The sequence below is a fragment of the Watersipora subatra genome, chromosome 5 (assembly GCF_963576615.1).
Source record: "Watersipora subatra chromosome 5, tzWatSuba1.1, whole genome shotgun sequence".
Classification (NCBI taxonomy): Eukaryota; Metazoa; Bryozoa; class Gymnolaemata; order Cheilostomatida; family Watersiporidae; genus Watersipora; species Watersipora subatra.
The window spans coordinates 31,373,155-31,517,333 of NC_088712.1; the positions used below are offsets into that span (position 1 = coordinate 31,373,155).

Consider the following 144,179-nt stretch of genomic DNA (forward strand, 5'->3'; position numbering starts at 1 on the left):
ATCCTCTTGTGTCTATACCATTAAATCCCTATGTCTAGACTTCATCCCCTTGTGTCTATACCATTAAGTCCCTATGTCTAGACTTCATCCTCTTGTGTCTATACCATTAAATCCCTATGTCTAGACTTTATCCTCTTGTGTCTATACCATTAAATCCCTATGTCTAGACTTCATCCTCTTGTGTCTATACCATTAAATCCCTATGTCTAGACTTCATCCCCTTGTGTCTATACCATTAAATCCCTATGTCTAGACTTCATCCCCTTGTGTCTATACCATTAAATCCCTATGTCTAGACTTCATCCTCTTGTGTCTATACCATTAAATCCCTATGTCTAGACTTCATCCCCTTGTGTCTATACCATTAAATCCCTATGTCTAGACTTCATCCTCTTGTGTCTATACCATTAAATCCCTATGTCTAGACTTCATCCTCTTGTGTCTATACTATTAAATCCCTATGTCTAGACTTCATCCCCTTGTGTCTATACCATTAAATCCCTATGTCTAGACTTCATCCTCTTGTGTCTATACCATTAAATCCCTATGTCTAGACTTCATCCTCTTGTGTCTATACCATTAAGTCCCTATGTCTAGACTTCATCCTCTTGTGTCTATACCATTAAATCCCTATGTCTAGACTTCATCCTCTTGTGTCTATACCATTAAATCCCTATGTCTAGACTTCATCCTCTTGTGTCTATACCATTAAATCCCTATGTCTAGACTTCATCCTCTTGTGTCTATACTATTAAATCCCTATGTCTAGACTTCATCCTCTTGTGTCTATACCATTAAATCCCTATGACTAGACTTCATCCCCTTGTGTCTATACCATTAAATCCCTATGTCTAGACTTCATCCTCTTGTGTCTATACCATTAAATCCCTATGACTAGACTTCATCCCCTTGTGTCTATACCATTAAATCCCTATGTCTAGACTTCATCCTCTTGTGTCTATACCATTAAATCCCTATGTCTAGACTTCATCCTCTTGTGTCTATACCAGTAAATCCCTATGTCTAGACTTCATCCTCTTGTGTCTATACCATTAAATCCCTAGGTCTAGACTTCATCCTCTTGTGTCTATACCATTAAGTCCCTATGTCTAGACTTCATCCTCTTGTGTCTATACCATTAAATCCCTATGTCTAGACTTCATCCTCTTGTGTCTATACCATTAAATCCCTATGTCTAGACTTCATCCTCTTGTGTCTATACCATTAAATCCCTATGTCTAGACTTCATCCCCTTGTGTCTATACCATTAAATCCCTATGACTAGACTTCATCCCCTTGTGTCTATACCATTAAATCCCTATGTCTAGACTTCATCCTCTTGTGTCTATACCATTAAATCCCTATGTCTAGACTTCATCCTCTTGTGTCTATACCATTAAGTCCCTATGTGTAGACTTCATCCTCTTGTGTCTATACCATTAAATCCCTATGTCTAGACTTCATCCCCTTGTGTCTATACCAAAATATTGATTTCCAGTTAGTCACCTAGTAGGCATACGCCAAGCTAGCTTTTTTTAAAACTACCAACATTACCTTTCAAGCCACAAGTATAGAAATGAGGCCAGATTGTATCAGGGATAGAGATAACGTTATTCATTCTGCTAAATTTGATATTTTCTCATAAAATAGGAAGCTGCAATCAGGCCTCAGCTAACATGTGATAAAATCCACCTGCAACTGAAAATTAGCAATTCATCAGTTTGCCCAGTAAGCAAGATAAACAATCTAAATTATGACAAACTTTCTAGAGTAATCCTTAAAAGTGCTGTTAAGTACTAATAAGTATTTATTAAGTTTAATTTTGAATCTATTACATTAGTCCTATTAAATTGCAAAGTGCTACTTTTAGTATACATAACATCGATTTAAACATTCAAATCATTAATTAAATAAAAGTTTATTGCTAAAACTTGTTTGAATGAAAGATTTATATTTTTAGCATTCATCACTTTGAATGAATTTTTAAGCTTCTCTCTTATTTTTAACAGACCTTCATAAGGCTTTAAACAATCCATTGATCACTGAAACTGTCAAAAACTGAAAATACAAGCAGATACTAAGAGACTCAGAGAGTCGATTGAGAGCTGTAAGCATGTTTATACTCTGAGCAGCAAGTATTGTATTAGCAAGAATGGAGACTTTAGAAATACAAACAAAATCAGCGTTGAACAAGAGTGAAATTAGTTGGATGGACCTACATATGTACTTACATATGTACATACATACGTACATGCATACATGTAGTAGTTCTACTTTTCATACAAATTAACAGTCATATCTAGAGCTTTGTGGTAATGCTTTCTGATAGTAATATATTAGAACTTTTTGCTAAAATATAATGGACAACAAAGATAAGAAAATAGTGTGTTATACTTGAAGGAAAACCAGACATATTCTTGGAAATGTTATGGCTGATGTCTATTATCCGAATAGTCCCCCTTCATCATCTGGTCTCATCACTGCAGCTACATCTGGTGTCGGACATGGCCCTTCAGCCATGTTTGATTTCAAAGAGTGATCCTTATTCTTTACAGCTTTAGTAGATGAAGTTAACTCCTCAACCGAAATGAACTCTTTAGCAAGAGTAGACAAATCCTCTGTTGAAAGACTTTGTACTTCTGTGGAATGGGCCAGGTCATTTGAGACTGGAACAAGCCGTGGTCTGAAAGTAGAATCTGGTTTAAGAGTAGGTAATGGAGATCAATTGACCTGTGAACAGTAAGTAATGGAGATGAATTGACCTGTGAACAGCGGGTGATGGAGATCAATTGACCAGATTAATGAACAGGGAACAGTGAATCAATGAACAGCAGTTACGGATCAATCGCCAGAAAAAGCCACTAGCGGAGCAAAATGTTGTTTACGCTCTACAAACACAACAGGTCTGTAAAAATTTGTAGAAAATGAAGAATCAATGGCTACTTGCTGCAACTCAGTATGTCTCCAGTCGTCGAGGTTTCTTTGCCACTCACTTGTCTATTATGTACCTTCATGCACCCAATGAACAAAAAAGATCACAGAAATTCTCCTTAAAATAGGAAGTGCACACACATAGTATTGGTACTTCATACACCCTATTATATATCCTACTGTGAAATACACCCTATCATATACTTGATCATATAGCCTCACATATACCCTATCATATACCCTATCATACACCCTTTCATATACACTCTCACATACCCTCTCCGCATAAGAAATCTAAATTAACTACACGGTAGTTCAAATGATCGTACTGCTACTATCTTGCGACTCACTTGCTCACAAACCGATCAATTGTCTTTATACCAACGAGGAACCAAAAGGCAAGTTGAACAAAATAAACACGTCTTACTTGCTGAAGAGGGACAACTCTGGCGTGTTTAGCACGCTGGGAGGTGTGACTGACAAACTTATCTCCCTAAAATCAGAAATGGTAAATACTAAATCATGAATACTGGCCGAGAACATAATACGAAACAGTCCCATGAGAGTTTTGCTACTTTAAAAAAACATGCCAATTATGTAGTACAAAAATAAATGTAAAATACAACTTTAAAACTTGTAACATCATCAAGCTTTCTCTCAGTGCGATTTGGCAACTAAAACATCGCATGACTAAGGCTAAGCTGCCCTACCTTTCCATGTCCATCTCATTGTAAAGCTTGTCAGGTACCAAGCTTAGTGAGTCATTCCCTTTATCATTCTCAAGCCCGAGATCCATGTACCGGCTAAGTTTCTGCTCGAGTTCCGATTGGTCAACTACCTCATCAGCCACTGATTGGTTATGCGCCGGAATAACATTGTCCGAGGAGCCAATTAAATTAGCATGCAATTGAACAGAGTTGCTAAAATAAGTTTCTGGAAAATGTGTTTTAAGGTCCTCGCTAGTATGCAGGGCAGAATCTTCTTCAAGATTTTTTGAGTCTCTTTCCATCCATATGTCGTTTTGCGCGGCATCAGTCGAGGCAACGCGAAAGAGAGGGTGTGGGACGGCTGCTAACGCATCTACTGTATCTCCAAGTACGACATCAACAACCTGCTCAGACTTGTTGGCTTGCATAGTGCCCTCTTTCAAAGCTTTTTGCTTGTTGGAAGGCTCTGGTGAAGGTGGCGGTGGGGCAGGCGAGTTCTCATGCTGCTTGAGAGGGGGCATGTCAATGACTATTGTTCGCACTTGAGGCTCTCCCTAAAAGGTTAGACATTAACAAGAATAGTAGATGCTCGAGACAGTAAAGACAAAACAGTCCGTCATCGAGATGCTATAGAGTCCTGCCTTGCCACTTCCCAGTTCAGCATTCGCCGCATCTGTAGTTTTTAACACATATATGAAATATTGTACAGTCAGTAACTAAATATACGAAGTATTGTATAGACAGTAATTAAATATATGAAGTAATGTATAGACAGTAATTAAATATATGAAGTAATGTATAGACAGTAATTAAATATATGAAGTAATGTATAGTCAGTAATAAAATATATGAAGTGTTGTATATTCAGTAATTAAATATATGACGTAATGTATAGTCAGTAATAAAATATATGAAATAATGAATAGTCAGTAATTAAATATATGAAATATTGTATGGTTTCTACAATCATATCACAGTCTTGTTTCATTTCTCACCTCTTTAGCTTCATTTGGCGTAGGAACATATTTTCCCATACTCTCTCGAGAATGTTTACTAGCCGCAGAGGAAATTCTATTGAGCTGTGGAGTTGCCTGTTCTCTCAGCAATGCCTCTTCATCCACATTCGGCCAATTACTGATAGTTGATGCAATTTCTAACCGAGAAGTAGTGAAGCGTTCTGGCTGTGCACCTATGACTGTCTCCTATCAAAGTGAGATGGCAATAATAAGTCACTGGTAACGAATAACGTTAATCCGCTTCAATCCCAAACCTTCTAAGAAATGAGCTGATCAGCCAAAACTAGGGATCAACTCAACGTTCTTGAGAGGGTGAGCTAGAAAAGCGTGTAAACAAAATACCTCTACTGTAGCTATAAGCATGTAGAAGAAAACTATCTAACACATAGGCCTGAGAAAATGTTAAAACTCACAAAAAGCTTTTGTTTCTCCTGATGCGCCCAGATATATATAACGTGGGCCCCTATATACAACCCCTACGAATTAAACACAACTTCTACTTCAGTCACATCAGCTATCCTATGAATCAGAGTGCTGGCTATTGTGTTGGTATATTCCGCAAGCTGACCAATCAACAGCCATTACATCTTTTACATACAGCCGATCTACTAAAGACACCTGCCAGCAGGTTTCTTTAGTACCAGGTTTACCAGGGAGGCAAGAAACCTGCCATACTAGCGCACCTGTAAAAAAGGGTGACACAATAACATAAGCAGTTGCTACTGCTGTGAATTCTATCAAATGAACAAAGGGGCGAGCCCAAAATCTGCATGAAAGCAAAGCAGATACATCCCGTTTGTTGCAATGGGATGTCATATTAATCACAAGAGCAGATACTGCTACCACCGATGGCAGATTTAAGATTTTTAGCAGTGAAGGCAGCGCCTTGCAAAAGTAGTCTTCGCAAAACTTTGCTTCTGTAAACAATGACACCCAATAAAAGCAGTGACAGTCCGAAACCAACCAATTAACCTAACAAAAGAACTCGTTGGAACATCACAAATATATATATGAATTTTATAGCATAAAAGATGTGAACTCGAGCATGGTTATATTATGACACCTTACATAGCCTGAGAGTTATGTTATTGCTTGTTATGGGTGGGCATCTACACAATGTCGCTTAAAGATGTGGTTGCGTCAAATTTGAGTTGATCTTAAAAGAAAGCATTTTTCTTCTCTATCAGTTGATATGTTGTTTGTTGTGTTACGTGATCGCATTGCCAAGATATTTGAAGATTAAAACCGAAAAATCTGATCGCCGTAAAAACGCTCAGGCTACAAAAACGTGCCCAGACTTGCCCAAAATGATGTCACGCGTTGTACAACCTGTCTCTATCTCTCGTATTCACATCGGCTATTTGCGATAAAAGTCTAGTCCTACGCGGCTCTATTGGCATATATCTTATTTTGTATTTGCTTATGTTGGCTAGAATAAAATTTTAAATCCAGCTACAGATGTATTATTATGAATGTTTCAAAGGCATCAAATAACGAGAATTGAAAATTTGTTTTAATCAATTTCTCCAAATGTTGTGTAAACATTTGGGTACCGGCTACCAATTCTACCGGTCTACGGTAATTTTGTCAAGCTAACTATGTTGAATAACGTCTTTGTATCAGCACAGTTCCGCAGCTACCCATACTAACGATATACAGCCTCCCATAAGTCCCGCCCACCTTATGTCCGTCGCCTATCCTTTGGGCGGGGCTGTATATCATTGCCCACGCCGACTACAGTACTAGTTTCCTAGTTACTAGTAAGCCGCGTCTTTGGAAAGAATATACATAGGGATAGAGTTTTAAGGATGAGAAGTCTGCTGCAAACTGGATTTGAACTCACATTCTCCAGTTCTGCGGACATCCATATACCATATCCAATTCACTACAATATTCTGCAAATCCTGTCTTGCATTAACTTCAACAATATTATTTTATTATACATGTATAATTTTTACTAGCAAAAATAAATATTTTCATCTCGGCATAAAGCTTTTATTAAAAATATTCATCAAGTCATGGCCACTCACATAGTTTTAGCTGATACAATAAGACAAATTCATCTACTGCAACAAACTCAAACAAAACATCATGGTTTATGCAGCACACATTCAAGTCTCTCTTTCCCCTTTATGGCAGTTTCCACACTGACAAAGCTTCTTCGGCTGGTGGGACGACATAAACATTCTGTAATCAGTAAAACAAATGCAATAAATATATGTCATTCATAGATATGTCATTCTAAAGCGTGTCTATTGACCGCTTCCAAATTGGGAGTTTGATAGATTGCGAGTGTAATTTTAAAAACGAATAAACGTTTAACAAAGGCACCAGTATGCCAAGCCAACGATTCAAAGTTTTGGTTCTGGAAATTAAAGATTTGCATTGGTCAATCAATTTTCTTAACTTTCTACAAGTGAAAAGTGAACATCTAATGTCAAATCATAAATCTAATTTACTAGATAAAAATGCCACAGAAAATTTGAAGCAAATGTAGCTAGGTGAACCGATAAAAAAATATAAAACGATGATTAGTGATAGCAAAAAGTTACAATTTTATTAATTAGTACATGTATTAGTGAGTACTAAAATATTACCTTTAGTATATTCATCAATCTAAGCCATTGTATAGGTAGACGCTAAAGATTAAAAAGAAGCCGTCAAGAACTTACTGTACATACGTATCTCGCGCGCGCAGGAAATTACATTTTAGCCTCAAACAGGGAAATAAAATCTGAATGTAAACTCAACAGGAAACTCTATAGGAGACTCAAAGTAAAAGATAAATTTACCTCCATTCTCCGAGCTTCCTCCGTAGAACTTCAACTACCTGATGCCAAAAAAACTCGGAGTCACCCTCGCAGTAACTTTACAGCAATTATACATTTACATGTATGTTGTTCGCCAATAAAACGTGTCGATCGAGTAATTAATTAAAGTAACGATGTTAATTAATTTAGTAAATGTCGATGTCCATGCAAATTAATAATAGAGTAAAATCCCTAATTTTGAGATCACAGACAACGCGTTTTACGAGTGATAACATTTATTGCGGCCTATATAAAAAGTTCGCGCTGATGATTGGCTAAGGGAGCTTTTTAAAAGAGGGCCTTATTCAAATGCATATATCTCTGGACAGGGTTGGTCTACAAAGACAAAAATGGCATCAAATTGTAGCTGATGTTTTAGCCTTTTATGGGTCTTAATTTCATTAATTCGAATTTTTTGATGCATCTCAAACAGAGAAATATAATCTAAATGTAAACACAGCAGTATATTTATAAGAAACTAAAAGTAAAAGATAATTTTACCTCCATTCTCCTATCTTCCTCTGTAACATAACGCTGCTGACGTCTGTACGTTCTAACTATAAGCTGTCTGTCACAAACAGGCCTGCCAACCCTAGAGTGGGGAAAGGAGTGAGAGTCTATTTTGGGGGCAACGAAAACGCGAGGATTTGATCAGTGGGGTAAATTTTCATACCGTACAAAAACACCACAGCGAAAGATAATATAACTCCATATGGGTACTTGGAGATTGGGGCAAAAAACAGGTTTGCTTGGGTAAAAGGGGCAATTGTGTGACACGGGAGTGAGGCATGAGGCAATTGCATGTTTCTCATGCCCAATGCGTGAGAGTTGGCAGGCCTGGTCCCAAACTTTAAGCCACCCAATGCTCAGAAAACTCAGAGTCATCTTTGCAGTAACTGGAAGCATTTTTACAATTCTGCTGTTCATCAATAAAACGTTCGATCGAGTAATTTATTAAAGTAACAATGTTAATTAATTTAGTAAATATCGATGCGATTTAACAATAGAGTAAAATCCCTAACTTCAAGATCACAGACAGCGCGTTTTACAAGTCATAACATTTATTACGACCTATACAAAAAATTCGTGCTGATGATTGGATAATGAAGCGATCTTATATCTATCGCTCGTGGACTCTTTTTAGATGTATCACTCGTTACGTTAGAATGAAGCCCCCGGTGAAATCTGAGCTTTTTAAAAGATGGCCTCATAAAAACGCATATACCTCTGGACAGGGTTAGTCTACAAAGACAAAAATGACATCAAATTGTAGCTGATGTTTTAGCCTTTTAGTGGTCTTAATTTCAATAAATCGACCTTTTTGACGCAACCACATCTTTAACCCATTCAGGACTAATTAGTTATTGGTTGACTGCTCCCCCAGCCCAATTAATTTTTCACTGGCCTTACAATTAAAATAGAGCTACACAAAATTGAGTATAACTAGAGTTCTTTTCAAAATAATCTTGATTTGTTTTTTGCAGCATAACAAAGACATTCCAGGCTACAATGTGATATAAATTTTTGTGCACCTTTACAAATTCTACTGACCACAATTTCTAATAATTCTGTGAACTTTTTTTTTATCAAAATTGTTTTTCATGTTTCGTAGCAGCTCACAAGCAGTTTTTTGATACTGACATTGTTGGACCTATGTTAGATTGATAGCAAACTTTATCAGCAGCAAATAAAAAAAAAGATTTCTCAATTCCGAGCAATAGAACAGGTGTTACTAGCTTTTAACCAACACTACGTCACTGACAGTTTTATCAATTATATAATCAAACAATTTGTTAATTTATATTGAAATGCATTGCAGAGGTTATTATGAATATATTATGCATAAAAAATACTCAAGTTACCAGCTAACAGACAATCAATTACTAGCAAAAAAATAGGTGTAAAAATACAGTAAAATATATTGTAAAAAATACAGTAAAAATGAATATGCATGAAAACGAAACAATATATACATGTATAATAAGGGTGTGTTCATTAAAAAATTATGACACGGTGAGAGTTATTTGATGCCAACTACACATGCATATTTGCTGCCATTATAAATTAGTTGATGCAGTATTCATCAGATATTGGTGTTGAAGCCCTAGGCTCATCAACAATGGCATCATCACTCACAAGCCCTTGACTGTCTTCACCTACATGTAGCAAATATGATCGGTAGTAAGCAACCTATTTGCTTTCAAACTTCTTGTACAGCCTAGAAAAAATTGTGCTTTAGTAGCTTTTCAGGGTAAATACCTAATAACAAATTGAAAATAAGTAGTCTACTGCAGCTAACAATTGGTAATACAAATTGCAAACATTTTTTGATACTGTAAATATAAACACAAAAAGTCATGAAGATGATTACTGTGGTAAGTGTCCCCTATCGACCAATATTAGAGTTTAGTGGTTGAGGCTAGTTTATAGTAGATGTTGAGGTTGAGAACTATATGCTTGACTAATTGTGGGTTGAACAATTGGTTATAAATGAAATAAGAAATTTTTATTATCTTGTAGTTCTACAAGGAAATCATAAAACTATTGTTTATTATGGGGTAATAGAGTGATGAGTTCATGCTGCAAAAAGATCTAAAATTTATTGGATTGAAAATGTTATAATCATGTGTATCATGAAAAAAATCCATATCTTACACTGTTAGAATAAAGTTTGTTAGAAATTCACAAGAAAAATTTCGGCTTTTTATCGTTTTTTTTTTTCGGTAAAATTCTATAAATAGCCACATAAAACTTACCTTCTTCCATCAGAAAATTCTCATTTTCTTCTTGAACATTACTTTTGTTGCTATTTTCTTCCCCTGAGCTGATTACCGCATCTAATTCACTTAAAAATTTTGCCATCGTTCGGATAAACCTTTTCCAATATGGCGATCATCAAATTTCCAAAACAGTTGATATCTATCACATAATTTGTTAGTTAAAACTTTCTTGTCCAATCACATATTTGGTATCAAAATGATGCCCAGACTCTTAAACTTCGTTTGGTGAATGAATAAAACCGATGTACCTAAACAGCTAAGCAATAGAGCAAATCAAAGTTTAACCCGAGTACTTCGGGAATGGGCCCTGGAGAGCACAACTCTTCCCGAGGTATTCGGGAACAGTCCTGAGTGGGTTAATAGTGACACAAGCTAGATGCGCACTATCCGATGCTCACCAGATCCTGTTGACCAACTGAAGAATGTTCTAGAACAGCCATACTAGCACCGGCAGAACTAGCTCTTTTTCTGAGACCTGGGCCAACTCTGGGTGAGTTGGCTGAAGCGACCCGTCGAGTGGCAGGAGGGCAGGTTGATCGAGACTCGATGACTGATCTAGTAGTAAGACTGACATCACCAAGTTTATTTCGATTATGTGCAAATTCATTGACGACAGCCATTTCCTGAATGACTTGCAAAGCGGCTAAAAAAAGCGGCAAATAGAGTGAGTGATACAAAGGAGATAAATACATAAAATTTCAACCAAACCTGTAACTGAATTGATAAGGAAGCTGTCTATTTATGGCTACGTTATATATAAGCTTATGTGGGACCAAGTCATGCAATCTTGAAAACTAACGTGTTTAATTGTGAAATACTGAGCATTACTCAATTCGAAACTATTACATGCATAGAATAGTGTTACATGCATAGAATAGTGTTACATGCATAGAATAGTGTTACATGCATAGAATAGTGTCACATGCATAGAATAGTGTTACATGCATAGAATAGTATTACATGCATAGAATAGTGTCACATGCATAGAATAGTGTTACATGCATAGAATAGTGTTACATGCATAGAATAGTGTCACATGCATAGAATAGTATTACATGCATAGAATAGTGTCACATGCATAGAATAGTATTACATGCATAGAATAGTGTCACATGCATAGAATAGTGTCACATGCATAGAATAGTGTTACATGCATAGAATAGTGTTACATGCATAGAATAGTATTACATGCATAGAATAGTGTTACATGCATAGAATAGTCTTACATGCATAGAATAGTGTCACATGCATAGAATAGTGTCACATGCATAGAATAGTATTACATGCATAGAATAGTGTTACATGCATAGAACAGTGTCACATGCATAGAATAGTGTCACATGCATAGAATAGTGTTACATGCATAGAATAGTGTTACATGCATAGAATAGTGTCACATGCATAGAATAGTGTTACATGCATAGAATAGTATTACATGCATAGAATAGTATTACATGCATAGAATAGTGTCACATGCATAGAATAGTATTACATGCATAGAATAGTGTCACATGCATAGAATAGTGTCACATGCATAGAATAGTATTACATGCATAGAATAGTGTCACATGCATAGAATAGTGTTACATGCATAGAATAGTGTCACATGCATAGAATAGTGTTACATGCATAGAATAGTGTTACATGCATAGAATAGTGTCACATGCATAGAATAGTGTTACATGCATAGAATAGTGTTACATGCATAGAATAGTATTACATGCATAGAATAGTGTCACATGCATAGAATAGTGTCACATGCATAGAATAGTGTTACATGTATAGAATAGTGTCACATGCATAGAATAGTGTTACATGCATAGAATAGTGTCACATGCATAGAATAGTGTTACATGCATAGAATAGTGTTACATGCATAGAATAGAGTTACATGCATAGAATAGTGTTACATGCATAGAATAGTGTTACATCCATAGAATAGTGTCACATGCATAGAATAGTGTTACATGCATAGAATAGTGTTACATGCATAGAATAGTATTACATGCATAGAATAGTGTCACATGCATAGAATAGTATTACATGCATAGAATAGTGTTACATGCATAGAATAGTGTCACATGCATAGAATAGTGTCACATGCATAGAATAGTGTCACATGCATAGAATAGTGTCACATGCATAGAATAGTGTTACATGCATAGAATAGTGTTACATGCATAGAATAGAGTTACATGCATAGAATAGTGTTACATGCATAGAATAGTGTTACATCCATAGAATAGTGTCACATGCATAGAATAGTGTCACACGCATAGAATAGTGTCACATGCATAGAATAGTGTTACATGCATAGAATAGTGTTACATGCATAGAATAGTGTCACATGCATAGAATAGTGTCACATGCATAGAATAGTGTCACATGCATAGAATAGTGTCACATGCATAGAATAGTGTCACATGCATAGAATAGTGTTACATGCATAGTGTCACATATTAGCTGTGCAGTCAGCTTTCTTTTAGCTGTGCTATAATCGCATAATTGTCTAATAACCCATAGCTATGGGCTTGCTAACTAAGTCAGTTCCTTTATGTGCTTCTTACCTGTTAGCTGTGTTTTCTGTGATACAAGACTTATTGTGATAATACAATACAACAACTACAATACAACAACTGGTGTCAGGAACGAACATTGTGGACTCACAGCCAGCATTTTTCTATTGTCTTGCTATGGATCTTAACATAAAAGCTTTGATCGATGCTATGCAGAAACAGCAACAACAGTTCCAGCAGCAAAACGCTGATCTACAGAAGCAGTTTATCTCCTTGTTTGAAGCTACCAAGAGTGATAGTGCTGCATCAATACCAGTAGCTGTCGCCATACCCAAGTTTGAAGCATACGACAGGGGTAAAGAAAAATGTAACCAGTACCTTCAACGTTTCAATCAGCACTTTAATGTGTATCGGGTGGTAGATGACAGTCAGAAACGAGCATGCTTACTATCTTGGGTAGGAGCTGAGACATACGACTTGTTGTCAAACTTATTTGGCGCAGAGGATATTACAAGCAAGTCATTTACTGAGTTGTCGGAGAAACTTAATGAACACTTTGCAGATACCATACATGTTCAGGCAGCAAGATTTGAATTTTCTCAATGTAAGATGAAGACTGGTCAGTCCTATGTTGATTGGGCTGCAGAACTTCGTGGACTCGCACGGCACTGTGCTTTCACGTGCAAAAGCACAGGCTGTGGCACTAGTTATGTTGATGAACAAATTCGTGACATAATCATTAAAGAGACGCCACATGCTGATGTACGTCGCCAGTGTCTACTTGATGCTGATCCCTCTCTTAATGATGTTCTTAAGAAGGCTACAGCATTCATCAAGACAACGGAGACCGATAAAATTCTCAAGGGGGAGACAACTTCTCCAGCTATCGAAGACACAGTAAACAAAATGTCAGGTCAGTACAAGCAAAGATCACGCCGAGGTCAACAAACCATTGGAAAGCAACAAGCTAATGCACAGAACACAGGTATGTTGAAGTCTTGCCCTAGCTGTTACATTAAACATGACAAAAAAATTGTCCCTGCAGAGCATTTGTCTGCAGGAAATGTGAGGTCAAAGGTCACATTGAGGCTGTCTGTATGGCTAAGACAGCAGCACAAAGTCAGACAGAACAGTCTGCTAGGACAGTTGAAAACTCTGTGTTAAGTGTGCTCACTGATGCAAGTGAACCTTATCATTCAGTACATGCAGTTTCAGATAATCTTTTCCAACGAGTCAATAGAAAGGTTTGGATCAAAACTGTTGTCAATGGTCATGATGCAATGCTTCAATGGGACACAGGGGCTACTTGCTCTATAGTTGATTTGCAAGGCTACCAAAGTCTTGGATCACCCCCCCTCTTACCTGTCAGTACCCATCTTAAAGCATATGGGCAGAGTGAGTTACAGATTAAAGGACAATGTTCAGTTAGTGTGAAGGTAGGAGATGTGGAAAAACAAAATCTCAAACTTCTTGTTGTAAACACAACACAAGGCTCAAACCTTTTTGGTCTAGATTGGAGTGACAAATTCGGTCTCTCTCAGCAGGGGCTAGCTATATTGACACAGGGTAGTTGTGATGTTACCTGTACTGTCACAGGAAGTAACCCTATTGGATTTAGGGACAAAATCGCTGCACTCTCCTCTAAGTACTCTGATGTCTTCAAGACAGGTCTTGGCCGATGTAAAAAGGTAAAAGTACCAGTACGCTTGAAACCAGGAAGCACACCAAGCTTTTCTAAACCTCGTGTAGTGCCATTCTCTAGACGCCAAGCTGTAAAAGAAGAGCTAGATCGATTAGTTAAAGCTGGTGTTTTGGAACATGTGGACTTTAGTGATTATGCTGCTCCAATAGTAGCAGTTTCCAAACCAAATGGAAGAGTGCGTATATGTGGTGATTTCAAGATGTTGAACCAACAAATATCAATTGATCAACACCCATTACCAAGCCTTGAAGAGTTGCTAGAAAAGTTGAGAGGCGGGGTACACTTTTCCAAGATAGACCTGGCAGATGCCTACTTGCAACTAGAGTTAGATGATAATGCAAAGAAGTTGTGTGTCATCAACACTCAATGTGGTTTGTTTCGCTACAACAGGATGTGTTTTGGATTGGCATCAAGCCCTGCACAGTTTCAGCGATGCATGGACTCAATGATTGCTGACTTACCTGGAGTTGCAGCATACTTGGATGATCTGATTGTCACTGGTAGCAGTGAGAGTGAGCACTGGTCTAACCTCGACAAACTCTTAGCTAGACTACAGGAGTATGGGCTCCGCATACAAAGAGAGAAATGCGAGTTCTTTAAGAATGCTGTTGAATACCTAGGTCACATAATAGACAAGAACGGCAAGACTCCCTCGAATTCTGCAATAGAGGCTATTGAACAGCTTCCACGACCACAGAACTTACAACAGCTACAGGCGTTTTTGGGCAAGATCAACTATTATGGCTCATACATTGCTGACCTGTCTAGCAAAGCAGCCCCCCTCTACAAGTTTCTTCGTGAAAATGTCGAGTTTGACTGGACTGACGAGTGTGACAAGGCCTTCCATGTTCTTAAAGATAGTGTCATCAAGGCTACCAAACTTACCCATTTTGACCAGAGTAAACCGCTGGTTCTAGCAACAGACGCATCTAACTATGGAATTGGGGCAGTACTCCTACAAGAGGAAAATGGAGCTGAAAGACCACTAGCACATGCATCAAAGACATTGAGCGTGCACCAAAAGAATTACTCACAGATAGAGAAAGAAGCGCTTTCTATCATCTATGGAGTGACTAAGTTTAGACAGTATCTATATGGGAGACGTTTCACGCTCATTACTGATCATAAACCCCTGGTTGCCATGTTTTCACCAGAAAAGAATATTCCCGATTTAACAGCTCAGCGACTGCAGAGATGGGCCCTCACACTGATGGCTTATCAGTATGACATCAGGTACAAACCTACAGCACAGCATGGCAATGCAGATGGCTTGTCCAGGTTACCTATAGGGGCAGACCCGAAGTTTGACCATGATGAAGAGAAGGAGAGCATTGAGGTCTCACACACTATACAAGAGGAGCTCGATCATGGTCCCCTTGACGATGAGGCTGTTAAACAAGAAACCATGAAAGACACATCACTACAGATAGTGAAAGAGTGGATACTGAATGGCCTTTGGCCCAGTAAGCTTACAGCTAGCTATGAACATTTGCGGCCATATTGGAATATGAGGGAGTCTCTTTTTGTTCATGGGGAGGCTGTGCTTTTGCAACGTGATGGCACTACTAGAGTTGTCATTCCACAGGCTCTGAAGAGTAAAGTGTTAGACTTGCTGCATACATCACACTGGGGTGTAGAAAGAGTAAAACAGCTTGCTCGTCGATACGCATGGTGGCCTAGCATCAATGCAGACATAGAACAGCTAATCAAAGCTTGTGAACCTTGCCGAATCTGTGCTAATGACCCAGCCAAGACTTACCAAAGTTGGCCGTCCACCCAACTACCATGGGAACGAATTCATTTGGATTATGCAGGACCTTTTAAAGGTCAGATGTGGTTGGTTTGTGTCGATGCACATTCCCGATATCCGTACGTTGCTATGCTAGATGTAGGAAAAACTACTTCTAAGGACAATGTTGGCGTGCTACGACAGATCTTTGTACATGAAGGTCTTCCTCGGACTATTGTTACAGACAACGGCCCACAATTCGTGTCAAATGAATTTGACCAGTTCTGCACCATGCATGGCATTAAACATATAACATCTCCCGTATTCCATCCTGCATCGAATGGAGAAGCGGAGAGATTTGTCCAGACTCTTAAGCAATCTGTAGAGAAGAATTGTGCAGGAGGGGAGAAAATCAAGACTGCCCTACAACTGTTTTTAACCACTTACAGATGTTTACCTCATCCCTCTTTGAACTGGAAATCACCTGCTGAAGTTCTACATGGACGACAGCCGAGAAATACTCTGACCTTGCTGAAACCAATTCAGAACAAGAAAACTCTTTCACCAGGTCAAGCATCTTCTACATCATCACGGTATGAAGTAGACTCTTTGGTTTATGCAAGGAACTATAGCTCTGGACCTAAGTGGATACCTGGAACGATAATTAACAAGCTGGGTAACATACTGTATGCTGTGCGAACAGACCGTGGTGTATGGAGACGACATGCCAATCAGCTACAAGCTAGACTTCAAGTTAATGATACATCGACCAATGACAATATCATCACAGCTTCAAATGATCTTAACATCCAACCTGCCCAATCTGTACCTGATGAGAAGCCAGTACAAAGTCCCAGATATCCTACTCGTAATAGAAGACGACCTGATTACTATGACAGTTCTAAGTTCTAACAAGGTCATGACTAACCATAAACTCAGAATAGTGAGGGAGATGTGTTACATATTAGCTGTGCAGTCAGCTTTCTTTTAGCTGTGCTATAATCGCATAATTGTCTAATAACCCATAGCTATGGGCTTGCTAACTAAGTCAGTTCCTTTATGTGCTTCTTACCTGTTAGCTGTGTTTTCTGTGATACAAGACTTATTGTGATAATACAATACAACAACTACAATACAACACATAGAATAGTATTACATGCATAGAAGTGTTACATGCATAGAATAGTGTCACATGCATAGAATAGTGTTACATGCATAGAATAGTGTCACATGCATAGAATAGTGTCACATGCATAGAATAGTGTCACATGCATAGAATAGTGTCACATGCATAGAATAGTGTCACATGCATAGAATAGTGTCACATACATAGAATAGTGTTACATGCATAGAATAGTGTCACATGCATAGAATAGTATTACAAGCATAGAATAGTGTCACATGCATAGAATAGTGTTACATGCATAGAATAGTGTTACATGCATAGAATAGTGTTACATGCATAGAATAGTGTTACATGCATAGAATAGTGTTACATGCATAGAATAGTGTCACATGCATAGAATAGTGTTACATGCATAGAATAGTGTTACATGCATAGAATAGTGTTACATGCATAGAATAGTGTCACATGCATAGAATAGTGTTACATGCATAGAATAGTGTCACATGCATAGAATAGTGTTACATGCATAGAATAGTATTACATGCATAGAATAGTGTTACATGCATAGAATAGTGTTACATGCATAGAATAGTGTCACATGCATAGAATAGTGTTACATGTATAGAATAGTGTTACATGCATAGAATAGTGTTACATGCATAGAATAGTGTTACATGCATAGAATAGTATTACATGCATAGAATAGTGTTACATGCATAGAATAGTGTTACATGCATAGAATAGTGTCACATGCATAGAATAGTGTTACATGCATAGAATAGTGTTACATGCATAGAATAGTGTTACATGCATAGAATAGTGTTACATGCATAGAATAGTGTTACATAATAAACAAAGGTACTACCTCCCGGAGGAGAAGAGTGACTCAATTCGAGTTTAGACTGTACAAACTGCTTGTCCTTGAGAGGTATCTTTTGTGAATAAGGAGAGGCAGCGGGTGCTGTTGGTAGCATTGGACTTGGCACGACATTATTACGAATGGGATCACAAATCCTTCCTTTGATAATGTCAGTGTTTGCATTGTTATTCACATTCCTCTCCATGGACTGTGTGATGAGTACACGTAGGCAGTGTTAATATTAATATTACCACTTGTGTTAATATTAAATAGTACACTGATACACTTTTATTTTATGAGTGTTGAGAAATCACCGGTGAAATCACAGTACCACTAACTACATGTATTGTAATCAGTACAACTAGCTATTATAATCAGTACCACTAGCTATTATAATCAGTACCACTAGCTATTATAATCAGTACAACTAACTATTATAGTCAGTACAACTAGCTATTATAATCAGTACCACTAGCTATTATAGTCAGTACAACTAGCTATTGTAATCAGTACCACTAGCTATTATAATAAGTACCACTAACTATTGTAATCAGTACCACTAGCTATTGTAATCAGTACAACTAGCTATTATAATCAGTACCACTAGCTATTATAATAAGTACCACTAGCTATTGTAATCAGTACAACTAGCTATTATAATCAGTACAACTAACTATTATAGTCAGTACAACTAGCTATTGTAATCAGTACCACTAGCTATTATAATAAGTACCACTAACTATTGTAATCAGTACCACTAGCTATTGTAATCAGTACAACTAGCTATTATAATCAGTACCACTAGCTATTATAATAAGTACCACTAGCTATTGTAATCAGTTCAACTAGCTATTATAATCAGTACAACTGGCTATTATAATCAGTACCTTTAGCTATTGTAATCAGTACAACTGGCTATTGTAATCAGTACAACTAGCTATTATAATAAGTACCACTAACTATTGTAATCAGTACCACTAGCTATTGTAATAAGTACCACTAGCTATTATAATCAGTACAACTAGCTATTATAATCAGTACAACTAGCTATTATAATCAGTACAACTAACTATTATAATCAGTACAACTAGCTATTGTAATCAGTACAACTAGCTATTATAATCAGTACAACTAACTATTATAATCAGTACCACTAGCTATTGTAATCAGTAACACTAGCTATTGTAATCAGTACAACTAGCTATTATAATCAGTACAACTAACTATTATAGTCAGTACAACTAGCTATTATAATCAGTACCACTAGCTATTATAATAAGTACCACTAGCTATTGTAATCAGTACAACTAGCTAGTATAATCAGTACAACTAGCTATTATAATCAGTACCACTAGCTATTGTAATCAGTACAACTAGCTATTATAATAAGTACCACTAACTATTGTAATCAGTACCACTAGCCATTATAATAAGTACCACTAGCTATTATAATCAGTACAATTAGTTAATATAATAAGTACCACTAGCTATTATAATCAGTACTACTAGCTATTATAATCAGTACAATTAGTTAATATAATAAGTACCACTAGCTATTATAATCAGTACTACTAGCTATTATAATCAGTAACGCTAGCTATTATAATCAGTACCACTAGCCATTATAATCAGTACCACTAGCTATTGTAATCAGTACAACTAGCTATTATAATAAGTACCACTAACTATTGTAATCAGTACCACTAGCTACTGTAATCAGTACCACTAGCTATTATAATAAGTACCACTAGCTATTATAATCAGTACTACTAGCTATTATAATCAGTACCACTAGCTATTATAATCAGTACCACTAGCTACTGTAATCAGTACCACTAGCTATTATAATCAGTACCACTAGCTATTATAATCAGTACCACTAGCTACTGTAATCAGTACAACTAGCTATTGTAATCAGTGCCACTAGCTATTATAATCAGTACTACTAGCTATTATAATCAGTACCACTAGCTATTACAATCAGTACCTTTAGCTATTGTAATCAGTACCACTAGTTACAGTAGCATAGAAAACACCTACCGCATGATCATAAAGAACTGACATGTCACCGCCAGGAATGGTTGGTTGCCCTGCACTTTGGGTGGTCTCGTCACTTGCTGGCCTCGACAGTAACAAGGATCTAGTTGGGCCTACAAAATTAATTATAGCCAGATGGTGAGGATGTTATAAAATTGGGACCGTAAGCTCATTGAAACATTGTAAATGGTGCTAGTAAAGGAACGGAGATGTTGGTGTAATGAACCTGAGTTTTGCCACACTGCTTACATTGAGCCCACATAGAGGTCAATAGTGCAGAAGAAAAGCAATGTGACAGTAAAATTTGTAAGAAAAACTGTGTAACACACTGAAATGAAAACCAAGATTGAAAATTGGAGCCGATAGAGTCTGGCAATTGTAACCGAGGAACTGTAACCGAGGAACTGTAACCGAGCAACTGTACCCGAGCAAAAGTACTGGAGCAACTGTACCCAAGCAACTGTACCCGAGCAAAAGTACTGGAGCAACTGTACTCGAGCAACTGTACCCGAGCAACTGTAACTGAGCAACTGTAACCGAGCAACTGTACCCGAGCAAAAGTACTGGAGCAACTGTACCCAAGCAACTGTACCCGAGCAAAAGTACTGGAGCAACTGTACCCGAGCAACTGTAACCGAGCAACTGTACCTGAGCTACTGTACCCGAGCAACTATACTCGAGCAACTGTACCCGAGCAACTGTACCCAAGCAACTGTACACGAGCGACTGTAACCGAGCAACTGCACCCGAGCGACCGTACCCGAGCAACTGTACCCGAGCAACTGTGACCGAGCATGTTGAAAAAGATTAAAAAAGGCCTCATCCCTGTTTCAAGATTTCTGGTTGCTGCAGAAAGGGAAATAAATCAAGCAGTTCATTGGGTGCACATGCGTATGAAATATTCGTGTACCTAAGTGCCACTAGCTGCGGTACTTTCCACTTGTGTCATTTTTACTTCTTCCCATTGATAAGCTTGTCGCTGCGTAGCTACTGCCAAACTTATGTACATATTTTCGGACATGTCCGATGTCCAATGTTGCGGAGAAAAAAAGCTTGCTGAATTTAGGGCCTTTACTCATAGAGAAGTTAGAATTGGTTGCATGGTGCTACAGGAGATCTTTGTTGCAGTCTGGGAAAGGGGGGATGTACCATCCAACCAGTCATAGTGAGAACAAACTGACTCAGAATAATCTGATGCAAGAGATGCTATAGGGTTTGCAAAGTTATAGTCATGAGCAAACTGGTAAAACATGTAATACTTGCATTAGTGTCTAGGCTCTATAATATGCACAATAGATTTACAATGTACTACAAGAGAACAGGAAATCTTAGATGATCATAATAGAAGCGAAAGAGAATACATTGAAAGAAAAGACATCATGGGAGAGGAGATTGAGGGATAAAAGATGGAAAGAGAAGTTTATATAGGGAGAAGTCAATTGCGAGAAAAGTCAATTGAGAGAGAAGAGATTGAGGGAAAAAAATAAAGAGAGAAGTCATGAAGGACGCAGCATAACAACTGAGCAATGAAACCAGATGTATGTATATACAGTCAAACATGGATAACTCGAACTTCACAGGGACCGAGCGAAAGTGTTCGAATTATCAGAGCGTTCGAGTTATCAGAGCACTGTCACAAGTCCATGTATTTACTTATTTATTAGTAGATACATGTACATATACAAACTATAATATAAATCAAAAGCAAAAAGGGCTTGTTTCAAATTAAATGCTTCTAATGTAAAGTTTAAAACGTTTTTATCAAAAAGTGTAGAGATTTTTCTATCACTTGAGATTGGTTTGTTGTTTGAGGTGATGTTATTGCCAGGACGTTTTTTAGATTGACATTGGCAAAACTTGATCGTTGTTGAAATACTCAAAAGAAAAGATATCTTTTTCTTTTGAGCGTTTTACCCACGATCAATTTTGCCGATTTTTCTTGAAGTTTATGCAAAGATTACCTCACTTTACCTTGCTTCCGAAGGGCAATCGCTAAGCAGATGTTTGGTATAAATCAAATTTCACCAAACCTTTAGAAAAGTCATTGACAAAAATATTTTGCCGATGGTGGTAATAACGGCGCTTATGAATTACGAAAAGTTGAGGTTTACCTCAATGGCTTGGAATAAAGTGATTTTCTAAAGCGATAACAACCGTTTCAGTAGACGTTGGGCAAAAAAACCGTTTGAGTTAACAGTGTTGAGTTGGAGTTATCTATAGCAATTTATCACTACGTGGGAACAGACCAAAGAAGCCGTTCGAGTTAACCATGTGTTCGAGCTATCCATGGGTGAGTTATCCATGTTTGACTGTATGTCTCAAGATGGAGTGTTGACATATAACCCTACATGAGACATGTAACCCTACATGAGACATATAACCCTACATGAAACATATACAATGTAACTCTACACGAGACATATAACCCTACATGAGACATATAACCCTACACAAGACATATAACCCTACATGAGACATATAACACTACATGAGACATATAACCCTACACGAGACATATAACCCTACATGAGACATATAACCCTACATGAGACATATAACCCTACATAAGACAAATAACCCTACATGAGACATATAACACTACATGAAACATACAACCCTACATTAGTCATATAACCCTACATGAGACATATAACCCTACTAGAGACATATAACCCTACTCGAGACATATAACCCTACATGAAGCATATAATCCTGCATGAAACATATAACTCTACATGAAACATATAACTCTACATGAAACATATAACCCTACATGAGACATATAACCCTACTTGAGACATATAACCCTACTTGAGACATATAACCCTACATGAGACATATAACACTACATGAGACATATAACCCTACATGAGACATATAGCACTACATGAGACATATAGCACTACATGAGACATATAACCCTACATGAGACATATAACACTACATGAGACATATAACCCTACACGAGACATATAACCCTACATGAGACATATAACCCTACACGAGACATATAACCCTACATGAGACATATAACCCTACTAGAGACATATAACCCTACATGAGACATATAACACTACATGAGACATATAACCCTACACAAGACATATAACCCTACATGAAGCATATAATCCTGCATGAAACATATAACTCTACATGAGACATATAACTCTACATGAGACATATAACCCTACATGAGACATATAACCCTACTTGAGACATATAACACTACATGAGACATATAACCCTACATGAGACATATAACACTACATGAGACATATAACCCTACATGAGACATATAGCACTACATGAGACATATAGCACTACATGAGACATATAACCCTACATGAGACATATAACCCTACATGAGACATATAACCCTACATGAGACATATAACACTACATGAGACATATAACACTACATGAGACATATAACCCTACACGAGACATATAACCCTACATGAGACATATAACCCTACATGAGACATATAACACTACATGAGACATATAGCACTACATGAGACATATAACCCTACATGAGACATATAACACTACATGAGACATATAACCCTACACGAGACATATAACCCTACATGAGACATATAACCCTACACGAGACATATAACCCTACATGAGACATATAACCATACATGAGACATATAACCCTACATAAGACATACAACTCTACATGAAACATATAACACTACATGAAACATACAACCCTACATTAGACATATAACCCTACATGAGACATATAACCCTACTTGAGACATATAACACTACATGAGACATATAACCCTACATGAGACATATAACCCTACATGAGACATATAACCCTACTAGAGACATATAACCCTACATGAGACATATAACACTACATGAGACATATAACCCTACATGAGACATATAGCACTACATGAGACATATAGCACTACATGAGACATATAACCCTACATGAGACATATAACCCTACATGAGACATATAACCATACATGAGACATATAACCCTACATAAGACATACAACTCTACATGAGACATATAACACTACATGAAACATACAACCCTACATTAGACATATAACCCTACATGAGACATATAACCCTACTAGAGACATATAACCCTACTCGAGACATATAACCCTACATGAAGCATATAATCCTGCATGAAACATATAACTCTACATGAGACATATAACTCTACATGAGACATATAACACTACATGAGACATATAACCCTACATGAGACATATAACCCTACATGAGACATATAACCATACATGAGACATATAACCCTACATAAGACATATAGCACTACATGAGACATATAACTCTACACGAGACATATAACCCTACTAGAGACATATAACCCTACATGAGACATATAACACTACATGAAACATACAACCCTACACGAGACATATAACCCTACATGAGACATATAACACTACATGAAACATATAACCCTACATGCGACATATAACACTACATGAGACATATAACCCTACATGAGACATATAACCCTACATGAGACATATAACCATACATGAGACATATAACCCTACATAAGACAAATAACCCTACATGAGACATATAACACTACATGAAACATACAACCCTACATTAGACATATAACCCTACATGAGACATATAACCCTACTAGAGACATATGACCCTACTCGAGACATATAACCCTACATGAAGCATATAATCCTGCATGAAACATATAACTCTACATGAGACATATAACTCTACATGAGACATATAACCCTACATGAGACATATAACCCTACTTGAGACATATAACACTACATGAGACATATAACCCTACATGAGACATATAACACTACATGAGACATATAACCCTACATGAGACATATAGCACTACATGAGACATATAGCACTACATGAGACATATAACCCTACATGAGACATATAGCACTACATGAGACATATAACCCTACATGAGACATATAACCCTACATGAGACATATAACACTACATGAGGCATATAACCCTACATGAAACATATAACCCTACATGAGACATATAACCCTACATGAGACATATAGCACTACATGAGACATATAACCTTACATGAGACATATAACCCTACATGAGACATATAACACTACATGAAACATATAACCCTACATGAGACATATAACACTACATGAAACATATAACCCTACATGAGACATATAGCACTCTGAGACATATAACACTACATGAGACATATAACCCTACATGAGACATATAGCACTACATGAGACATATAGCCCTACATGAAGCATATAATCCTACATGAGACATATAACACTACATGAAACATATAACCCTACATGAGACATATAACACTACATGAAACATATAACCCTACATGAGACATATAGCACTCTGAGACATATAACACTACATGAGACATATAACCCTACATGAGACATATAGCACTACATGAGACATATAGCCCTACATGAAGCATATAATCCTACATGAGACATATAACCCTACATGAGACATATAACACTACATGAGACATATAACACTACATGAGACATATAACCCTACATGAGACATATAACACTACATGAGACATATAACACTACATGAAACATATAACCCTACATGAGACATATAACCCTACATGAGATATATATCACTACATGAGACATATAGCACTACATGAGACATATAACCCTACATGAGACATATAACCCTACATGAGACATATAACCCTACATAAGACATATAACCCTACATCTACTATATAAATGGCAATCGTTGTCTATCTGTCCACTTTATAGAGTACCGTACTTTTCAGACTACTAGCCGCTACTTTTTTCTGATGGTTTATGAGCCATGCGGCTTATATAAGGGTGCGGCTATTCTGTAGTTTTTTCTTTCACCGCTAGGGTGCATTAACGGGAATCTCTGGTTAGCACACGCCTCTAACATAACCTAATATTCATCGTAAGATGGACGATAAATACTGATATGCTAATAATATCGTATCTTTTGGAGTTGATCTTTTCTCGATATATCTTTTCGATATATCGAGTTACCGATAACTCCCGAATATGAGTAGTATAAATAGGTTATAGAGCGGTTTTTTCTTTTTCGATTCGGTCGTACGAAGCAAACTTAATTAATATGAGTAAGTAGTAAAATTAACTTAGTATTAAATATTAGTAGTAAATTAAATAAAATGTACTATTCATTAAATAAATTAATAAGTAGTAAATTACATCTAATTAATATTTACTGCCAAAGTGTACCGGGAAGGTCATGTGAACATTTGTTTCTTGCAACCACTGGAAAAACGCTGTTATCTATATAGTAGATAGCTGAAATTGAACATATGACGGAGTCTATATATTCTGAACAACAGAATGTTGCGGAGGTTGACTCACAACATTCATATGAAGAAGAACCGTCAATAACATTGATTTATGGGCTGCAACCACGTCAACATGAACTAAGCTAAAGTTACAAAGGGGAAGAAGTCTAGAATCTTGATATTCTCCCAAACGACATCATCAGTCTAATTCAACATCTTTTCTACCTTTGCGTCTCAGGCTAGAACTTCCAGGTTTAAGGAAAGATCCAATAAGATTGTTACACGCTGGCAGAGCATCTCTAACTAACCAGAGGTGGGAGATTTGGAGGAAAAAAAGATATTCTTTTGGAGTCCGGATTTCCAACGTGGTGGATGCACTGGGATCAAGAGCAACTCAAGAACGCTACTTGAATTATAGGAACTTTGAACTCAAGGTACGTTGAATTATTATTGCATTTATCAGTAACGTGATTGATTGAGATAGGTTACGCTAGGTTTGATATAGTGTTGTTATAGCATTGCCTTAGTTATAATAGCAGTAAAGGAAGCTATAACAATATCGTAAATTTTGCCAAAATGTGAACAAAACACTGTTATTCAAAAAATTCATTGTATCTATACTCTGTGCATTGATAAAGCGATGTGAAGCTACGAAGCGATCCGCTACAATGTTCCTTATTCTTACAAAACCAATACTTTCACCACCATCAGAGCCAGTGCTGCTATTACTATTTTAATGCTATTTGCTATTTCTGCGTAATCACAAAAATCTGAATCGGCTATAATGTCATCAACATGAGTAATTATTTGTTTTAAATTGTAATTAAACTGTTTGTTTTTAAGTTGGAAATTCTCAACCAAAATATTAAAATTAAATTTTAGGCTAATTTTACAGAGAAATCTTCGGCCAACACTGTCACTACTATGAAAGCCCTAAAGATCGTTGGTTATATTATCAACGAATAATAAAATTCAGTTACTAGCAATTGCTGGGAAAGGCGCAAATATGCGTCTACGGCGATCGACCATAGAAAACGCATGAGTCTACTTCAGTGAAAGGGTTAAAAACGTTGGATTTGCCACTGTTTGTAATAGTAACTATGTACATTTCCTCCGCAGCTGAGTTACTTTTACTTATTTTCCAGCTATGAGTACTACAAAACTACAGCTACTACAGAACTTGCACGGGCACTCCGAGCGTTGCGATAGGCGATGGTAAAAAGAAAGCGAGCAGCGTATATTACAAAAAAGCACACCATCTTATTCACTTTTAAAAATGCTTGAAGCAGTACAATTTGTGCCTCCCAAAAAGCTTACTGTCCAAACACAAGAACAGGTTGATTCCCGTAGAGAAAAAGACCGAATTCGCAAAGCAGCAGCTAGACGAGCAGAAACTACAGAGCAAACACAGCTACACCTACAACGAGACAGAATAGCTACTGCATCTGCTAGAAGTGCAGAAACTGTGGAGCAAACACAGCTACGCCTACAACGAAACAGAATAGCAGCTGCTAGAAGAACAGATACCACTGAACAAACACAGGTACATTGAAGGCAGGCCAGAATAGATGCTGCAACTGCTAGAAGTGCAGAGACTAATGAACTGACCCAACAGAGACTCAAACGGCTCAGAGCAGCCGCTACATCGGCCAGATGTGCAGAAACCTCCGAGCAGATGCAGCGGCGACAAGAACATGACGCACTAGCTACAACAGCTGCTCGGCGAGCTGAATTTTCAGAGCAGATGAAACGGCGACAACAGCAAGATGCACTAACTACAGCAGCTGCTACCAGGCGCCGTGTATGGACATAAAACTTCGCACTTGACTACAGTCCTTTAATACAGTATAGGGCCAAATTTTTCTATGGGACAAATGTCCAAAAATGCTCCAGATGTAATGCCTTACGTTGGAAAGGCGAGAGGCCATATATGTAGTTCATATAGTAGATTATATTGATAATACATTTATCAACACAACCACATTAATCCTCCACAGTTTGTATATACCATGTCAAAACACAAGATATAGACAAAGAACTGGTGAGTCATGATTAGTGTTTCAAGCACGTAGAAGTCTCAATTCAATAACTGCTGGTGATAGCTTAGCAGTGCAATAGCAAAATATTTTCTAGAATTTCTTAAAATATGTAAAATTACAATATGTAAAACTTTAGAATACTGCCAGTTTGAAGAACTTCAGTTTGCCTAGCAATGTCAATTTCATTATCAGTTCTGTGCACAAAATTAGGACAATTCCGATTTGAATGGTTCGAGACTGATGCATTGTAGACTAGCTGTAGAACACATTGCATATTACCATTGGTCTCTCCAAAATTATTGACATGTACAATTGCATATGTGTATGCAGTCAGATCAGCACAAAAATTTCAGTAGATTGGATATTTGGAGTTGTTTTACAGTATGAAAGACAACTCTCAATAAAACTATTGCTTTATGTAAATCTGTTTTCGAACACGGGTAATGCAGCTAGTGAGACATACCCTAGGACACTTATATTTCGCTAGTACTTAGTTTCGTGAGTAGCCCACAGAGGAAAATTTCGAAGCAACTTAATTCCGCAGCTCTAATGAGTGCGAAAATATAGTGATGTGAAAATAAATGCAGTGGAACAAACATAATTATATTCCTCAGGTTCAGTTCACCGATAAAAAAATTCAATTTGCGACTAGTTTGTAATTGTGAACCGCAGGTAGAATGATGTGGGCAAGGTCGATAATGCAATTTGATCGCTTGCTGCCATTTGTTTCTTGGACTATCAACAGGCCAGTTTTCACTGGGGCAGCTGGCCGGCTGAGCCACCCCAACATTTTGGGAATTTTTTACGGTAAGTACAGTCCAACTCGAAAAACTCGCCCTCAGATAAAATGTAACATTTCATCTCAAACACAAGGTCAACTCAAACGGATTTGTTTGGTCAATTCCAATGCAATGATAAATTTCTTCAGATAACTCGATCTCAACATCCTTTATTCGAAAAGTTATTTGCCCAACGGCCATGGACACGGTTTTTATCGCGGTAGAATGTCACTTCATTCCAAGCCATAGAGACAAACATCAACTTCTAGTAGTTCTTAGGCATCATTATTATCATCATCAGAGGCAAAATATTTTTTGTTAATGACTTTTATAAAGGTTTGCAAAAGATTCAGTTTTATCAATCACCCGCTTGGCCGTGTCCCATCGAAAGCGTAAAAGCCTCCGAATGAACTTAAAATAAAATCCGCAAAATTGATCTTTGTTAAAACGCTCAAAAGGAAAAGATGTTTTTTTTTCTGAACGTATTAACTGCGGTCATGTTTTGCCTATTTTAATTTAAAAACGTCTCGTCAGTCACATCACTTAAAACAAAACAAATCTAAAAAAAATTACAAGTTATTGAAGAGGTGTCAGTGGTGAATCCAAACCTTTCCAGAGCCATGCTGCTTGTGTAGTACTGCGAGTGTCAGTGCATGTGTCTTATTTTTTTTCAACACACAGTGCTCACTGCATTGAGTGACGTCCCCAGCAAACGATAACGCTAACTAATGCATGTGCATTGACATCAAATTCCTATCATTATAAATCATTCCTAATGGGAAAATAATCCTAAATAATTGCAAAATAATAACGTAATAAATTTTGACAGTAAAATTATTTTGTTGGTTTATATTTTAACGATGCTATAGTGGTCGTTGAAACGTTAAAATAAATGTCGTTATAAAATTCAATTATACAGTATCAATGAACAAAGCTATTTAGTTTCGCTTTTTCACTCGTTTGTTATGATAGTTTAGTTTCGCACATGAAACTTTCACCAGAGGATGACACCGCGAAAATAGACGAGACGTAGAACCGAGACGAGACATAGAACCCTACATGAGACATATAACCCTACATGAGACATATAACTCTACATGAAGCATATAATCCTACATGAGACATATAACCCTACACGAGACATATAACCCTACATGAGACATATAACCCTACACGAGACATATAACCCTACATGAGACATATAACCCTACATGAGACATATAACCCTACATGAGACATATAACCCTACACGAGACATATAACCCTGCGCAAGACATATAACCCTACATGAGACATATAACCCTACATGAGACATATAACCCTACACGAGACATATAACCCTACATGTAACGCTACGAATATATCAAGCAAAATACTGTAATAAAACCATATCCTTGAAAATCACTCATTAATCTCGCCGCAACAAAAGACGCTCCTCAAACTCTGCATTGCAATATTTTATCTTTTTCTATCTATATATCTCGAAAATTGTCTGTATGAGTGCTTCGGTATGTCCAGCTAGAGCAATTAAAATTTAGGAACTAAATATCCATTTCATGCTAGATTTGAACTCTTGGAAATTAAAAAGTTTCAAACCATGCATTTAACCAATGAGCTATACGGTCCTTAGATTTTTAGCGAACTTATTTTACATTATACCGTGTACCGTATGCAAACGCTGAATGTGCACTTCTGATTATTAACTATTATTACCTTTTGCATTTGTTATTTTTGAAATTTTTTAAAAACTAATTTTAGGCTACCATCAACTATTTTTTTAATTTGTAAATTGCCGTTTCAACTTGAAATGTGTTGTTATATGTACTTCTATTTTTCATAGAGTGAATTGTTAAATCGGTATAGGCTAATACTTTTTACGCGGACATTTGTATCTCAAGTGGGAATAGCCTCAACATTCTTTCTCCACTTGGTCAGACAAAGACAGTCCGATATCTCACTTTCACACTTGAACCGTTATCGCCGTATTCAAAGTTTTAATGGAACAGCTTCAGCTGGAATAGTAACCTTTTATATACACACACTTCTGTGTAAAAATTGTTATTATTGATTCAACATATTCAGGACATTTTTTTCAGTTCGTATTAATTGTATCATTACCAAATCACCTTTTAGTGTAATCGTAGCAAAACAGACTCAATTTAGGTATTACTTGCTAATTATTTCACATTTACATTTAACACTTTTACAGTTATTTTAATTTGTTTCTTAATTTATTTGACCTGCACAAAACATTTTTCTCATGATATGAAGTTTGAAAGTTACAGTTGTTTGACAAAGTTTGAAAACCTTTACATTCGTTTTAGTTGTTCTATTAATTTATCCAAACTGCACCAAACACTTTTTTCATGATGTTTGAAGGTTAGAATGGTTAGAAATGTTGTTATGTTAAACAAAAACAAATTTTCTGTGAAAGACTTATTACCCGGGCAAAGGCAGGCAGACAGCTAGTTTATATATAACTTTATTGACAATGAAGTAATACACACAATGTAATCAGAACAAAAATATTAATACGAAAATGTTTTTAAACATGACTTGTTTAAAATTTAGATTAGATGGCGCAAGAATCATAACATAGAATAAACTGTAAAGACAACATCAAAAAAGGTGCAAACTATATTAGATAAACCAAAGGCAGTAGAGTAGGTCTATTTGCTTCGTACTTCGTGAAATAAGAGTTTAATAACGCAAAAGGGTTGTCTCCTCTTGGTAAATGACACTAGGAACCACAAACAATATACGCAGTCATTGCGTTCCTTTACTCAATCCAATTCAAACTAAATTCTTTTCCATAGAAAACACTCCTTAATTTCTATAATTGCTCATTTTTAAAAGAGTTAATGTTCTATTTTGATTGCATTTTTCTATTTTAAGACTCAATTGTTTGACATAATTGAATGAGCTTACATGATCCCACGACCAAACAAAAGCGAAGCGATTCGTTGGGAGATTTATGATAAATGCACATGTGCACACAACTCCCGAAAAATTATCCGGTAACGGCCATCACCAAACCCTTGTAACGAAATCCTATCAACAAATTTAGCTATTTTTCAGTAAAGCCGTTTAAGTATAATAATGTTACAAAACGCATATAAACCTATTTAAATATGTTACCAAGCCTTTGAAAGGTTACCGCAAATTCCTAAAACTAACCCATTTGATCGGATTATACATAAATAGATAGATTAATTCTGCCAAAAATCGCCACAAAACGCTTGAACAGCTTGGTTTATTAAAAGTTTTGACCAACCTACGAAACGCCAATAAAGCCGTGCGACAGATAGTAGAACTATTTAGCAGTGCGCAATTCAGCACAAGAAAAACGTGCTCATTTCACCAGTCTATGGCATTGTTTAATTGCCAAGAAGGCTTGTGTACTGTTTGAGACTGTTTGAGGCGTAGACCGATTTACAGGTACGAAAATGTGGTACACAGTCTATCAGCTTACGTTTTTGTCCAATTACCGAAGGTTTTTCAAATTATCTAGAACATCAGCCAGATTTCTTTACATCTTATCTACAAGATAGGGCGTTACTACAACGCCCTTTTATAACAAGAATATTTCTTTACTTCACTCCAGTTTGCATAAAACATAAAACGTAAATGCCAACGCTTGCTTTCTGTTACATATCGCTGTCAAAACCATTCTATATTCACAACACAACCAACTTTCAAACTGTATATTACACATCAGTTTGCCGTTTAACTTTTAATATTGCATTTCAGAGATATAATAAACATATTTATTTATTGTTGTTGTTAGTTAAATTACGTACAGTAGTTTAGGTCTACAGCTTGAATTAATATTTATTTTATTATTGTAAAACATAAGTTTGAAATAGTTAAATATTTATTTTATTAATATTTATTTCTGTTACATATCGCTGTCAAAACCATTCTATATCCAACACAACCAACTTTCAAACTGTATATTACAATATATTTAACTTTTAATATTGCATTTCAGAGATATAATAAACATATTTCATTATTGTTGTTGTTATTTAAATTACGTACAGTAGTTTAGGTCTACAGCTTGAATTAATATTTATTTTATTGTTGTAAAACATAAGTTTGAGATAGTAGTAGATTAAGTCTGATTTTTATACAACCTTTTGTTTTGCATAATTGACCTTCTGAATTTCATTTCAAAACTATTTGACAACTACCATGGACATACAACCTCCCAGAACATTACGTCGTCGCCTTTTTAGAGTCGTGCTCCCTCAAATTTATTTTATATCATCTCAAACAAGTCTCATTTACATTATACACTGTCAATTCCTGCTGAGAACTAATTTTTCAACAACCAACAGTACCCTTTCTTTTTTCCATTATTACTTTGGTCATGGGCTGTATGACAGTGGAATTTCTAGTATTATCAGTATTTATGTAATTTAATAGATTACTCACAGTAACCCACAAAACTAACCCGAAAACATATATTACGCACAAAAACATAAAATTTTGTTAGAACACTCTGGATTTCTAAGTTTATAAATGCTTTTGTCGTTATTTGATGGATGAGACAATATTTGAAGTTAAGGCTTTTTGAAGAATTATTTACATATGGATAATACAGTATGAGTGAATTCCAACAGCGTTCATAGAGATGACCTATTGAATATGATGAGAGACCTGTGCAAAGTCAAAAATAACATACCGGAATACTTGTAACACAACGAATGATGACTCTAATAAGTGAATAGTGGTACAGCAACATGTTTGTAGCTTAAATATAGGAGGGCATTCTAAAATGGCACCCAACTCTTTTGCGTAGATTGGCATGTGTTGAACTAAAATGTTCATGAGGGTTTGGATGACTCAAGGTTTGGATGACTCAAGAAGGTTTGGATGACTCATGAAGGTTTGGATGACTCATGAAGGTTTGGATGACTCATGAAGGGTTGGATGACTCATGAAGGTTTGGATGACTCATGAAGGTTTGGATGACTCATGAAGGTTTGGATGACTCATAAAGGTTTGGATGACTCATGGAGGTTCGGATGACTCAATGTAAAAAAGAACAGATGAGATGACTGACAAGGAGAAATGACTTACCGAGACAAAATTCAAAGTTGGGCTGTTTCTTGTACTGAAATGGTCTGACAGACTCGTGAGTGCTCGTAGATACATGAACTCTGACAGGATTTTTCTTTTTCTTGCAGGGCTCGCCTGTAACCAACAATTAGATGTTTAAAGGAAAAAGTATGGCCAGTGGTTCAATGATTGATAACAACAGAAACATCTAAATAGATGTGGAGTGCTAGACGCAAGTCCCATTCAGATGCTGCTAACTTCACACAGATGGATGCTAAAAATAATAAAATACTGAGGATTTGTGTAGCTTGTAATGCTTTGCTGCCATGAACGTCACACAACTTGCATGTTTGATAATTTTGGGTGATCATTAGCTAACAAGTGTGGAGGTCATAAAGAGGTCATGTCCTAGTCGCCAGCTATTTTAACAAAGGTCACAAACCATAGGGGATAACAAATGTTGATGATTGCTGTAAAACCTGGTCCAGTGTAAAATACTGGTTTATGCTGCTTAGACCAATAAGAATTCTTAAAATCAAGTAAGCATGCAATCTGATAGGTCAAATACAGTCTTTTTTACTGTGGTAGACAAAACAAAGAATGAATCTAGCTGCTTTTAAAAGCAGAATCTCAAGACAAATGTTAAGCTGCGTTCACACCTGCTGATTTCAGGCCAATTTTTCTAATGACCAAAGATTGCATCGGGTGAACAAAGCAAACGAGCCAAAAACCGATTTTGTCCAGAGAGAAATTTTACCGGGCAGTGCCTGATCGATGGCTGACTCAAAGCCGAATTTTAATTTGAGTAGCCAATGAAATCACTTTCACAGCAAGTCAATAGTTGTCATTTAAAGCTAAGGCTATACAGTGAAACTCGGATAATTTGCTCTGGGATAGCTCGAACACATGGTTAACCCGAATGAATTCGTTTGGTCCGTTCCCACGCAATGATGAATTGCTTCAGATAACTCCAACTTAACTTTGTTAACTCGAACAGTTTTTTGCCCAACGGCTACCGAGACGGTTGATATCGCTTTAGAATATCACTTCATTCCTAGCCATAGAGATAAACATCAACTTTTAGTAGTTCTTAGGCGTTATTATTATAATCATCGGTAAAAAACTTTGTTAATGACTTTTCTAACGATTTGCAAAATATCAAATTTTACCAAACATCCGCTTAGGGATAGCCTTCCGGAAGCAAGGAGAAACGAGGTAACCTTGAGATAAACTTAACGAAATATCGGCAAAATTGTTTTTTGTTAAAACGCTCAAAAGAAAAATATGTCTTTTTTTACTGAGCGTTTCAACCGCGATCAAGTTTTGCCTATTTTAATCTGAAAATGTCCCTAGCAGTCACATCTCATTAAACAAACAAAACTCAAGTAGTAAGAAAATATTTATACTTTCTGATAAAACTTGCAAAACTTGCAACGAGCCATCAATGCTTTTGATTTATATATAGTTTGTAAATGTGCTGATGAATAAATGGACTTGTGACAGTGTTCCCATAAGTTGAACGCTCTGATAACTCGAACACTTTCTCTCGGTCCCGTGAAGGTCCCGTGAAGGTCGAGTTAGCCGAGTTTCCCTGTATGTGTTCTCACATTCATACATTTTTTGTCATAGCTTCACTCGGAATTAATAATTTCGCTAGTTGATAGGGAGGATGCTATCAACATAATTATCAAATTATTATGTGTTTAGGTATCACAATACGATAGAGTTAGTTATGTGATACCTGGAGCATGCCCCTGAGAGAGATCGTAACGTGATACTTAGAGCGTGCCCCCAAGTATATCGTAACGTGAAACCTGGAGCTTGCCCCTAGATAAATCATGGTGTACCTAGAGCCTGCCCCCAATGGGATCATAACATAATGCCCAGGGTATGCCCCTAAAGAGATCGTAACCTGATACCTAGAGCACGCCCCCAAAGGGACCGTTACCTGATACCTAGAGCATGCCCATAAAGGGATCGTAACCTGATACCTAGAGCACGCCCCTAAAGAGATCGTAACCTGATACCTAGATCACGTCTTTAATGGGATCGTAACCTGATACCCAAAGTATGCCCTAAAGGGATCGTAACCTGATACCTAGAGCATGCCCCTAAAGGGATCATAACCTGATACCTAAAGCACGCCCCTAAAGGGATCGTAACCTGATACCTAGAGCATGCCCCTAAAGGGATCATAACCTGATACCTAGAGCACGCCCCTAAAGAGATCGTAACCTGATACCTAGAGCGCGCCCCTAAAATCCCATTTTTTTATAATTGTATCTTGATAATCAAAAGGTGATAACATTATCGGTTGATAACTTTATAACTGGCCAGTGCCAGATACTTGATAACTGGCCAGTGCCAGATACAAGTTGATAACTGGCCAGTGCCAGATACAAGTTGTAAGAATTGTAATTTCTACGATACCTAGGTCCTGACAATGGAGCTACTATTCAACCAGAGATTGCCTTAGCTACTACAACTGTCCCAGGTTACAGAATAAATAAGACTGCTGACTATTAGTGAGACAGTGACAATAAGATGTAAGACTGGCAGCTGACTGGCAGATGTCGCTAACTGGCAGCGGGTTAACTAAAGAGAGAGCAACATTTAAATACAGACGTAACCATTACAGACATGACCTATCAATAAGGAGATATACATAATAGATGGAAAGGGTCAATAGTAGATTTAAACCATACATATCATGGCAAGTCAATTGCACACAATATATACAGACTATAAACATGAGCAGCTGGGCAGCAAATATAGGTCATGGACAAAAAATACTGTAGATTACAGATCGTAGAAACCGTAAAGCCTCTATTTGAATGCCACCTCTAGCAGAACGCCACTATAGGAAAAGGTTTGAAAATTACAGTGCCACCCTTAATTTGAATGCCACCTCTATTTTCTCGCCGCTTTGACATTCTTTGATCTTATGAACTCATAATAAAAAGTGTTCACAAAATAGTACTAATTACATCGGTTGCATCAATGAAAATTAAATTTTTGTTGTTGCTGTAGTAGTTGCCATCATAGAGTTATCTCCCCCTAGAGCGATAACTTCACGAGCGTTTCCGGTGCCAACAAGGAGCGTTTAGGCCACGCCCCTTTTTTGTGCTAGTCAACCGTAGTGATTGACTAGATCAATAACATCAGCCATGAGAAGGATTAAACGAGGATCATGAATTTCCAGTTAAGATAGTAATTAATGCTCATATTAAAGAAATGATGATTGTAGTTTATTACTATAATATATGCTTATTATTTAAAGCAATTCAATACCTACCAGGGATCGCTAAACATATTATGGAAATGTTTACTTTTTCATATCCATTTCCATCAATGATATGCGGCCCCCCACAGCCCCATACAGCAATGATATACAGCCAATGATATACAGCCCCCTGTATATCATTGTTTCCATAAACATAAATATTTCCATAATTTTAGGGAGATGGATATGGAAATTTTATTTTAGAAATATGGAAATTTTATTTTAGAAATATGGAAATGTTATTGAAATGGAAATAATATGGAAATGTTATTGAAATGGAAGTAATATGGAAATGGAAATAATATGGAAATGAAATAGGGAAATGTTATGGAAATGGAAATAATATGAAAATGAATTATAGAAATGTTATGAAAATAATATGGAAATGAAGTAAGGAAATGTTATGGAAATAATAAGTTAATGAATTATGGAAATGTTATGGAAATGGAAATAATATGGAAATAAATTATGGAAATGTTATGAAAATGGAAATAATATGGAAATGAAGTAGGGAAATGTTATGGCAATGGAATGATATGGAAATTATTTATGGAAATGGAAATAAATTATGGAAATGTTATGAAAATAAATTATGGAAATGTTATGAAAATAGAAATAATATGGAAATGAAGTAGGGAAACGTTATGGAAATGGAATGATATGGAAATGATTTATGGAAATGTTATGGAAATGGAAATAATATGGAAATAAATTATGGAAATGAAAATAATATGGAAATGTTATGGAAATGGAAATAATATGGAAATGAGTTATGGAAATGAGTTATGGAAATGGAAACAATATGGAAATGAATTATGGAAATGTTATGAAAATGGAAATAATATGGAAATGAATTATGGAAAAGTTATGGAAATAATATGGAAATGAATTATGGAAATTTTATGGAAATGGAATTAATATGGATATAAATTATGGAAATTTTATGGAAATGAATTATGAAAATGGAAATTGTGACATACACGTAATCCCTGATACCTACTTGACTTGCAAAGGCACTGAATAGATCGTGTTAAGTAAGTGAGTTAATGCAATCAGTTACTCATAGATAAGATAAATAGTCATACTGGGGTTGTATTGCATTGGTGTGATGGGAAGCTAATCGACTGCCATCAACTATGAGCTGTATTACCCGAGTTGTCCGAGTAATAAAAAAGTCTGGACAGAAAATTTATTTTTATATAACATTTACCATTCTAACTTTTAAATTTCATATCATGAGAAAATATTTTTAAGCAGTTCAAATGAATTAAGAGGAAAAAAAACAACCGTAAAGGTTTTCAAGCTTTTTCAAACAACTACAAACTTTTAAATTTCATATCATGAAAGAAGTGTTTTGTTGAAATAAATTAGGAAAAAAAACTGTAAATGTGTTTAAATGTAAAATAATTAGCAATTAATGGCTAAATATAATCTGTTTAGCTATGATTACAATGAAAAATTATTTAATAAATAAGGTAACAAAAGAGTCTATTTTATTTTTATATAATTATAATTTAGTATAATTAAGTACGTTATAATTTATTTTTATTTAACATATAACAACTTTTGCCACTCTAACTTTCAAACTACATATTATGAGAAGTGTTTTGTGTAATTGAAATAAATGAAGAGAAGAGAAAAAATAAGAACAACTGTAAATGTTTTCAAGCTTTTTCAAACAACTACAAATTTTAAATTTCATATCATGAAAGAAGTTTTTTGTTGACATGAATTAGGAAGAAAAATTGAAACTGCAAATGTGTTTAAATGTAATGTGAAATAATTAGCAAGTGATGGCTAAAGATAATCTGTTTAGCTATGATTACAATAAAAAATTATTTAATAAATAAAGTAATAAAAAGTCCTTTTTATTTTTAAATAATTACAAGTTAGTATAATTAGGTATAATTTATTTTTATCTAACATATAGCAACATTTGCCACTCTAACTTTCAAACTTTTTGCTTGCTTACATCAAGCAAAGATGTCCACTAACTAGTGGACATCTTTGCTTTAAGCTAGTCTATGTATTTGATTGATATGTATTGAAATCTAATATTACATGCAAGGGCTGTTTGTGAACTGTGGTGTCAATGAATCACTCTATCATCATACAATGTCAATACTTTCAGTTGATGACAGTCGATTAGCTACCCATCACACCGATGTAATACAACCCCAGTATGACTATCTATCTTATCTATGAGTAACCAATGATATACAGCCCCCCATGTGTGGGGGCTGTATATCATTGGAGTAACTGATTGCATTAACTCACTTACTTAACACTATCTATTCAGTGCCTTTGCAATGCATGTAGGTATTGAATTGCTTTAAATAATAAGCATATATTAGAGTAATGAACTATAATCATCGTTTCTTTAATATGAGCATTAATTACTATCTTAACTGTGGAAATTCATGATCATTCTAATGGCTGATGTTATCGGTCTGTCAATCACTGCGATTGACCAGCACAAAAAAGGGGCGTGACCTAAACGCTCCTTGTTGGCACCGGAAACGCTCGTGTTGTTGATGGCACAGTTATCACTCTAGGGGGAAGATAACTCTATGGTTGCCATGATTTTAGTGACAGCGTACCTGAGAAGATCGATCATTACAATCGTCAGAACTACATTCTGATTCGAAGTCACGGAGGTCTAAATCCGATCCATTGTCTTCAGATTAATACATAATGTGGTTTAATCTGTCCTAAAGACAAGTATTTTGATGAACAATGAGATTACTCTTCAGAAAACCTGTAAGACGTAGTAGCAGCCATTGTTATAGTGTATCAAAGTTTGTTTTATAACTCCGAAGCTTTACAATTTGTTCTTTACAGCTTGCATTTAAGATTGCTCATAGTAACAAAACTTTAAAAGTGACAGCATCAAAATAACTGGTGGCTGCATTCAAACATCTTTCAAGCATCTTTCACTTGCTTGTTCAACTCGGTCTGATACTTTGACGTATATGAAAAATGGTTTAGCAAAAATGCTGAGACTGACTGCATTGAAGTTGCTTTCCTGAAATAAAAGTGAAAAATATATGCGACATTGACTTCGCGTCACCAATGAAAGGGTTAAGTTTAATTTTCAAAAACTCTAATGAGCTACTTGTAGTCAAAAAATATAGCACCACCCTCTAATTGAATGTCATCTCTAATAAAATACCTCTATAGGGCTGAAAAATAAAACACCATGGCATTCCATTAGAGGTTTCACGGTAATAGATATAGACTATAGATAATAAGTGGTAAGTAAAATTCACAGAAAAATATAAACTATACAAAAAGACACCAGTTATTCAGTAGTGATAAACTATATAAACTGACTCCAGCTATTCAGTATTGATAGACTATACAAACAGACACCAGTTATTTAGTAGTGATAGACTATGCAAACAGACTCAAGTTATTCAGTAGTGTTAGACTATACAAACAGACTCCAGTTAATCAGTAGTGATAGACTATACAAACAGACATCAGTGATTCAGTAGTGATAGACTATACAGACAGACACCAGTTATTCAGTAGTGATGGACTATACAAACAGACACCAGTTATTCAGTAGTGATAGACTATACAAACATACATCAGTTATTCAGTAGTGATAGACTATACAAACAGACACCAGTTATTCAGTAGTGATAGACTATACAAACAGACACCAGTTATTCAGCAGTGATAGACTATACAAACAGACACCAGTTATTCTGTAGTGATAGACTATACAAACAGACATCAGTTATTCAGTAATGATAGACTATAAAAACAGACACCAGTTATTCAGTAGTAGACTATACAAACAGTATAATCAAAACTATATCAAATTTCCGCCCTATTTCAGTACTCCCTATTTTATCTAAAGTTTTTGAAAAGCACTTACAATGTAAGTATTCACATCTACTCTCATTTGCTCAAAAATAATACTTTACATCCTTATCAGTGTGGTTTCAAAAAAAGTCATTCATGCACGGATGCTGTTCATAAACTAATCTCAGATTGTTTGGATTTGAAAACCAGAGGTGAGGAGATTTGCTTAATGTTTTTGGATTTCAGAAAAGCTTTTGACAGTGTCAATCACAAAATATTATATCATAAACTAGGACTTGCTGGTTTTAAAAATAAATCTTTGCAAATACTTCAATCCTATTTTCACAAAAGGCGCCAAAAGGTCGTCATAAATGACAAGGAATCATTGACATTAGATATAAATGTTGGTGTTCCACAGGGGTCACTTATTGCGCCAGTATTATTTTTAATATAAATAAAGGATCTTCTTAGACTTATTCCAAAAGGCTTTGCCTACGCCGATGATACCGTTTTTGTTAGTTATCACAAAGATGTGCAACTTCTTGAGACGAACTGCAATCTCATCATGAAAATTATTAGCAACTGGTGTACAGCAAATCATATGACAATCAATTTACAAAAATCACACTTTCTTCTTTATAATACTGATGAAAACCTTCGAAACAGCTTCACTGTTAAGTTTAACAGCCAATCCATCACTTGTAGACATGAGACAAAATTGTTAGGATTTGTTTTGACAGATCGACTCTCTTGGAATAATCATGTCGACACTATTTGTAGTAAGGTCACGAAGTCATTGACTCTGCTCCAGATTTGCAGGCCATAAGTGAACTCAAAATCTGCTATTGCATTGTATTATCAGTTTATATTTTGCCATATTATTTATGGTATCCACATTTATTATAATCTAGCTCCAAGATATGTCACTAAGGATTTATTTTTGTTGCAAAGAAGAGCATTTCGACTCATTGCAAATTTACATCATATGCCTGCATATATTATTCAAACAAATGATCTTTCCAAATCTCTGCGTCTTCTTACTCTGCCTATGCTAAATATTTATTTTACTTCAATTCAATGTTTCAAGATTTTTCATGGTTTGTGTCCGCGTTTTTAAAAATGACAGTTACAGGTTCTTAACTCATTTCAACTTACGTGATATGAACAAATTGCATACAATCACTAACAATCCTTTTGAAAATGTCATTGCCAGCTGCTTTAACAATCTTCTACCAAATATCCGTTCTCTTAGCAGAGAAAGGCATTTTAAACACTATTTGTCAGACTATTTATTCAATTTTAATGGCTAACTGATGCTTTTTTCTTTTTTTTGTTTTACTATTGTTGTATGGCCTAATTTGAAAAACATTTCTATTTGTGAAATGAAATTATTGCCAATAAAGTACTATATATAAACAGACACCAGTTATCCAGTAGTGATAAACTATACAAACAGACACCAGTTATTCAGCAGTGATAGACTATACAGACACCAGTTATTCTGTAGTGATAGACTATACAAACAGACATCAGTTATTCAGTAGTGATAGACTATACAAACAGACATCAGTTATTCAGCAGTGATAGACTATACAAAAAGACACCAGTTATTCAGTAGTGATAGACTATACAAACATACATCAGTTATTCAGTAGTGATAGACTATACAAACAGACATCAGTTATTCAGTAGTGATAGACTATACAAACAGACACCAGTTATTCAGCAGTGATGGACTATACAAACAGACACCAGTTATTCAGTAGTGATAGACTATACAAACATACACCAGCTATTCAGTAGTGATAGACTATACAAAAAGACACCAGTTATTCAGTAGTGATAGACTATACAAACAAACACCAGGGATTCAGTAGTGATAGACTATACAAACATACACCAGTTATTCAGTAGTGATAGACTATACAAACATACACCAGTTATTCAGTAGTGATAGACTATACAAACATACACCAGTTATTCAGTAGTGATAGACTATACAAACATACACAAGTTATTCAGTAGTGATAGACTATACAAACAGACACCAGTTATTCAGTAGTGATAAACTATACAAACAGACACCAGTTATTCAGTAGTGATAGACTATACAGACGGACATCAGTTGTTCAGCATTCATATACTATACAAACAGACACCAGTTACTCAGTAGTGATAGAGTATACAAACAGACACCAGTTATTCAGAAGTGATAGACTATACAAACAGACATCAGCTATTCAATAGTGATAGAGTATACAAACAGACACCAGTTACTCAGTAGTGACGGACTATACAACAGAAACCAGTTATTCAGTAGTGATAGACTATACAAACATACATCAGCTATTCAGTAGTGATAGACTATACAAAGAGACACCCGTTATTCAGTAGTGATAGACTATACAAACATACATCAGTTATTCAGTAGTGATAGACTATACAAACAGACACCAGCTATTCAGTAGTGATAGACTATACAAACAGACACCAGTTATTCAGAAGTGATAGACTATACAAACAGACACCAGTTACTCAGTAGTGATATACTATACAAACATACATCAGTTATTCAGTAGTGGTATACTATACAAAGAGACACCAGTTATTCAGTAGTGATAGAGTATACAAACAGACATCAGCTATTCAATAGTGATAGACTATACAAACAGACTCCAGTTAATCAGTAGTGATAGACTATACAAACAGACATCAGTGATTCAGTAGTGATAGACTATACAAACAGACATCAGTGATTCAGTAGTGATAGACTATACAAACAGACATCAGTGATTCAGTAGTGATAGAGTTATACAAACAGACACCAGTTATTTAGTAGCGATAGACTATACAAACATACACCAGTTATTCAGTAGTGATAGACTATACAAACAGACATCAGTTATTCAGTAGTGATAGACTATACAAACAGACACCAGCTATTCAGTAGTGATAGAGTATACAAACAGACATCAGTTATTCAGTAGTGATAGACTATACAAACAGACACCAGCTATTCAATAGTGATAGAGTATACAAACAGACACCAGTTATTTAGTAGTGATAGACTATACAAACAGAGACCAGTTATTTAGTAGTGATAGACTATACAAACAGACATCAGTTATTCAGTAGTGATAGACTATACAAACAGACATCAGTTATTCAGTAGTGATAGACTATACAAACAGACACCAGCTATTCAGTAGTGATAGACTATACAAACAGACACCAGTGATTCAATAGCGATAGACTATACAAAAAGACACCAGTTATTCAGTAGTGATAGACTATACAAAAAGACACCCGTTATTCAGTAGTGATAGACTATACAAACATACACCAGTTATTCAGTAGTGATAGACTATACAAACAAACATCAGTTATTCAGTAGTGATAGACTATACAAACAGACATCAGTTATTCAGTAGTGATAGACTATACAAACAGACACCAGCTATTCAGTAGTGATAGACTATACAAACAGACACCAGTGATTCAATAGTGATAGACTATACAAAAAGACACCAGTTATTCAGTAGTGATAGACTATACAAACATACATCAGTTATTCAGTAGTGATAGACTATACAAAAAGACACCCGTAATTCAGTAGTGATAGACTATACAAACATACACCAGTTATTCAGTAGTGATAGACTATACAAACATACACCAGTTATTCAGTAGTGATAGACTATACAAACAAACATCAGTTATTCAGTAGTGATAGACTATACAAATATACACCAGTTATTCAGTAGTGATAGACTATACAAACATACACCAGTTATTCAGTAGTGATAGACTATACAAACAAACATCAGTTATTCAGTAGTGATAGACTATACAAACAGACATCAGTTATTCAGAAGTGATAGACTATACAAACAGACACCAGTTATTTAGTAGTGATAGACTATACAAACATACACCAGTTATTCAGTAGTGATAGAGTATACAAACATACAACAGTTATTCAATAGTGATAGACTATACAAACATACACCAGTTATTCAGTAGTGATAGAGTATACAAACATACACCATTTATTCAATAGTGATAGACTATACAAACATACACCAGTTATTCAGTAGTGATAGAGCATACAAACAGACACCAGTTATTCAGTAGTGATAGACTATACAAACATACACCAGTTATTCAGTAGTGATAGAGTATACAAACAGACACCAGTTATTCAGTAGTGATAGACTATACAAACAGACTCCAGTTAATCAGTAGTGATAAACTATACAAAAAGACACCCGTTATTCAGTATTGATAGACTATACAAACATACACCAGTTATTCAGTAGTGATAGAGTATACAAACAGACATCAGTTATTCAGTAGTGATAGACTATACAAACAGACACCAGTTATTCAGTAGTGATAGACTATACAAAAAGACACCCGTTATTCAGTAGTGATAGACTATACAAACATACACCAGTTAATCAGTAGTGATAAACTATACAAACAGACATCAGTTATTCAGAAGTGATAGAGTATACAAACAGACACCAGTTATTTAGTAGTGATAGACTATACAAACATACACCAGTTATTCAGTAGTGATAGAGTATACAAACATACACCAGTTATTCAATAGTGATAGACTATACAAACATACACCAGTTATTCAGTAGTGATAGAGTATACAAACAGACACCAGCTATTCAGTAGTGATAGAGTATACAAACAGACATCAGTTATTCAGTAGTGATAGACTATACAAACAGACACCAGCTATTCAGTAGTGATAGAGTATACAAACAGACACCAGTTATTTAGTAGTGATAGACTATACAAACAGACACCAGCTATTCAGTAGTGATAGAGTATACAAACAGACATCAGTGATTCAGTAGTGATAGACTATACAAACAGACATCAGTGATTCAGTAGTGATAGACTATACAAACATACATCAGTTATTCAGAAGTGATAGAGTATACAAACAGACATCAGTTATTCAGTAGTGATAAACCATACAAACAAACATCAGTTATTCAGTAGTGATAGACTATACAAAAAGACACCAGTTATTCAGTAGTGATAGACTATACAAACAGACACGAGCTATTCAGTAGTGATAGACTATACAAACAGACATCAGCTATTCAATAGTGATAGACTATACAAACAGACTCCAGTTAATCAGTAGTGATAGACTATACAAACAGACACCAGTTATTCAGTAGTGAAAGACTATACAAACAGACACCAGTTATTCTGTAGTGATAGACTATACAAACAGACATCAGTTACTCAGTAGTGATAGACTATACAAACAGACATCAGTGATTCAGTAGTGATAGACTATACAAACAGACATCAGTTATTCAGCAGTGATAGACTATACAAACAGACATCAGTGATTCAGTAGTGATAGACTATACAAACAGACATCAGTGATTCAGTAGTGTTAGACTATACAAACAGACATCAGTTGTTCAGCAGTGATATACTATATAAACAGACACCAGTTATTCAGTAGTGATAGAGTATACAAAGAGACATCAGCTATTCAATAGTGACAGACTATACAAACAGACTCCAGTTAATCAGTAGTGATAGACTATACAAACAGACATCAGTGATTCAGTAGTGATAGACTATACAAACAGACACCAGTTATTCAGTAGTGATAGAGTATACAAACAGACACCAGCTATTCAGTAGTGATAGACTATACAAAAAGACACCAGTTATTCAGTAGTGATAGACTATACAAACATACACCAGTTATTCAGTAGTGATAGACTAAACAAACTGACATCAGTTACTCAGTAGTGATAAACCATACAAACAGACATCAGTTATTCAGTAGTGATAGAGTATACAAACAGACATCAGCTATTCAATAGTGATAGACTATACAAACAGACATCAGTGATTCAGTAGTGATAGACTATACAAACAGACATCAGTTATTCAGAAGTGATAGACTATACAAACAGACACCAGTTATTCAGTAGAGATAGAGTATACAAACATACACGAGCTATTCAGTAGTGATAGACTATACAAAAAGACACCAGTTATTCAGTAGTGATAGACTATACAAACATACACCAGTTATTCAGTAGTGATAGACTATACAAACAGACATCAGTTGTTCAGCAGTGATATACTATACAAACAGACACCAGTTATTCAGTAGTGATAGAGTATACAAACAGACATCAGCTATTCAATAGTGACAGACTATACAAACAGACTCCAGTTAATCAGTAGTGATAGACTATACAAACAGACATCAGTGATTCAGTAGTGATAGACTATACAAACAGACACCAGTTATTCAGTAGTGATAGAGTATACAAACAGACACCAGCTATTCAGTAGTGATAGACTATACAAAAAGACACCAGTTATTCAGTAGTGATAGACTATACAAACATACACCAGTTATTCAGTAGTGATAGACTAAACAAACTGACATCAGTTACTCAGTAGTGATAAACCATACAAACAGACATCAGTTATTCAGTAGTGATAGAGTATACAAACAGACATCAGCTATTCAATAGTGATAGACTATACAAACAGACTCCAGTTAATCAGCAGTGATAGACTATACAAACAGACACCAGTTAGTCAGTAGTGATAGAGTATACAAACAGACACCAGCTATTCAGTAGTGATAAACTATACAAACTGACATCAGTTATTCAGTAGTGATAGACTATACAAACATACACCAGTTATTCAGTAGTGATAGACTATACAAACTGACATCAGTTATTCAGTAGTGATAAACCATACAAACAGACATCAGTTATTCAGTAGTGATAGAGTATACAAACAGACATCAGCTATTCAATAGTGATAGACTATACAAACAAACTCCAGTTAATCAGCAGTGATAGACTATACAAACAGACACCAGTTATTCAGTAGTGATAGACTATACAAACAGACATCAGTTATTCAGTAGTGATAGACTATACAAACATACATCAGTAATTCAGTAGTGATAGACTATACAAACAGACATCAGTTATTCAATAGTGATAGACTATACAAACAGACATCAGTGATTCAGTAGTGATAGACTATACAAACAGACTCCAGTTAATCAGCAAGTATAGACTATACAAACAGACACCAGTTATTCAGTAGTGATAGACTATACAAACAGACATCAGTTATTCAGTAGTGATAGACTATACAAACAGACATCAGTGATTCAGTAGTGATAGACTATACAAACATACATCAGTTATTCAGTAGTGATAGACTATACAAACATACATCAGTTATTCAGTAGTGATAGACTATACAAACATACACCAGTGATTCAGTAGTGATAGACTATACAAACAGACATCAGTGATTCAGTAGTGATAGACTATACAAACATACATCAGTTATTCAGTAGTGATAGACTATACAAACAGACATCAGTTATTCAATAGTGATAGACTATACAAACAGACATCAGTGATTCAGTAGTGATAGACTATACAAACAGACATCAGTTATTCAGCAGTGATAGACTATACAAACAGACATCAGTGATTCAGTAGTGATAGACTATACAAACAGACATCAGTGATTCAATAGTGATAGACTATACAAACAGACATCAGTTATTCAGTAGTGATAGACTATACAAACATACATCAGTTATTCAGTAGTGATAGACTATACAAACAGACATCAGTGATTCAGTAGTGATAGACTATACAAACAGACATCAGTTATTCAGCAGTGATAGACTATACAAACAGACATCAGTGATTCAGTAGTGATAGACTATACAAACAGACATCAGTGATTCAGTAGTGATAGACTATACGAACATACATCAGTTATTCAGTAGTGATAGACTATACAAACATACATCAGTTATTCAGTAGTGATAGACTATACAAACAGACATCAGTTATTCAATAGTGATAGACTATACAAACAGACATCAGTTATTCAGTAGTGATAGACTATACAAACTGACATCAGTTATTCAGTAGTGATAAACCATACAAACAAACATCAGTTATTCAGTTGTGATAGACTATACAAAAAGACACCAGTTATTCAGTAGTGATAGACTATACAAACATACATCAGTTATTCAGTAGTGATAGACTATACAAACAGACATCAGTTATTCAATAGTGATAGACTATACAAACAGACACCAGCTATTCAGTAGTGATAGACTATACAAACAGACATCAGTTATTCAGTAGTGATAGACTATACAAACAGACATCAGTTATTCAGCAGTGATAGACTATACAAACAGACCTCAGTGATTCAGTAGTGATATACTATACAAACAGACATCAGTGATTCAGTAGTGATAGACTATACAAACATACATCAGTTATTCAGTAGTGATAGACTATACAAACATACACCAGTTATTCAGTAGTGATAGACTATACAAACAAACATCAGTTAATCAGTAGTGATAGACTATACAAACAGACATCAGTTATTCAGTAGTGATAGACTATACAAACAGACACCAGCTATTCAGTAGTGATAGACTATACAAAAAGACACCAGTTATTCAGTAGTGATAGACTATACAAACATACACCAATTATTCAGTAGTGATAGACTATACAAACAAACATCAGTTATTCAGTAGTGATAGCGTATACAAACATACATTAGTTATTCAGTAGTGATAGACTATACAAACAGACACCAGTTATTCAGTAGTAATAGAGTATACAAACAGACATCAGCTATTCAATAGTGACAGACTATACAAACAGACACCAGTTATTTAGTAGCGATAGACTATACAAACATACACCAGTTATTCAGTAGTGATAGAGTATACAAACAGACATCAGCTATTCAATAGTGATAGACTATACAAACAGACACCAGTTATTCAGTAGTGATAGAGTATACAAACAGACATCAGCTATTCAATAGTGACAGACTATACAAACAGACACCAGTTACTCAGTAGTGATATACTATACAAACATACATCAGTTATTCAGTAGTGGTATACTATACAAACAGACACCAGTTATTCAGTAGTGATAGAGTATACAAACAGACATCAGCTATTCAATAGTGATAGACTATACAAACAGACTCCAGTTAATCAGTAGTGATAGACTATACAAACAGACATCAGTGATTCAGTAGTGATAGACTATACAAACAGACATCAGTGATTCAGTAGTGATAGACTATACAAACAGACATCAGTGATTCAGTAGTGATAGAGTTATACAAACAGACACCAGTTATTTAGTAGCGATAGACTATACAAACATACACCAGTTATTCAGTAGTGATAGACTATACAAACAGACATCAGTTATTCAGTAGTGATAGACTATACAAACAGACACCAGCTATTCAGTAGTGATAGAGTATACAAACAGACATCAGTTATTCAGTAGTGATAGACTATACAAACAGACACCAGCTATTCAATAGTGATAGAGTATACAAACAGACACCAGTTATTTAGTAGTGATAGACTATACAAACAGACACCAGTTATTTAGTAGTGATAGACTATACAAACAGACATCAGTTATTCAGTAGTGATAGACTATACAAACAGACATCAGTTATTCAGTAGTGATAGACTATACAAACTGACATCAGTTATTCAGTAGTGATAGACTATACAAACATACACCAGTTATTCAGTAGTGATAGACTATACAAACAGACTCCAGTTAATCAGTAGTGATAGACTATTCAAACAGACATCAGTGATTCAGTAGTGATAGACTATACAAACAGACATCAGTTATTCAATAGTGACAGACTATACAAACAGACTCCAGTTAATCAGTAGTGATAGACTATTCAAACAGACATCAGTGATTCAGTAGTGATAGACTATACAAACAGACATCAGTTATTCAATAGTGATAGACTATACAAACTGACATCAGTTATTCAGTAGTGATAGACTATACAAACATACACCAGTTATTCAGTAGTGATAGACTATACAAACTGACATCAGTTACTCAGTAGTGATAAACCATACAAACAGACATCAGTTATTCAGTAGTGATAGAGTATACAAACAGACATCAGCTATTCAATAGTGATAGACTATACAAACAAACTCCAGTTAATCAGCAGTGATAGACTATACAAACAGACACCAGTTATTCAGTAGTGATAGACTATACAAACAGACATCAGTTATTCAGTAGTGATAGACTATACAAACATACATCAGTTATTCAGTAGTGATAGACTATACAAACAGACATCAGTTATTCAATAGTGATAGACTATACAAACAGACATCAGTGATTCAGTAGTGATAGACTATACAAACAGACTCCAGTTAATCAGCAGTGATAGACTATACAAACAGACACCAGTTATTCAGTAGTGATAGACTATACAAACAGACATCAGTTATTCAGTAGTGATAGACTATACAAACAGACATCAGTGATTCAGTAGTGATAGACTATACAAACATACATCAGTTATTCAGTAGTGATAGACTATACAAACATACATCAGTTATTCAGTAGTGATAGACTATACAAACATACACCAGTGATTCAGTAGTGATAGACTATACAAACAGACATCAGTGATTCAGTAGTGATAGACTATACAAACATACATCAGTTATTCAGTAGTGATAGACTATACAAACAGACATCAGTTATTCAATAGTGATAGACTATACAAACAGACATCAGTGATTCAGTAGTGATAGACTATACAAACAGACATCAGTTATTCAGCAGTGATAGACTATACAAACAGACATCAGTGATTCAGTAGTGATAGACTATACAAACAGACATCAGTGATTCAATAGTGATAGACTATACAAACAGACATCAGTTATTCAGTAGTGATAGACTATACAAACATACATCAGTTATTCAGTAGTGATAGACTATACAAACAGACATCAGTGATTCAGTAGTGATAGACTATACAAACAGACATCAGTTATTCAGCAGTGATAGACTATACAAACAGACATCAGTGATTCAGTAGTGATAGACTATACAAACAGACATCAGTGATTCAGTAGTGATAGACTATACAAACATACATCAGTTATTCAGTAGTGATAGACTATACAAACATACATCAGTTATTCAGTAGTGATAGACTATACAAATAGACATCAGTTATTCAATAGTGATAGACTATACAAACAGACATCAGTGATTCAGTAGTGATAGACTATACAAACAGACATCAGTTATTCAGCAGTGATAGACTATACAAACAGACATCAGTGATTCAGCAGTGATAGACTATACAAACAGACATCGGTGATTCAGTAGTGATAGACTATACAAACATACATCAGTTATTCAGTAGTGATAGACTATACAAACAGACATCAGTTATTCAATAGTGATAGACTATACAAACAGACATCAGTGATTCAGTAGTGATAGACTATACAAACAGACATCAGTTATTCAGCAGTGATAGACTATACAAACAGACATCAGTGATTCAGTAGTGATAGACTATACAAACAGACATCAGTGATTCAGTAGTGATAGACTATACAAACATACATCAGTTATTCAGTAGTGATAGACTATACAAACATACACCAGTGATTCAGTAGTGATAGACTATACAAACAAACATCAGTTATTCAGTAGTGATAGACTATACAAACAGACATCAGTTATTCAATAGTGATAGACTATACAAACAGACATCAGTTATTCAGTAGTGATAGACTATACAAACTGACATCAGTTATTCAGTAGTGATAAACCATACAAACAAACATCAGTTATTCAGTTGTGATAGACTATACAAAAAGACACCAGTTATTCAGTAGTGATAGACTATACAAACATACATCAGTTATTCAGTAGTGATAGACTATACAAACAGACACCAGCTATTCAGTAGTGAGAGACTATACAAACAGACATCAGTTATTCAGTAGTGATAGACTATACAAACAGACATCAGTTATTCAGCAGTGATAGACTATACAAACAGACCTCAGTGATTCAGTAGTGATATACTATACAAACAGACATCAGTGATTCAGTAGTGATAGACTATACAAACATACATCAGTTATTCAGTAGTGATAGACTATACAAACATACACCAGTGATTCAGTAGTGATAGAGTATACAAACAGACATCAGTGATTCAGTAGTGATAGAGTATACAAACAGACATCAGTGATTCAGTAGTGATAGACTATACAAACAGACATCAGTTATTCAATAGTGATAGACTATACAAACAGACACCAGCTATTCAGTAGTGAGAGACTATACAAACAGACATCAGTTATTCAGTAGTGATAGACTATACAAACAGACATCAGTTATTCAGCAGTGATAGACTATACAAACAGACCTCAGTGATTCAGTAGTGATATACTATACAAACAGACATCAGTGATTCAGTAGTGATAGACTATACAAACATACATCAGTTATTCAGTAGTGATAGACTATACAAACATACACCAGTGATTCAGTAGTGATAGAGTATACAAACAGACATCAGTGATTCAGTAGTGATAGAGTATACAAACAGACATCAGTGATTCAGTAGTGATAGACTATACAAACAGACATCAGTTATTCAATAGTGATAGACTATACAAACAGACATCAGTTATTCAGTAGTGATAGACTATACAAACAGACATCAGTGATTCAGTAGTGATAGACTATACAAACAGACATCAGTTATTCAATAGTGATAGACTATACAAACAGACATCAGTGATTCAGTAGTGATAGACTATACAAACAGACATCAGTGATTCAGTAGTGATAGACTATACAAACAAACATCAGTTATTCAATAGTGATAGACTATACAAACAGACATCAGTGATTCAGTAGTGATAGACTATACAAACAGACATCAGTGATTCAGTAGTGATAGACTATACAAACTGACATCAGTTATTCAGTAGTGATAAACCATACAAACAAACATCAGTTATTCAGTAGTGATAGACTATACAAAAAGACACCAGTTATTCAGTAGTGATAGACTATACAAACATACATCAGTTATTCAGTAGTGATAGACTATACAAACATACATCAGTTATTCAATAGTGATAGACTATACAAACAGACATCAGTTATTCAGTAGTGATAGACTATACAAACAGACATCAGTTATTCAATAGTGATAGACTATACAAACAGACATCAGTTATTCAGTAGTGATAGACTATACAAAAAGACACCAGTTATTCAGTAGTGATAGACTATACAAACGTACACCAGTGATTCAGTAGTGATAGACTATACAAACAAACATCAGTTATTCAGTAGTGATAGACTATACAAACAGACATCAGTTATTCAATAGTGATAGACTATACAAACAGACATCAGTTATTCAGTAGTGATAGACTATACAAACTGACATCAGTTATTCAGTAGTGATAGACTATACAAACATACATCAGTTATTCAGTAGTGATAGACTATACAAACAGACATCAGTTATTCAGCAGTGATAGACTATACAAACAGACCTCAGTGATTCAGTAGTGATATACTATACAAACAGACATCAGTGATTCAGTAGTGATAGACTATACAAACATACATCAGTTATTCAGTAGTGATAGACTATACAAACATACACCAGTGATTCAGTAGTGATAGAGTATACAAACAGACATCAGTGATTCAGTAGTGATAGAGTATACAAACAGACATCAGTGATTCAGTAGTGATAGACTATACAAGCAGATATCAGTTATTCAATAGTGATAGACTATACAAACAGACATCAGTTATTCAGTAGTGATAGACTATACAAACAGACATCAGTTATTCAGCAGTGATAGACTATACAAACAGACATCAGTGATTCAGTAGTGATAGACTATACAAACAGACATCAGTGATTCAGTAGTGATAGACTATACAAACAAACATCAGTTATTCAGTAGTGATAGACTATACAAACAGACCTCAGTTATTCAATAGTGATAGATTATACAAACAGACATCAGTTATTCAGTAGTGATAGACTATACAAACTGACATCAGTTATTCAGTAGTGATAAACCATACAAACAAACATCAGTTATTCAGTAGTGATAGACTATACAAAAAGACACCAGTTATTCAGTAGTGATAGACTATACAAACATACATCAGTTATTCAGTAGTGATAGACTATACAAACAGACATCAGTTATTCAATACTGATAGACTATACAAACAGACATCAGTTATTCAGTAGTGATAGACTATACAAACTGACATCAGTTATTCAGTAGTGATAAACCATACAAACATACACCAGTTATTCAGTAGTGATAGACTATACAAACAGACATCAGTGATTCAGTAGTGATAGACTATACAAACAGACATCAGTTATTCAGTAGCGATAGACTATACAAACATACATCAGTTATTCAGTAGTGATAGAGTATACAAACAGACATCAGTGATTCAGTAGTGATAGACTATACAAACAGACATCAGTTATTCAGTAGTGATAGACTATACAAACAGACATCAGTGATTCAGTAGTGATAGACTATACAAACAGACATCAGTTATTCAGTAGTGATAGAGTATACAAACAGACTATAAATGGATTAATGAACTAAGCGCAGATCATGCAAGAACATAAAAAGATAATCTAGACAATTCCACTACTAGCTGGGAGTCAACTAGCTGATCTCTAACCAAAATTGGAAGTCTTACCCAAACTGCAAAACGTCTACAATAAATTTCAAAGGCATAATGTACAAATTTAATAGTTTAACAACAGCTAGACAATGGCTGTAAGCTCCCAACTATACGCTTCTTTAGCATTACTCTACAGCAAAAGATAATCGACAAAGTAAAGTCAATGGATATTACTTGTAAAAAAATAACAGTGAAACTAATTTTCAAATCTAAAGTAAGCGAGTGGAGAGCCAACAGCAATTCATACAGCTAATAACTGAGTTACCTATGCCGGGTAATGGTTTATACTTTGCTGTGCCAATAGATGCCTCTATTACCTCCTCAGGGACAGCCATCATCTCAGTGTCTATGGAATCATCATACCTTGCCTCATCGAGTTTATAGATCTATTAGGTGTAAGTTAAACTTGAAAAGGATGTGAAAAGATTAAATAAAATATGACCAATGAACTTTTCACATAATGACATCCATCTATAGATTGCAAATAATCTATATTCAAAAGTCGCATCTACAAGTATGTGGGTCAGCGCTATCTCAAATTTGGTATAAAATTAACCGTTTGTAATCTAAAAAAAATAATAATACATTGAAGAAAAAAAGATCAAATAGGTTTCGAAGGCGGGGATTCACCAGAACTTATTATCAGCTAAATAAATCACTATATTATAAGATTCATCGCTAGTTCTCACTGAATGCACGCGATGCGTGGCAACATACAGCTGTCATCCTCACATATCCCACTGCCTGTGAGTGTCTTACGCTCACACAAATGACTATATGTGTGCCACACCCTCATTAGCTTACTCTATTTGCTACCATCAGACATGCCTGTGATAACGAGCAAAGCATACACTACTGTGAAATATGGTAGCTGCAAATGGCAACCACTCGCGTATGAGTTGAGGTGTTTGTTTATTTCTAAAATTTGGAATATAAAAATTAGTTTGGTTCCTAATAAATTGAGAGCCAGAGCCGTTTAGTTCACTCACATTGAGATTTATGATTGTTTTTATGTTTATGATGATTATTATTATACAGCCCAAATTATGTTTTCCTTATTTGACTCTCAAGGAAAATATAGACACAGATACAATGATGACAATGTAAACATTAGGTAATTCATGCACCTTAAACAATATAAATGCCTCAATTGGTTGCTACAAAGTGAGAGCTACATGTATAAAGTATTGAGGCACATATGAACGGCATTGCGAGTGGATATTGCCTGGCTCTGGGCAGTACCTTGCTGCTAGTAATTGCAGGTAATCTTTCAGCATGCTGCAGGATTCTTGTATTAAGTCTCTGTTGCTGAAGAACCTTGCCAGTAACCATGGCCAACTCCCAATCAGACTTTTTCATCGTCTTTAGGTACCTGTTAGAAAGAGATAGAATGATTGATAATAGCTAAAAACAGTTTTCATCACCTACATATCCTGAATGGACTCGCTATTAATCACCTAACATATCCTGAATGGACTCGCAATTAATCACCTAACATATCCTGAATGGACTCGCTATTCATCACCTACATATCCTCAATGGACTCGTTATTCATCACCTACATATCCTGAAAGGACTCATTATTCATCACCTAACATATCCTGAATGGACTCGCTATTCATCACCTACATATCCTGAATGGACTCGTTATTCATCACCTACATATCCTGAATGGACTCATTATTCATCACCTAACATATCCTGAATGGACTCGCTATTCATCACCTAACATATCCTGAATGGACTCATTATTAATCACCTAACATATCCTGAATGGACTCGCTATTCATCACCTACATATCCTGAATGGACTCGTTATTCATCACCTACATATCCTGAATGGACTCATTATTCATCACCTAACATATCCTGAATGGACTCGCTATTCATCACCTAACATATCCTGAATGGACTCATTATTAATCACCTAACATATCCTGAATGGACTCGCTATTCATCACCTACATATCCTCAATGGACTCGCTATTCATCATCTAACATATCCTGAATGTACTCGCTATTCATCACCTACATATCCTCAATGGACTCGTTATTCATCACCTACATATCCTGAAAGGACTCATTATTCATCACCTAACATATCCTGAATGGACTCGCTATTCATCACCTACATATCCTGAATGGACTCGTTATTCATCACCTACATATCCTGAATGGACTCATTATTCATCACCTAACATATCCTGAATGGACTCGCTATTCATCACCTAACATATCCTGAATGGACTCATTATTAATCACCTAACATATCCTGAATGGACTCGCTATTCATCACCTACATATCCTGAATGGACTCGTTATTCATCACCTACATATCCTGAATGGACTCATTATTCATCACCTAACATATCCTGAATGGACTCGCTATTCATCACCTAACATATCCTGAATGGACTCATTATTAATCACCTAACATATCCTGAATGGACTCGCTATTCATCACCTACATATCCTGAATGGACTCGTTATTCATCACCTACATATCCTGAATGGACTTGCTATTCATCACCTACATATCCTGAATGGACTCGCTATTCATCACCTAACATATCCTGAATGGACTCGCTATTCATCACCTACATATCCTGAATGTACTCGCTATTCATCACCTACATATCCTGAATGGACTCGTTATTTAAAACTAGAACTAAGCAATTACAGAGCTATTCATTAAACCTACTTACCATTCCTCACAAAAATTGTCGAACAAATGAATTATAAATTAATAGTGATATTTACTGAGAGAGTTAAGCATTATAGTGATATTTACTGAGAGAGTTAAGCATTAATAGTGATATTTACTGAGAGAGTTAAGTATTAACTGATATTTACTGAGAGAGTTAAGTATTAATAGTGATATTTACTGAGAGAGTTAAGTATTAATAGTGATATTTACTGAGAGAGTTAAGTATTAAGTGATATTTACTGCGAGAGTTAAGTATTAAGTGATATTTACTGAGAGAGTTAAGTATTAATAGTGATATTTACTGAGAAAGTTAAGTATTAAGTGATATTTACTGCGAGAGTTAAGTATTAATAGTGATATTTACTGAGAGTGTTAAGTATTAATAGTGGTATTTACTGAGAGAGTTAAGTATTAATATAGATAGTTACTGAGAGAGTTAAGTATTAATAGTGATATTTACTGAGAGTGTTAAGTATTAATAGTGGTATTTACTGAGAGAGTTAAGTATTAATAGTGATATTTACTGAGAGTGTTAAGTATTAATAGTGGTATTTACCGAGAGAGTTAAGTATTAATATAGATAGTTACTGAGAGAGTTAAGTATTAATATAGATATTTACTGAGAGAGTTAAGTATTAATTGATATTTATTGAGAGAGTCAAGTATTAATAGGGATATTTATTGAGAGAGTTGGGCATTAATAAAACTAGTCATTGATAGAGTCAAACAAGAATAATTATACAATAATTGAACTACCCGGAGCTATCAAGTTGGATCTTAACAGATTTATCCATTGATAGATTTATTCGTTGATGTAGTTAGACCATGATAGAGTTAATTCTTGATAGAGTTATTAAGTGTTAGAGTATTGTTGACTAGCAACTAAATCATAAAAAGAATGTGTTTAACATGAACTATCCCCATGGAATGAAAAGAATGACTACCTTATACATCTTACAGGACCCACACAAAATAATGTAAGAGTAAAATAAAACAGAACGAAGAAAATTCAATGAAAATGTTGATAGCAAAGTTATGCACTCCATTGAAGAATAGATGGATTTAACTGTTGAGAGAATGATAAAGAAGGCTAAAATAGAACAGAAGATGGAGGGACCAGGGAGTATAAAATGGAAAGGCTAGAAGGTATAAGATGGAGAGGCCAGAAGGTATAAGATGGAGGGGCCAGAGAGTATAAGATAGAGGGGCCAAAGGGTATACGATAGAGGGGCCAAAGGGTATAAGATAGAGGGGCCAAAGGGTATAAGATAGAGGGGCCTAAGGGTATAAGATAGAGGGGCCAGAGGGTATAAGATAGAGGGGCCAGAGGGTATAAGATAGAGGGGCAAGAGGAGATAAGATAGAGAAGCCAGAAGGCATGAGATGGAGGGACCAGAGGGCATAAGATGGAGGGGCCAGAGAGTATAAAATGGAGGGGCCAGAGATGATATGATGAAAAGACCAGAGGGTATAAGATGAAAGGGCCAGAGGGAGTAAGATGGAAGGGCCACAGGGAATAAGATGAAGGTTGCCAGAGGAGATAAAATGGAGAGGCTAAAGGAAATAAGATGGAGTGGCCAGAGGGTATAAGATGGAGGGGCCAGAGATAATAAGATGGAGGGACCAGAGGAGATAAGATAAAAAGGCCAGAGGAGGTAAAATGGTGGGGATGAGATGGAGGAGCATGAATGAATAAGATCAAAGGGTCAGAGGCAATAAGGCATAAAATTTTTTTATCACGTTGTAAAAAAAGGTAGTCACTTCAAGATCTGCAGTTCCAGGAGTTAATCATTTCAGTATAAACAAGAGAAATATCGTTTTCAATATATTTTTATGTAAAAATAATTTTTACTTTTTACTAGCAAGTTATTCAAGTATGTTCTAATCAAACTCACTTTTTTATTTCCTCTCCAGATGAACTAACTTCATAAAAAGTGTTCACTAAAATAAATGTTTGGCTAGTCATACAAGGGTGACCTATGCACTTATCATGTTTTGAACAAAATAATATAAAAGCTTCATGCTATTTTAAAATCATAAAAAAACAAAGCAGGAGAACTTTGTATCAACTTTTAGCTGTCTGCGGCACAGCATTTAAGCAGCCAAATGAGCCAGCTGACAGAACTCCAAGTAGCTGTACGTCTACCAAATCTTTTCACTCGTCAATCAAACAGAAAACAAATTGCAAAATACTTAAGAAGTATGAGTAAGGTTAATTATAAGTACCTATAAGTTTAATTCTAAGTAGATTCTAAGTAGGTGTAGATTCAATTGTAAGTAGGCGTGTAAGTTCAATTATAAGCAGGCCAGAAGTATGCTGAAAGGACTCATCGACACGGCTATGACTCATCGACACGGCTATGACTCATAGACATGACTATGACTCATAGCCACGGCTATGACTCATAGACGCGGCTATGACTCATTGACACAGCTATGACTCATAGACACAGCTAGGACTCATAGACAGCTATCACTCATAGACACCGCTATGACTCATCGACACCGCTATGACTCATCGACACCGCTATGACTCATCGACACGGCTATGACTCATCGACGCAGCTATGACTCATAGACACGACTATGACTCATAGACACGACTATGTTTCATAGACACGACTATGACTCACAGCCACGGCTATGACTCATAGACACCGCTATGACGCATAGACACCGCAATGACTCATAGACACAGCTATGAGTCATAGACGCAACTAAGACTCATAGACGCAGCTATGACTCATAGACACAGCTGACTCATAGACACAGCTATGACTCATAGACACAGTTATGAGTCATAGACACAGCTATGAGTCATAGACGCAACTATGACTCATAGACACAGCTATGACTCATAGACACAGCTGACTCATAGACACAGCAATGACTAATAGACACAGCTATGACTCATAGACACAGTTATGAGGACCTATGCACTTATCATAGGTGAGTCATAGACGCAACTATGACTCATAGACACAGCTATGACTCATAGACACAGCTGACTCATAGACACAGCTATGACTCATAGACACAGCTATGACTCATAGACACAGCTATGAGTCATAGACACAGCTATGAGTCATAGACACAGCTATGAGTCATAGACGCAACTATGACTCATAGACACAGCTATGACTCATAGACACAGCTATGACTCATAGACACAGCTATGACTCATAGACACAGGTATGACTCATAGACACATCTATGACTCATAGACACAGCTATGACTCATAGACACAGGTATGACTCATAGACGCAACTATGACTCATAGACACAGCTATGACTCATAGACGCAGCTATGACTCATAGACACAGCTATGACTCATAGACACAGCTATGACTCATAGACAGCTATTACTCATAGACACCGCTATGACTCATCGACACCACTATGACTCATCGACACGGCTATGACTCATCGACACAGCTATGACTCATAGACACGACTATGACTCATAGACACGACTATGTTTCATAAACACGACTATGAATCATAGCCACGGCTATGACTCATAGACACCACTATGACTCATAGACACCGCAATGACTCATAGACACAGCTATGAGTCATAGACACAGCTATGACTCATAGACGCAGTTATGACTCATAGACGCAGCTATGACTCATAGACACAGCTATGACTCATAGACACAGTTATGAGTCATAGACACAGCTATGAGTCATAGACGCAACTATGACTCATAGACGCAGCTATGACTCATAGACACAGCTGACTCATAGACACAGCTATGACTCATAGACACAGCTATGACTTATAGACACAGTTATGACTCATAGACACAGTTATGAGTCATAGACACAGCTATGAGTCATAGACACAGCTATGACTCATAGACACAGCTATGACTAATAGACAAATTGAAAATGCACACCAGCATCAGTGGTTAGTTGAAGTACATGTAAGTCGAGCAAACAGAAATTTTTTACAAAAAATTCTGTTTTTGGGTGAAAACTTTGAAAGAAACATTGTAGCAATAACCAATACCGGTCTCAGGCTAGTAGTAATTTTTTGTTTAGTGCGGTCCTAATACTTCGAAGGACATGCGTATAAAAACCGTTTACCATGTTTTGGACCAAAGGCTACGTTTATTGTGAGCAAAACTTTTCAGTGTTGCATTAGTGCTAAATGCAGCATATGGAAGTTTTGCTTTGCTAAAAAATCGTTTAAACGCTAATATGGACTCATTCACCAGTGCAAAAGAATAATTGAGGCCAGAGGATACTGTGGGGGGTATTGGACAACTAGAAGATGTTCGTTCCACCAAAAGCAACAATCAGAACGCAGCTATCTGAGCAAACGATAGAAATAATTTTGTTTTCAAAACATTAATTTTTGTTTCTGCATGTAATATAAGTATGATTCGATTATGTCACTTGTTAATGAATATATATTTGGAGCATTTGATTAATTGTAGCATATTTGTAGCATTATTGTATAACTTATAAATATGCAGATTTATAGCATTTTATTTAATAGAGCGGCTATCTTAACATGGCTTACAATGGATCGATGCTCATAACTCCACTTTTATTACACATAAAAGCTAGTTTTGACTGCAAACTGTAGGAAACATATTAATGAGGGCAATGAGCATTTATGCAACACTGTTACACTGTTACACTGTTAACACTGTTACATATATAAATATCAAATAAAAATATGTCTTCAAGTTTACAACAAAATCAAAACTAAAAATACCAACAGATCGCGAAGAAGGACTCAGGCTATAATATCATCACAGGTCAATTGCAAGCAGTAGATATCAACGGGTGGAGATATTTTTCAGTTTTTCGGTGTATATTTATTAAGAGAAGAGATCATTGACAAGTTGGAGGTAAGTTAGCAGATTTATTGCATCCAAAAGGGTTAATATCACTCTACTGGAAAAAGTGCAAAATATAGGTGACATTCACTTTGCCCGTAATAGGGCTGAATTTATCATTTAAAAATTCTGAAAAGCCATTTTAAAAATATACCGCCAGCCTCTATTTAAAAATTTTATGGTAAGTCTGTTTTGCTACGATTACAATCAGAGATGATTCGGTAATCATACAATTAATACGAACTGAGAAAACAAAATAAAAATCCTCAATATGTTGAATTAATAATAGGGATGAGTAGATAGAAGTGTGTGTATAAGAGTGCATAGAGTACATGAGTGCATAGAGTACATGAGTGCATAGAGTACATGAGTGCATAGAGTACATGAGTGCATAAAGTACATGAGTGCATAGAGTACATGAGTGCATAGAGTACATGAGTGCATAGAGTACATGAGTGCATAGAGTACATGAGTGCATAGAGTACATGAGTGCATAGAGTACATGAGTGCATAGAGTACATGAGTGCATAGAGTACATGAGTGCATAGAGTACATGAGTGCATAGAGTACATGAGTGCATAGAGTACATGAGTGCATAGAGTACATGAGTGCATAGAGTACATGAGTACATAGAGTACATGAGTACATAGAGTACATGAGTGCATAGAGTACATGAGTACATAGAGTACATGAGTGCATAGAGTACATGAGTGCATAGAGTACATGAGTGCATAGAGTACATGAGTGCATAGAGTACATGAGTGCATAGAGTACATGAGTGCATAGAGTACATGAGTACATAGAGTACATGAGTGCATAGAGTACATGAGTGCATAGAGTACATGAGTGCATAGAGTACATGAGTGCATAGAGTACATGAGTGCATAGAGTACATGAGTGCATAGAGTACATGAGTGCATAGAGTACATGAGTGCATAGAGTACATGAGTACATAGAGTACATGAGTACATAGAGTACATGAGTGCATAGAGTACATGAGTGCATAGAGTACATGAGTGCATAGAGTACATGAGTGCATAGAGTACATGAGTGCATAGAGTACATGAGTGCATAGAGTACATGAGTGCATAGAGTACATGAGTACATAGAGTACATGAGTACATAGAGTACATGAGTGCATAGAGTACATGAGTGCATAGAGTACATGAGTGCATAGAGTACATGAGTGCATAGAGTACATGAGTGCATAGAGTACATGAGTGCATAGAGTACATGAGTGCATAGAGTACATGAGTGCATAGAGTACATGAGTGCATAGAGTACATGAGTAGATAGAAGTGTGTGTATAAAAAAGGTTACTGTTCCACCAGAAGCTATCCATCAAAACTCTGAATATGACAATAATGGTACCTCTTGATACTGGTACAGATGTAAAAATGAGAAATCAGAACTGTCTTTGTTTGACAGTCTGATATCAGACTGTCTTTATCTTGAGTATGAATGTAAAGGCCATTCATACTTGCGATAATACAATTGTCCGTGCAAATGGTATTGACCTTCACCGCAATTTAGCAATTGAACCTTACGAAAAGCCGGAAATAGAAGTGTACGAAAATGCAAAAAGGCATCGTGTTTCATAGAGTCAATAGAATCCATAGAGTATCAAATAATAGGTCATTTAGCGTGTGCATATGCTATACGGTATATGATAATGTCTTCGATCAATATGCCTTGCGTAGCTCGGTGGTAGAGCTCGTGGTTAAAAAACTTTCGGATGCAATCTCCGTGAGTTCAAATTCATCACGACGTATAATTTTTAATTCCAGGATTTTAATAGCTATAGCTGGACATACACAACGACAGACACACAGACAAACTTCGAAAGGTGTTATATTTTTATTTACAAATAGAAGAGAGAAACCTTTACTTAAATTATTAAAAGAATAGCCTAAAGCATAAGTGAGAGCAAGGATATTACATCATGTTTGAGGTCAAGGCAAAGTTAACCTAAAGATCAAAAACCAAAAAGTCCAGACAGGTCAAGATGGAAGGTAGAAGGCTATAAGCCAGAAAAATTTATTCGATAAAAGAAGCATAAAAACTATAAATGTTGACATAAGGTGGCAAGGGGAAGCCAGCTAACTGGACAATAAATTTATCTTACAATTATAATAAATGAGCCACTAAAACGAATTCAACATGTTAAACCTCATTCGTTAATTTGTGGTCATACAGACTTCAGAACAGTGATAAACAAGTGATAACTTGACTCATCAATTGTGCCATCAATGATCTCTACACTCACAGAGATAGATTGTCAGTATTAATTGTTAGTAATCACAACATCCATGTATAGGAATATCTGAGGTTAGTTGAATACACCAGAATAAATGTCTTTGTTGTATTCAACAAACCTCCAGTTTCAAGAGAAAATTTCATTATTATTTGTTTCATTAAAAAGCCATGATTTTTGTCAGTGAATGTCTAACAGTTAACTCAATTCTATTGGTTGGTTTGTTTTGCTGGCTTCACCTTCACCTATGCCGGTCTCATAGAATGGAGAGTAAACTTTTTACTGCTTTAAGAGATGAGAATATATAATTTCTTACCTTTTCCCACGCACAGCTAAAGTTCTAAAATATATCAGACAATTCAAATTAAGGACTTGACCTTAGCTAGACAGACAACAGCTGCAGTGAAAATTGCTCACAATGGGCGGCCTTGAGAACTGGCTTAGTAAACGTTACTTATTACATATTACACTGTAAAAAGTTAGAAGTCATCTTCATATATAAGATATAAGCATATTTGCTGCTGGTTGAAATTTTTTTGTTTGTTTTTAAATATTTAACTTGATATTTAGAAAATGATTCCATAAATTGTAGAACAAAGTGATGTCTCTCACGTTAGCAGTTGTCTCTCTTACCCAACTTCACGTTAGCAGTTGTCTCTCTTACCCAACTTCACGTTAGCAGTGGATAAGACCTGATGTTTCTACTTCAATGTTTTGAACTGACTTCAGGGTGAACGCGGGAAAATTGTGATAATGACTCAAATTCAGAGTTGTCAGACAGCTGAACTTGAAATATTTGACTGCACATGCAAGTGGCAAAAAGCTTTTTAGCAAAGTTCAATGAAAGGCTATAAAACGTCCTGAGTTCTGGCTGAAAAGAGTTTCAGTCAGATCACTGCTTGAATAAAGGACAATTCAATAGAAAGCCATGCAAGTGTGTGTGTGTGTGCGTGCGTGCATTTATTTTCATCAACAGAAACAATACAGAAAAATAAACTGCATATTAGTAAATATATCAGGTTAATTACAAATTAGTGAGAAAATGAAAAGAGTATAGCAAAATTCACTCAACCTGAGCACGAGATAATGATGATGGAGCCATAGGTGCGCTGTAGCCCAGCTAATGTTGCGCAAGCCCCAAAAACAGCCAATAGCAGCAGAACATAGGCAGGCCTCAGCCCGCCCTAGTCAGAGAGACAGGAGATAGCATTTTACTTGTTTTTTAAAGTCAAATTTGTTTACAATTATCTTCAATCTGTCAGGTAGGTTATTCCAATAAAAGGTTGTTTGATATTGAATAGTTTTTTGCCCAGCACTAGATGTAAATAAGGGAATATGAAGATTTAGAAGAGAGTGACGAGTACTATAAGAGTGTGTTGGTCCCCTATTCCCAGATGAATAAAATACAGTATGACCCCTTAGCAGCAGCTTTAACGTATACAACTTATCTATAGGTAAAATATTAGTTTGAGTAAACAATTCTTTTGATGGATAGTCAAAGGGTTTATGACATATAATTCGCACTAGCTTTTTCTGAAAGACTTTAATTTTATTTAAAAATATGTCAGGCGAATTGCCCCAAGATTCGAAGCAGTAAAAAAGTTTAGAATTCACCAAGGAGTTATATAATGTAATCATTATTAAGTAAATGAACAGTTAAGCATTGAAACACTTATCAAAGTCTAACCTTTCCATGAGAAGGAGTACATCCTCCTTCCTCTCCATTCCTCGAGCTTTCTCCAATACCTCTATTACAAAAGGTCTTGGCAAGTCCTTAAGTTCATTCATGATCACCTGAAACCTGATGCAGCACCATATATGTATCAGTACGTCATAAACAACTGTACAATAGCAAGCAACCACCAGAAATATTAGCATGATAAAATAAACCAATATGTATTTGTTCCGCAAAAGTTAAGACTGGATCACAATCAAAACAGTACTGCATTGTAACACTGCGAATATCCACAAAATTGAATCGATTAACAACATCACAACGTCACACTGATGTAAACAAAATTGAATCGACTAACAACGTCACACTGATGTAAACAAAATTGAATCGACTAACAACGTCACACTGATGTAAACAAAATTGAATCGACTAACAACGTCACACTGATGTAAACAAAATTGAATCGACTAACAACGTCACACTGATGTAAACTAAATTGAATCGACTAACAACGTCACACTGATGTAAACAAAATTGAATCGACTAACAACGTCACACTGATGTAAACAAAATTGAATCGACTAACAACGTCACACTGATGTAAACAAAATTGAATCGACTAACAACGTCACACTGATGTAAACAAAATTGAATCGACTAACAACGTCACACTGATGTAAACAAAATTGAATCGACTAACAACGTCACACTGATGTAAACAAAATTGAATCGACTAACAACGTCACACTGATGTAAACAAAATTGAATCGACTAACAACGTCACACTGATGTAAACAAAATTGAATCGACTAACAACGTCACACTGATGTAAACTAAACATTAGCTTGAACAATACCATGAATGACAGGATTGTAAGACAACCCGCCAATACATAAGTTATTAAAACTTTGTCAATACTCACTTTATTGTGCGTATTGACAAAGTTGGACAGACGGACTGTCAATTCTCTTCAACCTTTATTAATTGTACAACACAAATTGTTTTTGACATAACCAGCCTTCCCTCAAAATGGCTTCAATAGTCACGCTTCCCGTTTGCACCCGTCGTTATTGACATCAGCTATTGCTGTCAAATTGACAGTGTTATAGGTGTCTATTGAAATATATTTCCTTTTGCATTTGCTCATAACTATTGCAATAAAACTTCTAATATGCCATCAGATACATTGCTGATACATTGATAATTTGTCCCATTGCTTTTCTATAGATGTTGTGTAAACATGAGTATCACATGCTAATGAGTGGGTAAAAAAGAAATCAAATATTTATCACTTATAAACAGAAAACGAGGCTATTGAAATCATTTTGCGGGAGTCAGAGCATGTTATTTTCTTCCGAGCATTTCGATGAGCATTTCTGAAAACATCGATCAAGTTTTGTCGATATTTATCTTGAAATATGCTAGCAGCCAGATCACCTAAACAACAATCAAGACTTCAAAAGGGACCAAAATATCTACACTTTCTGCTAAAATTTAGCAAATTTGATGTGATCACTGATGTTTTTAAATACCGAGATAGGGGTAATACAATGAGTTGTTTACTCTTTCCTCAAGAAAATAGAAAGAGAAGATAACTCATCATTTCTGGATGGTTATAACTCATTCATTTCATTTATTTTGGAGAGTGTGTCATGATTCTCCATGTTAAAATGTATAAAAATTTATTACTTGTCAGCCCATAACTAACCTCATTCTGTCTTTAGGGGTCTGACCTACATTCAGGTACGGCTGGCCTCCGGTGGGTATGGGGCTCTTACTCCGGGCAACGCTCGTCTAGCAAGAAAGAATGTTAGCTGTTTCAAGACATGGTATGATAATAATAATTTTAATAATAGTATGAGCAGATGAATCTGACAATCATATTACTACATAAGGTAATTATTAACATGATGATAGTACGTGATGATAGTACGTGGCGATAGTACATGGCGATAGTACATGGCGATAGTACATGGCAATAGAACATGGCGATAGTACACGGTGATAATACACGGTGATAGTACATGGTGATAGTACATGGTGATAGAACATGTTGATAGTACATGGTGATAGTACATGGTGATAGTACTTGGTGATAGTACATGGTGACAGTACTTGGTGATAGTACATGGTGATAGAACATGGTGATAGAACATGGTGATAGTACATGGTGATAGAACCAAAATATAGTGATGAAACATAGACATAAAGCAAGCGAATGAACATAGACATAAAGCAGGCGAATGAACATAGACATAAAGCAGGCGAATGAACACAGACATAGACATAAAGCAAGCGAATGAACATAGACATAGACATAAAGCAGGCGAATGAACATAAACATAGACATAAAGCAAGCACATGAACATAGACATAAAGCAGGCGGATGAACATAGACATAAAGCAACGAATGAACATAGACATAGACATAAAGCAAGCAAATGAACATAGAAATAGACATAGAGCAAGCGAATGAACACGGCAATAGTGAGCAAGGATCATAAAATGATCCTTGCTCACTATTATATCACTATCCCCTTATTAAACGTGTAGCCAACATACGTTTCCTTCATTTTATAAAATACCGCTGTCTTTCGAAAATATAAGTCAATGATAAGGTCAATGGAATGATATGGTCAAGGATTAAAAAAAAAACTTTATAATAATTTCCAAAGAATTTAGCTGCAGGCAATGAAGAAATGTAATAGAGAGAACGAGGGCATTCTTTGTCACATCTCAACGTTGGATGAGCAGTGCTGAGTGAAGAACCGGGAAGAGCGGCAAGTAACGCACTAGCATAACTAGCATATAATATACTAGCAGATATTATAAAGATAGCAAGGACATGTCTGTCTATGGCAGTATAGTCTTTATGCAAACAAAACTATAAAAAGTAGATTATACGGATTATACAGTACATAGATTATACAGTACACAGATTATATAGCACAGAGATTATGTACCCTTGGACACTTATATTTCGCTAGTATTCAGTTTCGTGAGTAGCTCACAGAGTAAAATTTCGAAGCAACTTAATTTCGCAGCTCTGATGAGTGCGAAAATATAGTGATGTGAAAATAAATGCAGTGGAACAAACATAATTATATTCCTCAGGTTCGGTTCACCGATAAAAAAATTCAATTTCCGACTAGTTTGATATTGTGAACCGCAGGTAGAATGATGTGGGCAAGGTCGATAATGCAATTTGATCGCTTGCTGCCATTTGTTTCTTGGACTATCAACAGGCCAGTTTTCACTGGGGCAGCTGGCCGGCTGAGCCGCCCTAACTTTTTGGGAATTTTTTACGGTAAGTACAGTCCAACTCGAAAAACTCGCCCTCAGATAAAATGTAACATTTCATCTCAAACACAAGGTCAACTCAAACGGAATTGTTTGGTCAGTTCCAACGCAATGATAAATTCCTTCAGATAACTCGACCTCAACATCCTTTATTCGAAAAGTTATTTGCCCAACGGCCATGGACGCGGTTTTTATCGCTGTGGAATGTCACTTCATTCCAAGCCATAGAGACAAACATCAACTTCTAGTAGTTCTTAGGCATCATTATTATCATCATCAGAGGCAAAATATTTTTTGTTAACGACTTTTATAAAGGTTTGCAAAAGATTCAGTTTTATCAATCACCCGCTTGGCCGTGTCCCATCGAAAGCGTAAAAGCCTCCGAATGAACTTAAAATAAAATCCGCAAAAATGATCTTTGTTAAAACGCTCAAAAGGAAAAGATGTTTTTTTTTCTGAGCGTATTAACTGCAGTCATGTTTTGCCTATTTTAATTTAAAAACGTCTCGTCAGACACATCACTTAAAACAAAACAAATCTAAAAAAATTACAAGTTATTGAAGAGGTGTCAGTGGTGAATCCAAACCTTTCCAGAGCCATGCTGCTTGTGTAGTACTGCGAGTGTCAGTGCATGTGTCTTATTTTCTTTCAACACACGGTGCTCACTGCATTGATTGACGTCCCCAGCAAACGATAACGCTAACTAATGCATGTGCATTGACATCAAATTCCTATCATTATAAATCATTCCTAATGGGAAAATAATCCTGAATAATTGCAAAATAATAACGTAATAAATTTTGACAGTCAAATTATTTTGTCGGTTTATATTTTAACGATGCTATAGTGGTCGTAAAAAACGTTAAAATAAATGTCGTTATAAAATTCAATTATACAGTATCAATGAACAAAGCTATTTAGTTTCGCTTTTTCACTCGTTTGTTATGATAGTTTAGTTTCGCACATGAAACTTTCGCGAGAGGATGACACCGCAAAAACGCGAAAGTTAGATGCCGCGAATACATAAGTGTCCTAGGGTAATACACATAATTGTAGATTACAATATTATAATTATAATAATACACAGATTATACAGTACGCGTATTATAGATTACCAAGCCTACATGTGTATATCACTAAGCATAGAGCTAAGCATAGAGCTAAGCATAGAGCTAAGCATGGTTGTGATCTGTAGACTGCGTAACAAAAACTTCCATAATATTATATTGTAGACATGGTTATGATTCATGAGTGTAGTAGAAGCCTCAACAAATGGCTGGTTCAAATGTATTTAAAAATGAATAGATATCTCAATTGTTTAAATTGTTTGCTAAATTGTAAAATTGCTTGTGTTAAATAATTAAGCCAAGTCTTACTAAATAATAGAGGTATATCAATAATAGAGGTGTATCAATAATAGAGGTATATCAATGATAGAGGTATATCAATAATAGAGGTATATCAATAATAGAGGTATATCAATAATAGACATATATCAAGAATAAGGTTTTAATACTTGCTACTTGAGCCAATGAAAAGGAAAAAAGCCATTGACATGAATAAACAAATACCAAACAAATGACAAACAAATGACAAACAACATGAATTATACAAATGCTTTTTGTGGAGAAGATAATTTGTAACTAAAACATGACACACATTTGTAGACTGTCTACCTACCTGACGGGTTGTTTGTGATGGAGCAGTACAAGGGACTCCATAGCCTCTAGGAAGCATGTCATTGGTAATATCCTTCATCGTTACTGAATCTTGCTGTCTGTTATGCCTTAAAAATGCTGACAGCATAAGATATGAATCAATAAGGCGCCGTATTGGAAGCAGTCGAGCTACCACCAGGGTAGCTTGACCACCGGGGTAAGGCAGTCAGGCGGAGCACGCCACGAGCAGACCACCAGTCGGATGTCGGCCAACCGAGCATGCTATGAGCAGACCACCAGCCAGATATCGGCCAACCGAGCATGCTACGAGCAGACCACCAGCCAGATGCCGGCCAACCGAGCAGACCACCAGCCAGATGGCGGCCAAGTGAGCAAAATAAAAGAGGTAAAGTTTAGAGAGAGAGAGACTGGTATATATAAGTGAGGCCCAGCCATGGACAACAGAGCAGATGCACTCATGCATTACACTTGTGTTATAATTGAACATATATTCAAATATATCACTTACGATATCATTGAAACTTACAACAACTTATTATTTCTCACTCAGAGTTGGGGGGCAAGAAATGCCTAGACTTTCAACCGGGCCAAATATCAGACCGGCTAGAATATAGGGCTCTCTTTAAAGAGCTTCATACTAAAATCTTGCAAACATAAAGCCACCCTATAAAAACCTCCAATTAGACAACCCTACAAGACGGACCCTATAAGGGGAACATGTAGGACGACCACATAAGACCAAACTATGAGACCCCCTATTTAATAGGACCCTATAACACGATTCTATTGTTGTATTATGGGATTTGTTAGGCTCAGGCTATATTGGTGTCTGAGCCCAAGGCAGTACAAATGGTCTTGGTAATTATGGTGAGTGCATAAAGCTGGATAAAGCTAGTAAAGCTAGTAGATTAGCTAGTATAAGACAGTATGGAGAGGAGATAAGGAAGCGGAATGAAAGACAGAGATTCTTCATCTTCACATCAGTACATCTAAGTGTACATATTTATACAACAACAACTATAAGACCACCCTATAAGACAGAGGTGGCCAAACTGAAGCCAACCGGCCAAATCCAGCACATGGTTCTTTTTAATCCGGCCCACGATACATTGCTACAAAATTATGGTTTGATGTGAATGATTGCATTTATTCTATTTTTAACCCTTAGCGTAGCAACTTCAGCGCAGCCTTTCAGAACAGCTATTCGGTAGACCTTTAATTTATATATAAATTTGTGTTATAGCAACTAACGATAAGTTTTGGCCATTACGACACGGTCTGCACTACTATTATGACACCGTCTGCACTACTATTACGACGCAGTCTGCAGTACTATTTTGAGGCTATTATTTGTGCTGAGAGCGCATGTGAAAGCTCTGCTAGTTGGCAAAAGTTTCTTTTCTGTTTTGGAAAAAAGCATTTATGACCTAAAAAAAATTCATTTGAATGCTGATATCGACTAGTGCAGAATTCAAAAAGAATATTTCAGGACATAAGACTGGAGAATTTGAGAAATGAAGCTGAAATGTCAAAATGGAAGCAGAAGTCAAGAATCTAATGACGCTAAGTAGATTTGTTTAATTCAAATATTTATGTTTCTTCAAGTACTATGAGCCCTTTCGTTTACGTAACTATTTTTACTATATTTTTGTAACATTTGATGGATTATTATTATATAACTTACAAGTTTGCAGATTTATGGCATATCATTAGATAATCCAAAAGCCATTATTGAAACTGGGCTTGCGGTTGATCGAGGGACTTATCTTCTCTTGCTTTTAAACATCTAATTTTTGCTGCAAATTGCAGCAAGCAAGTCTAAATAATGCAACAAACTTTTATACAATCTTGTTAAATTTATTTACTGTCTAAAATCACGTAAGAAAATAGAACAAAAAAAATTCCAAAAATGTGCAACTCACGTTGTAAGATATTCATACATGAACTGCAAGCAAAATATTTGTAGACATTTTGTAGACGTTTGTAGACAATTTTCTCAGCTTGCCGATGCATATATATTTTGGGATCTACCGCAAATTTGAGGTAAATTGTACCAGCTTTCATGCAGCCAAATTTTACAACAATCAGCTTGGTAGTCTGGGCCCCTTCGAGCCCTCCCCCCAATCACGCCTGTTAGCAAAAGGGTTAATTGTAATGACAGCATTTTAACACCAGTTGGAACATAATCACAGCGGCTTGAAGCTATTTTCAATTACTGTTCTTTTACAGGGTAGAGCAGAACCCACCTGCAGTCAACTCCATCTGTAGAAGAGTTGACAGTGAGGGCCGGATTGATTAACACGGCGAATGGACACCTAAATACCTTTTTATTGAAATCAAGTCTATGGTGGTGTGGCAAGACACTGTTGTAATTTCAAAAGAATACAACATTAGCCATCACCTTCTACCAAGCATTCTAAATAAGCCAGCAACCTTTCATTATAGCAGCTATCGCTGACGAGTTGGTTTCTAGTCTGCATGCTCAGCAAAGCTTCTTTATTCGAGCAACTTCCATCCAAGGATCAAGCGGAAAAGACAAGTTATTTACTGACATTCAAACAAGCAAAAGCAAGCTTGGCTCCAGAGGCTAAGTTTCTTAAAGAGTACATGGTAGAGATGGCACTTTATGTCCTGAGAGCAATAACAAATTGAATAAACTAGCTCATCTCGCAAATCAGTGACTCGTCGTATTGAAGTCATTGATGAACACTTAACTAGAAAGCTTTCGGATATACAATATTGACAGGAAAAACACAGAGAGGAGATTTATTTAATAGCGTGTCAGCTGTCATACAGAGGCACAAATTACCTCAAAGAACACTCGATAATGTTACCACAGATGGATTGACAGATCTGACAAAAGAAAGAAGACAAACCAAGGAAGTAATTTTTTTACATTGCATAAATCATGAGAAAGCGCAGTGTAAACTCGTGTTGCAGCTTGATCAAGTGGGGAAGCCAGTTGTTGAACCAGTTAACGTTACTAGAAACTTTTCTTCAAGTTTCGAGCTTAAAGTAACTAACCCAGATCACATGGAATTACTGTACCATTCTAGTGTCCGTCGGTTAAGTTTGGAAAAAGTATGTCAAAGAGTGTAGGAGCTCAAACAAGACTATTTCATTTTTGAAGCTACTTGAGAATACGTACTAACAAATTTCCTGAACCGAATGACACGAATTGTAATTTGCGGAATCACAAACTGTGTCAAAGCTTCTACTGTGAACATACTGGCACACATAAATGAGTTGCATGTGGAGCTACAAGTGAAAAACCAGTTCGTTACAAGTTTGTGCATGAGATGCAAGCAAACGTCAGAGCCTTCAAAACAAAGGTGGTTTTATTTTCGAAGCAAATATTCGTCAAGCTATTTGCTTATTTCTAAACACACTGGCTGTGTTAAAAGAAGCCCGACCGATGTGAAAAGATATAGGAAATCGCTGGATGGCCTGCATGAGGTATTCTGCCAGCAGTTTTGTGAATTTGAAAAAATGAAACCAGCACTTTGATTGATGTCAAGTTTCTTCCCACAAGACATGAAAACAGTTCCAGAGGAGCTGATGGAGTAACTGCTTGATCTCCAATGTGAAATGATGTCAGGAACTGAAGGAGTAACTGATTGATCTGCAATGTGACACGACGGCAGGAGCTAAAGTTGTAACTAATTGATCTTCAATGTGACATGATGTCAGGAATTGAAGTTGTAACTGATTGATCTCAAATGGGAAATGATGTCAGGAACTGAAGGAGTAACTGATTGATCTCCAATGTGACATGCTGTCAGAAACTGAAGATGTAACTGATTGATCTCAAATGTGACACGATGTCAGGAGCTGAAGTTGCAATTAATTGATCTCCAATGTGACACGATGACATGAACTGAAGTTGTAACTGATTCATCTTCAATGTGACATGATGCCAGGAGCTGAAGTAGTAACTGATTGATCTCAAATGTGACACGATGTCAGGAGCTGAAGTTGTAATTAATTGATCTCCAATGTGACACGATGACATGAACTGAAGTTGTAACTGATTCATCTTCAATGTGACATGATGCCAGGAGCTAAAGTTGTAACTGATTGAGCACAAATGTGACACGATGTCAAGAGCTGATGTTGTAACTGATTGATCTCCAATGTGACATGATGTCAGGAAGTGAAATTGTAACTGATTGAACTCTGATGTGACACGATGTCAGGAAGTGAAGTTGTAACTGATTGGTCTCCAATATGACATGATGTCAGGAACTGATGGAGTAACTGATTGATCTCCAATGTGACATGATGTCAGGAAGTGAAGTTGTAACTGATTGGTCAGTAATGTGGTACGATGACATGAACTGAAACTGTAATTGATTGATCTCCAATGTGACATGATGTCAGGAACTGAAGTTGTAACTGATTGATTTGAAATGTGACATGATGCCAGGAGCTAAAGTTGTAACTGATTGATCTCTAATGTGACATGATGTCAGGAACTGAAAAAGTAACTGATTGATCTCCAATGTGACATGATGTCAGGAAGTGAAGTTGTAACTGATTGATCTCAAATGTGAAATGATGTCAGGAACTGAAGTTGTAACTGATCGATCACCAATGTGACACGATAACAGGAAGTGAAGTTGTAACTGGTTGATCTCAAGTGTGAAATGATGTCAGGTAGGGGACTGAAAGAGTAACTGATTGATCTCCCAATTGACATGATGCCAGGAGCTGAAGTTGTAACTAATTGATCTTCGATGTGACATGATGTCAGGAACTGAAGTTGTAACTGATTGATCACAAATGTGACACGATTTCAGGAGCTGAAGTCGTAACTGATTGATCTCCAATGTGACATGATGTCAGAAACTGAAATTGTAACTGATTGACCTCCAATGTGACACGATGTCAAGAAGTGAAGTTTTAACTGATTGGTGAGGCGCTGATTGATAACTGAGGCGCTGATGATTGATATACAGAGGGGTTGATGACTGATATACAGAGGGGATGATGCCTGGTATACAGAGGAGCCGATGACTGATATACAGAGGAGTTGATGACTGATATGCAGAGGCGCTGATGACTGATATCCAGAGGGGCAGATGACCAATATACAGAAGACCTGATGACTGATATACAGAGGGGCCGATGACTGATATACAGAGGAGTTGATGACTGATATACAGAAGGGTTGATGACTGATAGACAGAGGGACTGATGACTGATATACAGAGGGGATGATGCCTGACATACAGAGGAGCTGATGACTGATATAGAAAGGAGTTGATGACTGATAGACAGAGGAGTTGATGACTGATATACAGATGAGTTGATGACTGATATAAAGAGGAGTTGATGACTGACATACAGAGGGGATGATGACTGATATACAGAGGAGTTGATGACTGATATACAGAAGGGCTGATAACAGATTATATACAGAGGGGCTGATGACTGCTATAGAGAGGAGTTGATGACTGATAGACAGAGGAGTTGATGATTGATAGACAGAGAAATTGATGACTGATAGACAGAGGAGTTGATGACTGATATACGATGGAGTTGATGACTGATATACAGAGGGGCTGATGACTGATATAGAAAGGAGTTGATGACTGATATAGAAAGGAGTTGATGACTGATATACAGAGGAGTTGATGACTGATATACAGAGGAGTTGATGACTGATATACAGAGGAGTTGATGACTGATATACAAAAGGGCTGATGACAGATTATATACAGATGGGCTGATGACTGCTATACAGATGGGCTGATGACTGCTATAGAGAGGAGTTGATGACTGATAGACAGAGGAGTTGATGATTGATAGACAGAGAAGTTGATGACTGATATACAGAGGAGTTGATGACTGATATACAAAAGGGCTGATGACAGATTATATACAGATGGGCTGATGACTGCTATACAGATGGGCTGATGACTGCTATAGAGAGGAGTTGATGACTGATATACAGAGGAGTTGATGACTGATATACGATGGAGTTGATGACTGATATACAGAGGGGCTGATGACTGATATAAAGAGGGGCTGATGACTGATATACAGAGAAGTTGTTGACTGATATACAGAGGAGTTGATGGCTGATATACAGAGGTGCTGATGATGGACATACAGAAGAGCTGATGACTGATATACAGAGAAGCTGATGGCTGATATACAGAGAAGCTGATGACTGATACACAGAGAAGCTGATGGCTGACATACAGAGGAGTTGATGACTGATATACAGATGGGCTGATACGCAGAGGGGCTAATATGCAGAGGGGCTAATATGCAGAGGGGCTAATATGCAGAGGGGCTATGATGCCCTGATGGAATCATAGCCCTCTCATGATTTATAACTGCTGAATCTGAAAACAACAGATGGATTTTCGCTTTGTATACGGCGAAAAATCAGGGTGTAGATGAACTTGAAATAAATACCCTACAGGATGAAAATATTTGTTGGTAATAAAAATTCGCGATTTCGTGAACAGTCTATCCCGCGAATTATTAAATTCAGTGAATAGTTAGTTCTATTTTTAATCACAAGAGAGAATAACTACTGCATCAAATTGAAAACTAGTCACTAGCCTAGTTTTTAATGTAAATACTAAACGTAATTTAGTTCCAAAACATTTTAAAAATCATTGCCTCAGCTTTGAGCTAACACCATTGGCAATGCATCACATTTATTTACAAAATTATTCGAGGTTGTTACAAGATATGCAGAATGGCGTCATCGCAAAAATAGCCGCAAAGCAGAAGTATTAAACGTAGCTGAGTTCCAAAACTTCTTTAACATCATCGCCAGGCTTTGAGCTTTATTGCCATTGTGTCAAACTTTACAAAATTATTCAAGGCTTTTACAAATTGTTTGGCATGGCTTCAGCATAGCAAAAAGCTCTCCTAGTCATTTTACATTAGAATCAACTCCATCAATCTCTAATACCAAAGTCAAGGACGATCATGATTCTGATCTGGACATTATGGTATGTATTTGATTTGCAGTGCGGATACGTTTTTCCATAATCAACTGCATTAGTTAATTGTTTTGTTTAAAAGCTGATCGCTTTCATCAAATACTTCAGCTACTGTTTTTGGACTTCCTCAACACTCGTTAATATTTTTTCTTTTTTTGTGTTTACTGCAAGTTGAGAATGAAACAACCTACTCCGATTACAAAAACTGGAGACAAGTAGTAATATTCATCAAGGCAGGAATATTGGCAGAGAGGCAACCAGTCAACTTAGACCCCTTCATCGACAACAACTCCTTGATTACGCTGTAGCAAACAAGATTAAATTATATATTTTATTTCATGTATAGATCTATTATAATTTATTCCAACTTAAGTGTACAAATAAAATATTTCAAATACAAATAAAATTTTAAAAACAATGAATGGAGTAAATACAAACAGTTTAGTCCATATGGCGGTTGTCTAGCAATACAATTAAACTGGTACTCTTGATATGTGAATACTAGCGTGTAATGGTGCTTTCTGACTAGTTATTTTGGTAATAGCAGCTCTGTCGCTGTCACTGTCTTGGGTAGGTGTCGAAGGCGATTCTCTCGCTACTACATGGCTGGTAAGGAAGTTATCATCAGAACGCTCTTCGTGGCTTACTATTGCAAAGTTTTGCCGGTTGGCCAAAGATTTGTGCTCGTAAAGGCGTTTTTGTCCCTTTTCTAAAAACAGATATATTCTTCTCATAAGTAGCTGCAGTCACTTCAACCTCAATTTCCAGACTTTCCTGAATGATTGGTGATCTTTTAAGAATGACATCTACCACCCTTGCAATTATTGTTCTTCGGTGTATGATGAAAAATCTCCCTCTCACACTAAAACAAATAATGAAGCAGAAGGGATGGAAAAAAATTAGTATTGCGTTTTACCGAAGAACCAAAGTAAAATTCAACTAAATTAGTAAATGTAAAAAACTCATTACTTACCACAAGTTGTTGGCTTATCAAAGGCCTCAAAAGCGATGAATATTTGTGAAAACCTCTGGACGCAGCAAAAATTGTTTACCGTAGAATAGCACGATCGCCTCGCAGTTGTAAGCTAAATATAAACCGGAACAAGTGGTGTGCACATGCGTAGGAATAACTATTACTAGCTGCAATAGAGTTAACTTTTCCTAGAGAGTGGCAGTTTTCAGCCGCGAATAAATTCATCCGCGAATATGCATGAAAAGAAAATTTTCGCGAAATATAACTCCGCGAATAAATTCATCCTGTAGGGTACGCTACATCAATCGAGATATCTTACTTGTCAACAGATGATTTTCTTTCAGCCTTCTTCCCTTTTCGCTTAGATTTATTTGGCACCCATACATAGACTGGTTTAGGTATAAATGTGCAGTCCCAATTTTGACTCAATTCTTCCAGGTCAAAAACCTCTTGTACCTGCGCACACACGACAGTACACAATAAGTTACAGAGTAGTGGTAACAAGTATTTAAGGGTCAGTCCATGTTATAAGTCGCTGTTCTGTTATAAAGTTCTTGTTTTGCTATAATGTGGTCAGTAGTCGAATCAGTTGTGAATAATTAATTCAGTACCTCAAATCAACAGTCAGTAATCAAGTCAGTAAACCTACTCAGCTCGAAAATCAATACGCTAACAAGTAATCAGCCAATTAGCCAGAAATCTGAGGTAATGTAGAGGTTAGTACTTCAAATGGTCATCAGAAATCACTATTTACGTTCCTTCAAATTAAAGCGTCATAGCCATTGGCTACAGCATTAGGTCATTGCACTATTGTAGATGAAACGACTACTGACAAAAATCACCTCCACTTGTTTAACTGTGGGATCTTTATGTGAAGACATATCTTTTATCAGTTTAGGTCCTCCTAACGGCCCAGAAACATTCAGTGCTTTAGATTGCTCTTTAGTCTCCAGACTAAAACAACAGAATGATACGGGCCGTGAGGAATGATACGGGCCGTGAGGAATGATACGAGCCGTGAGGAATGATACGAGCCGTGAGGAATGATACGAGCCGTGAGGAATGATACGAGCCGTGAGGAATGATATGAGCCGTGAGGAATGATACGAGTCGTGAGGAATGATACGAGTCGAGAGGAATGATACGAGTCGAGAGGAATGATACGAGTCGAGAGGAATGATATGAGCCGAAAGGAATGATACGAGCCGAGAGGAATGATACGAGCCGCGAGGAATGATATGAGCCATGAGGAATGATACGAGTCGTGAGGAATGATACGAGTCGAGAGGAATGATACGAGTCGAGAGGAATGATACGAGTCGAGAGGAATGATATGAGCCGAAAGGAATGATACGAGCTGAGAGGAATGATACGAGCCGCGAGGAACGATACGAGCCGCGAGGAACGATACAAGCCGCGAGGAACGATACGAGCTGCGAGGAACGATACGAGCCGCGAGGAGTGATACGAGCCGCGAGGAATGATACGAGCCGGGAAGAATGATACGAGCCACAATGAATGATACGAGTCGAGAGGAATGATGCGAGTCGAGAGGAATGATACGAGTCGAGAAAAATGATACGAGTCGAGAGGAATGATATGAGCCGAGAGGAATGATACGAGCCACGAGAAATGATACGAGCCGCGAGGAACGATTTGAGCCGCGAGGAACGATACGAGCCGCGAGGAGTGATACGAGCCGCGAGGAGTGATACGAGCCGTGAGGAATGATAAGAGCCGTGAGGAATGATACGAGCCGTGAGGAATGATACGAGCGGTGAGGAGTAATACGAGCGGTGAGGAATAATACGAGCCGTGAGGAACGATACGAGCCGCGAAGAACGATACGAGCCGCGAGAAATGATACGAGCCGGGAAGAATGATACGAGCTGTAAGGAATGATACGAGTCGAGAGGAATGATACGAGTCGAGAGGAATGATATGAGTCGAGAGGAATGATACGAGCCGAGAGGAATGATACGAGCCACGAGGAACGATACAAGCCGCGAGGAACGATATGAGCCGCGAGGAATGATACGAGCCGTGAGGAATGATACGAGCCGTGAGGAATGATATGAACCATGAGGAATAATACGAGCCGTGAGGAATGATATGAACCTTGAGTAATAATATGAGCCATGAGGAATGATATGAACCGTGAGAAATGATATGAACCGTGAGGGATGATATGAACCGTGAGGAATGATATGAACCGTGAGGAATGATATGAACCGTGAGAAATGATACGGGCCGCGAGGAATGATACGAACTGTAAGGAATGATATGAACCGTGAGGAATGATATGAACCGTGAGGAATGATACGAACCGTGAGGAATGATACGAGCCGTGAGGAATGATACGAACCGTGAGGAATGATATGAATCGTGAGGAATGATATGAACCGTGAAAAATGATATGAACCGTGAAAAATGATAAGAACCGTGAGGAATGATATGAACCATGAGAAATGATATGAACCGTGAGGAATGATAGGAACTGTGAGGAATGATATGAACCGTGAGAAATGATATGAGCTGGAAGTATGGCTTCAGGTATGCTTGAGGCAGCACCACCCATTTTCATAAAACAGCATATGACTACATACTAGAAATTCCCTTGTCATACAGCCTCCGACCAAAGTGATAATGGAAAAAGAAAGAGTACTGCCGGTTGAGAAATGCAATATTAGCAGTCAAATGACAGAGCAATAGGAGAACTAAAAGTAATAACAGAAACATATTGCATTGTCACTATATACTTCGATCTAGTAAATTTGAATGATCATTCTTATAACTAAATATTATAATAATCTCATAAAATCGAATAATTATTCTTAAAATTAAATATTGTAAAAATCTTATAAGAATCGTTTGGAAAAGATCATCGTCATTTGCTTTAATTTCACTGATTTGGACATCAGTTGGAATACCAAAATACTCATTATAAGTGTCCAAAATGTCAGAGTCCGGTAGAATCGGCAAAAAAGAAATGATTAATTTTCAGTACTTCTACGTTAATTACAGAAACCTTCGGCAATTAGACAATGCCATAGACTGGTGAAATGTGCACGTTTTTCTCGTGAAACGCGGACGACTTAATAGTTCTACTCCCTGTCACACAGCCTCATCGACATTTCGTTTGCCGGTCTTAATTTTGATTAAAAACGCTTGTCAAGTTTTCATTTCGATTTTAGGCCAAATTAATCCGTCTATTTATGTATAATCTGATTTAAATATTTTAATATGTTTATATGTATTTTGTATCATTATTATACTTAAACGGCTTTACTCCAAAATGGTTAAATTTGTTCATGAGAATTCGGTACAAGAGTTTGGTAACGGCCGTTAACGGATAATTTTTCGGGAGTTGTGTGCACATATGCATCTATCATAAATCTCCCAAACAATCACTTCGCTCGTGTTTGGTCGTGGGATAATATATTTTTCAGTTTTTGGTGACTCAATAACACTGAGTGATTCGGCAAGCAGCTGAGAATGCTTATCAAGTCAGCATAGTGTAATTTATTCAAAAGACTTTCTATCAACCTACTTCATCCACAAAATATAGCGGAATGTGTTTTCAGGTAATTGGGCAATGAGAACAAAGGTTAAAATTGCTGTTGATCAGCCCATGTTATTAGTTTTTTAATACAGTTCCAAACATTTTTCTATCAATCTACAGAAATACATGTATTTAGTCACATGAGAATTTGTCGACTTTCAAGTAAATAGAGAAAATATATCCTTGAAATACATACCAGCATTGCAATTTAAGGTTTTCACATTTGCTTCTATTTAACACAAATTTTTCAACATCTACGTCAATAGTAATAATAAGATATTATTTGGAACAATTGCCAGAATCATTAGGAATAAAACTTAAGCTCACTTGAGAACTGTTGGCTCTGTCTTATGCATGTGAACTGGAAGCCCTTTGCGCTGACTGGGATATAAATCATTTGATGATGAACCATAATCATCCAGCATGTTCAGAACTTTTAATGATGCTAAGCCTAAAGGTAAAGCACCAACAGGTATGATTAAACAAATAGTGTTGCTGGTAACTAGACTGTTGGGCGACAGCCGCTTAGACAACACTTACAGGTTCAAAAGGCAACAACTTCAGACAGAAAGGCAACACGGAAGACAAAAAGGTGACATTTCCAGACTGAAAGACGACAGGTTGGTTTGCTTTTTGGTTCAAGGTAAGTACTGAGAAGATAAGAGATTTTGCTTGTTGTATGCAGAGCTCAAGTGTTTTTGAAGCCCGGCTATGCGAGTATTAGTGTTTTATCACTGATTTTTTCATAAATCAAAATGATTGGTGGCAAACCTTCTTAAACGCCAATGGCGGCGTTTCTCTGATAACGATAGCCCAGATATTTAGCAAAATGTTAGGGCTAGCTTTAAAAAAAACATCCAGCTTACTCCTTTACAATAATAAACCTCGTTTCCGTGTCAACTTGCTCAGTACACTTTGATAAGCCACATTTTCGACTGAATTGTCGACAACCTTGTCTTGAATTACTGAAATTTCAAAGTTATGTTGAGAAGAAATAATTTTATTGTTTCGAAATTTACATTTAATTTACATTAGCCTGCAAAAGATGTTTGCTCTATGCGTGAGATAAAAAGACAATTCCCCATTGCTGTGATTTATCATTTACTTATCATTGTAAGGATGATTTCACTACCTTTGTGCTTTTTCCATTATGATAAGAATCCAATGTCATGATAATACAGACCCAATAGACTAAACTGCAATCACACCTTTTCATGATTATTGAGAGTTGATTTGTGTATGAAGGTTTTTCTGACATAAGTGTCTAATATCTCTCCATATTTTACTAACTTCTACAGCTTACCACAAGAAGACTATAGAGAAGCTTATAGAGAAAGACCTATTAAAAATTATAAAGCCTCAACCTATGATGATATGTTACCTGTGATGATGCCATGTTAACCTATGTCACTCGAAGTATTCAACTACATCACCCTTGCCAAAAATACAAGGAGGCATTACCAATACCTCAAAGATCTTTGTGATGAATACTCAGCGGCATATGGAGGTTAATGCTGCCATGCATCATGTGCCGCATCATAAACTATATTCTTCATTTTAACAAGCAGTCTGAATCGTTGATATACTCTTATGAATATTTTAACAAAAGATAGACTTATCATAAAACAATGCAAGAGCATGGACAGCCATCAACTTCAACAACTGCTTTATTAAACAGTAAGTGCATGTGTGTACTTAACAGCTGCAAGTGCATGTGTGTACTTAACAGCTGCAAGTGCATGTGTGTACTTAACAGCTGCAAGTGCATGTGTGTACTTAACAGCTGCAAGTGCATGTGTGTACTTAACAGCTGCAAGTGCATGTGTGTACTTAACAGCTGCAAGTGCATGTGTGTACTTAACAGCTGCAAGTGCATGTGTGTACTTAACAGCTGCAAGTGCATGTGTGTACTTAACAGCTGCAAGTGCATGTGTGTACTTAACAGCTGCAAGTGCATGTGTGTACTTAACAGCTGTAAGTGCATGTGTGTACTTAACAGCTGCAAGTGCATGTGTGTACTTAACAGCTGAAAGTGCATGTGTGTACTTAACACCTGCAAGTGCATGTGTGTACTTAACAGCTGAAAGTGCATGTGTGTACTTAACAGCTGCAAGTGCATGTGTGTACTTAACAGCTGCAAGTGCATGTGTGTACTTAACAGCTGCAAGTGCATGTGTGTACTTAACAGCTGCAAGTGCATGTGTGTACTTAACAGCTGCAAGTGCATGTGTGTACTTAACAGCTGCAAGTGCATGTGTGTACTTAACAGCTGCAAGTGCATGTGTGTACTTAACAGCTGCAAGTGCATGTGTGTACTTAACAGCTGCAAGTGCATGTGTGTACTTAACAGCTGCAAGTGCATGTGTGTACTTAACAGCTGCAAGTGCATGTGTGTACTTAACAGCTGCAAGTGCATGTGTGTACTTAACAGCTGCAAGTGCATGTGTGTACTTAACAGCTGAAAGTGCATGTGTGTACTTAACAGCTGAAAGTGCATGTGTGTACTTGACAGCTGAAAGTGCATGTGTGTACTTAACAGCTGCAAGTGCATGTGTGTACTTAACAGCTGCAAGTGCGTGTGTGTACTTAACAGCTGCAAGTGCGTGTGTGTACTTAACAGCTGCAAGTGCATGTGTGTACTTAACAGCTGCAAGTGCATGTGTGTACTCAACACCTGCAAGTGCATGTGTGTACTTAACAGCTGCAAGTGCATGTGTGTACTTAACAGCTGCAAGTGCATGTGTGTACTTAACAGCTGCAAGTGCATGTGTGTACTTAACAGCTGCAAGTGCATGTGTGTACTTAACAGCTGCAAGTGCATGTGTGTACTTAACAGCTGCAAGTGCATGTGTGTACTTAACAGCTGCAAGTGCATGTGTGTACTTAACAGCTGCAAGTGCATGTGTGTACTTAACAGCTGCAAGTGCATGTGTGTACTTAACAGCTGCAAGTGCATGTGTGTACTTAACAGCTGCAAGTGCATGTGTGTACTTAACAGCTGCAAGTGCATGTGTGTACTTAACAGCTGCAAGTGCATGTGTGTACTTAACAGCTGCAAGTGCATGTGTGTACTTAACAGCTGCAAGTGCATGTGTGTACTTAACAGCTGCAAGTGCATGTGTGTACTTAACAGCTGCAAGTGCATGTGTGTACTTAACAGCTGCAAGTGCATGTGTGTACTTAACAGCTGCAAGTGCATGTGTGTACTTAACAGCTGCAAGTGCATGTGTGTACTTAACAGCTGCAAGTGCATGTGTGTACTTAACAGCTGCAAGTGCATGTGTCTACTTAACAGCTGTAAGTGCATGTGTGTACTTAACAGCTGCAAGTGCATGTGTGTACTTAACAGCTGCAAGTGCATGTGTGTACTTAACAGCTGCAAGTGCATGTGTGTACTTAACAGCTGCAAGTGCATGTGTGTACTTAACAGCTGCAAGTGCATGTGTGTACTTAACAGCTGAAAGTGCATGTGTGTACTTAACAGCTGCAAGTGCATGTGTGTACTTAACAGCTGTAAGTGCATGTGTGTACTTAACAGCTGCAAGTGCATGTGTGTACTTAACAGCTGCAAGTGCATGTGTGTACTTAACAGCTGCAAGTGCATGTGTGTACTTAACAGCTGCAAGTGCATGTGTGTACTTAACAGCTGCAAGTGCATGTGTGTACTTAACAGCTGAAAGTGCATGTGTGTACTTAACAGCTGCAAGTGCATGTGTGTACTTAACAGCTGCAAGTGTTTGTGTGTACTTAACACCTGCAAGTGCATGTGTGTACTTAACAGCTGCAATTGCATGTGTGTACTTAACACCTGCAAGTGCATGTGTGTACTTAACAGCTGCAAGTGCATGTGTGTACTTAACAGCTGCAAGTGCATGTGTGTACTTAACAGCTGCAAGTGCATGTGTGTACTTAACAGCTGCAAGTGCATGCGTGTACTTAACAGCTGCAAGTGCATGCGTGTACTTAACAGCTGCAAGTGCATGTGTGTACTTAACAGCTGCAAGTGCATGTGTGTACTTAACAGCTGCAAGTGCATGTGTGTACTTAACAGCTGCAAGTGCATGTGTGTACTTAACAGCTGCAAGTGCATGTGTGTACTTAACAGCTGCAAGTGCATGTGTGTACTTAACAGCTGCAAGTGCATGTGTGTACTCAACACCTGCAAGTGCATGTGTGTACTTAACAGCTGCAAGTGCATGTGTGTACTTAACACCTGCAAGTGCATGTGTGTACTTAACAGCTGCAAGTGCATGTGTGTACTTAACAGCTGCAAGTGAATGTGTGTACTTAACAGCTGCAAGTGCATGTGTGTACTTAACAGCTGCAAGTGAATGTGTGTACTTAACAGCTGCAAGTGCATGTGTGTACTTAACAGCTGCAAGTGCATGTGTGTACTTAACAGCTGCAAGTGCATGTGTGTACTTAACAGCTGCAAGTGCATGTGTGTACTTAACAGCTGCAAGTGCATGTGTGTACTTAACAGCTGCAAGTGCATGTGTGTACTTAACAGCTGCAAGTGCATGTGTGTACTTAACAGCTGCAAGTGCATGTGTGTACTTAACAGCTGCAAGTGCATGTGTGTACTTAACAGCTGCAAGTGCATGTGTGTACTTAACAGCTGCAAGTGCATGTGTGTACTTAACAGCTGCAAGTGCATGTGTGTACTTAACAGCTGCAAGTGCATGTGTGTACTTAACACCTGCAAGTGCATGTGTGTACTTAACACCTGCAAGTGCATGTGTGTACTTAACAGCTGCAAGTGCATGTGTGTACTTAACAGCTGCAAGTGCATGTGTGTACTTAACAGCTGCAAGTGCATGTGTGTACTTAACACCTGCAAGTGCATGTGTGTACTTAACAGCTGCAAGTGCATGTGTGTACTTAACAGCTGCAAGTGCATGTGTGTACTTAACACCTGCATGTGCATGTGTGTACTTAACAGCTGCAAGTGCATGTGTGTACTTAACAGCTGCAAGTGCATGTGTGTACTTAACAGCTGCAAGTGCATGTGTGTACTTAACAGCTGCAAGTGCATGTGTGTACTTAACAGCTGCAAGTGCATGTGTGCACTTAACAGCTGCAAGTGTTTGTGTGTACTTAACAGCTGCAAGTGTTTGTGTGTACTTAACACCTGCAATTCAAATCTCTGCATGCAAGATTTGAAATCATAAGAAAGTAATGTTCAGTTGCCAAATTATAACTGCGACCCTGATCTAGTCATTCTATGTACTATATAGGATAGAGAAGTTCCATCGCTAGGCACGCTTATCAACATAATATCAATCAAAATCAGGTCATTCTAAAAAAAGTTAATGATGCAAACTATCAATATATAGTTGAAAATTTTATATCATGAACATCAGGTTTACACATTTGTATAAATATATCAAAATGCTAAAGATCATATATATATATTATATACATTTATATATCAAATACATTTATAAAAATGTATAGAGCCAATCTTATGTATGTTTGTATTCATTTTTATGTCGCTGTTAGAACAAAAGTGTAAATTAGTTGAGGAGAGATGTACTAATGATGATTAAAAAACATCAGATATCAGAGCCAGTGATATTGTAATAATTCATCAATCAGGGTTAGTTAGTGACTCAAGCGTGTGTTGCTTTGAAGCGGTTAAAATAGTTGGTAGTTCTATGATGTCATATACCGTACAGGATGAAAATATTCGTTGGTTATAAAAATGCGAACAGACCACTCCACGAATTATAAAATTTCGTGAATAATTAGTTCTAATTTTAATTACAAGAGAGAATAACTACTGCATCAAATTAAAAACTAGACGCTAAGCTGGTTTTTAATATAAATAATAAACGTATTTGAGTTTCAAAACATTTTTAAAATCATTGCCTGGGTTTTGAGCTAACACCATTGCCAATGCATCACATTTCTTTACAAAATTATTCAAGGTTGTCACAAGATATGCAGAATGGCGTCATCGCAAAAATAGCCACTAGGCAGAAGTACTAAATGTAGCCGAGTTCCAAAACTTCTTTAAAATCATCGCCGGGCTTCGAGTTTTATTGCCATTGCATCAAACTTTACAAAATTATTCAAGGTTCTCACAAGTTATTCAGCATGGCTTCGTCATCGCAAAAAATCTCTCCTAGTCTTTTTACATTGAAATCAACTCCATCAATCTCTAATACCGAAGTTGAGGGCGATCATGATTCTAATCTGGAAATTATGGTATGTAATTGATTTGCAGTGCAGATAGGTTTTTCCATAATCAACTGCATTAGTTAATTTTTTTGTTTAAAAACTGATCACGTTCATTAAATACTTCAGCTATTGTTTTTGTACTTCCTTGACACTTGTTAATATTTTTTTCTTTTTTGTGTTTACTGCAGATTGAAAATGAAGCAACCTACTCCGAGTACGAAAACTAGAGACAAGTAGTAATATTCATCAAGGCAGGAATATTGGCAGAGAAGCAACCAGTCAACTTAGACCCCTTCATCGACAACAACTCATTGATATCGCTGCAGCAAACATGATTAAATTATATATTTTATGTCATGTATAGATATATTATAATGTATTACAAACTTAAGTGTACAAATAAAATATTTCAAATACAAATAAAATTTTACAAATGATGAATGGAGTAAATATAAACAGTTTAGTCATTATGGCGGTTATCTAGCAATAAAATTAAACTGGTACTCTTGATAAGTGAATACTAGCGTGTAATGGTGCTCTCTGACTAGTTATTTTGGTAATAGCAGCTCTGTTACTTTCTTGGGTAGATGTTAAAGGCGATTCTCTCGCTACTACATGACTGGTAAGGAAGTTATCATCAGAACTCTCCTCATGGCTTACTATTGTAAAGTTCTGCCGGTCGGCCAAAGATTTGTGCTCGTAAAGGCGTTTTTGTTCCTTTTGTAAAACAGATATATTCTCGTCGTTAGCAGCTGCGGCCACTTCTACTTCAATTTCAAGACCTCCCTGAATGATCGGTGATCTTCTAAGAATGACATCTACCACCCTTGCAATCATTGTTCTTCCGTGTATGATGAAAAATTTCTCTCACACTAAAACAAATAATGAAGCGGTAGGGATGGAAAAATAAATATTGCGTTTTACCGAAGAACCAAAGTAAAATTCAACTAATTTAGTAAATGTGAAAAACTCATTACTTACCACAAATTGTTGGTTCATCAAAGGCCTCCAAATCAATGAATATTCGTGAAAACCTCTGAACGCAGCAAAGAATTTATGGCCTAGATCCACCCGTAGTTGTAAGCTAAATAGAAAACAACGCGCAATGCGCTTAGTCGCGCATGCGTAACGTTAACTCTATTGCTAGGCGTAATAGAGTTAACTTTTCCTAGAGAGTGGCAGTTTTCAGTCGCGAATAAAATCATCAGCGAATTTGCGTGAAAAGACAATTTTCGCGAAATATAACTCCGCTAAAAAATTCATCCTGTACGGTATTAGGTGGAATGGAGTTGCAGACTCTTGCTATCTGATAACCAGTAATCTTCACAATAAGATAGATTAATCTCAGGAGTTTTTCTAACTAATAGCTCATTTAGGTGAATATTTGGTAGAGGCTGTAATACAAAATGATATTCCATATATAAAAAAGTGCGGTAATCAGACTAATGTGGATGTAAGCAAGTGGAAATATGCCAAGAAAATATGGTCTATGCTTTGAATAAAGCTTCCCTTAAGATGGACTATGTGGGCTGAGGAGGTTCACCTCACTGGCTTGAGGTTCACTGCTAAACATGATGAGGTTATTACTCTCATTACTATAGGTAATTGTGCATATGCAGAAGGATTGACATTTTTGTGCAGTACAATAACTTGTGCAGTACAAACATTTAATACATCTCTATTAAAAAACAGGCAAAGTCTGATGTTGTATCAAACATCAGACCCAGTCTATACGCCTTGAACTAATTTGCAAATCTATGACCACTTTTCAGTTTTAATTTGGCGCCTTTTCGTCAGCTGTGTTGCCCTTTTGTCTTAAGTTGCCACCTTTCGAACCAAAGTTGTCAGCCAAGCATCCGTTGTCCTAGATAATGTTACCTAAAGGTACGGCCACACATAACAAATTATTTGTTCAATATGACCGAATTAACGAAATTCACATTTGTGTTATCTCAAGTAGGAATAGTCTCGATATTCTCTCTGTTCAGTCAGACAAAAACGATCCGATATCTCATTTTTACATTTGTACCAGTATCGAGAGATACCAGACCAGTATCGCTATATTCACAGCTTTGATAAATAGCTTTTGCTGTAACAGTAACCTTTGTCTCACACACACGCACCCACACACACAGGTGTTTGACAACATTTGAAAACCCCGACAGTTGTTTTATTTTTTCTCTTCATTAATTTAAATTGCACTCAGCACTTTTCTTGATATGAAGTTTGAAGGTTGGAATGGTAACTGTTGTGATATTGTGACGGACATCGGGCCATGAACCTATTTTTGACATTACATCCTTATATACCCTAGAACATTTATGTATTCGCGTCATCTAACTTTCGCATTTTCGCGGAGTCATCCTCTCGCAAAGATTTCATGAGCGAACCTAAACTATCATAACGAACGAGCGAGAAGGCGAAGTTAAATGGATTTATTCATTGATATCCACAATAAAATTGTCATAACAGAAATACAGGTAATTATCCTGTGTGTTTGGCTCAATGGGAATTTTCTGATAAACTCATTATATAGCTAATACGCTGACTGAGCAGCAGGCCTGTATTTCATCGTTGCAAGTTGGGGCGGACAAGTTAGTTAGGCGAGTAGTTATGAATGTCCGGGGATTTGTGTGCTGAAATGTGCTGTACACTACATGACTTTATTGTACCACTGCGAGTGAAGAAGTGAGTGCCTACTCATACCATAATCTCAAACAACACAAGATAGACAAAAGGGCACAGCCAATGACATAAGAGTAAGACTTACAGCCAGTAATGAACACATAACAAAGGCAAACCACCAATATGTAACAATGCCCGGCTACAAGCGCAAGCTGTATGTCATGACTCTCTTCTCTCACCACAATTTAGAGGGACAGTGTAAGCCCTCCCAACAGGTTTCTTTCACGTAGGGCCTCAACCGGGCCTCAAATGTAAAGTTTTAAAAAAGTGTTATCGAAAAGTATAAATATTTTCTATTACCGGTATTTGAGATTTGTTACTTTTAGGTAGTGTGACTGCCAGGACGTTTTCAGATTGAAATATGCTAAACTTGACCGCAGTTGAAACGCTCAGAAAAAAACTTTTTTTAGCGTTTTAACAAAGATCAATTTCGCCGATTTTAATTTAAGTTCATCCGAAGGTTTCCACGCTTTCGATGGGCCATTGCTAAGCGGATGTTTGATAAAACTTCACTTTTTGCAAACCTTTTTAAAAAGCGTTAACAAGAATATTTTGCCGATGATGATAATAATGTCACCTAAGAACTACTAAAAGTGGATGTTTATCTCCATGGCTTGAAATAAAGTGATATTCTATACTCTACAACGATAAAATAACTCTCCATCAGCTGAATACTTCCTAGACACTGAACAATTAGAAATAGTTGAAGAAACCAAATACCTAGGTGTTATCCCACAATCTAACCTGAAGTTTGACAAACATATAGACTCCAAAGCCAGAAGGGTGAGACAGCAGTTAGGCATGATTAAGCATGTGCTATATGAAGCTCCTGAAAAGGCCAAACTCTTAGCATATACTAGTCTTTGCAGGCCACATATTGAGTATGCCTCCACTGTGTGGGACCCTTCTACTAAGCTACTACAACATGAACTTGAAATGGTGCAAAACAACGCACTACGTTTTATATGTAAACTGAAAGTAAGAGATAGCATCACCAAAGCTTTAGATACTTAAAATATGCAAACACTATTTGAAAGACAAAAGGTCAGTAGACAAAATCTGCTAATGTGACTCCTCTCCTCTTACCAGAATCACAACTCATTAATTACCACCTATGATGAATTAATGCAGGACCGAGTTAGTACGACGGTCACACGAGCTGCTGGAAAAGGCGATCCTCCTACTATATATGCAAAAACGTCTGTTTATCACAACAGCTTTTCACCAAAGACTGTTCGTGAATTTAAAAACTGTACATCACATCAACAATAAACAATTAATTGCTAATATGGCAATAAATTACAATATTATCTAGTGTTAACAACTGCTCAACATATGAGGCGTGCCGCTTGCTGCAACCGGCTCTAGTACGTTCTATGAAGAAGATGTAAGATGTAAAACAATTGTAGAATGTAAAAAGCAAACTAAAAAACAATCTATGTGGGAGATAGGCCACTTCTTTTTCAAATGAAAAAAGAGTTATCTCTCTAGAACCTGACAAAAAACTGAATGAAAACCGAAAATGAACATAGAAATTATTTCAACGGCGTTTAATGATGCACCAAAATAAATTCCATATATAGAAAATATAGCTAGAGAAAATGAAATGATGAGGTGTTCTCAAGCCGAGTTGTTGAACTCGATTTGCTGTTAAAAGAACTCGGCCTGGGTTTTTGATATATTTATTTAATATAACCAGATCTACGGTTATGCTACCGTAATACCAATATATTGCACCTTACTTTTGAAAAGTCGTGTTGCGTGTTCACAACCCGCTCGAGTTGTGCAAATCGAGTTGTGAACGCGCTGTAAGGTGGCATACTATAGTCCAAACTTGCAAAATATTTTATTATGTCATCGCAAAGATTTAAATGCCAAAAAATAAAGTATGTAAACAGTCTGAATCAAATATCTAATTTTTCCAATAACAATCATAACTGGGATCAGGTTATGCTTGTTATTGCAAGCACAACCTGCAAGCATTGTTATTGTTAAACAAAAAAAGACCTAGCGATCGGAGGGTCCCATTCTTGCTTCTCATGAGGCTCTAGGGACTAAACATCATCCAGATCCAGAGGTTAACTAACAAAGACTGTAAACTAGCTTCGCTTGAAAAGAATTTCGCTCCGTTTAATTTTTATGATAACTCCACGTTTTCTTACCAAAATCATCCTCATCATCGTTAGAAGTTCCCAATTTTTTGGAAGTCTTGACTGTTGCAGTGGCATAACGTTTGAATCCGCGCGTTAGCCTTATGTGTGACTCCCAGCAACTTGGATGCGCGCATAAACCGCGGGTACAATATGTTTCATCTTCGTACAATTCACCAGAAGGAACAGTATCTTGCGAAATTATGTACTCCATTAAGTATCACGCAAATTTCTTGCTTTCAGCAAACTTGTGAGCGTAAATTTAAAATATGGTTCCCTTACCATTGCACGAAAGGGATTCGCGAACAGCAGTGAATCGAAAAAGTAACTGAGCTAACATCATCTAGAATGTCACCGCAGCAACAATAACCTTAAAGAAAACAAACATTTGAAATACGTAACGAGATGCTGACAACAACTTTATCTGTTTTTAATAATATGTAATAAATTATTAAAAACTCACAAAAAAGAAATAGTTTTCTGAAAAATATTTTTGTGTGGAATAGTTTTCGGGTCGTTATGCAGTGGCGCAAAGGTCAGATCAAAGATAAGAAAAAGGTGAACTTTATAAACAACTAGCTGCATTACCCGTGTTCGGCAACAGATTTACGTGAAGCAATAGTTTTATTGAGAGTTGTCTTTCATACCGTAAAACAACTCCAAATATGCAATCTACTGAAATTTTTGTGCTGATCTGACTGCATACACATATGCAGTTGTACATGTCAATAATGTTGGAGAGCCCATTGGAGATATGCAATGTGTCTTACAGCTAGTCTACAATGCATTAGTCTCGAACTACTCAAATCGGCATTGTCCTAATTTTGTACACAGAACTGATAATGAAATTGACATTGCTAGGCAAACTGACGCTGTTCAAACTGGCAGTATGGAAAAGTTTCACATATTTTAAGAAATTCTAGAAAATATTTTGCTGTTGCACTGCTTAGCTATCGCCAGCTTTTATTGAATTGAGACTTCTGCATGCTTGAAACACTAATCATGACTCACCAGTTCTTCGTCTATAGCCTGTGTTTTGACATGGTATAATATACATACTGTGCAGCAGTAATGCGGTTGTTGATAAAATTTATTATCAATAAAATCTACTCTATAAACTACATATATAGCCTCTCGCCTTTTCAACGTAAGGCGTTACATTCGGAGCATTTTTGGACATTCGTCCCATAAAAAAAATTCAACCCTATACTGTGTTGCATGACTGTAGTCAAGCGCGAAGTTTTCTGTCCATACGCGGCACCTGGTAGCAGCTGCTGTAGTTAGTGCCTCTCGCTGTTGTCGCCGTTTCATCCGCTCCGAAAATTCAGCTCGGTGAGCAGCTGTTGTAGCTAGTGCATCATGTTCTTGTCGCCGCTGCATCCGCTCGGAGGTTTCTGCACGTCTGGCCGATGTAGCGGCTGCTCTGAGCCGTTTGAGTTACTGCTGGGGTTGGTCTAGTAGTCTCTGCACTTCTAGCGGATGCAGCATCTATTCTGGCTTGCTCTCGGTTTCTGCTCTTCTAGCAGCTGCAGCAGCAGTTCCGTTTCGTTGTAGGCGTAGCTGCGTTTGCTCTGCAGTTTCTGCTCGTCTTGCTGCTGCTTCGCAAATTCGATCTCTTTCTACGGGAATCAATCTGTTTTTGCGTTTGGGCATTAGGCTTTTTGGAAGGCATTGTACTGCTTCAAGCATTTCTAACATTGAATGAGATGGTGTCCTTTTTGTAATATACGCTGCTCGCTTTCTTCTCACCGCTGCCTATCGCCAGGCTCGGAGTGCCCGTGCAAGTTCTGTAGTTTCTGTAGTTCTCGTAGCTGGAAAAAAGTAAAAGTAACTCAGCTGCGGAAGGAAATGAACATGTTTATTATCACAAACAGTGGCAAATCCAACGTTTACAACCCTTTCACTGAAGTAGACTCCTTCATGCGTTTTCTATGGTCAACCGCCATAGACACATTTTTGCGACTTTCCTAGCAATTGCTAGTAACTGAATTTTATTATTCGTTGATAACATCACCAACGATTTTGAAAACTTGTATGAAGTGACAGTGTTGTCTAAAGATTTCTCTATAAAATTAGCCTAAAATTTAATTTTAAATCTTTGTTTGAGAATTTCCAACTTAACTACTTTGGGTGCATGCACCGCTATAGCGGCTTCGAGTATATTGTTCTCAAGTTCATTAGCCAGTTTTAGGCTTTGCGTAGTTGCATTACTCATCCATCTATATTTAGAGCCTGCTTACAGTTACACTGTATTTACAAAGCTAGGCATGACTTTCAGACATGTTTGCAGACATCGGACTGGTCAACAGCTATGGTCAAATGAAAGAATTTCGAGTAATTTGGGTTTAAAGTTCAACATCTCGATCAGTTAGTAACAACGCGTAGTAGTTAGTAGTTGATGCGTATAGGCTTCAATTCAGCGATAGAAATGGCAGACTTCCAGTAGAGTGGTGACGAAGATAAGTTAACAGCTATGGAAGAGACTGTAGATTGCATTGTATACACAGTATGTTTTAATTGTTTGTTATTATATATAGTTTTATACATTTTCATGCTACCCTTATTAGTCAAAAATGTTCGTAGAACACAAACTTTAATAAAACCGCTATTTCATGCTACTTTCAATATTTATTATTTTTAATTTTTGAAATAAAGATAATACGATCAAATACAGAATTTTCTTTGCTTTCCAAAAGTATAGGTGTTCTATGTAAAAATGCGAGCGCTTCTACGGTTAAAATGACTTTTGTTGACCCAGGCCATAATCTGTAGAGCATCATGATTTAATTGTACCTGAACGCGAAATTGGATTATGCAATTGTACCCGAAGTGGTTAAAAACAACCATTTTTGTGTAAGATTTGAAAATGCCATCGAGTTAGAAAACAATTACTTATGTTGATGACATAGCTGATTCAGATTTTTGTGATTACACATATAATTAAAATAGCAATAGCAGTAATAGCAATAACATAGTAAATAGCAATAACATACAACAATACTAACCTTTTCGATGTAGAAATTTAGTAGGTGAAACGCAGTAGCAGTACCCGTGCAAGTTCTGTAGTAGCTGTAGTACTCGTAGCTGGAAAAGAATAAAAGTAGCTCAGAACGAAGTGAACATGTTTACTATCACAAACAGTGGCAAATCCAACGTTTCCAACCCTTCCACTGAAGTAGACTCATTTATGCGTTTTCTATGGTCGAACGCCGTAGACACATTTTGCAATTTTACCAGCAATTGCTAGTAACTGAATTGTCTTATTCGTTGATAACATAATCAACGGTCTTTAAGACTTTTATAGTAGTGACAGTGTTGTCCAAAGATTTCTCTATAAAATTAGCCTAAAATTTAATTTTAAATCTTCGTTCGAGAATTTCTAACTTAAAATCTAAGATTTTTTGTGCGAGTTCATAAAATGCGTCCGAGTTAAAAAACAAATAACTACTTGAAGTAAACGCTCATGGCCAGATGAACAACACTCTTGTACAAGGTGGTGGCCCTGAAGAGGGCCCTTTGGGGGAAAAATCAGCTCGGAACTATAGGCTATAGTCCGAGTCGATCACGAGAGTCAGGTCAGATCGCGAAGACTACTCGCTTTGGAGGAGCATTAGAATTAGCATGTTAGAACTAGCTTACGGTATTTATGGGTAATAAGCGGGCGTATCGGAGAGAGGACTTGTAAAGCGGAGGTAATAGATACTCGTTTTGTTTGTTTGCGCTAACTTTTGTGGTAAGATTTGACTAGATCTTATCGTTTTGCTGTCTTATCCATGCGTGTAACCAATTACAGTCAGTAAAATTGACCTATATTATTTTAACCAATTATCTTAGTTTTTGCCATTTTTGTGTGTATATAAGAACATGCAATCGTGTTGTTAGAGTGTTCTGCTCGTGTTGTGCTTTGTGCTGATATTTGTAAATAAACTTTGACGCTTTCTCAAAGTGTTGTTAATTGATTCATAGCAGACTATCTAGTAGGGAGCACTAGCTTTATTTGTTTTGTCTTCTCCTCATAAGCCGTGGCTTAAGACTGCGTTTCATAGCTGCAGCCACACAAGGCTTCGAGGGACGACAGACAGATTTGGCGAGTCTGTAACGCTGTGCGTAGGCATGTGGTATTAGACAGCGAACCACAGCTGCATCCACGCTAGTGCACCACCTCAGCCAGACAAGTGTTCTGCCAACTAATAGGAACTAGACATTTAATGATAGTTGGATAATTTCATGCCTGAAGCCGAGTAACTCTAACTTCCAAGAGTTTTGTTCAGGAGTTACCGTGTTGGGGTATACCGGCAACCAGGTTACGAGGCCAGCGTTCGGTCTGATCCTACGAGGCCAGTATTTGGTCTGATCCTATGAGGCCAGTATTCGGTCTGATCCTATGAGGCCAGTATTCGGTCTGATCCTACGAGGCCAGTATTCGGTCGGATCCTACGAGGCCAGTATTCGGTCTGATCCTACGAGGCCAGTATTCGGTCTGATCCTACGAGGCCAGTATTCGGTCTGATCCTACGAGGCCAGTATTCGGTCTGATCCTACGAGGCCAGTATTCGGTCTGATCCTACGGGGCCAGTATTCGGTCTGATTCTACGGGCCTGTGTTCGGTCCCAAATTCGTCAGGGCCAGTCTTCGGTCCAGCTTAGTCAGACTTAGGGTAGCTCCCGTATAATCTTGACGGTCGGGTGTGGCATCATTAGCGAGTATTACTTTATTGGTGGCAGCAGTGGGATCTTGCTGAAGAAAGATCAGAGAACCCACATAAAACAGGAGGATGTCGACACCCCAAGCCTCACCAATATCATCGCGAACCAGGGCAGCTATTGGAAATAGCTCGATTACAAGACAGATGGGAGCCATAGCAGCTGATGTGAATCATATGGCGGAAGAAACTGTACACCTAATGAAGGCATCAAAAAGGGCAAATCTACCTACACCTACGTTTGATGGGACCTCTGATGTCGATACATTTATACACCAGTTCACGCGAATTGCACAGTTAATGCAGTGGGAGGAGCCAGAAGCTGCTATTAGATTTCAGATGGCGATATCGGGGCCTGCTAAAAAGGGACTAACAGCAACATCCTTCGAGGGGATGTGTACTCAGTTAACCTCCCGCTACCGTTCGAGTGAAGATAGCGCAGTGAAGCTATTGAAATCATTGAAGTGGAAGGCGAATGACAATGTTCATGAATTTGCTGCTTATGTGCGCAAATTGGTAGAAAAAGCTTTTCCGGAGCTGGATGATACACAGCAAGAGAAAAGAGCCATTAAGGAACTTACCAATGCGTTGCCATCGGGATGTCAGCCGCTTTCATGGGAGCTGCGCCATCGTACTCCTGACAGTTATGAAGAGGTGGTTGAGCTTGTACAGTCGTTTGGGGAGCTAAATTTTGGAGGACCCAATCGCATAAACCAGGTCGAGACAGATGAAGTGAGTTGCCTGCGGAAGGAAGTTGCAGCTCAGGCCGCCTTAATCGAGCAAATGGTAGCTTCGCAGGCGCAAATGCAAAAGCAGCTGAGCGCTGCTTTAACACAGATACAGCCCAGGCGTACACCAATTACATGCTACCGTTGCCAAAAGACTGGGCATATGGCCAGGAGTTGTCCGACCATGCCTAGACCAGCCCCAAAGCTGCAAGCGGAAAATGGCAATGTTCAGCAGGGTCAAGCCTGAGCCCTGCTGAACAGGACCCTATCCGGCAAACCATTGTATTTAACATTGGAGGGCACACATCTGCTCTATTTGTTCCTACCAGGTTTGAGAACAAAACTATGCCCATGCTACTCGACAGTGGTTGTACACAATCCGTCATTCCAACCGCGGTGCTGGAGACCTTGCCAAGAAGTTGTTACACACCGGTATCGCCCACCCGAGGTCGCGGGGTGCTCGCTAATGGGGAGGAGATCCGGTTAGATGGGGTCACAACACTAACCTTTAAGCTGGGTCGTCTACAAGTAAGTGCACCATTCTGGGTGGCGGACATCAACAACCACGCCTTATTGGGGCTCAACTTTTTCCAGGAGCATGACAGCTCAATCGACTTTAAAACTTGCCAGTTCCAATGCGATGGTATCAAAGTCAGCTGTTGCTCAAAAGAGGGAGAACCCTTACAGGTCGGGGTGCAAGCCAGACACGCGAGCAGGATTCCTCCGCAAACAGAATTGGTCATACAGGCCCGACTAAATCGTGTCTGGGTACATGGGGCTGGGTGTATTGAAACCACTCAAGCAGCCCCAGGAGTGGTAGTGGCTAGCTCGTTGCACCGCCCTAATGGGCAGCTCTTACCCATACGGGTGATGAACTATAGCGATCATCCAGTGACCATTCCTGCGGGCAAACGGATTGCGGTTTGTACAGCAGTGCAAGCAATAGAAAGCCTAGACATGGCCACCCCAGCCATACCAGACAAAAACTGGGAGGATATTGTCTGCAGATGGTGTGAAGGTCTGAATCAAGAAGGATCTGTAAAAGCAAGGAATCTGCTCAGCAAACATCACGCAGTATTTAGCAGAGAGAAATTTGATCTGGGTCGAACGGATGTTGTACAACATGACATAAATCTCAACACTGGAGCTAGGCCTATCAAACAAAGACCGTATAGACATGGGCCTGTGCAAGAGGAAGAGATTGAAAAGCAAGTTGAAGAACTAAAAGCACATGGCCTGGTCAAGGAAGGTCATGGTGCATGGAGCTCTCCAGTGGTGCTGGTAAAAAAAAGAGATGGCAGTTGGCGTTTTTGTGTCGACTATCGTAAGCTAAATGAGGTCACACAAAAAGATGCTTACCCCCTCCCGCGCATAGACGACAGTCTGGATGCTCTTGGCGGGAGCCGCTTGTTTAGCACCTTGGACTTGACATCCGGATATTGGCAGGTGGGGCTAGCTAAGGGAGCTCGAGAGAAGGCAGCCTTCGCCACACGTTCTGGTTTGTGGGAATGGCAAGTCCTCCCCTTTGGTCTAACCTCAGCTCCATCGACATTTGAAAGACTAATGGAACGAGTACTGCGAGGGCTACACTGGCGAACTCTGCTTATATATCTAGATGATATAATCGTGTTTTCCAAAGATTTGGACAGCCATCTCAGTAGGTTGGAAGAAGTATTCACCCGACTGAAGGCTGCGGGGCTGAAATTGAAGCCGAGCAAATGTACGCTTTTTGCAAAACAAGTAAACTACCTGGGACATGTTGTCAGTGCAGATGGGGTGGCAACAAACCAAGAGAAGGTTGCAGCTGTTAGAAATTGGCCCGTACCGCAGCACAAGACTGATGTGCGGGCTTTTCTGGGAACTTGCGGGTACTATCGTCGGTTTATTGCCGGGTTCTCCGAACTCCAAAGGCCACTCAGTCAACTTTGTAAACGGGAGGCAAAGTTCCGTTGGGATGAAAATTGTCAAAGAGCCTTTGATATACTCAAAGAGAAGCTGACATCAGCTCCTATTTTAGCTTACCCAGATTACACTTTACCCTTCATTTTGGACACAGATGCCAGTCAGGTGGGAACTGGAGCTGTTCTCTTCCAAAAGCAAAAGGAAGGTGAGAAGGTTGTCGCCTACTACTCCAAAATGTTTTCCCCGGAAGAAATGAACTATTGTGTCACCCGCAAGGAGCTTCTGGCCATAGTCAAGGCAGTAAACCATTTCCGGCCACAACTATATGGCAGGAAGTTTGAGATACGAACGGACCATGCCTCACTTCTCTGGCTTTTACGAACCTCTGTTCCAACTGGTCAACTTGCACGTTGGATGGAAACACTGTCAGAATTCGACTTTTCCTTGGCTCATCGTTCCGGTCGCAAGCACAACAACGCTGATGGGTTGAGTCGCCAAGAGTGTCAGGACTGCAAGCAATGTGCTAGGTTGACAGGGGAGATTAAGTTGAGTGCCTTAGACAACCCAGAGATTCAAGAGTCAAAAATAACCTCCGAACAATTGGCTGACCCACACATTGGACCAGTCCTACAGGCCGTGAAATCAGCAGGTGCTATTGATGAAAAGCATGCATCGGCAGAAACTCTCAAATTGTGGTCAAGAAAAGAATTTTTGGAGATAGGCCCAAACGGGGCTCTCCGGATTCAATTGCCAGATGGGCGCCATAGAAGTTACCAAACTGTGTGCCCTCAGGAACGGCGGTTGCCAATCATGACTGAAAATCATAACCAGGCACACCTGGGAGTCAACAAAACCCTACTAGCTATTCGCCGAAAATGGTATTGGCCTGGTATGACTGGAGACATCTGAAGATTCGTGGCGTCATGTACAGCGTGTCAACAAGCCAAGGTAGCTCGCCATCGCCACTTCCACCCCAAGAATCATCTAACGGCAGGCCGGCCTTGGCAAGTGGTTGCTGTAGATTTGTGCGGACCGCTCCCTGAGACAGAAGCGGGAAATACGCAAATATTAGTGCTGGCAGACCATTTTACCAGATGGTATGATGCCATTCCGATTAAAGATGGCAAAGCTTCCACCGTGGCTAAAATACTGGATGAACGGGTGTTCTCATATTTCGGCATTCCTGAAACATTACACAGCGATCAGGGGGCGCAATTTCAGTCCCAGCTGCTAGCGGAATGCTGCAAGCTCTGGAACTGTAAGAAGACCAAGACGGCACCTTATCACCCACAAGGGAACTCGGTGGTAGAAAGATTAAACCGAACGGTAGGGAATTCCCTGCGTGCCCTATTGCATGATTCAGAGCATCGAGAATGGGATGAGCTTTTGCCACAAATTATGAGAACCCTACGTGCTACGCCCCACCGGATGACAGAAGAAACACCGAATTATTTGATGCTCGGAAGAGAAACGCGACTACCACCTGATCTACTCCATGAAGAACGGGAGGAATCCGTGCTGCAAGAAGATTATGCCCAGCAACTCCAGGAGCGTTTACAAATAGCTGGAGAAAAACTTCGAAAGGAACAGCTAATGCCTCGAGTCTCAGATAGTGAAGAACCATCAAAATATATGGTTGGGGATAAGGTGTGGTTGAAATCCTTCTATAAACCTACTGGGAGGGGCCAAAAACTTCAGCCCAAATACATTGGTCCATACCACATTACGGCAGTGCTTCCATATCAGAGTTACGAGATGAGCCGAAATGGCAAGCTATCCGTTCAACACGAAGGACGTATCCGGCTATGGCAGGGAGGGGAACAATCGCAAATGGAGGAAACTCCAGCTCAATCAGATACAAATGAAGACACCCAAGAAAGCCATGACATAGGCCGCCAGGTCGCAAGTGCCGTTCAGAGACAGCAGGTGTGGAAGTCACCCCGAGGAAAGAGGAAGTCTCGTCGACCCAGATACCTAGATGAGTTCCACTTGGACCTGTGTAAGGCTCAGGAGATGTTTCCGGTTGACAAAGAAGTAGCTATTCTGGGACAGAATTCAGTTCTTGTTGGGGGTAGTGAAGTAAACGCTCATGGCCAGATGAACAACACTCTTGTACAAGGTGGTGGCCCTGAAGAGGGCCCTTTGGGGGAAAAATCAGCTCGGAACTATAGGCTATAGTCCGAGTCGATCACGAGAGTCAGGTCAGATCGCGAAGACTACTCGCTTTGGAGGAGCATTAGAATTAGCATGTTAGAACTAGCTTACGGTATTTATGGGTAATAAGCGGGCGTATCGGAGAGAGGACTTGTAAAGCGGAGGTAATAGACACTCGTTTTGTTTGTTTGCGCTAACTTTTGTGGTAAGATTTGACTAGATCTTATCGTTTTGCTGTCTTATCCATGCGTGTAACCAATTACAGTCAGTAAAATTGACCTATATTATTTTAACCAATTATCTTAGTTTTTGCCATTTTTGTGTGTATATAAGAACATGCAATCGTGTTGTTAGAGTGTTCTGCTCGTGTTGTGCTTTGTGCTGATATTTGTAAATAAACTTTGACGCTTTCTCAAAGTGTTGTTAATTGATTCATAGCAGACTATCTAGTAGGGAGCACTAGCTTTATTTGTTTTGTCTTCTCCTCATAAGCCGTGGCTTAAGACTGCGTTTCATAGCTGCAGCCACACAAGGCTTCGAGGGACGACAGACAGATTTGGCGAGTCTGTAACGCTGTGCGTAGGCATGTGGTATTAGACAGCGAACCACAGCTGCATCCACGCTAGTGCACCACCTCAGCCAGACAAGTGTTCTGCCAACTAATAGGAACTAGACATTTAATGATAGTTGGATAATTTCATGCCTGAAGCCGAGTAACTCTAACTTCCAAGAGTTTTGTTCAGGAGTTACCGTGTTGGGGTATACCGGCAACCAGGTTACGAGGCCAGCGTTCGGTCTGATCCTACGAGGCCAGTATTTGGTCTGATCCTATGAGGCCAGTATTCGGTCTGATCCTATGAGGCCAGTATTCGGTCTGATCCTACGAGGCCAGTATTCGGTCTGATCCTACGAGGCCAGTATTCGGTCTGATCCTACGAGGCCAGTATTCGGTCTGATCCTACGAGGCCAGTATTCGGTCTGATCCTACGAGGCCAGTATTCGGTCTGATCCTACGGGGCCAGTATTCGGTCTGATTCTACGGGCCTGTGTTCGGTCCCAAATTCGTCAGGGCCAGTCTTCGGTCCAGCTTAGTCAGACTTAGGGTAGCTCCCGTATAATCTTGACGGTCGGGTGTGGCATCATTAGCGAGTATTACTTTATACTTATGTTGATGACACATGACAGATAATTAAAATGCACAAAATATAGATACAACAATTTTTTGTATAGCAGTGCTTGTTAAAATGTTGGCAAAATGAAATATATAACCAAAACAAACAGTATAGATGGAGTTTGAAATTGAAAAAATATCGTATAGATATAAAGCAATATCGGCAAAATGGCTGGCAGTAGGCCGATAGCTAAAATTGTACACAGACGCAAGTGAAAGGTTTATGTAGTGGAAGTGTGGCAATTCATATACAATACAACATTGATTAAGAAATACCTACCTTTTTTATGTAGAAATGTAGTAGGTGAGAACTGCGTTTTCCCGTGACTGCAAGAAATCAACGTTCATGTGACTTTCTCATTACACGTTAGCAGTAAATATTAATCGCATGTAAATTGCTATTCATTAATTTATTTTATTTAATGATTAGTACATTTGTATAGTGTAGTATTATTGCGTTTGGCTAAAGGTAGAATTGTAGAGTTGCGGTTTTATTCGTAGTTTATTGCGTTAACTTGCGCCCAGAATGATCACCGATGTCAAGGTCAAAAACTACGTAACATTACATAAGCAAGGAAAGACAACACTTAGAGTATAGCCAGCCTAGTTCCACTACATCTCCCCTTCTGGGATTAGAAACAAGCACCAAATGCAACTTAAAGTGTGTACAGCAAAAGATAGGGTATACAACAAAAATGATTATCAGTAGGATTTATCTCAGTACAAAAAAGTACATCATAGGATATATATGTCATAATTATCCGAGGGATGTTTGGTAGTTTTTTACAAGATATGGCGGTGGCTTGCGATCACGTCGCGGTCTACTGTTGATGTTCGGAGACTGAATGTCTTGCCCCTTTTCCGGTATATCCACTGGTCTACACTGTAGCTTAGCTGGTGTGATCACCTGAGTATCTGAGGGGACTGTCATTGGAACGAGGGCTGATCTATTTCGGCGTACTGTGCTGTCTGCTTCATTAGTTATAGTGTAGGAACGAGGAGCTACTTGTCGTAAGACTACTCCTGTGGCTTTCTGATCACGAATGTATACCTGTTGACCTGGTTTCATCTCTGGAAGGTCTTTAGCACGATGACGTTTATTGTAATGCTCCGCTGCATACTTTCGTCTGTCCTTCTCCCGGCTGCAAATCTCTTGTTGATTGGCAAGAGCAGGCATAAGGTGATCCGGAAGGACCGGTATACGTGTTTTGAGGCGTCGGCTCATCAGAAGCTGTGAGGGAGAGGATCCATTTTCCAGAGGGGTTGATCGATAATTCAACAGAGCTGTGGAGAGGTCCCCTGTCTTAACCATTAGGCGTTTCATGGTGCCCACTGCGCGTTCAGCCTCACCGTTAGCTCGTGGATAGCGGGGTGATGAGGTAATGAGTGTAAAATTGTTGTCTCTTGCATATCGCTCAAAACTTTGTGATGCAAACTGAGGACCATTGTCTGATACGATATAGTCTGGGAACCCATGTGTTGCAAAGACTTTGTCTAGGATGGCTACTGTGTTAGCAGAAGTCTGGTTCTTCGTGGTTTCATGAACCTCAATCCAACGACTATAGTAGTCTACAATCAGAAGGTAGACCTTCCCGTCTAATTCAAACAGATCCATCCCGAGTCTCTCCCATGGGCGATCAGGGAAGGAACTGGGTGCCAGTGTCTCTCTTGGGGTAGGCAGAACTTGTTGGCAGATGTTGCATTGACGAACTACCGCTTCTATGTCACCACTCATACCTGGCCACCATATATCTCTCCTTGCTCTCGCTCTACATCGCGCTATGCCCTGATGGCCCTCGTGTACGAGATTGAGCATCTCTAGCTGAAGACCGCCAGGTATTACAAGTCTCCCATCATAGAGCAACACTTCCTTATCTACAGTCAGATGGCCCTGATGATCAAAATAAGGTGTAAGTGATGGCTGTTCACTTTTGTAGGCTGGCCAGCCACGTTGACAGAATTCTATTACCTTCCGCAGGATTGGGTCATCGTTTTGAGCATCCCGTATGCGATTCACAGATGAGTGCTTTGGTATGAACACCTTATTGAAGTATTCCACTTCATCAATGAACTGCACTTCGCTAACAGTAGTCGGCGCTCCATTAGTCCTTGATAGATAGTCTGCTACATGGTGTTTCGACCCTGGGATATAGGTAACTGTGGGAGAATACTTCATCAGACGAAGACGAAATCGAAGAACACGGGCCGGCATATCCGCAAGATTCCTTGAATTGAGCAGCGTGACTAGAGGCTTGTGGTCTACCTCTACGGTGAACATTAGCCCGTGTAAGTACTGGTTGAATCGTTCACAGCCCCAGGCTACTGCCAGCGCCTCTTTCTCGATGACTGCATATCTTCCTTCAACCTCCGTTAAGGATCTTGAAGCAAAGCTGACTGGTCGTCGTGTACCATCAGCTTGAATCTGAAACAAGGCCGCTCCTACTCCGCTGTTACACGCATCTGTGGCAAGTACTGTCTCCAGTTTTGGGTCATACGGAGCAAGAACTTTGTCAGAAGCCAGTATTCCTTTCAGTCTTGCAAATGCTTCCTGCTGAGCCGTGCCCCAGACCCACTCTCGGTTTTCTCGGAGTAACTGACGAATCGGTGCCAAGAGCTCCGCTAGATTAGGGATGAACTTCATTAGCTGATTCAACATACCGTTTAGGCGTCTGATGTCTGATTGGTTCTGAGGTTCAGGAAACTTTAAAATGGCCTTGGTCTTCTCTGTGTCAGGGTGTATACCCTCCCCATCTATGATATGTCCAAGAAATTGGACCGATGTCTGCCTAAATAGACACTTTTTCCTATTTAGAGTCATGCCTGAGTGAGCGATATGATTAAGAACCTTCCTGAACCGGTCATCGTGGATTTCCCTAGTAGCGGCATGGATCAGAATATCATCCATGTGAATTATTACGCCCTCGATATCACCTAGTAGTTCATTCATATATCGCTGAAAAACCTCTGGTGCGGCTGAAATTCCAAATGGCAGTCTGTTGAATGCATATCTACCAGACGGTGTAAGGAAAGTGGTCAGCAATCGAGAGTGTTTTGTAAGGTTGATCTGATGATACCCAGAATTGGCATCCAGACGAGAAAAAACCTTACTCTGTCCAAGTTTGGCCAGGCTGTCCTCGACACAAGCAGTTGGGTAAATCTCTCGCCTAACTGATTGATTTAGGTGGGACAGATCCACACATATGCGCACGGATCCATCTGGTTTTGGTACCGGCACCATTCCACTACACCATTCCGTGGCCTCCTTCACCGGGGATATAACGCCCATTTTTACCATCTCCTGGAGTTTATCTTTAACCTTCGGTAACAGAGGTTGTGGTACAGAGCGGGCCGTATATATACACATAGGTCGGGTATCTTCTTTGAGACTTATTTCGTAAGAGTAGTCCTTGACAAAACCCAGTCCATTGAAGACTGTAGGGTATTGCTGATATATTGTCTCTATGTCTGTCTCAACCTGGTACACATTGCATGTTAGCAGCCCAAGGTTTTTGCAGACCTCCCGACTCAGTAGGTTGGTGTTCTGGTTAGCTATCACATATATAGTCTCGTTGGTAGATTTTCTGCCATATCTGAGGCACGCTGTAAAAGTTCCTAAGCAATTAATGCTGTGGTTTCCAGGACCACGAAGACGAGACCGGGCTTGGTCTAGATTGACCTTCTGAACCATGGGTTCCGTAATTTTCATAACTGAAGCATCTGCGCCAGAATCGAGCTTGAATTTCACTGGTGTCTTATCAACTTCTATAGTAGCTGACCATCCTGGATGGTTGTGGACACTATCAATCTTGAGGTCCTCGCAGAACAGAGTTTTTTCGGCAGGGCCATCAGACTCTGTTTCAGCCAAATTGATTCGCTTGGAATAGATCGCTGATCTGCAAGCCTTTCCCCAGTGGCCAACTTTGTTGCATTCCTTGCACCTATCTGACCGAGCTGGGCATTGAGACCTTGGATGTGTTGTTCCTCCACAGTAGCCACATGTGCCTGACTTGCCAACACTTGGTTTACTGACATGGGCTGGTTTTTGTCGTCGTGATGACCGGGAGACAGCTTCGACTGGTTTAGTTGGCAAATCAGAGGCGAGTGCTTGTGAGCTAATATCTTTCATCGCCCTGGCAGCCAATTCTTGTGATCTGCAGATTTTTACGGCCTCTTCCAGTGTGAGATTATTCCCGAAGGCTATCAGCTTTTTCCTAGTACAGTCGTCGCGGATGCCTAGAACAATCCTGTCGCGGATGAGGTCTGATTCTACATAACCGAATTGGCACTTCTGAGCCTTTTGACGCAACTCAAGATAAAATGCCTCAAATAACTGTCCTTCAGTCTGTGATGTAGAGTTGAATAAATATCGATCATGGATGACATTACGTTCTCCGACACAGTATAAGTGTAAGATTTTAAGAATATCGTCCACTTTACACGAATCTTCCTCATACTGTGGGCTTGTTTCAATGATTTTAACCGCTTCAACGCCTACGCAATGTTTTAGCATAGCCACTTGGTATTCATTTGGCCGTTTGTTTAGCTCGGTTAGTATATAAAACGTTTTCCAGCTTGACACAAATGACCTGTAACTTTCCTCCTTGTCTTGCAGTAAGTCAATTGCAGCAGGCTGTTGTTTGACAGGTTGATATACAGTTGACATGTTGCCAGTCGACTCAAAGCTCACAAAAACAGTTTGGTCAGTTGCTATATCTTCGGTACTTGAGTTCAATAATTGGCTCTCTGGTTCAACAGAAAACACTGGACATGGGAATCACCAAACCAACTCGCTGCCACCATGTAGTATTATTGCGTTTGGCTAAAGGTAGAATTGTAGAGTTGCGGTTTTATTCGTAGTTTATTGCGTTAACTTGCGCCCAGAATGATCACCGATGTCAAGGTCAAAAACTACGTAACATTACATAAGCAAGGAAAGACAACACTTAGAGTATAGCCAGCCTAGTTCCACTACATATAGCTGTATAGGCTGCCGAACTCAGAACGGTGCTATTCCACACGGCCGCAATTTTGCTGTTCCGAACGCGCCAATGTCGTTGGGCGCCTTAAAGAGGCGCGCTAACCAGATATGACGTGCTCTGTGTAAAACTATGAATAGGTTACGTATAGTAGAGGCGTGTAGTAACCGGAGAATCCCGTTAACGCGCCATAGATACCTAATAGCGGATAATAGTCGGAAAAGTACGGTACTCTATAAAGCGGACAGACAGATACACAGATAGATAGATAGACAGACAACGATTGCCGTTTATATAGTAAATAGACTTGATTTTTGTATTATTAATTGAAACATTTCTAGTCATTGGGATAGTTTTAAGTCTTGTAGTTTGTTTAAATTCATTGCTTTGCTCAGTTTGCTTACAGAATAAAATTATGTGCGCAAATGTTTGTAACGGAAATTTTAGTTCCTGTAAAAGATACCGTAGATTGTGATATCAGTTAATGTAAATACATAAGCTGATAAAACTGTATCATCTATTAAACCATAACTGTCACGAACAACTTTTATTGTATTTACTAGGTAAATCAGACACGCTGATTCCGATTTTGTACTCAAAATAAAGATTAGTCCACTAACCTTCAAAGTCATTTAGGCTTTTTTAAAGCGTTTCAATATCCGTTTCGAAAACAACACAATCGGCATTACAAGCTCCGCCCATAAATATGTGACGAAACCTAGCTTTTTCAGAAACGGAAGTTAGGAAAGTTTAGTCCGATTTAAAATAATAGAGATGGGTGTCTTAAAACCCATTATTGTCTAAATCCAGCCTGTAAAATAATTTCAGTTTTTTATGAAAGGGATATAAACTATTTAAAATTGCTCGCAGCTTGTTACATGACGTTTAAATGGGCTGGACGCCGAGAAAAAGGAGCTCAAAAAGCGCGGTTTTATCACGAGCTAGCGTTGTTATCGCGCTTTTCAAATACGCAATGCTGAATAGCTTATCTATCTTTCAGAAAAAACTGATATTATTTTTAAAGCTGGATTTAGATATTAATAGATTTTAAAACACCCATCTCTATTATTCTAAATCGGTCTAAACATCTTTACGTAACTTCTGTTCCTAAAAAGCTAGGTTACGTCAAGTATTTATGGGCGGAGCTTGTTATGCCGATCGTGTTGTTTTCGAGACCGATATTAAAACGCTATAAAAAATCCTTTATTACTCTGAAAGTTAGTGGCCTAATCTTTATTTTGATTACAAAATCGGAATCAGCATGTCTGATTTACCTAGTAAATACGATAAAAGTTGTTCGTGGCAGTTATGGTTTAAGTTGATAAGAAAAGCTGTGATAAGAGCTTTTCAGAAAGATGAAACTTCTTAGCTTGATTGCACTAATATGAATTCTGCCTTGAGACAAATTGAAATGATTTAAGTGTATGTAACAAGTTAATTGTTAAGAATTTGTTCTGAATTTTTTACAGAATCATATTTTATTATTAGTTTATGCTATGATTTCCTGTCATAGATAAAAGTATGCTTGTTTGTGCCTTTATAACGGGAAGATTCAGGTTAAACTATAATCATTGTTTAACCATTTCCCATAGATGTTGGTGAAATAATTGCTGTCACTGTTTAAACATCCGCTTTGGGTTGCTATTGGATGTCAGGTGAAACAAACAAACAGACAATTAGGGGTATAAAGAAGTATACAATTTGATAGTAACATGTAAAATATTTTAGGGTGCAGACTGTTTAGTTGTAAGGATTTGTCTTTATTAATAATTTTAAAGTATGACCTAGTACATGAAAACACTGAAACTACAAACTTAATATTTGAGTGTCTGATCACAACCTTCTATATTTTAACATGAAAACATTAACTGCCAGAAGAAAATAGTAGTAATAGTAATAAAGACAAGCATTTAATACTAATTACAAAAGAACCAGCATTTCTAAGCTATGAAAAAGTTTGGGCGCCTTTTAATTGGAAGCAGTAGTTTGTGCTGTGAGAAATGGGCTAATCACTACTGAGAATTGAGATGTTGTGTAAAATTGAAGTGTGGTGGTAAAACAAGAACTTCTTAGTAGATAATATCTGGTGAAATGCAACTCTATAGGTTTATTGCCTATTTTAAGCCCATTAAGGAGGCTGCTATAAAAATATGACCATGTACATGTTTATTTTATACAATGAATAATCTATCATATTCAAGTGCGGATTAGCTGCTCTGATAAAACACACTCACAACAGCTAATATGGTAACAAGACACAACACTCACTTATCATGGCCTGTTTAAAAGTACAGTGATGACACAAACTGTTACTGCATTAATAATCAGAGATAACATTACAGATTAGTGGTTGAGTAATATTGTTGTGTAACTTTAAACATGTACTGGTTTTTATCAACTTTTTTAAATTGTAAAAATAGACAGAGCTTTGGGAAATTTTGACTAGAAATAGTTGCAATATTATATAATCATATTAAAACGTTTATTTTTAAACTTGACTATCTTTGAGCATGAAGGCAGAGCAAGTGTTTATAAGATGGAAGCAATTCTCAAGCATTAAAACTGACACATCTTCTAAGCTTATTGTTTAAAACTTGTGTTTTGAACAAACAATTTGAGAATAGCTAATTCTACGAACCCTACGACTTTGATGAATTTGAGTTTTCTAATGGACCCGTTTGTGTAAAAGAACATTTTGCTAGCTCACAAGCTGGTTAGTATAATTCTATAACCTCCACTTAAAAGTTAATGCTGGGCGTATAAATACGAAGCAACCTTTTTCGAACTTTGTGGAATATGTTTTCACCTCACATTATGATTATCTGCCATTTTTGGCAATCAAAGCCTTCAGTTTGACGTCTAGATGATAGAAAATGTGTAAAAATATATTGCAATCATACATTGCTCATCCTCGGTATTGACATCACATATAATATGTCTGTGCTTTACCAAACAAGTGACCTTGTGTCACAGCATAGAGCTTCCATCATAATTATTTTGTGTTTTCCAAACTGTTTTGATTTTTCAAGTTCAAAATCTTTGGTGAACAAGGATATATCATTATTATAATTGGAGAAATTACAATCATTTTAAAATGCTGTCATTTAACATTCAAGGTTTTGTTGAAGGTCGTTTCATAATCACGAAGCACTTTTGCTGTGTAGAATTAACCAATCGAAAAGGAAGTTTAAAGCAATAAAACAACGAGTTAGCTGTATTTTTGATGCTCTCCATCTGGCTAGTTCATTGTTACAGCAAAGCTGAGTCCATTATCACATGAAACATCTGGTTTCAGTTTAAAGAACACATCTTCTAAACCTTTTACCACCATAAGCCAATGAGTTATATGGCAATGCCTGTCTTTCCTATTTGCACAGACGTTTTCTATAAGTATCAAACAGAATAAAGAATATCAAGCTAAAATCAGATAATTATAACTTTAGTGTCAATAAAGTTAATGAATATTTGAGATAAGATAACAATTTCCTTTCCCACATCGAATCAAATTTGTAAAATAATATCCATTAAAATCTTTGTCTATATGTCAGTGTGTAGTTATTTAAAAAAAGGGATGATAAAAAAAATTTTTTTAAAAAGCCAGGTGATGTACAAATAGTATCTCTTTGGGATTTTTTGTGACAGAACTGATACTAGAGGAAATGCACTTTTTTTAGCATTCAATTATTTTCACATTAGGTACTCATATAGTCATATGTTTAATTAATTATGGATTATTAATCGAATAATTAAACGACAAATTTTAATAATTTGCCAAGTATGTTTTTAAACCCTATGATTTACTTCTACTGAAAATTCACAAACTGTCTTGAGAATTACTGTTAATAATAGATGTAAGTTAGTTGCTTTTTAATTTATATATATTCCTAACCAAGGTTGAGTTTGGTTGTTAAAATTGTCTTCTATTGCTTTATACACAATCAATATTATTCATAATGTTTATGATATGTATTTCCAACAAAATAGTTGGTCCAACCTCATCTGTAACATGTGAATACCAGATTTGTGTTTGTCCAAAACTTGGACAAGTTAAGACAAAATAAGTCTAAAGAACGAGATTTTAGTCATTTTGCTAAGCCAATCATAAGCTAGTACTGAACACTAAGTGTCAGTACCTATCTACAACTGTCTACAAAGCTTCAGTTCTTTAGTCCTAGTTTATAGTATTAATATACTTACCTTGATAAATTATAGTACAGAGTATTTGCTCATGGAACAACTTACTTTTGTGGCTTCACACGTCCTCTGGTATTGAATGATCTGTACCACATTATTGTGGTAAGTTCAATTCCTTCTAGAACAGCCTGGCAGGTTACCATATTAAATTGTTTTTATTGAGATAGTCAGTAAATATATTTCAATTTCCAAAAATGAATGAACATACATTAAAAGAAATATAATCATCTCAGACCATAAGCCTTATGAATAGGCATAATTGTATATATTTGTATCGATTGACCAAATCATTCACAGATTAATATAAGTTGTACAATCATTCTACTGAGAGTTATTATTTTACTTTTTTAGTAATAATAATGTTGCACGCTGTAATAATATTAATTGCTCGTCTGAGATGAACGTGCTTGCGGTAGAAGCTAAACTGGCTTTGAAAATGTCCAAGCAATTCCTGCAAAACATTTCGGACATTTTTGTGGTTGGTAAAACCAATTTATGCTGATTAACTGTACAGTATATCGGAATACATTAAAAGGTTTACACCTTTAAATAAACTTTAAAGGTTGACTCGCAACAAAGTTCACATTACAGTTATTTGGTATCAAAAGATTCACCATGTCTTACTCTGCTGTGTTGTAGGTGCAAAATATGGGGAAATCTGATTACAAGCTCTTATAAGCTCAAAAACGAACAGTTAATCGCCGTCATCACAAAACGCTGTAAGTTGGAATTAGTTTATTTCTCTGACGTATTCAAACAATTTGATTATTGTTTTGACATGTGATGTTATCACGTTAATTGAACGGCTAATAAAAAGTTCAATATAAAACGTTTTGTAACACTAGTTTATGACAAACACTTCGGGGGTTCTACCGAAAAGCCTGTGTCAAATCTAGATGCTCGCTACTTTGCAGTTCTGTTTCGGATTGGTCTAATCGTCTAGTCGTAATCTGATCATGTGACCCATACTTCCTGCCAAGCAGCGCAAATAATTTTATGCAGCATTTTTCGACTATCACAGGTAATCAACAGGCTCGTCATGTTTATCAGAGGATGATATGCACTCCTAGGAGCTAAGGTTAAAAGATTAAGCAAATTTTTACGTTAGGTTTTGAAATATCGATGCTCAAAATGACAGCATTACAATGATTATGTAATTGACGCGTAATGACAATATGCATGGTTCGTTCATGTGCAATTAACCGTTTGTTTTTGAGCTCTCAAGAGCTTGTAATCACATTTCCACATATTTTGCATCTATAACACAGCAGAGTAAGACATAGTGAATCTTTTGATACCAAATAACTGTAATGGAAATTTTGTTGCTAGTCAACCTTTAAAGACCGTGCTGTTCAAAAGCTTTGAACTTTGGATGCACCTTAATGAAATATTAGGTTTTAATAAATATGTAAGTATGTCCTAGTGAAAAAAAATTAATTTGAGAACAAAAAAGTGAAGTAGATTCTGTCAGCTTTACGTGCAAGGTCATACAGTGAGAACTCTACTTGTTTACCTATAGTTTCATTTCCTGTTTATGATCAGTTGCTATCTATATTCAACATGTCCATGTATTTGTATATATATCATATCTGTATCTACACTTGTGTAAAACTATCTATTGTTTTAACGAATTTATTGTGTGCTTACCAAGTAGTTTTATATGCCTCCAAGTTTCTCTTTATATCACAACAAACACTCTATTGTTAGCTTTAGTAAACTAAGTGAAGTCTCTGTTACAATTTGGTGATAGATTTATCTGAAATATTTCAAAACCTTCAAATGTCGTATGTAAAATTGTGTATGTGATACATAGTTTGTACACTTTTGCTAATATGTGCATGCTTATATGAAATGACACATAGTTGTCACGGTAGCGCATAGTAGTAACACGTACCACAGTTTCAATATGGTAGTCATTGTGAAATCAGGTTTCGCCAGCCAAATCTAGATTCAGCTAAACTCCACATATGGAAATCCAGCAGTTCTTACACAGGGCTAACAAAGGTGATATGAAGCCATGCCTCAATGTTATATAATGCGTGTACATCTTACTCTGGTTATTGTCACTGCTCTTATTATAAAAATACTTTTATAATAGTTTATAGTAATAAACTGCTCCAAACTGACATAGACCCACATCATCTCTTGTAAGTTTAACTTTATTAATAATAATATTTATATCTTTAGTTAGTTGTAACTAGTTTAGGCCTTTGTATCATTATAAGCACTGGGTATACATGCTATCACTCTATTTGTATTTACTTTGTAGATCAGAACAGGAGAAGGTAGTGTTTGATATCACAGGTTGTCTCCATCTTTCTATAACCAAAATGATGCACTTTATAGCTGGCTGTATAGGATGTATGTACTGTATGTCATTACTATACTTGAGTAGATACTGATAGTATTGGATAAGGTTACATCTTTGACAGTCAACTTTGTTTGTAGATATACCCATAGATCCTCTCTATAAATCTTGACAACTCTGAACATTCAGTTGTCCAGTCGTTCGTTCGATACGCCAGGCCTGTCTGAGGAATGATGGCTCTGACCAATAGATGTTGTCATGACAGACGAGCCAAGTGATGCGGGCTAGTGATCTTTAACCAGTTTCTTAGGTGCCGATATTAGTCCGAACAACTAGGGTTGCCTATAGTAACATAATCTGCTGCCTCCAATTTTAAAACATGCAGAAGCTAAAAGGGTATTAGAACTCTGAGGTGAACTTTAGTGTTCCCTTTAAGTGCAACTCTTTGATATGCTGGCCGTTGATCACATCACTGTCTTAGTTAGTCCCATGCTATCTCATGCATAAGGGCCATTCCATGGGGACTGGTCCAATGTGTGTGCTGACCTGTCACAGATATGGTTAAAACTAATTCTATGTTAAAGAGCATGTCAAACTTGGTGGGAATCTAAATTTCTTAGCCTCTCAACATTTAGTGGCGCTGCCGGCATCACCTCAAAGTTTGCCATTCAGGAGGGGCAACTCCGAGTCGGATTTGTTAGGTTTTTTGATAACAAATATCTCGAAAACTATATCTTCTAAAAATCTGAATTTTTAGTTGTCTTCTTCCACATGTGATCTATCATTTTCATTTAAAAACTTGTCTGTCGGAAGCTGTCATTTAGGGTCAGAGGTCGCTAAAGTTGGTCAGCGGGCCTTATTTTTATCAAGTTTTGTAGATTTAAGCTATTTTAGCGTCACGTAAAACTCAAATCTTTTTTCATTTTCTGGCAATGTAACTCTTGATATATGCTTATTAATGTATTTTTTACATAAAAATAATTTATATTTGTCAGATTTCATCCTCGTGCAAACATGATATTACTATGGTCATAGCTGGTCACATAGTATCACAGTCATAACTGGTCACAAGCCATCATTTGACCATGATAGCTTGTGACCACATATGACCATGATACCACGTGACCAACTAAGGAGTTCTACCATGTGACCAGCTATGACTGTTTTACCTTACATCATGCTATGTGGCCGAATGCTCCTGCATCATTGCTGGTCACTTCGATCATATGGTATCACAATCATAGCTGATCACATGGTATCATGTTCATAACTAGTCACATGATATCACAGTCAAAGCTGATCACACGGTGTCATAGCCATTGCGGGTCAGAATCAACAAAGTAATATCTAGCCCATTAACTTTGTTTGATTTAGGAATAGCTGATTGCCTGGCAACTCACTCTCTGAATACCGTTAAGGTTAGTCATCGTCTCACTGGTGTTTCATTCATTGTTCCGCCTCACTCCTAGCTGTTAACTCAAAGCACCAAACTCTCTTCACAAGCTTGTCTCAGTAATTCTAACATTACAAGCCATCATTTTATGTTTTAATAATTCAACCATAAAGTACCACATTTGTATAATATGGTATATTAGACATGTTCATGTAGTATATAAACTCAGTATATTATTTGATTAATAGTTGATGTTTATCTCACTGTCAACTTATAAGAAATTTCTCTCTATAAACTCTAAATCTGTAGAGGAATAGTTGAGTACTAGTTAAAATGTTGCTGTTAAGCTTGTGTTATCTATAGAGAATGTCTCTTAGATTTGAGAGTTACCTCTATTGCAGCTGGATCCATAGTGCCAACCACATGTTTTTATCGGAGGTTCATTGATTGCTGTGATCCTGTTCAATCAACTCCGGGACATTGGGTTGTCTTCAAAGATGGATTGTCAATCTCAACTCCATTCTATCCGGTATTATTAGTAAGTACAAATATCTTATGATTTAGTACAAGGTCTTAAATGAAGCTATAACTCATACTTTCTGAAACTAACTTTAACATAGAGCAATGCACACAAGTTAGTTTTAATCTAATTGAAGGTCGTGAACCTAGCGCCAGAGATGCAACTAGCTTTACTTTAACGTAAGTTACTCAGGCTAACAATAATCTAATGCAAGTTTTTGCTTTGATATATGTATTCTATTGTTACATCCTCGATCAAGATCAAATTTAATGTCAGTATTGTAAGATTATATGGTACCTGATTTATTATAAGCCGCAATGGTACGTGATAAATTGTAAAGTTATATGGTATCTGATCTATTGTACGATTATATGGTACCCGATCTATTGTAAGGTTCTATGGTAGCTGATTTATTGTACGTTTATATGGTATTTGATCTATTGTAAGGTTCTATGGTACCTAATTTACTATAAGGTTCTTTGGTACCTGGTCCATTATAAGGTTTTATAGTACCTGATCTATTGCAAGGTTCTATGTTATCAGATCTATTGTAAGGTTCTATGGTACCTGAACTATTCTTAAGCCTGGTTCCCATATACGTCGCAAAGCACCGGCGGTAATATCGCGCAGCAAAACACTTGCGGTGCTCGGCGCAGTTTAATGTTCACATAAAAGCCACATCGTTAATAATATTGTAAACATAATGGCGAAAACAAATAAAATGTTCGCTCGCCATGCCGTTCTTATAATGGTGACCTTTACCCGTACAGTGCATTTCGGGAAGGTTTTGTCTGCGGTCGTTTGCGAAATTTGAACAGCGCTAAACTATTGCGATGCCGCCGGCGACTACCGGCGATCCTCGGCGATCCTCGGCGCATACGTTCCCATTTCATCGCTAATAGCCTGCGGTGTGTCGCCGGTGCTTTGCGACGTATATGGGAACCCGGCTTTAGGTGCTATGATTGCTGATCTTTGTAACATTCTATGCTGTTTGATCTATTGTAAGGTTCTATGGTATTCTGGTATGGTATGGTGGTTCTAGTTTCACGTTAGTTAGCTAATTTTCCTGTGTTTCGCTCTCACGACCAGCTGGCTGTTTAACCGAAACCTATCTAAGGGCATTTGCCTTTGTCGCCCTTTCAATATGTTGCGATTAGGACAAACACAGGTGTCATCACAAAGGGTTAATGCACGACCACTAACCAGCTTGTCCGAATGTCTATTTTTTATAGTTGTGATAGATATCACCGGCTTTTTCACATAGCATCGTTTCAGTTACGCTGTCGCCGGCCAATTGTTTGTCTTTAATTCAATACCTGAGCAGTCTCTTCATCAGCGGTCGTGAAGATCGCTGTGTTGTGTAGAAACTATGGTTGGCCTTTAGCAAACTAAATGCCCTGAACATAAACTTTCTGTTTGATAATTGTGGATGTATTTCTGTCATTTTACTGAGCTAGCTCAATTACGCATACAAATTTCGCCTATTTTTCAATACTTGTCCATTTAATATCAATTGCTATCATTCAGTTTTTTTTGCATTATTATTTATTTTACTGGCAAAAACTCGGTCGACGCACAGTACTTTTAATTCACATGATTTTGCACTGAAAATTGCGCACAACAAAAACACAGTACAAAAGTGTAACCAGAGCAGTTAAAAAATATAGCGTGATGCTGTTCTCATAAAACACCTTCGACGTACTGGGCAACTGATTCAGGTGCTCGTATATCAAACATGGCTCGTATGGTAGTGCTAAAACTTGCTTGAAAGCTGACTCGTATCTCAAGTTTCTCGTAAGTTGGGGCACTCGTAAGTTGAAGTATATTGTAAGGTTTTCAAGCTAGTTCTAACCGAGTACTATGTGAGAAACTTTGGAATACACTGAGAAAATATTATTGATCAGAAGGTTAGAAATATATTAGTGTAGATATTGGAAAATCTCTCTCAAGTAGAGAAGACTGATTGTGCCTAACAGGAAGTTTCAAAGAACAGACTAGTGCATTGTGGGTGTTAGTGTGTCTTGAGTGTAGTTCTGTTAGTTCTAGTCACTTTATTAAAGCTCCTCTCCTCTGGTCACAGCTTAGTAGACAGTAAGCTGTGACCAGAGCTCTATCACTGGTGGTTAGTAATACAAAAATTTGTTATATTTTCTTCAGGTAGTCAACTGATGAGCTGTTTTTCTCTGTAATTTGTTGAACCAAAGAACTGTCATGTTGTACCTTACCCTGTCTCCTTTAGTGTTAGCTGAGGAGGATTGTCAAGAGTACCTCAACTTCCAGACCAAGTTCTATACCTTCACCATCTACAGTCGTATTCAACCTATAGATTGTGACAGATTTGAATGCCTTTCACATCAGGAAGCGTATAAATTCATGAATTGCAAAATAGTGAGACAGCTGGAGGTACGTTCCAAGATTTGTTCCATTTTTTCTGACTGCAGTTAATTCTTATTTGGCGTGTAAACATAACATATTGATCAGTATTTATGGAAAACCATTAAAATAGTTCATTAACAGTTTGGACTCTAGTGAACTGGTCCCATTCACCAGAGCAGGGTACCAGCTATAGTGAGTGGAATCCCAACAGAGAATCCCACTCACTGCGAGATCTTCTGTTGGGATCCCTCAGCTTACTGTAGGATCCCAAAAGCTTTTTGACAGTTCCCACTCATAGTTATTTTTTAACATTTGAAAGTAGGTATATCACAAACATTTATTGATGGTAACGTCTGCATAAAACCTAAGATGAACGAAACATATCTATGCGTCTGTATATTTTTGTTTTACCGCTATCTCCTTTACCCCATGGTTTACAAACTGACTATATTGGTGGTTATTAATATGTGTGCAAGGTCAAGGACAATTGTAACATTGCGCGCCCAAGTCATTAGAATATAACGGCTGTAATTATTGTACAGTGATATGGTTGTAACATAAATGACACCTCCTAAATACATTAGTATGCACACGTGCTAAATAGATATCCCCCATATGAAGAGAATTTCAAAGAATGTTTAAGATAGACTTGCAACAAAATTCATTTTACAGTTATTTGGTATCAAAATATTCACCATGTCTTACTCTGCTGTGTTGTAGGTGCAAAATATGGGGAAATGTGGTTACAAGATCTTAAAAGCTCAAGATCTTTTTTAAAGAAATTTTAATCTGCAGCAGTTTTGTGATGGCGGCGATTATTTGTTCGTTTTTGAGCTTTTTAGAGCTTGTAATCACATTTCCACATATTTGGCACCTGCAACACAGCAGAGTAAGACATAGCTAATTTTCCGATACCAAATTACTGTAATGTGAATTTTGTTGCAAGTCAACCTTTAACATTAAAGCTCATAAATTACATAATTTTTTTATGGTATATTTCAATACATTAGAGTCTTGGCTTTCAAATTAGCTATTGTTTGCCATAGTGAGACAGACATTGGTTGGTGTTTATAGGATTTCCCTAAATCTCTACCGCGAAAGAGTTTACTGGCATAGTCTCGAAAATTGTGATGTCGCAATTCTCATATTCGTTGTTGTGTGCTCTTATTGTTTATTTATCAACTACGATAATGGCGATAATGACGCTAGTGGCAGGCCAAGGTAGGATAACTCCAGAGAACGAATGAAGATGACAAATCAGTCAGTGTCATTAGTTCTCCACGTACATAATATTTCTATGATAAGTACCTCAGACTCAAAGCACCATACTATAATTTCCCGATGATATTATGCGCTAGCTCTTTATTTTTAATGTAATGTTGAGGGTGCCGACTGAGACTAATTAATTTCAAGCATGCGTGATTTCGCGAAAATGCGGTTGACATTTAGTCTAAGGGCCACGCAGGTCATAATTTAATCGATGTTATTTCATTACCTCTATCAACAACAGTACATTTATTGAAGCATAATTAATTAACCCAGAACATGTGTTTGTATTGGTTGGGCGTTAGCACGATCGCGGGCATTGTTGATTATCTAGAATCTTAGTTTATTATTAGCGCTCTCCGGATTTAACAGCATCGATTGTCACAGAAAAACGCAGCCTCAATGGCGGCAAAAGGGATTGACGACCTAAGGCTAAATGAGAATTAGGGCGTCACATTTTGAGTACCTGAACCAAGTGTTTTTTTTTGCAGGACGTACTTTTGACACCCCGTTTTTTATAGTTCTATCATTCTTTGTGTATTGAATATAGGCTCATTCGAAAGCCAAGACTCTGATGCATTAAAATACATAATAAAAATATTATGTAATTTACGTGCTTTAAAATAGATACAAAGAATGTAACTAATAACAAGCCCTTTGTCTTTAAAAAGAGAATCTTTACTACCAGAGTAGTTGTTTGTTCTGTTATCTACACACCATCTATACAATGTAGATGTTGGTGGCCAGAATGGTAATAATTAAAGAGTGAGTCATTTTGGTGACTTTCACAACTTGTTTTGTTTATATTAGGTTAAGATAACACGAGAAGGTAAACACAACTCCTGATGATAGCGATATCAATGTAACAAGAACAAAGTCAATATGGTGGTCATTTTCGAAGCTGGTTAAACCAGCCATATCAAGATTCACCTAAACTCTACTTATGAAAATTCAGCAGTCCTTACACAGGGCTAACAAAGGTTGCATGACGTCATGCCTCAATGTTATATAACGTGTGTACATCTTACTCTGGTTATTGTCACTGCTCTTATTTTAAAAATACTTTTATAATAGTTTATAGCAATAAAGTGCTCCAGGCTGACATAGACTCACATCATCTCTTGTAAGTTTAACTTTATTAATAACAATATTTAGATCTATAGTTAGTTGTAACTAGTTCAGGCCTTTGTATCATTATAAGCACTGGACATACATACTATCACTCTATTTGTATTTACTTTGTAGATCAGAAGAGGTGAGGTTTCTATAACCATCATGGTGTACTTTATAGCTAGCTGTTTAGGAGGTATGTACTGTATATCACTTTTTTAAAACTTGAGTAGATTATAGCTTTTAATCAGGTTGTATCTTCTGACAGCCAACTTTGATAGCAGTTATAGTCATAGACCTTCTGTTTCTGCTCTTAAAATAACTACAGACTAAAAAGGATATTTGATCTCCTCGCTGTATGGACTCACTTTCAATCTAACTCTTTGATGTCCTGACTGTCGAGCACATTGCAGTCATAGCGGGTCACTTGGTATAACAGTCACAGCTGGTCACATCGTATCACATTCATAGCTGCTCACAGGATATAATTTTTATAGCTGGTAACATGGTATAACTCCCCTACCTAGTCACACGGTATCATGATCACAGCTGGTCACAAGCTATCATGGTTATAGCTAGTCGAATGCTCTGGTAGTCATTGCTGGTCACATGGTATAACGGGCATACCTGGCCATATGGTATCACGGCTTAGCTGGTCACGTGGTATCAAAATCATAACGGGTCACATGGTATCATGATCATAGCTGGGTATCATCATCAACCCCTCCCCTTAGCATTCAACTAGATGTGAATATCCAACCGTGCCATAGTTACTATGGTAAAACTAACTGACTTGTTGTGAACAACTGTGACACTGTGAACAACTTTGGTGGTCCCAAGTAATTCAGTAAAGCCTGGTTCCTATATACGTCGCAAAGCACCCCATCAGTACCGCAAGCTATTAGCGATGAAATGGGAATTTACGCGCCGGGTACGGCCGGTAGTTGCCGGCGTCATCGCAATAGTTTTGCACTGCTCAAATTTCGCCAAAGACCGCAGACAAAACTTTCCCGAAATGCACTGTACGGGTACAGGTCACCATTATAGAAACGGCATTGGAGTATTTTATTTGGACATAACGCAATTATGTTTACGATATTATTAACGATGTGGCTTTATGTGAACAGATGCGAGCGAGCGGCGCAAGCGATTTGCTGGGCGTGTTACTGCCGGAGTCTTGCAATCGATATGGGAACCAGGCTTATGGAAGAACTTGTTAAATCTGGCAAATTGCCATCTTATTGGCATACTGCAGACTAGTGACCTTTTGTAAAACAAAATCTTTTCTAGATATGTCCACATGGTAGTCTTACAACAGCTTCTGTGATTGGATGGATTAATCTTGTAGTCAGACCTATATACCCTAGGACATTTATGTATTCACCACATCTAACCTTCGTGTTTTCGCGGAGTCATCCTCCCGCGAAAATTTAATGTGCGAAACTAAACTATCATAACGAATGAGCGAAAACGCGAAATTAAATAGCTTTGTTCATTGATAGTCGAAGAAACAAATGGCAGCAAGCAATCAAATTGCATTATCGACCTCGCCCACGCCATTCTACCTGCAGTTCACAATTACCCGCAATTATTCACAGTTCCCAAATTGAAATGTTTTTCTTATCGATGAACCAGGCCCGTATTCCCTGGGGCGGCTGGCCGGCTGAGCCATTCCAACTTTTTAGGAACTTTCTGCGGCTAAGTACAGTCAAACTCGGATAACTCGCCCTCAAATAAAATGTAACATTTCATCTCAAACACAAGGTTAACTCGAACGGATTTGTTTGGTCCATTCCCACGCAATGATAAATTGCTTCAGATAACTCGACCTCAACCCCGTTTATTCGAAAAGTTATTTGCCCAACGGCTATGGAAACTGTTTTTATCGCTGTAGAATATCACTTCATTCGAAGCCATACAGACAAACATCACCTTTCAATAGTTCTTAGGCATCATTATTATCCTCATCAGTGGCAAAATATTCTTGTTCGCGATCTTTATAAAGGTTTGCAAAATATCAATTTTATCAAACATCCGTTTGGCCATGTTCCATCGAAAGCGTGGAAATCTCCGTATGAACTTAAAATAAAATCGGCAAAATCGATCTTTGTTAAAACGCTCAAAAGAAAAAGATGTCTTTTTTCCGAGCGTTTCAACTGCGGTCAAGTTTTGCCTATTTCAATTTAAAGACGTCTCGTCAATTACATCACCTAAAACAAAACAAATCTCAAAAAGATAGAAAAATGTTGATATTTTCCGATAATTTTTTTTTAAAACCTAACACAAGAGGCCCGGCTGAGGCCCTACTTAAGAAAAATCTGTTGGTGGCTTACACCGCCCCCTCCACACCCCCAGGTGTTCATAACCAGTTGCCTAACATTAACCACCCCAACTTGCAACTAGTGAATACAGGCCTGCAGTGAACTGAACTTGTGGAATCTAATTGTTTGTTCCACTGCTTTTATTTTCACATCACTATATTTTCGCACTCTCCAGCGCTGCGAAGTTAAGTTGCAGTAATACTTTACTCTGTATGCTACTCACGAAACTAAATATTAGCGAATTATAGGGTAACTATGTCCTAGGGTAACTAATATTTAACCCATAATCTTTGTGGGATGTTGTAGCATGGCTACCCACCCTCTCGGCAGACAGGTTCTTTCATACATAGATCTACTTTTGATCAACTTGTATTTTGCTATCGTATTCTTCAAATGATACAGAGTATTTATCTTCCCTTGTAGGTAGAACAAATACCGATTTTTTGAAACTAATGCATCTCTTCAACTTGCCCTTTAGCTGTGGACAGATGATATTCGAGAAAGATGGCTGCCGTGGTTTAAACTAAGGGATACTGCCAACTCTACTGTGTTGCTCTCCTGGCTTGGCATCTCACTCATAAGTACCTGCATTGATGGAACAGGTCACACCACCAGGTAGGTGGAGCTTAGTTTCATAGACTTATTTACATAGACATTGTTTACACATGCATTCTGTTTGATATGTGATTCAGAACTAAAAGACTAACATAATCATCCTATTATTTAGTTGAAATAATTTAACTAATGAGTACCTTCATCAACTAAACAGGTCACACCACCAGGTAGGTGGAGCTTTGTTTCATAGACTTCCTCACATAGACAATGTTTACACATTCACTCTGGTTGATATGAGATTCTGAACTAGAAGAACAACATAATCAATTTTTAATTGAGTTTAATTACTTCATACTACTAAACAAGTTCTCATATTTAATATGATACTTTAATATACTACCAAAGCAGTGAATAGGAATCTAATGTGTAAAAGAGGAACAAATATAACGGCACCATATTGCCGAGTGAGGATGAGATGGACCTATTTAACGATGAATTCCTTTATCAATGGGTTTTCTATAATGAATTACCTTTGTTAAAAGAGATCTAATATACAATTAACATTTGGTATAAATTTGTTTGAAACAAATATTAAATCCTTGTTTGTTTGTTTAGTTTCCTTAGAACATTAATCTACTTTCTGTATTCTCCCAACATACTGAAAATCAGCCTGTCTGACTCATTTACAGCTAAGGACTTGTTATTCTCATAGAGAGTGACCAATCTGGTATCTCTTTATGGCAGGTGGAATCACTAGATGTACTTATGGGCAGTCTTCTATCCAACCAATGTAATGTAATGGCAATTTTGTACAAAATCTTTGACTTTTTGTCAAATTTTCTAAAATTGCAGATTTATGAAGTACTGTAAGCAGTAGAATGTGCTCTTTCAACAGGTATGCATTTTATTGACAGAAACTAATGCAAACTATACAAATAAGCCTTTTATTGCGGCCCTGTAATAAACCAAACCGCAAGAAAACCGCAAAAAATGCAACCCTTACGACCTGTTTATTGACATAATAAATGGCTCCTTATCGGCCGTTATCAAATGAAATCTATACACCAAGCGAAAGCTCAACACGTGATCTTTTCAATCGTACTGATAATATTCACTTTCAATCAACCAATAAAGAGTGAGAGCCTTTTTATTCCCGCCAAAAGAATAACCTTGAAGCAAGTGAAACCTGCTAGTTTGATTTGCGTCGGAGCTGCTTTTTTCTTATCAAATTAAATCAACGCATAATTAAAATTGACCAATGGAATGCCGCGGTGCGGATGTAGGTAGCGATTGTAAACATTGCGAAGCCATTGATAAGCTCATTCCTTTTGTCTCTGACCGAAGACCCAAACGTACGCGTTTCTAAAACTCTCACACATTATTACAAGTTGCTATTTCGAATTACAAGATGGTGAAGACATATACACCCAGTTCATACGGCAAGAAGAAAAAGAAAAGAGTCTTTCATCTAAAAAAACTGATGATGATGATGTTAGTATTCTCGTCTTGCTATTTTTTATTTATTTCGATTCAATTTTTTGTCGCTATGACTAGTTTTAATTAGTTACTAGATATCTTTTCAGCGTCTATCTATTTCATTAGGCTAAACCAAAGAATTCAACAGTATCAAATATAAAATGTTGGTTATGTATCGATAATACCTAGTTGGTGTTATGCTATTCGCTACAAAACATTCGTGTTGGAGATTTCCTATTAGCGCTTCTATCAGTGGTGAAGTTAGCTATGGTGCTTCAGTATGCTGTTTATGTTGTCTACATGGCCGAATATGAACTCAAGATAAATGTGAAGGCTCAGCAAAAAAATTAATTATCCGTAACCGATAATTCCTAAGCATCATTATTTTTTTTATTTCTAGAAAATTGATGCCCGCCACAACACCGCCGAGCACATCTCTTCTGTCACCAGCACCATCAACATTTTATGCTCCAGTTTGTGCTGATTCAGATTCTGCTGCTGCTTCAGATTCTGCTGCTGCTACAGATTTTGCTGCTGTTCCAGTTTCTGCTGCTACTCCAGTTACTGCGTCCAAGCGCAAGCTGGAGACCTTCAGGGAATATACTGCTGGCCACCCTATTTATGCTAGTGCCGACATTCTTTCTGGTGATGCTGCCGCAAGCAGTGTCTGTGCAGGCAGCTATAGGGTAGTTAGTTTGGAATTTCTAAATAGCATAGTATCTTATATAGTTTGTTACACCTGTTCTAGTACGAATGTAAGGTTAGTTGAGAATGCTAATGTCTACGGTATGTCTAGTTTATTTGAAGTAGTTTGTCAAGATTGTGAGGCCACAATTATGTCGCAGCACACATCCCCGAGTGTGGTAATTGGTAGGGCTTATGATATCAATGATGTTTATTCTTGTAAGAGTAACGGGGTAGGATATGCACAGGCGTGTAGCTTTATTTCAGATCTAAATTTACCTCAGCCTACTACTTCTTGTGCATACTACACTAAGTTAGATAAGTTAACTACTGCATGCACTAAAGCTTTAGAGAAGCATTTTAGAATCATTAGGATTATTGTAAAGGAAGAGCATCTAAAGCTTGAGGAACGTAGGACTGATGTTGATGTAGATACTGTAGATATAGCTGTAAGTTATGACGGTACATGGCAGAAGCGTGGAAATAGTTCACACAATGGTGTATTTGTTGTTATAGATGTTCTTACTGGATCTGTTGTAGACCTTGAAGTGATGTCAAACTACTGCCAGGTATGTGAGAAAGGACCGAAGAAGGATGACAGTGATTACAATGAGTTCTGGAAGAAACACCAAGATGCTTGCGAGAAGAACCATGGGGGCTCGAGCGGTGCTATGGAGAGACGCAGCAAAGATTATCTGGCAGAGATCTACAACAGGGCCTTTACGATATACTGCTTTTCTTGGTGATGGTGACAGTTTAGCGTATGATGCGGTGTGTAGTCTAAACGTATACGGTGATGTCAGTGTCAAGAAGGAAGAGTGTATAAATCATGTTGCTAAACGTTTGAGGACTCACTTGAAAAATCTCAACGTTTTATATAAAAAGACGTCGACGCCTATTTCCGGTAAAGGCAAGCTTGCAGACACATTGATGCGAGATTTGCAGTCTTATTATCGCAACGCCATCACTCAGAATTCAGGCGACATTGACGGAATGAAAAAAGCAATTTCTGCCGCGCTGTATCACATCACGTATGATTACTCGCACCCGCAGCATGATTATTGCCCTCGTGATAGCTAGTGCTGGTATAAGAATCTCAGCATGTTGCCTTCGAAACCTGACTTGCCGATTGCGATGTTGAGTATGATCTTGTATACAAATGATTGTCAGACGAGAGATTGATGGAGCGGTGTGCGAATGTGAGTACTCAGAATGCGAACGAATGCTTGAATGGGAAAATCTGGTGACGCTGCCCAAAGACCCAGTGGTATGGTAAGCGTGCAGTGACAGTGGGTTTGACGATGGCTGTGATGGTCTTCAATGGTGTTAGAACTGAAGTATTTAGGGTACAAAAGTGTTTCGGTCTGCTTGTAGGTGAGAAGTCATTACTGCATGCAGATGCCAAAGATGAGGACAGATTGAAGAGAAAGATCGTCAGTGGCAGCCAGAGGAAGTCGAAAGTACGTCGCAGAACTACAAAACAACAAAGACAGCGGCATAAATAAGGAGTAACCTATGCGGCCGGAAGATTTGGTGTCTAATTCAGAGGTATAGCAAAATGCTAGTTAGAGTATTATACATAGTAGTATTCAATAGCAGTAAGATTAAAGTATATAAAGTGCAAACTTATTTTGGTTGGGTTGTAGGTAAGAAGAAATAGTTGCATGCGAGATGAGCAGAGATTGAAGATAAGGAGAATCAGTCAAGACCGAATAAGTCAATAGCATGGTATGGTTTACTTCCTGCTGTAGTTCATTGGCCTTTTTGTTTTGAAATATTTGAAAAAAAGGCTAATTGTCTGTAGCAGTAAGTCAACAGCACCTCGCAGAACTACTGAGCAACAGAGACAGCGGCATAAAGAGCAGAAGTTGAAGATAGTATTGGTAAGGTTGACTTTCTTTTGCAGTTGGTTAGGAACAATCTCTTGAAAGAGTTGAGATTATTTTCATCCATCTGCCAAAGTAGATCAACAGCAAGTTGCAAAACAACTGAGCAACAGAGACAGTGGCATAAAGAGCTGAAGTTGAAAAGGGAATCGGTAAGGTTTACTTTCTTTCGCAGTTGCTCAGTTTCATACTCTTGAAAAGGTTGAGTAGCGAATTGACCAACTGCTGAAGTAAGTCAACAGCAACTACAAACAAGCAGTTGAAGATAGGATTGGTAAGGTTGACTTTCTCTCGCAGTTGGTTGGGAACATTCTCTTGAAAGATTCGAGAAACTTTGCTTGCATACCTGAAATCGATACCTTTTTTGTTATTCTGTAAATCATCGGTTACAGTTTTGTCATATCGATCGGTATCAATTCTTATGCTCAAAAATTAGTTTTGTAGTCGATATCAAAATTCTGTTTCTATGACGTTTGGAAGCACATTCTGAGCTTCACTTTGACATCAAGAACAAGCATTTTGATGTAGCAGCTGATTCACAAAATCTGAATGGGTAGACCTTTCGCTGCAGCGTATCATTTCACGATCTAGCAAACATTTACCTATCTAAACCTTGGCTTAGCCATGTACTGTACAAAATCTAGTCGTTTTCTGTTAGTATCTAGTGAAATATTTAATCTGTTTTGTTTCTTGCCATCGGTTATGTTTGTATATAATAAATTCTAGTTGCTAACGCGTAGCCTGAATACGTCTTGTAGCATAAAAATGTAAAACTATTGTTTTTGTTACTTTACAAAAGTTGACTCCATTCTAGAGTAACGGCTGGAATAATGCTATCTGATGGCATGTAGCATAGCAAGGTGCTGTTGTTGCTGTTGTTGCTGTTGTTGCTGTTGTTGCGCTTGCTTGCAAGATGAAACCTGGTGCGTTGGGTCTTCATGTAACACATATTTGTAAATATTTCATAGAAAACTCATTATGCAATCGATGAGTTGTCAAATCTTCCTTCATAATGCTAGCTTTATGCGTGCAACAGGAAGTACATATATGTACATTCTTTCTTATGTCGAGTAACAGCGGAGTGTAAGTCGAACATGCAGTGTACCGTATAAACACAGTACAACTCTTTATTCATACATAATAACCAGTGTTTGTGGTATTACCTAGTGCAGAGTGTGCAGTGTTGATACAGTAGTAGTGTTGCTAGTACATACATGTATATTACAGTGCCAGCTTATAAAAAGTGACAGGTCATGTAGTCAGTACTGGCTAAGTTGACTAATTAGCCAATGTCAAAATATGCAAGATGACTATTTTGAGTAACATAAACTTGTCTAAATATTTACTATTCTAAGAGCCATGCAGCCAGTTTGTAATCGTTACGTGTCATGAATAAGTAATGAATAATTAAGTAATGAATATGACCACGATTATTACTATGTTTAGCTATTTAGCCGCTTAGCCTAGTAAAGAGAATTTCTGCTTGTAATCTTGGAGGATCGGAGTTCAAATTCAGTGCGATGTAGATTTTTCGCTCCTACAACTGTATCGCTATAACTTGACACAAAACTCAGTGACCAACAATCAGACAAACACCGATATTAATTTAGATTCATTATTATATGCTAGATGGTTTATTACTGAAATTTATTTTGTGTGACATTTCCAACATTTTTTGCGCATGACACTCATCAGTCTCTGACTATTCTGTGATTGTATGTTTTGAATTAGCTTCAAAGCTGCTAGAAGCAAACACTTTAGTAGTTACCAAATATATTTGTTACACAGTAAGTGGTAAGTTATCATAGTTTACAAACAAGACTCAGGTTACAGCAGGAATGATACATTATTACTAGTGCTCATGTCTAAGGTATAGAAACTCCACTCAGTTATCATACACCACTTTGTACTCTCATCATTGTAACAACCATTTAGACTCCTTTGTAAGTGGGATGAGCATGTGATTGTCATTTAGATCAACGATGATTACTATATCATGTAATCATCAAAATTACGACAACAAAAACTATATCTCGAATGGTAAAGTCATCATTGCTCATTCTTGCATATTATCAAAACTATTCATGATGCCTGTGCCTATCCAATACTCATTGTCAGGATTATCCTGGTGCAGATATAGCTGAGCGCATCACAACCCATTGATTAAAATCCTATATTTTCGTGTAAGAGGATTGAGATAAAGAATTTGTGACAAAATGACTAGTATAAACATGAGTAAGTTTCTACAGGGTCAAGGCCATAGATTATATGATGTTGAAGCATATTCTCATCCAGCCCAGATTTTTGCTACACCTTATCACTTTTTGGAAGTTCAGACACTATTTCCGAGATTTGTACATAGTGAAGTTGTTAATAGCTTCTAATCTACAGGGTGTTATGTGACTGGGGGTTTAATATAAACCCTACTTCTTAATACTAGGTAGTAAAAAATGACGCACTAGCTAGCTAGTTTGGGTGGCTGCTTAGAGAAGTCAGTTTATCCTGAAGTTATTTTTTATTCAGCTCTGTTTAACTACATGTATGTCTTGGTCTCTTACCAAACACTTTAGAACTTTAATAAGATTAGGTCGAGGCAGTTTTTTCCTCTTATGGAGTGTGACTGAAACCAGCTATCTCTGGCTTCTAATACTGTTAGGGACCTCATACTTACATAGGTCAAGTCTGTGTAGTGATATTTCTTGTACACATCACTTTAACAAGTCAAGGTTTGGATGCATGATCATTTCTAAACTCATTTCTTTCATACTGCAAAGGAAAGAATACCTTAGTGATGTAACGAAACACTAGTTTTAGCTTTAGATACGAATGTGCTGTCACCATATTGTTTTTATAATGCACATCATAACCGAGTCTTAGTAAATTTTCTCTGTTGAAATAGCTCTTCTAATATTCTTAAGCCAAGTAAAAGTTCTAATGTAAACAAGAGGCCATAGAATTAGTACATCATGAATCCATGTTTATATACAGCTAATAACATAAAATCCTTCTGTTACTCAAATCAACAATCTTAAACATTTTCACTTTCAGTAAGAAAGTGTTAGGCATGATTTATTAGTTTGATGAAGCTGATATAGCAATATAAGGTATTTTGTTGCATACATGGCACAGAATAAGGTATATACCACCTGTGATACCATAAAATAGTGATAAGGCTACAAATAGCTGACATAGAGCTCTGGGGTTGATCAGTATTTGCATTATGTGAGCTTTTGCATTACAGTCGACCCTCCACTTTTACTTTACAGTCGACCTTCCGCTTTTACCTTTCAGTTGGCCCTATGCTTTTGCAATACGGTCAACCCTCCCCTCTATCAGATTCCTTTTTCTTCAACTTTAAATTGTTCAGGCAATATCTCGAATTTAGACTCTGGTTCACTGCAACTTTTTCTATCCGAAAGATGACTTGACCAATAGAAAACTTGTTATGTTGCTAGCATTGCATGTTCCAGAGTATAGGCGAACTTTTCAAATGTTTTGTCAGTGTTTGTGAATAAATCTGAAAGAATTTGCGTTATTATTTGCTGTGCTATTACTGGGTTATAACCGTGTAGTAGTCAATTTTTAATGTCCAAACTTTTTAAATGTTTAGATATGACTTACTGCTTCTTAGTTTGAACACACCTTATGCTTATTCTGCCTCGTTTCTAATGAACATTATCTCACCACCAAGTCCACCACCCAGTTCACTACTGGCTCTGCACTTAGTCGGCTTCCTGTTGCTGACCCTTAAAGGAGATGACCTTGACTAAATAGAAATTAAGTAGGTGGCATCTACACATCATCGTCACTGATTACGAATTGTAATCACCAAATATGGAATACTAATCAATTCCTTATCTATTACTGATAAGAATATAGAGTTAAGTGTCAAGCACACAGTTCATAACGACAGCCAATCAACAGTTAGAACAAGTAAATACCATTCCCTCTAAAAATGGCATCAGCCACAACATTTGACAAAGAAGAAGAGTGTTCTCACTGTTGGGGAAAGCTACCAAAGCTGACAGAACCTCGTGTCTTACCATGTGGTCGTATCAGCTGCACCCCGTGTTTAGAGGCAAAGTACAAGATACATAAAGGTGTTAGATGTGAAACCTGCCAGTAAGTAAAACCTTGTAATATGTAGTCAATGTAATTTTTAGATATTTACACTAACTTGAATAGCAATAGTACTGAAGTATTGTTTGAAAGTGAGCCAATAGAATATTCAACAAGGTCGCAAACCTAATAGAATATTCAATAGAATATATTACCACATAGCTTTACTTCATCCCTTTTACCATGTACCATGGTAATACCTAACAGCAAAGCTGTATGAAATAGGATGGAAACTTTTATCTAGTATCTGAGGCTTTCTGTGATTGAATTTGCAAATGTCCATCATTAAGTACTGTAGGTAATAGTAAAAACATGCTCTCACCTTATTGGTCTGTTATAGGAAAAGCTACTTTCACTCTGGTAATCTGACGATTTCTATCTATGTTCAAGAAGTAAATATGATTCAATAGAGTCCATTACAGCGCATAATAACTTCATATCTCATAACTATAGTTATGAGATGCTATAGTTAATATATATTCCGAATTTACACCAACTTACATGCTATAGCTGGCACTAGTCGGTGTGATACATCTTGAAATTTGACTGCATATATATTTAGCAAAGGTGTACAAGAAGCTTGACATTCAGAGTCTGCTGATTGCGATGTTTCATGAGTCAGAGCATCCAACAACAGTGGCCTGTGATAGACCGACATGTAATAATACAGCATACAACTTCTGTGTAGACTGTGGAGAGAAAGTTTGCAATGATGACCTTGAGGTATATTGTCATTTATTTAAAATGTCCTGATACTGTTTAATAGCTTCAAGCAATTATAATTACACATTATGTTAATATATTCAATTTTACACTAAACAATGAATCAAACTCCTGTTAGTGTGGACAGAGTTGAGGTTTGGTAACTAAACTTGAAAATTACATTTACCTGTGTTCAAATAGAAGGCGAGCGAATGGAATATTATAGGCAGTAACCACTATCATGGGTCATAACTATTTGTTATCATAAAGTTACTGTTTGAGAAACATTTTCGTAACTTCTACACATATGGCAGTAGATCACACTTTTAGTTACGTGCTGTACCACACACTGACACTCAGTGAGTGAATAGTTTATGGTAGACCTGCAATAATTATGGTATTTGAAAATTGGGAATGTTTAGTTCTGTAGAATAGCTCTTGTACTGAATACTAACAGGTTTTTTATTTCATAATGATAATCAAATGAGTCTGTTGATAATACTTGCAGTTTATGAGGAAACTAGACACAAGGATACATTACAGTGCAATCATGTGTGATACTAACTAATTCAAAACTCCTTTTGCTTAATTAAAGGTTGACTTGTAACAAAATTCACATTACAGTTATTTAATACGAAAAGATTCACCATGGCTTACTCTGTTGCGCTGGAGGTGCAAAATATGTGGAAATGTGATTACAAGCTCTCGAAAGCCAAAAAAGGAACAGTTAATTGCAGCCACACGAGATCACTGAAGTTTGGATTCTCTTGCCAAAACGGCTCAATATGACATAGCTGTGGTAGATGGTTTTTGTTTACACTGTCATGCAACCTTATATGTCAAAATATTTTCACAAATATACTTCACGCATTCAATAAAACCATGTCTATTGTTATTACACTTCTGTTTCATCCTCATTGTAATGTTGTCAGATTTAGCACTGATCTCTTGTAACGAATCATAAAAATTTGTTAACCTTTTTAACTTTAGCTCAAAGGCGTACATATCATTGTCTGATGAGCATGACGAGCCTGTTGGTCAACTGTGATAATTGAAAAGTGCTGCAAAAATTATTTTCAAAGTATTGGGTCACATGATCAGATTACGACTCGACAATTAGTTCAAGCCGAAACAAAACTGTAAAGTAGCGAGCATTTATAGTTGATACGGGGTCTTTGGTAAAACCCGAAGTGTTTGTCATATACTAGTGCTACGATAGGTTTTTTATTGAGCTTGTTATTAGTCTTTCAATTCACGTGAGAACATCGCGCCACAAGACAATAACCAAACTATCATGACTACGTCAGAGAAATAAAAAGATTCCAATTTACACTGGCTTTTCGTTTTTGAGATTTTTAGAGCTTGTAATCACATTTCTACACTTTTGGGCCCTACAACTGTGGTGGAACACCAAGTTTCTATCCTTCTTGTACAGTTTCTAACTGGAGTTATGTTCCCTTTTTATCCTTTTGTAGCCACGCCCCTAAGGGAAGCTGGTCTTAGCATCTCATTTGCATAATTTGATGTACTTAAGGCAGGGCCTCGGCTCTTTATGTTTGTTCAATACATGCAGTGCATTTGGAACCATACTCTTTCTGCTACCTTGCGTGATACCAGAACCACCCCGGCATATAGCTATCTTCAAAGACCTAGTCTATGGACTGTGCTGTGGGGATAGACTCATAAAAACACTGTCGACCTCGTCGACCTCCGGTCGACCTTGTCGCTTTGTCGACCTTGTCGAGGCTTGGTTTGGCTGCACCGGAGAAAGGAACCCTCTAGCCAGGTGGCCCGGTGGCTGGAAAGCCTAGCCGAGCACAAGTATCGAATCATCCATCGAAAAGGCGTTAAGCACGGTAACGCCGATGGGTTGAGTCAACAACAGTGCATCGACTGCCGGCAGTGTGCTGCCATTGAGAAGCGGGATCGGGGGCCAACTAGGTTACAAGTGTGTGACTCGCTAGTACCCCCAGGGACTAATTGGGAAACTACTGTACTAGTGGACCAAGTTCCAGTACAACCACCAAGAGGTACGGGAGAACCCAGTCCTAGCGCCCACTAGTTGGACAAAGACGAATGGCCTCGACTACCCAGCAGCAGACATACATCAGGGCCCAGCCTCCCGACTCCCACACCAGCCAGCCAAGTTCCAGTACGGCTGCCATGCGGTGCGGGGTCACCCAGAGTGTTGGACAACCCCCTCAGAAAGTCTCAAAACCCTCGGTTACGGGCCATCAAGGTGGCAGGTGAGCCAGGACTCGGCGTGGAGAATGACCAAGTTGCAGTACAATCAGACGCTAGAGCCACGAGTTTAGATCTCTCACCGCCAGCTGCCCCAAAGGTTCCGGAACTGTTGACAGTAGTGCAAACCTCACTAGATGAAGTACGAGCATTGCAACAGAAACCCGCTACCGACCTAGGGATAATTTACCAGGCCGTCAGGAACCGGAAAAGAGTCGAAGAGGCAGTATTACAAGTAGGCAGCTCCGAGTTGCAGCGGTTGGCTCGGATGTTCCATCAGCTCTAGATTGACGAATCAGGTGTATTGACCCTTCATCTCATTCAGAATGGGCGAGAAAGGGTGGTGGTGGTATGCCCCCAAACTCTGCGACAGGAGATCCTGTGGAAGGCCCACGAACAAACTCACTGCGGTGTGGAAAGGACCCTGAAGCGCGTCCAGCTGGATTGGTACTGGCCGGGCATGACTGGAGATATCAGGAGGGCAGTTCTCTCCTGTGAAGTTTGTTAGCGGGCTAAGACGGGAAAGGCCCGGACCTCCGGGAATCGACAACGGTTGTACGCTGGGAGGCCATGGCAACGTCTAGCAGTCGATTTAGTGGGACCCCTAACTCAGACACCTCCAGGAAATAGCTGGGGGTTGGTACTCACTGACCATTTCACTCGGTGGTCGGATGCCTTAGCTATCCCTGAGGCTACAGCTCCAACGGTGGCCCAAGTCCTGGATGAAAGAGTATTCAGTTACTTCGGTCTGCCCGAAATTATCTACACCGACCAGGGGAGCCAATTCGAGTCCTCTTTGTTTCAAGAGCTATGTGACTTGTGGGGAGTCGACAAATCTAGGACCACTCCGTACCACCCCGAAGGAAATGGTGTGGTTGAAAGAAACAATCGAATATTGGGTGACTCCCTACGAGCACTTTTACTGGGCAGAGGACAAGAGGACTGGGATCAATTATTGCCACAGATCATGCAGACGCTGCGAGGGCTACCGCACTCCGCCACTAAGGAAACACCCAATTATGTGATGTTGGGTCGAGAGCTTCGTCTTCCTGACCAATTGCTGCATGGAAATAGGTTGGAGTCATTTACGAGCACACACGAGTATGTCCGGACTGTTCACGACCGGTTGATACAAGCTCATACTCTCCTCCGAGATAGACAGAAGGAAATTGTATCAACCGATGTGAGAGAGCCTCCGCTGTTCAATGAGGGTGACCTCGTATGGTTGCTAAGCAAGCGGCAAAAAAAAGGGGAAAATCCGAAATTAGCGGCCAAGTATGTGGGGCCCAATCGCGTACTAAGGAGTCACGAAAATCATACGTACGAAGTAGAAAGATATGGACAGCGATCCACTCAGGCCGAAGGAAGATTAAGGCTCTGTCGCCCTAGCCCGGTGCAACAAGGTCGAGCCCCAGCTGAAGTCGAACCTGCCCGACGTCCCAACATGAGAGGTTATCCCCGGAGACGAGTATCACGGGAAAACGGTAATCCAGATGCCGTTATTTCCGAATCACTTCTGCCTAGTCGATTAATAGATTTACCAATACCACAATCGCCAGGAAGATTGGAACCACCTCGGCTCCCCAGCGAAGATTTTTTGGTCTCACCAAGTGAACACAACTCTGACTCGAGGGCTGGCCTCGACACTGGCTGCGAATTGGCGACCAAAGAAGCAAGAGCTACGGGGAATGAAGGAGTCCAGGCTGGTACCACTGGGACCGGAAACACCACGCGGCCTCAACGAATAAGAAAGCCCCCTGCGTATCTAGCGGATTATGACACCAACACTGTCCAATCAGGAGAGGCCAGAAGGAGTCAAGGCCAAAGGACGGCCATTTTGGAAACCGAAGAAAGCTCTCTCACTGTTTGTTATCAGCTCGACACGCACACACACGCATATTTACACCCTCCAGCCATGGAAGTGATTAAAGAGACCATTAAGGAAGCTTCTCCAATTACCGGAGCTCTACCCTTGCTATCGGAGCTAGTGACTCCATTAGAACTACACTCGGCACCCAATGAAACGTTGGATGGTATGGATTCCGACTCGACGAAGGAAGATTCCTCCCCGAGCTCTCGCCTACCGACCAAGTGGGTCTCAGAGGAGACGACCAGGAAAATAATGAAGCTATGTCAGGAAGACGGTGTCTACTGTCCGTTGTGCCAGCAGTCATTATCCACCCCCCCCCCCCCCCCCCCCCCCGACAGCGCCGGATCCACATTGCACAACATTTTACGAGGTTCTTCTGCAAATGTGGGAGAAATTCTACCTCGAGAGATACGATCGCCAAGCACCAATCGAGGATGAAGGGCGTGGAGAACCGGAAAAACCACGGTGGAACGCTATCTCACATGGATCAGGAGGGTCCAATTAATCAACCCACCGGCCTTCGAGAAACCTATGCCTTATGGTCCGGTTAAGATGAAGCCACCTGTGAGGAGAGGACCGCAGGCACCCTTTCCCTCTCCCCCGAAAGAAAAGCGGATAGATCGGAAATGTAGTCCGCTCAAGAAGGGGAAACCCATACCTGCTCCCAGGAAGACGCTAACGACGGTCGGGAGCATCCAATGTCGACTGGGAGATGTCCGACCCCGAGCCACGGTGGACGCCCTTCGAGAAGAGGCCTCTAGCCTCAGACGAACGGCCCGTCGCCTGGAAGAGTTGGCTAACCAGATGTCGACCAAGTGAAAGATTGCGACACGAATCCCGTAAAAAACATTGACTATCCCTATCTTGTAGTATATTCTAGTTGTTTGTGTTTTCTTTTATTATTTTATTTTTTTGGTTTTTTTTATTATAGCCGATTGCTGTCTATAGGGGCGGCGTGTGTGGTGAAACACCAAGTTTCTATCCTTCTTGTACAGTTTCTAACTGGAGTTATGTTCCCTTTTTATCCTTTTGTAGCCACGCCCCTAAGGGAGGCTGGTCTTAGCATCTCATTTGCATAATTTGATGTACTTAAGACAGGGCCTCGGCTCTTTATGTTCGTTCAATACATGCAGTGCATTTGGAACCATACTCTTTCTGCTACCTTGTGTGATACCAGAACCACCCCGGCATATAGCTATCTCCAAAGACCTAGTCTATGGACTGTGCTGTGGGGATAGACTCATAAAAACACTGTCGACCTCCGGTCGACCTTGTCGACCTAGTATAAAACCTCTCTGGGCGCAATCCCCTGTGTGGGGTGGTTAATATTGACCGGTGGAGTAAGCCGACCTAGTCGTCTCTGCGTGTTGGTCACGGGAAACCACTACACAGCCCCTGAGAGGGGTGAATGCAGACCGGTAGAGTAAGCCGACCCAGTCGCCTCTACGTGTTGGTCGCAGGAACCAACACACAACGCAACAGAGTAGGACATGGTGAACCTTTTGATATCAAATAACTGTAATGTGAATTTTGTTGCAAGTCAACCTTTAACTAGATTTTCACTTTGTAGATGATGCACACTTTAAGTTACTCCGTGATGAGTGTTACAATAAATATTCATATGTTGTATATTAACTCGGACACTTTAAAAAAAGGAATTCTTCATTGCTTTAGCACTTTTTATTCGTTTTAAAGCTGCTCGTAGCTTGTTCTCCTGATGAGCAGCTCTGCTAAACTTCTAACAATCTCTTGGTTCGTCTGAAACTTTCTGTCAATGAGCTTTTGTAAATCAGGTTTGTTTATCAGAGACAGTAATGTAAATGCCTCTTTGTCCCTGAATGGAGTGTTGGGGTATACCGTTTAAAAGCATAAGTATTATGTCTGAAAGTTATATTCTGAGTTGGAGCACATGAAACTGCCCGAGTCCAAATTGGAACAACTCAATTGCGAAAATGATGAAAATGGATAAGCTTGCCTGGCATATTCTTACGCGGAATTTGCTAGTGAAATATCTTTCTTCAGAAAGCACGAAACATTTGATAAAAAGTTTCAGCTACTAAAACTCGCTTGACTTTTTGCTATTTGTCACTCAAAAATGACGCAGACTCACAAATTACCAGCATCATGGAAGCTCACATATTGGCTAGCTGCTAGATGTAGGAAGTGGGTATAGATCAACACTGACCAGTTTGTGTGTACATCTTGGAAGTTCACTCTAAAGAATTTTCTTTAAAACTTAATTTTCTTTAAAACTAGCTATTGTCAAAAGTCATGTGTTTAAAACGTGTAAGCGTTTGCTCTGCTTCCAAGAGTAAGGATTTTGAACGTAATATCAAGTTCCACAACCGAACAACTTTAATAAATATATATAGTGTCATAGCTGTTTCCATTCCATATTTTGCACATCACAAATATTTCTGTTTAGTTTCATAGCTTGAAAGTATTGATAGAACTTATTACTTTGTGTAATAAAAATTCTGATGTAAGTTAATTTGTAATACTGTTTCTCAGAAGACTTGTTATTGCTTCTTAATTGGCAGTGTACCAATGAGAGCAGTCACACGCAGTAGTTGTCAAATTAACATACATAGTCCTTGGTACAGTAATTGACTACCACTTGTGTCTGATTGATGAGTCACTAATTCAGCGCTCTCTAATGATAGGCTGGTTCATTCATCTATTATTACTGTCATAGAGTGATGCGAGTACTTGTCAATTTTTCAGCTGCATGATAGATATTTCCGAGGAGGTCACAAGTTCATATCTATGAAAGAATTTGAACAGACAGCAGGCAAATACCAAAAAGCTTTCTGTAAAGATAACAAAAACGAGCAGCTGATAAAAGCCTGTGAGAAATGTAAAAAGTTCATCTGTAACCTGTGTGACAGAACAGAAGGAGAATGTTCAGGTGAGATGCCAGAATACAAAAGTAGCAGAGATCACTCAATACAGTAGTTTCTTGATGACATACGAACATTTCATTCAAAGTTTTTAAATTTTTGGTAATGTGCTAAACACGCTAGCATTAATAGATAAAAGAGTAAATTTAATTCAAGGGAAGATTATCTTGAATGGAGAAATATATGGCAGATATTAAGTAGGTGAATAACCAATTAACAGCCTCTATTTATAAAATCAGCTGCTATTAATAGCGGTAAACAGAAGACTTGATTAGTGATTAGGTCCTTGACCTCAATGTCTCGAGTCATACTGATATATCAAATTACTTATCTCCCCCCCCCCCCCCCCCCGACCAAACGAGCGGAAGCGAAGTTTGATTTGAGAGTTTTAATGATAAATGCATGTGCACACAACTTACGAAAATTATTCATTATTAACGTCGCAACTCTTGTTTCAAAATCTCATCAACAATTTTTAAAATCATTTTGTAGAGTTTTTAAAGTATAATAGCAATACAAAACACATATAAACCTATTCAAATATATTACCAAGTCTTTGTAAATTGTCGAAATTATCTTAAAACTTACCCATCTGAACGGATTATACACAAATAGACAAACTAGTTTGGCTGAAATTCTTTTCAAAACGCTTGACAAGTTTGGTTTAATAAAAGTTAAGACTGGAAATTGAAAGCCTAGCAACAGAGAATAGAACGATTAAGTTGTGCGCATTTCACGGAAAAATAATGTGCACATCTCATTAGTCTATAGCATTGTCGAAATGTCGAAGGTTTTTGTAATTAACGTAGGAGTACTGAAATCATTTCATGAAAGTTTCATTTATGCCAATTTCAAAGTAACTGATATTTTAGACAGTCTTGAATGCTTTAGTATTCTAGCTGATGTCCAACGCAGTGTAAGTAAAGGAAATGGCGATGATTTTTTTTCTAACTATCCTTATGAGGTTATTACAATATTTAATTATAAGTTTGGATGACTACAGAACAATGACTACGTAGTACAGAATTTCTAAAAATATATATAAAAATCACAACTTCTTGATATTGCTAGCTATGACGTTTTGAAATGTAAACAAAATTGTGCATTGGTTTTATACTATTACTATATTAATAATATTGGTCATGCTATTGATATCAGTGCACTTTACTTCTAATATTGGCCAATATTGCATTTCTCCTATTGCAGGGTGAGAGATATAAACATATAATCTGTTCCTTTCATTATTGCTTTTTGTTGTATATAATAACACCCAGTACTCTGGGTGTTATTATACTGGGTGTTATAATAACACCCAGTACTTTGTTTTACTCTGGTTATATGGATCTATAAAGTGATATTTAGTTGTTCTCTTACATATTGTTACCATATTTAGTGCACCGCTACATGTGATGGTTCAGTTACCCTTCCAGGTACTTTTGTGGCGTGATCTTAATGGGT

The 144,179-nt window shown here is 37.6% G+C and overlaps 1 protein-coding gene across 1 annotated transcript; it reads right to left on the reverse strand.

Annotated features, from left to right (window-relative positions):
- Positions 1–1,995: 1,995 nt before the first annotated feature.
- Positions 1,996–84,598, reverse strand: LOC137396368 (uncharacterized). Its single transcript, XM_068082613.1, has 16 exons — positions 84,477–84,598; positions 81,430–81,541; positions 80,907–81,043; positions 72,651–72,756; positions 69,379–69,464; positions 67,683–67,796; positions 57,422–57,551; positions 56,445–56,565; positions 34,448–34,561; positions 20,217–20,326; positions 18,183–18,384; positions 10,643–10,887; positions 4,634–4,840; positions 3,642–4,192; positions 3,359–3,424; positions 1,996–2,683 (listed from the first exon to the last, which is right to left on the reverse strand). The coding sequence occupies exons 1-16, from the start codon at positions 84,572–84,574 to the stop codon at positions 2,443–2,445; spliced, it is 2,640 nt and encodes an 879-aa protein (XP_067938714.1). The 5' UTR covers positions 84,575–84,598; the 3' UTR covers positions 1,996–2,442.
- Between the last annotated feature and the right edge of the window lie 59,581 nt (positions 84,599–144,179).

Excerpts from the sequence above, each read along its gene's own strand:
- LOC137396368 (XM_068082613.1), bottom strand. The coding sequence starts at position 84,574 with ATGCTGGATGATTATGGTTCATCATCAAATGATTTATATCCCAGTCAG. Across the intron at positions 81,044-81,429 it reads CCACAGTTAAACAAGTGGAG|GTACAAGAGGTTTTTGACCT; the intron begins GTGATTTTTGTC and ends GTGTGTGCGCAG. Across the intron at positions 18,385-20,216 it reads CAGTTCTTTATGATCATGCG|TCCATGGAGAGGAATGTGAA; the intron begins GTAGGTGTTTTC and ends CTCATCACACAG.